We start from the raw sequence: 144179 nt of genomic DNA, 5'->3' as shown, positions 1-144179 counted from the left end.
TTTACCATTCTACTGAAGTATCATTTTAAAAGTTTCATGGTATTTTTATTCAATATCCAAGGATCTGTGACTAATAGAAAACTTTGCTTCTCAGAAAGTAGCTACTGCTCAATGTGCATGCTTCTTAAATACTTGGGAGTTCGTAATGCTGCTCATCGGTTGTTTCCATATTAGCAGTACACGTTATTACACTTTCACTGCCATGTTCTTTTGCAATGGACTCGTAAGGCTGACTGTATATAGGACTTGATGTTGGCGAGAGCCCCGTGTATGTTTCATCATCCCTCCTTCTAACGTCACTCAAGTCAAGTTCTGTATACGGTTTATCGATATGTATGGCTGTTGATGGGTTGTGTTTACGTGATTTTCTTTTCCACAAATAACATCCGAGTACTACTACCAGTATCACCGGCACAGTGCTGGATAGGCCAATTGCGATAAAGAACATATCTATCGTGACATATGCGGTGCCACTGGTTTCCATCTGGGATGAGTTAGTCTGCAATTAATGATATAAAAAGTAAATAAAAATTACTAAGAAAACCAATGCTGAATGATCCAGTGTTGGTTGGCAAATCATTGTATACTGTTAGATACCAATTATTTTGAGAATACAGATTGTACTTCTTTTGGGGTTCAGTACGAAGTGCTCATTAGTGTTAGTAAGCATTATTCAATATCCTCTTACTGAATTAATCCGCCACCTTATGATGGCCGACCATCGAAGTCTAACATATTATAGGTTGCTAAAGTAAAATCTATGATTTTTTTTTTAGTTTGCTCATATGAATTTAAACTTGGTCGTTTCAGTAGGATGATGGTCAATGAATATTACTTACTTCTTCAAGTGCCACCACCGTTTTGTATTTCCTGGTTGTGCTGTGAGGTGTCATGCTTTCCATATCCTGAAATCAATGAAAGTATGATGAAAATAATTTCAAACTTCACAACAGTGTTTCAACTATAAGAAGGGAATGAAGTCAAAATAAAGGATAACATTTGGTTCTTATTGTTGTTTTTTCCTGCTGATTTATATTCAGTGCTTTAAAATTGGATAAAATAGTGATACCCAACTTAAAATCAACGGTGAACAGGTCCGCGTTACGATATGTATTGGATATAGCCATGTTTATAAAAAAAAAGATCATTGAAGTTGGTTGAACACAAGAGTACTACTTGGTTCCTGTGACTGCATGGGCTTAATTGTAGTATATTCTATTTAGCTGTGATTCTAAATTCTCATTGTTTGGAACTACTGCTTTGCTCTGTATGTTTTATGATAACAGATCGTGTTTTGATTTCATCTCTTATACATGTATGTTTTAAACGAGAGTCGAACCCGAGACCCCTCGCGGGCCGACCGGTAGCAAATGGTGTTTCGCTGGCCCGGCTAACGACACCGTGCGTATACATGACTTATGGTGATTACGTCATCATATCATGTGGCATGAATGCATGCACAGTGTATATAGCCTGGTATAGCCTGGCAGTGTTAGCGTTAATAAAATAAAACAACTTAAACTTTCTATAACTAATAAAAACAGATATCAACCACACTGTGCCATTAAAACAAAAACTGTGCTTAAATATAATATTATAGAAAATCAAAAGTATCAATGTTTTGGCACAAAATCATAACATCAATAACTACTTTTAGTAGATCTCATGATTATGATAGAAGAGATAGTCATCTGAAATAAAACAAATTGCTATATTGCGTCTAAAATTCCGTCCTTTTCCGATCTCTGAAGACGGTTTTGTCGCGCCTTTCATGGGGACCCCCCCCCCCCGTCATTTTCCATCTTTCAATGACTGGGGTCACACAAATCTGATGGCAATTATGACTGTGACCAACATAACGTTTTATAAGGGTGTCATTTCCGCCCCATATCACATGGCTTTTATATATTTTTGTCCTTAACTCAAGAGCCACAAGACCCATTTTTCTTAAAAAGCCCAATTTTTTAGGTGTTTTAAGGGAAATGTAAAGACGAATCCGACGAGCCACATTCCTACACCTCACTGACGGCCATAGCTGGGGGCCATCCATCCATTTTACGCGACGCCAGTATCATAGGTATGCAGAGTTTACCAGTGCTACGCGCTCCGATTCGCTCGCGATAGTGGGCGTTTTGGATCACAATCCAAACGAACTAAGCTAGTTTGGCGCGGATGGCCCCCAGCTATGGCCGACTTAAACCTGACCATCACTTAGCTAGTCGGATTCGTCCATATCTATAATACAAAAGGTCAACAGTTTTCAATTGATAGTCATCCCGGCTACATAAACTTTAAGTACATATCATTAGATTTATTAAGTTTACTTCGAGGAATTGTTAAATGTAATAAATTTTTAATAATTTGCCGTAATTTTTGTATTATATCGCGAATTCCAAAAATATCTAAATTATTTGATATCAGAAAGACATTCCGTGTACTCAGAATACAATTTGTTGTGTCTAAAGTGCTCTCAGCGAGGTCCCACGAACAATACGTGAAAACGTCGCTATCCAAACCCTTAACCGAAAAAAATGATAATAAGAGAAGCATTACATACCACACCCTCCCTTAATTTGACAGTCTCCTGAGAAGGCGAAATCGTAGATGCTGTAACGTATATGACAGCGACACTACTTGTGAGGGAAACGAATTCAGTTGATGCTCTACATTGAATCTGTAAACCATCATTAGTAACATTTATGTTTTTCATAGCAAATGAGTACTTGCTCACTCCTTGATATACAATTATATCATTTATCGTCCATGTGTAGTAGTATCGATCTGGTTTCCTTAGCCCCAATCTTGCAAAGCATCTGAATACCGCAGTACTGCCTTCTTTTATAACAAACGCTTCTACTGGTTGAATTCTCACAAATCGATCTTGAACCGGAATCTTTTCACACGTTGGATCAAAATGGCCATTTATGCTCTTGACGCGGCAGGTGAAACTTGCAAAATTGAGTTCCTCTGTCGCTGTTCGATTTATTGTGAGCGATTGCTCATAGCGATAATCGTCAATTTCCAGCAAGACTGTTACGTTCGTTGTCAACCATTCCAACTTTCTCCGAAGTGAAATGGAGCATGTGAGCGAAAATTGTTCACCTATTTTAACAAAGTCACTTGGATACACTTCACATATAGGTTCGTGTACTAAAAGTTGAACATCAATAACGGGTGAATTTTCACCAAGATAGATAGCGTCATTGAATGTGTAACATTGGTATGTTCCTTCATCAGATTTCTGCACATTTGTAATACGTAAAATGTAGTTAGTAGCTGTGGTATCCACATTTGGCTGGTCGTGTACTTGATTGAATACAAGATCACAAGAGCTAATAGAATAAAGTGCAGGCTTAGTTTTCTTCCAGTGTATATAATATCCATGGCGACCACATGTCACATCTTGCAGTGAGCATATAGAGGAGGAAAAACGTTCCGCAAGCATGGTACGAGAGATAACACATGTTAAACTAACGTCTTCACCAACGAGTGCTTCGATTTTGCTTCCTGGTACTAACTCTGTCTGAGCTAGGTTTAATGAACGACATACTAATATGATTGTTACCAATTGGATAAACATATCTAATTGTATTTTGACTTTCTTTATACTATCAATTGTGTTTCTTAATGCGTAAACCACTGCGATAAACATACGATACACGAAATTTCTAGTTCCCCCAGACAGCATTTGGCGTACAAACTACGATTGATTGGATATTAAATGATGCTCTAGAGACTGATATGGCCCCTGGTGCGAAGAAAACCATGTACTACACTGTAATGAGTTTGAAGTGTTTTATACTTAATATCAACATTTACTTCCCGATATGCTAATACCACGATCCATACATTAACACAAATGGACTACAAATGCGGATATTCCAGAAAATAGATGCACACCCCTACAGAGGAGCTTGGATTTCCAGACTTTTGGACTTGTTATGATTGCTGGAAATCCATTCTAAAAGTGTTTAAATGCGAAAAAAACAGCCAAAAAATCACAATCATAAACTCCTAAATTGGTCGGCTCATTTAAGACAATTCCGTGATTTTGTGTACATTTTATTAATTTTTTTTTTAACTTTTTACTCCTCTATAGGGGGTGTGCACTAATTTTATGGAATAGCCCATTGGTAAGACGTGCATAATAGAATCAGTAAAAAATCGGAGCTCGCGAGGTATTAACTCGCCGCAAGTAGTTTTATTTATGTGTGATGTGTTTTATTAGTTTACAAAGTATGCATATAATAAGAGTAAAATACAGCTTGGTGTATTATGTTATAAACACATCACAAAAAGTAATTACCCACCTTCTTTTTGTTTTTGATGCCTTATTTGTCTCAATAGCCCATGGTGACCATTTGAATCCAGATTCAAAAGCTACACCTTATCCCATTGAAAGTGTTGCAAGGGGGTCTGGTTGCCACCTGTTCATCGCGGGTCATGTAGAGAATGTAATGGTTAGCTGATTTGAGTAGCTTTTTAGTGCAAGTTTTAATCTGCATCTTTTTTTCATTCAACATGTTCAAGGAGTCACCGTAAAAAATCGCTACAAATTTTGAGTTATCCAAACAATCGATGTGTCACAATTTGCAGAACTACAATAGTGTTTTCTTTGCTATATCATATTCATAATTTGATGCATAGATTTTATTGTCAGACAGGGTCGGGGGACAGTGGGCTGTGCACTGCCCTTTTCGTGATAAAGGTCTGGTAGTCACCTTTTTGTACCGCCGATATGCAGCTGTCAATCACCATGCACAACGAATGAGAATTACTGGGTTAAATCGGTAATAAAGTTACAAAAACAAATCTTAGCAGGTAAATCTACCATACATTTTGTTTTAAAAGATAATAAGAGATAATTACTTACAACTTCAGAAAAGATGAGAAAAGACGTTTTTATCGCGGCGTCGTCTGCCAACTAGGCAGCGTAAGAGTGAATGACGTCATTCTGCAATGAGTGCAAATGTGGGCCAATATCAATGACGTAGGTCAAGCTAGCTAGTAGTCACCTAGCTCTTACACAAGGTCCCGAGCTCACACTGTCCTCACTGTTGCGATCAAAGTAGCGCCTCTCTTATTTCAGTACTCTCAGAAGTAGACTATGCCATAGTCGAATTTCATTAAAAATATGTTATTATTATTCATGATGAACCCATTTCGTTGAACTCAAAATTATACTGATGTTTATTAAAATTAAAATATTCAATAGTAAAATGGTCATAAAGAATTAATAATATCAGATGATTAGTGACAATAAAAGTAATTGAATGCAACATTATCTTGCATAATTATAATGGCTCACTTTAATACTGAACAATTCTGATTTTGGAATCTACCAGTTCATTGATAGCGAACCACGAAAATCCGACTATGGACTTTGAATTTTAATCAGAACTTTGCCCCGGGACTTTGCTTTCTAAAAACACACTGTCAAGCATACTTGTTTATCAGTCCATTATCCACAAGTACTAAGCATGGTATAGTACAAGACGCGCTAGATGTTTGATGAGAGATTAACTTTCGCGTCAACACAAAAGCGCCGCAAATACCACAGATAGTTGTGTACGGTGTAGTTAATGGTAATGGCGCGGGCCCGGAAGGTTTAAACCATAGCGAGATATGGGCGACCAATCACAAGGCCGATCCATTTAAAGATGCATTATATCATGGCCAATTTTAGTTAGGCCAGAAATCGATTTTATTGACATCCAGAAACTCTCCATAGAGTCCCGTGTTAAAAAATCTTAACCGCAAGGCAAAGTCAGTAGTCCACTTGGGAAGCTAACAAACAGAGGGAGTGCGATGACTGAAAAGATCAGATACAGATGTGAAAATCTATCAGTTGTACACAAATTAATATAAATCAGAGTTTCATGCTTAAATGTAATAGCCAGAGTATGCAAAATGAGCAAGTGGACTACGGAGAAGAAGACTCAATTAAGGGGGGTACTACACCCCTCAATAAATTTGTGTCTATTTTTGCATTTTCTCAAAAACTAATAACACAGTGGTAATAAAGGTTATGTATATTATAGGGGCAAGGAATCCAATTACTACACCGGAATTTCAGTGACCCAAGACAAGCGGTTCGTTATTTATGATAAGAAATAAGGTACCGCTAGGATGTACCTCGTTTCCTATCATATATTCTGAACCGCTTGCCTTGAGTCACTGAAATTTTAGTGTAGTAATTGGATTCCTTGCCCCAATAATATACATAAGTTTTATTACCAGTTTGTAATCATTTTTTGAGAAAAATGCAAAAATAGTCACAAATTTACCACAGGGGTGTAGTACCCCTTACAAACTTGCTTAAACTAGGTCAGATTTTTATTCATATAATTCATTGAAATAAAAGGTGACAAATAATGCAAAATAACGTACATCCGGAAACTAGTAACAGATGTGCAAATTATGTATTACCAGTGTTGTTCATCAGGTGTAACTTTATTGAGTATCGTATTACAAGATTGTTCACCTGGTGTAACTTTATTGAATCATTCAATACTGATGTATCTTATGAAACAATAAAATATTACGAAACACTGATAATCTGTTCATAGTAACATAGGCAAGGGCATTTCATATTATACAATATAGTAATATCAACAATAATAATAATAATAATAATAATAATAATAATGATAATAATAATAATAATAATAATAATAATAATAATAATAATAATAATAATAATAATAATAATAATAATAATAAAAATACCAATACTAGTAATAATGATAATAATTGCAACAAGGACATCGTATCGGATGGTCAAATTTACCGTCGTGAGATTACGAAAGTTGATTTTGAATTTGTCAAATTGCAAACCCGGAAGTGGAAATCATATTCACAAAGCGCCCGATGATCTTCAGAGTTCCATTTTCTAGCAAAACCCTTTAAAATATTGTTTATATTCTAATTTGTCATGAAAATGGAAACAAATTTCTTTTTAAAGAAATACAGGGTGTCCCAGAATGATTTGTACCGTGTTTGCAAAAATAACTAAAAATAGAAAACGGGCATTGTATCTATTTTTGATACCAGCATTATAATTTTGGACATGTCTCCTACTTATTCTGTTAATTTCAGCACGCTACCTTTATTTGTTTTGGCGTGGCATGCAAAAAAAAAAAAAAACGACTCGCATACCTTTGAAAATGGCACGATACGATTAAATGAAGAACGTGGGATGTTTGGCACAGCATTTCGACGACAACTACTGTTGGGGTTGCGCCTTAAAGCTTGCCGGACAGCTGCAATGTTCGCTCTAGTTCTTACAGTCTTACGAGCACCTGAAGCTTCACTTTGCCGATTCCTGACAGTTCCGTGCTCGTCAAACTTCTTTACGTTATACACTATCGTCTAATGAATCTTCTTTGCGTCTCAACATAGCTGCCGGTTTGCCAGTAAGTTTTTGAAAGAAATCCACGCTGCTGTACAGTAAATTGAGGAGCTGTCTTTTCTGTACCACAACCAGTTCGATCTCTGCAAGCATTTCAAATGACATGGACCTCACACCACAATAACTATATTTAAAACTACCACCAAAGAGAGAATGGGATTAGGCCACAAATCCTTAATTCCATATAATGATTGCTTCGTAACGTCATAAATAATAGATAGATATCGGCTATTTAGTGGAAATATGAACAGGGCACAACTAAAATACCTGCATAACTTTTTTCCAAATAACTTTGTGCTGAACGGTTAGTAATGTTACAGATTTTCAAAATAGGTTGCGTTTTCAAAACTTAGAATTCACCATTTTTACGCAATCTCCTATAACTTCTACTAGAAACGTCCAATTTTTGAAATCTAAAAAATCTGAGAAAGCTAAATATATGTAGAACTTAAAATGCAAAACAATATGACCATTCAATATGCCCTTCATACCTAACAAATTCCATGTTTCCCGGTATAGATCATTCTGGGACACCCTGTATAACTAAGTTACGGTTGACGCATTTGGCCAATCAGCTGCTACAATATTTGTTTGCTTGTTTAAATCAATATTCAGTGAATTGTTCATCCGAATGATCATAAAAAATATATACAAAATCACCAGAACTGAAATTGTGTTACCTGTTATGATTATAGATGTGTGAATATAGCCTGCTAATGGTTAAGCCGAAAGCCGTGTATTACAGAGAAATTACTACATAATCTGTAATTTCTCTACATGAATACTTGAAATATACCAAATGACCATGTTAATGACGTCTCCTTCACTTTAAGGCAATTTATACAAGGCTTATACACCATGGAGCACTGAATGGACCTTCTTCCAGTAGGTCCGGGCGGACACACGCTTTGGTTCTGATGGTACCAAGCTCAAGCAAAATGCGCATGCCAAAATGAAAATCGTATAAGCGTGCTCGTCTGTAATCAGGTAATAAGAGAAAGAAAAGAAACAGTACTGAAGAAAACGAGCAAGGAAAACAACAACAAATGAATTTTAATTGTTATTCTGTGCCCCTATACACAGCGACAACGCCTGGTAAATATTTATATTGTACAGGCAGGGAAACTAAATCAATACACGTGTATCTGCTATGCATATTCAGACGATAGATCTTTGGATACCGGGGTAGAAAATGATGAATATATCCCGTCATTTTTGGTTTCTAACGCTTCAACCGTGCGTTTTGAAATCAAAAACTGATACAAATTCAGATTTTATATGTGGAGAACAAAAATATGACAACTGCCCACATTCGTAAACACTCGGGTTATGAAACAAAACACGGTACTAGCGCAGTGGACAACTGGTGGAAGCAGTCTAAAGCAGATGACGTACCAGGCTCACTGATATCTACATCTAGTCAATAGCCTTAGTCAGAGGTCCCATAGTCTCAAAACCTGTTAAACAGGTCGGAACAAAATGGCCATGCGTGGCATTTGAAAAACTAGTGGATTCGACCTACCATCACGGCGATTTCTGCCATGAAGATATCGGGGCGATGATACTGTGTCATACCAACACTGTACAAATTGTTGTAACCTCATGTATCATCAATAATTTCACAGCTTTGGCAATGAAAAAATATTTTATTCACATTGATAGTTATGTTTATTCCATAAGATCAGTGCGTAATGATTAATCTACGTGTACTTTAACACCCGCCCTGCAAACAATGGCTGGTAAATTGCAAAATCAAATGCTCTAGCTGCTGCAGGCAGGTAGCAATTATCTTGAAGATCAACTGATTCCTTGGAATTAGGCAATAAGAACAAATTATTTCGATCTTTCGATCGACCGTCGATGCTTAGTCGATTCCTTACTATTTATGAAATCAATCATTGACTAATTGTTAAATGTGATAACATATAAATTTTTGCCTGTATTGATATTGACCGATGAAAATTTAGCAGTAATTCTGATTAATTAGTTGTTAATTCATTAATAGCATCGAAGCATCATCGACGGTCAATGCAAAGATCAATAAATTTGGTTCTGGTATCTTACATATCTGACGGGTAAACGATCGGCTAACAGCATTTTTTTTATCATTTTGGCTTTTTTCTTCTTCTTCTTCTTTTGTTTTTGCGGCTTGCAATAGCCATGCAAATTTATATAAATTTTATGATTAAATAGAAGGACAAAGTAAAAAATACTATGAATAAATTAAATTTTACATTATAAAAGTAGCAAAAGTAGTTTTCATAAATAGTTTTTACTTCACTGTTAGTTAATTTTGTGTTTTGTGGCTATAAAACATAAAGTAGGTCTCCTGGATACTGAATACTGGTGTGAAAAACCGAATCGATGTGATCAATAAATCGATTTTAGTGACATCCACATGATTAGTGCATTGTCACTATTTGAAATACTTTTCAATTACAGCTCGGTTCTCGATCAGTTAACAACTTGTAATATTTTACTGTAAAGTGTCATAATGGGTCCAAGATACTTGTTGATACTCATGGTTGTGTGCATCATGACCGAGTCATTTACAAGCGCAAACCCGCTGAATCGAGCCAAACGAGGCTGTATGACGGATCCCGCCTGTAAGTATCCTTTTTCATGTTTTGTATGATTATGTTGATGACGACATTGGCCTTGAGACATTGGCCTTTCCACCATGTTGTGTTGCACACAGGCCCCGCGCCCAGGACCAAATGAGTTTCTTTTGGTGACAGGGCACTTTTTATCTACGCTCAAAACTGTGGAACAAACTGTCACCATCAAACATGAAAAACAGTACATTTGAGCATGTTTACTGATTTTGGCGATTTATAAATGCCATAGATGATTGACTGTGTGTGGTGGTGTCAATTGATTATGTGTAGGGTTGAGTTACGTTTATGGTAGTCCTGCCAGCAAGACTTCAGATTTTATCATAAACATAATGACATCTACGGACCTGAAGTCTTGCAGCAGTACATATGGATGCACTTAGTCCGAATAATCAGACCCAGAACAAAATATTAATTTCTGATATGATCGTGTACTGGGTCTGAACTGTTTCCATATGAAATCTTGATGGCAAATTGGACAATAGAAGCACCTGGTTCTACGTGACAGCTTTTTAATCCCTATTCAGGTTACGTGAATCACGCTATTGTGGACCATCCTTCTGATACTCTAGTGTTTGGACAAGCGGAACGGTTTTTTGTCTACCTCTCTGTTTGTAAACAAACCAGGAGGTCGAAATCGTCCTCCTCGCCGAATACGAAAGTCAGCGTAATAGTACGGCACTAGGATGCACTGTACGTTTAGAAAATCCAAATTTCAAGCATCAAGAAATGTACCTTGTATTAACAGTTTTACCTCAGAGATGCTGTAGACCCTCTCTACACAGTGTAGAAACATCACAAGTAGAATGCTGCTCAATATGATAAATCCAAATCATGAAAATCAAGACATTTTGCAGAGCAATATTTTGACCACTTTTGCACTAAGTAAATTACTCCCATGAAGATTGCAGGTTTTGCCAACTCAGGGAATTTTTAACCCACCAAAAGATGAGATCAATTAAGATCAATTACCTCAACTTTGTGAGTATAGCCTAGTACAGTGGGATTAAAATCATCCACGCATGCCCAAACCCTGGTACAATGGGATTTAAATCATCAGTGCATGCCCAAACTGTCCTTGAGCTACATCCTTAGAGCCCAAAATGAGCCCACATAATTATTGTGATGTTTCTTATTTGTGGAATACATATTAATATAGTGCACTGTAACTCTAGGTGCACTGTAACTCTAGGTATGACGAGTTACAGTTACTGGAACTACGTTTATGGTCCCTGGTTAGGTTCAGATTATGATTAGCTTATGGATTAATTTTTAACATTTGGAAGGATTTAGTTCTATGCCGGTTCAGGGTTAGGGCTTATGGTTAGGTTAAGGGGGTACTACACCCCTCGATAAATTTGTGTCTATTTTTGCATTTTTCTCAAAAACTAAAAACACACTGGTAACAAAAGTTATGTATATTATAGGGGCAAGGAATCTAATTACTACACTGGAATTTCAGTGTCCCACGACAAGCGGTTTGTCATTTATGATAAGAAATAAGGTACCGCTAGGATGTACCTCATTTCCTGTCATATATACTGAAGCACTTGTCTTGAATCACTGAAATTTCAGTGTAGTAATTGGATTCCTTGCCCCAATAATATACATAACTTTTGTTACCAGTGTGTTATTATTTTTCGAGAAAAATGCAAAAATAGTCACAAATTTACCACAGGGGTGTAGTACCCCCTTAAGTGATCAGGTAAGGGTACAATTTTAATGTGACGATTCACAACGAAAGGTACCTCTTGTCAGTTCCTACTAATATCTCATTTTGGTAGTACCAGTCAAAGACCTTTTGAAGTTTAAATTTTCCATGATCCTATTGTTGGAGAGGAATATAAAAGATACTAGGTTGTCTGTAGGATTGTTGTTACGAGCCGTAAGGCCAAGAAAAAAAATTGTTTGCTTGCCCTCAATTGAATTTTAACAATTGGGTCGGTCGGTCAGATTTCTTCTTTTTTTTCTTTTTTTTTTTTTAATTACTAGGAAACTCTAATGTTTGTATTAATTAAGGCTCAAAATATGAAAAATCAGACAATTTTGGTGTCAAAATGAATCAACTAATATTAGAAAACAACTAAAATGTTGAACACAAGCTCTAAAATACATTTTTTTACATCTTCAGAATGCAAAAATTTGAAAAGAAAAAAAAAACTTTTTCAGGAATTTCCAAAAATAGGGTCGGTATTCTTTTGTACAGTAAATAGAAAAAAAAAACTTTTTTCTGATTTCCAAAATTAGGGTCGGTCGGTTGAGGGCAAGCAAACAACTTTTTTTTTTTTTTTAATGGCTCAAATCCAAAATCACCTTTTACCCAATGCCCAACACAAATACACTGTTTGTTTAAGTTGACCAAATCTAAGTGTTTAATTGAAAGTAAAATATGTTTGGTATGTGACAGCAAATGCACAATACAATGTAATCAAATATAATCACTCTTTTAAGAGGAAGAAGAAGGGAAAAAACATGTTAATGTTCAGGTAAATCATTATCATTACCATAGATGTATTTTGTTTTGATTTCTATAGGCAATGGGGGGATGGCTACACTCTCGACAATGCAAGGCAAGTTTTCTTAATTATCTGCATGGTTTTCATTATGGGAACAACATAAACAATGTGACACGATATGATCGAGTCGGGACCAAAGAAGATTGATATGTGAAATGTAGTTACAATGAACAACTTGTCCAGTATTCGTGTACGGTATTTTATATTTATGAGGCAATCAATCAATCGATAATTCGATTGCACGGACGCAAATTCGCGTAATACTGCGAAATGCTGGTATCATACTTTCCTGCCGCTTGCCGCTTTGCCGCTAAGACGATGCTTTTGCTTCACTGCGCAGTCGCACCAGAAACGCTAGCGGTGACAGCGGCAAGCCGATATATCGATCACTAGGAGCAGTGCCGCTCTGACGTATGAGAACAAAATACTAAATAACTTTTGGAGCGGTAATGAGCGGCAACAGTGGCTTTCAGAGTCATGTCTCTGCCGCTTGAGCAGACTTGTGCAAACGGCATGATAAAGCGTCACGCCGCTGAGCGGCTGAGCGGCAGAAAGTATGAAACCAACATAACGCTCCTTCATCTACGACGCGCTCGCTGGCTTGGTCAATCTATTACGGGTGAGCAATTCCGGGCATACATTATGTGTTATGTACTTGGGTGAGAGCAATAACGGCGAGGTCGTTGATTGCATGTGTGTCACCTCTGAAATGTTGCGGGACATTTTTTTTTTTTTTTGATTTGAGAACGTCTCGCTCGTCTGTGTTGGGTGAATCGATCTGCCAAACGCCGCTCTGTTTCACCAATGTACAAAATATGCGGATGTCATCGACACCAAGTGCATAAGTTACATGAGTAGAAGTACAAGAACGCTCACTTCTGATGTGGTATAGGTTCCTGAAGGGTCATTGATACAATTGGTATCAGATACGTGGTTGCAAGTAAATTATTACATCGGCCCGTCGCGGCGGCGATGACGTGGAATGTACCGCGAGCTGAGCTGTCGGCAGGATTCAGATAAGAGTGAACAAGTCGATCATTAATGTTCTTATCTTTGCGAAAAACGATATCATGGGATATTCAGGGAATTTAGGTAGAATGGTGATCTTGAAGGAGTTTCAAAGTCCAGATGATGATAGTGCTAACGGGCCGGTGCTGGGATGGTACGTTAACATCACCGTGGCCGGTTAGAACCATTACGGGATGCTTGATATTAAGACATTCGTATCTAGTGATGTTTTGGAAACGTTCGGCGGCGGCTGTGGTGCAGTGGCGGCGGCAACATTAACATTTAGGGAGTCGGGGATGAGTATCTGGGTAGTTTGCTGATTGAAATCGCCATCATCGTTGCATAGACTTCTTAAACGTAGTACCTGTGAAGATGGAATATAGTCCTTGCATGATCTGGGATGAGAAGACGAATTTGTGAGATATGAATGTGAGTCTGTAGGCTTGTAGTGGATTGAGGTAGAGAACGAGCCCTGGTTAACGCTGATGGAGATGCCATGTGTAGAAATATTAGAAACTGAAGAGCGGGATGGAATGTGTTTACAAAATTCATGAATTGGAGAATATCCTCTTCACTGCATTTCGAGATGCACAAAATATCGTCGATGTACCTCAGGAAAAGTATAGGCTTAGTACAAGCGTACCTTGGTAAAACAAAAACCAACAAAGATGCATGCGTATACCTGACCAAGTCTGGAACTCATTTTTACGCCGCGCAATTGGGAGTGAGCACTAACTCGGGGAGGAGGGATTTTTCACGAGGAATGCATAAAGACTTAAAACACCGTAGTAAACAAGAGAAGGCGTTCATCATTTTCACGGTTATTTGATGTATATAGAATTGGCTTCATTATTAACTAAATGCAAACTATAGATGGCGCTATTTATCCTAAATCATATTTCAGACGATGGTGGACTACATTATTCACTGTGGCAACAGCCAATATCGTAAACAAAACAGACAATATGACGGCAACACTGCCTGGACATTGGACGCCCCGTGCTGAGTTGTGTTTTTAGCTCTATTGGCCCCGTTACAGAAAACAAATGCACAAAATATATTTCTCAGTGAATGTATAAATTTTCACATAAAAATAAATATTTTTGGATTCAAAATAAATGTGAAGAAAAAAAAAATTATAGCCGGGAGTGAGCGGGACTCGATCTCGGGACCCTATGCACCGCAGGCGAGACCCTTTACCATTAGACCAAGCGAACCGTGATACACAATGCGGGAAATTTTAGGTATATATCATAAACATACCGTGCGTTATTCAAACAAAACATTCAAAAAACAGTACTTACAATGAGGTTCACTGGCGAACCTCAACGGATTTAGACTGATAAAATAGTGCTTAATAACATACGTACAGTTTTGGAATAATTTGAGACATTTTTGTGTTTACGTGTAAAACCAATGACAACGTCAAAATTCAGCCAATCTTGGCCGGCCCCCCCCTGTCATATTTCTTTATTTGCAAGGGGTAGGTGATTAATACTGCCATTAAAACAGCTGGAATAGGTGAAACAAGCAACAAGGAAATTTTATAAACATATTTCATCAAACAATAAAAGAAATTATCTCAACTATCAGTCTTAAACTTTCATCTCTTGTGTCATCCGTTCAGTTGGGCAGTTGTACCCAGATTGAATAATCAAATTGAAAAATTCAGGACACATTCGTCTAACTCCTCTTTGATTTACTAAATCAACTATTTTGACGTCCTTTTTATGTAGTTCGCATATTTCTCCTTCGTTTTGTATATTTATAGGTCAATATATCTCATAAGGGGATTGACCTCTTACCCCGTTACCTAGGTAACGAAACACTTAAGATTGCAAACGTTTCTTTTCTTTTGATTTTGAAATGTTTTTAAAGAGGAACAATTTGAAATATCTTCGGTTTAAATCGGGAGCATTTTACTATGTTGACTCCTGTAGAGATCAAGATTTGACCTTTGACATTTTTGTTTATAACCCAAGAACCGTACGTCACATGTAGGTCAAACTGTACTTTTTTGGAATCCTTATGATCAGAAAAATTCTTTGATGGGGTTTAAAAAATTCGAACAATTTAAAATGTTAACCCCCATGCAAACCAAAATTGTTATAACTCAAAATGTCACTTGCTTCCAAAATATGGGAATTGGTTCTCTAAGTACATGTAGGCCTATATACTTTCTTTTAATTATGTTTTTATATGATCGAGCAAAATCAGTCGGAAATCGGAAATTATTATTATTATTAGTATTAGTATTATTATTATTATTATTATTATTATTATTATTATCATTATCATTATCATTATCATTATCATTATCATTATTATTATTATTATTATTATTATTATTATTATTATTATTATTATTATTATTATTATTAGTGTGTTCTACCAATGAGGATTGTTCAAATGGCAAAATTTGTACCGACGGTACCTGTCAATGTCCAGAAGGATTTACGGGGGAAAACTGTGCAGATGCTATCCGTAAGTGTGCTTTAAAAATATTATTGTAAAAAATAGCCAGTATCGGTTCGCCCATCATTCACTCACTAAAATGGGTGACGGGGGTGTGCGGCCCCATTGCCCCCCCCACACACACACACTTTTCAAGTCCCTCTCACCCAATGACCCCTTTTTTGTTTTACTGAACTCCCTCTCACCCAATGATCCCCTTTTTTGTTTTCCTGTCACCAAAAGACCCCATATTTTTCAAAAATTGTTGGAAACATTCTGATTATCCCTCACTGAATGAATGACCCCGTTTTTTAATATTTTTCTTCAAATTATCAAATTTTACCAACAAAATTCAAATGTTTCAAAATTTATGAAAATTTTGTATCAACTTTTATATTTTGACCCTAAAATTTTCCCAGTCTCAGTAAGACATGTGTATTATAGTGGCAAGGACTAAAACTACTGCACTGAAAATTCAGCAACTCAAGGCAAGTAGTTATTGATTTATTGATCAAATATTGGTTTTCCCTCATTTTTGACTATAATTAACGCCACAACTGTTGTCTGTGCTGAAATAAAATTTCCAGTGCAGTAGTTGTAGTCCTTGCCCTATAATATATATATATCTTACTTGTCACCAATGCGCTATAATTTTTGAGAAAAATGCACAAATAAGCACAAAATTGGGCAGGGGTGTAGTATCCCCTTAATGCAGAGGCTCTGGAAGCCTGATACTATCATACTATACAGTGCACAACTTATAAGTTCCCCCTAATGCTTTTTGAAATAAATCGAAAATTATTTAACGAAATGTAAAATTGTAAAAAGTTATGAGTAACCTTATTTGTTTTACAAATCTGGGCCAATTTGTAGTGTCACACATCATTGCGTTTGGCCACAATGGTTCATTATGTAAAAAAGAGGAGTTTTAAAAGTTGCACCTGAGTCCATAGGAGTCAATTGTCAAACAATACAGTATACATGTTAGGCCTGTCCATGTGTTTGTAAAGAGATAACGTAGTGAAAGACAATTTCAGATACAACTTATGAAAATCATAATGTGTAAGTCAAATTTGTTTGGGAAACGAGCACGACATAATTTATTGAAACGCAATAACTTACCAGACATTTTTCGACGGGTTTCAGCCAGATTCACTATAGACATGTCCTGGCGAACAGTCGTGACACGTCGACGAGGTACTCTCGGCTGATTTTTCACCTCTCCTGTCAACTGAAATTTTGTTCTCAATTTTCGAATTGCATTAGGCGCAACTCCCATACGACGAGCAATTTCTTTCACCGGTACATTTTCATCCAGCAAACCTATTGCTCTACCGCGAAGAAATTCGGGCAAACGCGGCATTATTAAAATGTGACTTTTCACATGTGATGAACTACTGGCGATGTGGTCTATTCTCACTGCAGTACATATCCCTTCCATCTCAGACATTTATCATTAAAAAGAAAAGAATAAAACACCTGCTTTGCTTTTCAAGAAGAAGAAGAAGAAGAATACCAAAGATTAAGTTTTCTTTTACAAAAACATGAATATCCCTGGCCTACTGTATTGTTTGAGAATTGAGTCCTATGGACTCAGATGCAACTTTTAACACTGTTTAAAACGGTCTCCTTTTTTTTACATAATGAACCATTGTGACTGAACGCAATGACGTGTGGCGCTCAAATTTGGTCCACATGTGTAAAACAAATAAGGCTACCCATATCATTTTACAGGTTTGCATTTCGTCAAATAGTTTTCGATTTATTTTAAAAAATATGTAGGGGGGAACTTATAAGTTGTGCACCCTATATGATCAGCTCGTACTCGGCGGGACACATAACATCGTTGATTGATACAGAATAGGGTACAAACAGCTTGGTGCACCACCTACGCGAACCGCGCTGTATGCAATGCTTGACTGACGCGTGCTTTTGTGAATTTACGCATGCGTAAGTTGGTACTTGGTTGACGCTCGCAGTAGCAAAAAAACGAATAAATTTCGCATATTACAAGCTGATCATAGTATAAAAATAGCCGAGTGTCAGGGTGTTCAATTAATTAAGTTAAATTATAAAAACAAGGTGTCCCATAAAAAAAATTACTGGGTGAATGAAATTGGATATAGGTGTTGAAATAGGTAACAAATAGGTAACAAAAATTTAAAACCTCGTGTATGTAGCTCATCTTAGACGCTAATTTTACTTGAATCGGTTCGCTTTCTTAAGAAGAAATGAGCGATTACGTAACTCATACGTCAATTCACTTCATTCCAAGTTAGAAAGAAATATCATTCAACACAATGCGCACTAGTGGTTAACTGTCGATGGGTTTATATTTTGTTCGTTGAACTCCTTTTCGTTCTTTATAAACAATCTGTTTCTTGCAAAACATTTAATTAGGTTTTGTTCAAATTTGAAAAACTGCACGATATTGAAAGTGAAAACTTGCAGATAAGATGATGCGATTGCTCGGTACTTGTAAATATCCTTCTTTTCTTTTTTCTTTTCTTTTTTGTTAATGTTGACACATATTTATTGCATTAAGAATTTCAGCTGGCTAAAAAATATCTCACAAACATTTATGCTTTTGGAATATTTCCATGAAATTCTAATGCAAAGTTTAAATGTTTTTAAACTTCAAGAAAATCTTGCAAGGTATCAAAAATCACACTTAGGAAATTAAAATAATTATTTGCACAGCATAAAAAAATTAAAGCTGTTAAGCTCCAATTACAGAAATCAAAGCTTTCTCGGACAAACTGTTGTTCATCTTCAGTGAAAGCATGCATACAATAACACCGTCAGATTATAAAATGGATAATGACTCGACCAGATTTAATGAGGTACACAAACTTTAAGCAGTATGCAGACTCCGAGTATTAGACGTACAATATTGTATGTAACATATCTACGTTAATTAATCTATTACCATTCTATTTCCAGTAATGTTTAAGTTCTAACGAATATTTGATGACGTAAAATCGATAATATGTTACGTACAATATCTGGTAGAAATATATTATCGATTTTACGTCATCAAACATTCGTTAGAACTGGAAATAGAATGGCAATAGATTAAATAACGTAGACATGTTACATACAATAGTGTACGTCTAATAAAAAGTATGCATACTGCTTTAGCGTTCTGCGTGTATTGTGTGAACGAAACAGCTAATTTGTCTGACAAACAACAATAGGATTCAATTACTTAGGATTATTTTAAAGAAAGAATCCAACAGAGTTGATAACAAAACTTTGTTCCTTTTGAAATTTCTGTAGTGTACCAGAATGTTTTGTTTTGATTCATTTCAGCGAAATGATTGATCGACTGATTCGACGTCGTGAAAATGTGTGTCAAGAATTTCGACGAACGTATCCAGCCCAGGATTGGTCACATTTCGGAGCAAATATTATACTCACTTATTCACTATATATAAAATAATGTAGAATTAAGCATGAATTTGTAAAATACGGTTCTGCATCTTGCGGATTTATTTAATTTTGCTTACTTTTTTGTCACTTTGTACGTTTAAAAAAGCAAGCAAATGTTAAATGGTTTGCATCGTTTGGTTGTGTATTTTACACATGGACAGGTTTCAAAATTCTAAGTACATGTAATATGAAATAATTCTCGCATTTTTAAACTAAAACTTTAAAACTCAGTCATAAAAGCTGTTGAAGTTCTCCTTCTACTGGTGAAAATGTTTCTAACTGGTGAGAATTTTAAAGATTAAATTAAATTAATATACAATCAATACATTTTTGAAAAAGAGTAAATAATTGAGCAAGTTAGATTTAAACTGTCATTCAACACAACATATATTGAGATAGTTACCTCAATATTTCGATGTGTACAACACCCATCCTCATCAGAAGGACTCCAATGATGAACTGATGGAGTTGAATGTCCTGCTCTCGACCTTTGATGTCCTTTCTATTGATCGGATTAGGGCATTATATAATGAAGGGAGCTCAAGTCCTTGATCACGGTTGAGTGCTGGAGTGTCTTTTCTGATTTGAAGGGCCTCCCGCACCAGGCGGGGGTATTCTCTGTCTTCACGATTCAAAACCTTGACATTATCCCAGTCAATTTGGTGATTTTTATCTGTACTGTGTTCAGACACGGCAGATGGTGTCCTGCTGGGGGCAGTGGACTTATGTTCTTTAAGTCTCTGTCCTAGTTGTCTTCCAGACTGTCCGATGTAAGATTTTGTGCATTCGGTGCAGTTAATCTGGTATATGCAGCCACAGCGTTTGTCAATTGGAACTGGGTCCTTAGGTGACACAAGGATTTTGCGAAGAGTCGTGTGGGGTTTAAAGCTGGTGGCTACCCCGTAGGTTTTGAATATATAATGCCCTAATCCGATCAATAGAAAGGACATCAAAGGTCGAGAGCAGGACATTCAACTCCATCAGTTCATCATTGGAGTCCTCCTGATGAGGATGTGTGTTGTACACATCGAAATATTGAGGTAACTATCTCAATATATGTTGTGTTGAATGACAGTTTAAATCTAACTTGCTTGATTATCTACCAACACGTATGAGCATACACAGAAGTAAATAATTGTTTTCAAAAATATATAATCACAACGTATGTTACATGCTCTTTGACATTTTATTTTGTTATTTATTTATCTTTGAAATGTAACTGATTATTACTTCATTAAAAACAGTGTTTTTGCCGAAATAAATATTAAATAAAGCTGTTATTAATTCCAATGTCTTATACTTTTTCCATATCTCTATTCAATTACACCATCATTGTGATTTTTTTCTAATATTATTAATGAAGTCGGCTTTATATATGTGACCCGTTACAGCAAAAGGTACCTTAAGTCGGGAGCTACATATGCCTTATTTTGCTAGTAACAAATGCATTCTAAACCAATCATTAATCCTATTGTTGTAGAGGATAATAAGCTTGTACCTGTCTATAGAACTGTTTGTATTACAGCTCTAGTCTTTATTTGATATGGCTAATCCCTGTTCAAGTGGCGTGAGTGGTGGGTTACAAAAGCATTGTATTGTATTTGTATAGGTATGTAGCCACCCACTAACAATGAGAGGGCATTCCTGAACCTCGTTGACTTGTAGATGATTTGAAATGACCGCCACTTCAGATTGTCATTATTGTTTGATATTTTCTGCCAACATTGGGGAAAAAGAGACACTTGTAGCAGCCGACATAAGGTACCTTTCGCTGTAACGGGTCACATATAAGGTGTCCATCGCTTTCAAAAAAGTGTTTTAATAACTTACTGCTAATATTCTAACCGAATGTTATTAAGGGATGGGGTATAAACGTTTGGACAGTATTTATACGAAGAATGTCCTTCTGATATCAAATAATTTTGAAATTCGCAATGTAATACACATTTTATGGCAAATGATTAAAGATTGATATTTTTGATATTTAACAGTACTCGAAGTAAACTTTATAAATCTGATGATTTCTACTTAAAGTGTATGCAGGTGGGATGAAAAGCCGACGATCAATTCAAATTTTTGACCTTTCGTATTGAAGATATGGATTTTTTTTGGGGAAAAAATCATATCTTCAATATGAAAGGTCAACATTTTCAATTGATCGTCGGCTTTTCCTCCCAGCTACATACACTTTAAGAATATATCATTAGATTTATCAAATTTACTTCGAGGACTGTTATATATCAAAAATGTGAAAAATATCAAGTTTTAATAATTGGTCATAAAATTTGTATTATATCGTGAATTTCGAAAATGAAAATTATTTGATATCAGAAAGACATTCTTCGTATTCAGAATGCAATTCGACATGTCTGATGGGCTCTCATGTCCTACAACAAATACTGTCGAAGCGCTCAAAACGCTCATTCCAGATCCCTTAAAGTGTTGACAAATTAAAGATTTAAATTCCGTAATTTTACTGGTCCCCGTAAAAGTACGGGTAAAACCACTGGCAGTAAAATTACGGAATTTAAATTTTACTTTCAGTGTGTTTAAGCAGGATGAAGTGGGAGTTAGTGATACACATGAGTTTGTAGTATTACATGTAGATGTGTGGGTGGGTGTCGAGTTAGGTAGGTGGCTCTAATCACAAAAGGCTGTTTTGCTTACGGCTGGTCCCCGTAAAATTACTGGAAATTTCGAAATACGGACGTCCGTTAATTTACGATCATTTTTATAGTGTACAGGACAGTTTAAGAACCTTTTTTGGTTCTACTTGGAACATTTCGGATTCCTGTCGACTTCTTATCGACGAATAACCGGCATCATTAGATCATAAGAATGTGGATTCACTTCCTGAACCAGTTCCTGTCGACTTCTTATCGACAAATAACCAGTATCATCAGATCATAAGAACGTGGATTCACATCCTGAACCGGATTTCTGTCGACTTCTTATCGACGAATAACAAGCATCATCAGATCATAAGAATGTGTATTCACATCCTGAACCGGATTCCTGTCGACTTCTTATCGACGAATATCCGGCATCATTAGATCATAAGAACGTGGATTCACATCCTGAACCGGATTTCTGTCGACTTCTTATCGACGAATAAGTTTAAGAACCTTTTTTGGTTCTACTTGGAACATTTCGGATTCCTGTCGACTTCTTATCGACGAATAACCGGCATCATTAGATCATAAGAATGTGGATTCACTTCCTGAACCAGTTCCTGTCGACTTCTTATCGACAAATAACCAGTATCATCAGATCATAAGAACGTGGATTCACATCCTGAACCGGATTCCTGTCGACTTCTTATCGACGAATAACAAGCATCATCAGATCATAAGAATGTGTATTCACATCCTGAACCGGATTCCTGTCGACTTCTTATCGACGAATATCCGGCATCATTAGATCATAAGAACGTGGATTCACATCCTGAACCGGATTTCTGTCGACTTCTTATCGACGAATAACCGGCATCATTAGATCATAAGAATGTTGATTCACTTCCTGATCCGGATTCCTGTCGACTTCTTATCGACGAATAACCGGTATCATCGCTATTTTGTTTCTCAATCGTCGTCGTCGTCTCCGTCGATTCAGATTCCTCAGCTTGAGTTGAAATATTTAAATTTTCAGGCCCGGATTCAACCGGCCTTACTTCACTAGATTTATCTTTTGCCTTATTCGGCATAGCATATATTACAGCCTCGGTTTCATTGTTTACAATCGGCTTTATTGTGGCCCTAATCGGATTCCGTGATACGTGAGGACTAAATCGAATTGTAACTTCAACATCTTTAACATCGGTGCCATCCGCATCTTTTCCATCAAGTGGTGGTACTTTTTGACCATTTATTGTCAATTTTCCCATCTTGTGCCGTCTGTTAATTAACAAGAAAAGACATATCATTAACATCGTGGCTAAAAGGCAACACACACCTGCTCCTACTAAAATAAAAGCCGTCATGATAACTTTAGACCAGGGACTTCCAACTACGTCCGTTTTGGTCCTTAAGTTAACGGCAGTGGTCGCAGCTGGACTCGAGTTGTTGAAATGTGCAGTTTGGGGAAATGTATGTTTAGTAGTAGAATTTGGAGTCTTTAAGTTAACGGCAGTGGTCGCAGCTGGACTCGAGTTGTTGAAATGTGCAGTTCGGGGAAATGTATGTTTAGTAGTCGAATTTGGAGTAGCCGGAAGAGTTGTACTTGGCCGATTGTACACGTGTTCCTGTCGGTTGTAAGTTGTTATATCTGGCCTTGTTGTTGCAGGTGCTACATCCTGTCCAAGAAAAAATAGAACAAGCTTTAATTTAAGACAAATATTCAAAATTTTGATCTTTCATATTGAAGATATACAATTTTTTCCCCAAAAGACCCTTTTTTGTCCTTTTTTTGTGTGTGGGGGTGTGTTTTGGGGGAAATCCATATTTTCAATACAAAAGTTCAAATTTTTCAATTGATCGTCAGCTTTTCATCCCAGCTACATACACTTTAAGTACATTTCATCGTGTCGTCTGACGATTGCCTTTTAGGCATGAAACTCAGAGCAACGACTACCTATTCTGGAAGGTCTGTTCTTTGAATTTTTATACGCGCTCCCTTTTGGGATTGAGCACTTTATTCAAAAGATAGTATAAATTGAGTAAAATTTTGTTATCATTAGATTTATAAAGTTTACTTCGAGAACTGTTAAATATCAAAAATATCAATTTTTAATCATTTGCGATAAAATGTGTATTATATCACGAATTTCAAAAAATCTTTATTATTTGATATCAGAAGGACATTCTTCATATATTCATAATGCAATTGCACACAAAAATACTGTCCACAAATGCATACCCTAGCCCTTAAGTTGAATTCTGATGCGCGGCGAGGCGCGGTCCTGCATAGTGCATTGGACGCATCAAAACCTTGGCGTGGGTGCAACATTTCTCTCTCAACAAGTTTTAAGCGTTTATTAACCAATACATTAACATGATTAAGGCACTTACTGTAGTTGTTGTCCTCTCTGAGTAAACATAAAGAATAGCTTTCTTGCTTCCCGCTTTTATTCCAAACTCATTCGTTGCTTTACACTTAACAACAGTCCCGGCATCCTCAACACTAACATCACATATCGTAAGTATGTTCCTTTCCGTGTCTATAACAAATTTGTCATCGCTTATAACAACCTTCTGGTTGACTAACCACATAATACTGACTTTGGGATGGCGTATCGTAGGTATACATTCAAACGTTACGTTATCTCCAATAATTGAATACGATGTGGACGATATAAGATGTACTGACGGAGGGATACGAAGCGGTATTACGTCACAATCATTTTCAGGTATGGTGTGATCATAACCGGCTGTACATTTAAACCTCTCATAGTTAAATTCCTCCGTCAGTTTCACTTCTAGAGAAAGTAGTCTGTGATCAGTCTCAATGTTTGATGATAATAATGTCCTTGACGGCGCAAACCACTTGAGTAAACTGATACTTCCTATTGAGCAGTTCATAACCACTTTCATTTTGGATGATAACGTTGTAATGACATTGGACGCACACGTTGGACGATGAAGCGTTAGTTTATAAGTTTTCAGTTTGTTATGATTATTATCCTGGCATGTATACGTGTAATATGTATCCTCTTCTTGAACGTCATCAATTGTTAGAATTACATCTATACCTTGTTTGGAAACGCTTATTCTCCTTTGTCGAACAGAATGTGATTCTAAAAACTTCGGATATAATTCAGTACAGTAGCTGATGTATTCCGAGTATTGCAGCGATCCGGATTTGGGTACCTTAGTCCATATTATATGTCCACACTGAAGTCCAAATGGAATCACGCAGGTAAGTTTCACTGATTCACCACGTATAAGATTCAACTCGATTGGTTGCACAGCAATCCCATATGTTTTAATTAGTATGGTAATGACAATAACAAGTTTGAAACTCGCCATGGTAAAACTCTTCAATTTAACCACCTCTATTCTATTCTTCATCAAATCGTATTTAAAACATTGTGATTATAACATTATTGGGGATCACTAGAAACATTAATATAATGTAGAGCTTTGCTTGTTAATATGTCCTGCCAGACGTTGATGAGTGTAGGCTTATCCCAAAATAATAAAATATATATCTGTCTGTATATTATATGTGATAGCCATTGGCAGTAGCTCAAGTTGGAAAGGGGGAAATAATATTGAAAATGCTAATTAGTTTAGGATAGCGGACATAGTGGCTATCGCAAAACCCAGTAATTTCCGTATATGGTTGATTAATTAGGGTTACGTAACAATCAATATTAAAGTTTTAGTGTATTAAAAATATTAATACATTACTATAATTGTCATAAAGGTGATTTTGGTAAATATATTTGTCCATTTATTTCGTTTAGTGAATTTTAAATAAGTGATTAAGGAAGGGTATGAACGTTTGGACAGTATTTATTGTGGGACATTAGAGCACATCAGACATATCGAATTACATTCTGAATACGAAGAATGGCCTTCTGATATCAAATAATTTTGATTTTTGAAATTCGCAATGTAATACACATTTTATGGCAAATCATTAAAATTGATATTTTGATATTTAACAGTACTCAAGTAAACTTTATAAATCTGATGATTTCTACCGAAAGTGTATGTAGGTGGGATGAAAAGCCGACGATCAATTGAAAATTTTGACCTTTCGTATTGAAGATATGGATTTTTTTCCCCAAAACACCAAAAAAATTAGGTCTTTTGGGGAAAAAAATCCATATCTTCAATATGAAAGGTCAAAATTTTCAATTGATCGTCGGCTTTTCCTCCCAGCTACATACACTTTAAGACTATATCATTAAATTTATAACATTTACCGCGATTCATAAAATTTGTATTATATCGTGAATTTCATAAAATGAAAATTATTTGATATCAGAAAGACATCCTTCGTATTCAGAATGCAATTCGATAGGTCTGATGTGCTCACATGTCCAACAAAAAATGCTGTCGAAACGCTCAAAACGCTTATTCCAGTTCCCTTAACTCAGTCAGTTTTGTTTTCGTTAACAAGCTTATTCATTTACCACAGTTGCTTGCTTTTACCTACCTCAGAAATGTGTTATTAAAACGTTATAAACAGGTTATTAACGTGTTTTGTTTTGGGTCCAACCGTTTTAATAACATTTAAATATGAAAGTTCATCTGCATTGCCGTAAATCATGATTTTGATTTAAACTTTTGATCCAAACACAAAGAAGTAATTCCTAACTCGGAATTTTCAGATGGTACTGAAAACAGACTCGTAGACATACTCGCCAGAGACAGCAGGTGGTTCCAACGTGGACATCAAAGTTCACATCAAAGCCAACCAACCATCTCTCAACAAAGACGGGACCCGTTCAAACTTTCAGAAGTCTACGAGCCTGTTATCAGGTCAAAGGTCAAGAAGATCGCGACTTGATACAGTCACTCCCTCGCTGATGAAAGATGGAGTACCATCTGAAAATTCCGAGATAGGGATTATTTCTTTGTGTTTGGATCAAAAGTTTAAATCATGATTTAAATATCTAAGTATATATTAACAACATTTTACTCAAGTTAGACCATCTTTTGAATAAAGTGCTCAATCCCAAAAGGGAGAGCGTATAAAAATTCAAAGAACAGACCTTCCAGAATAGGTAGTCGTTACTCTGAGTTTCATGCCTAAAAGGCAATTGACGATTGCCTTTTAGGCATGAAACTCAGAGTAACGACTACCTATTCTGGAAGGTCTGTTCTTTGAATTTTTAAGTATATATTATATATTTTCTCAGGCATGTATCCTCTGGATCCTCGCATTGGTCTTCTGTTCACTGATGTTCTGCTAGGACATATCAGATAGGCCGCCCTCTCTATTTATATTTAAATATCGGGTTAAATAAAGGTCATGTGAACACATGTTAAAATATTTTGTATGTAAAAAACAATACATCAACATTTTTATAATGTTGTCGAAATGTTTGTGGCTTTTTTCTTTTACTTATATATTACTAGATTGATTGATTTATCATTTACCTACGCTTACTTTGCATGTTTTATTCATATAAATGAAAAGATTCTTTAAAAAATTGCTTAAACTAGGTCAGATTTTTATTATATAATTTATTAAAATTAAAAGTGATAAATAATGTATGATTACGCACATCCGGATACTAGTACCAGATGTGCGAATTATGCATTAACAGTATTGTGCACCTGGTGTAACATTATTGAGTATCGTATTACAAGTATTGTTCACCTAGTGTAACTTTATTGAATCATTCAATACTGATGTATCGTATTATGCGGCCCATACACGTTCAACTTATTGATCAATATTGCGGACCCTTGATACAAGAGTGGATACAAAATCTACCAATGTACACGCACAATGGTAGCTTTTGTATCCACTCCTGCATCTAGGGTCCGCAATATGGATCAATAACATTGATCGTGTATGGGCCGCATTAGACTTCTCCGTAGTCCACAATTGGCATATTTTCACATCTGATCTTTTCAGTCGCCGTACCCCCTCTGTTTGTTAGCTTCCCAAGTGGTACTCGGGCTTTCGCGAGCAATAAACTGGTAGATTCCAAAATCATATTGTTCAGTATTGACGTGGGATGCAAGATATGCTGCATTCAAAAACATAGAGCTATATTTTTTTTAAATAAACATCAGTATAATTTTGAGTTCAACGGAATGCGTTCATCATAAATAATAATAACATATTTTAATATAATTATCAAAATTATATTACTATGGCATAGTCTAGTATTGTATATCGTCACTCTCACAACAAAACTGCCTAAGTCATTCTTACATGTTTCTCATTTGCAATTTTGATTTTCTGAATAATAAACCCATAATTAATCAAATTTCCAGCCGCATTCTTCATTAACTTGTGGAATACATCTCTTTTGATGTATTCCACAAGTTTTTAATAAGTTCAGGACATGAGGTGATGAACATATTTATGTACTTCATAAATTTGCACACACAAAAAAAGAAGATGGGTACTGATGAAAATCATGGTATTATACCCATTAACAGTTCTGTCATTATAACTTTCAAATGTATTACAACGCACGACAGTGGAATAATACAATTTGTACAGCATGTACTCTAAGCATGATCATGATGATATTATGTGATAACATCTGTCCTTATGTTTATTTTAGACTTACTTTGTAAAATGATAAATATTTGCAATGATGTCTTGTTGTATATATGGTCACCCCATTTATATAGCAATATTTTGTTTTAATTAATTGAAGCGCGAACAATGTTATTTTGGCACATTCTCCAATAAAGTGTTCAAAATGCTAAATCTGTGTCACCCGTAGTCACAAGTCGTATTCAGACTTGTTTCGTCAGAAAGAAATTACTAAAATGTGTGGGGCTAGAGGTTGTGACATACTACTCCCCCCCCCCCCCCTTCCGGGGCTCGGGAGCAATATTATCTAAATATCTATTGTTTAGCGTACAGGTTTCAGATAACTTATTGTTTAGCGTGTATATCAAAAATGGCTCCAGTTTGGCAGTGGATCGATTCGAACCCATGCACCTTTGCGCTATTGAACTACTAGTGCTGGGATATGAGAGAATAGAGACATTGCGATTTCCAAACGTAGACATCGGACGTACGTTGATCTATTCAAAACCACTCTCCTGTATCGAAGCGAGGTCACGTATTTAGCTATTTTTGAAGATATTCAATTCCACGTGCGAAATCGACGTAGATACATCGTTGAAAATGCACAAAATTTTCCCATTTCACAATATGTTAAAGACAGTCAAAGATAATGAACATACGAAGGAAAGTCTAATTATTATTATGATCCTTTTTGTTTGTAACAAATCATTATAATAAAGGTACAGCGATGTGTTAAAAATGAACTAAATTTAAACGCAATATTCATACGCAGAGATTGCCCATTGAAATGTGTGTGATACTTTGCGTACAAAAAATGACATTGCGATTTCCCATTTTGGATTCCAACGTAGAATAAAACGCAGATGCTACGTTGAAATATGCTGATTTTACCTCATGTCTAAGTCCATGCAACGCACCCAATTTTCAGGACGAAAAAGTCTCATTTTGAAAGTAAAGTCATGATGTATGGATGTAGTGATTTTTAATCTACCAAAATATATGTTTTTGGACAACTATAATATTTGGGGAGCACAAAAAAAAGGTTTAATCAGCATGTTAAGTCAAAATTTTAGTCAAAATCAAAAGCGGCCTGTTTGAATTAGGCAGAGACTCAGCTTACTGTTTTTCAATCACTATGCCCTCTATAGACGTAGATTAGATTAGATCAAATATTATAGTCTTTATTCTAACGGACTTGTTCTCCTTCGTGACGAATGAGCACAATCCAGTTTGGAACAGAGACTAGCAATATTTAACACCGTATTAACGTACGTAAAAACGTACGTTCCACGTGCTGCGTTTGGAACATCGCAATGTCTCTAATACACCGCCTTAGACCGCTCGGCCACCACTCCATAGGTAGCCATTTTGATAGTATACAAATACAACATGTTTTGAAGGGAAGTAGTCAAATCATTCAACACCGAGGAACCAGTAGTTTTGAATACTTCCTAGAAATGGAACATGTTGTATTTGTTTTACTATACCTCATAAATATTTTCACTATCACGGTAGAATCGTAAAGTCAACACACACACTCACACATCAGTCAACGTGCCGGCCAGAATGGTAAATAAGTTTAACATTTTGCTTACCTGATTTTATTGGAGGATTTCTGTTCAATCAATTTACATTTTGACCTTTATTATTCTAATTTTCTTTTTAACATTCCATAAATAGCATTTTGTTTCATAAAATGTCAAATTCGCGTGTCATTATTGTTATGAATCTAAATTGGGGAATAAGTCCAAGGGGAAAGCAGAGCGATGTACCGGATTTTGAGTCCCACGAAATGAACCAAATGAAACAGAAATTAAGTTTAAGAATTTATTATGAATTTACATCATTAATCAAACTGATCAAAATACATAATGTGTGTTTTAATATGAGGTCTTGATAGAGTTGCATCGCATCATATTAAGTATTATTGAATATGATTCACGTGCAAGACATGGTGACAATATAATCGCCATCATGTTGATCAATCTAATCTAAACATCATGAGCCAATCCTGGGCACGTCTCTATCGGTTGCAGGGTTAACGAACAAGGATCAATGAACTGGCAACCCTGGAGAGGGTAGATGCCTCCTGACATGCTCTTGTTGCTGTCACCTTGTTTTGGGTTGATAGTGACGGTCTTTGCTTGCTAACTTTTGGTCATCTAATTTGTGTGCTGCAGGGACGGTTCTGGACTGTTTTAGGAGAAATCCGTCATCGTTTCTCCATGAAATTCATTAATTTCTCATCCAGTTTCTACTGTGCTGCTGGTCTATTAGTATTAGTAGGCTACTGTGCACTGTTCACTGTAGTGGTCACTGGCAGCTAAGCTTCATTGATTGAATCTCAACGGATCAATAATCTCCTTTCTTAATGATGGGTAACTACTACTTAATCACCTTGTTTGTGCTCATCATATGGACATCTTCATTGTGTGGCCATGAGGTAAATAACCTAACTACTACTGGTACCACCTCAAGCCCTCTATCTGACAATTACACAGTTTATACTACAGTTAATGTCTACAATGCTTCTGTTACTGTTAGGCCTATGCCTAAATTTACCAAGAGTAGATATTCCTACTATGCTAACTCACTTGCAACCTTTCAAGTTATTCTTCGTAGCGGGGATATCGAGGCCAATCCAGGCCCTGACAACCCAAAAGTTTCCTGTGCCAATTGCAACCGGACCATCAGACGTGATCACCGACGTTCATCATGCTCCGTTTGTGGGAATCCGTTGCATCTGAAGTGCTCACTATCACTACCATGTTCACCTTGTGTCGCCCGTGTTTTACCATTTGCGGATACAACTCTCTCTGATCATTCAATTGACTCATTGAACTCTTCCAACATTAGTGACTCTAGTTTAGATGTAAACTTTAATTTTAATTGTCACTCTCTGCTCCTGTTGAACGCAGGAAGCATCGTCAATAAGGTCGATGAACTCACTAACGTAATATTCAATTTGAATCCTATACCAACGATTATTGGCATATCCGAATCGTGGCTGAACGAAAATATTAGTGACTCTGAACTTTCTATGAATAACTGCTATCAAGTTTTTAGACATGACCGCCCGTCTAGAGGCGGTGGCGTATGTCTTCTTATTCATGACTCTCTTAAACCAAAGTTATGTTCTAATTTGATTGATGAAAATTGTGAAATGGTGTGGGTTGAGTGCAAAGTTGGCAGTGTCCATATTAAGATTTGCTGTCATTATCGCCCTCCTCGTCGTAACATAAACACTATTCCCATATTGAGCAATAGCTTAGCTCTTACTTCTGGATCCGGTTTGCCCATTGGAGCTAGCCATAAGATTATTGTCATAGGTGACTTCAATGTCAACCTCTTGGACCAATCCCACTATCTGTTCAATGATATCTCTGATTTTATGTCTGCTCATAACCTCCATCAATCTGTCTCTGAGTCAACTTACCACGCACCCAACACTACTCCCTCTCTCATTGATCACATATATTGTAATGATCCTGATTTGATTACCAATGTCAATCACCTTCCTCCTGTTGGTGCTTGTTATCATTCTGTTATTCACTGCAGTCTTGATATTCAGCTAACCAAAGCCGACGTTGTACGCCGCAAAATCTGGCAATACAGCAAAGCCGACTGGGAAAAGGCCAATTATATATTGTCCACTTACCAACTCACCAAAGGGGAGGATGTTGATAGTGCATGGAATCATTTCCATTCTTTTTTCATTGACGTTATCACAGAATGTGTCCCTCAAAAGACTGTCTCATGCAAATCAAAAAATCCACCTTGGTTAAATGGGGACTTGCGAAAAATGTGTCGCAAGAAACATATTCTTTTCAGAAAATGGAAAAAAAACAAAAAATGATGCACTCTATGCCAAATACAAAACTATCAGAAACAAATTAAGTAATGAACTTAAGTATGCTAAACAATCTTTCTTTGATAATCTCCTTGACAATGATTCTCCTAGCAAACGTTTTTGGAGTTATTGCAAGTCCAGGTCAGGTAAATCTCCAATTCCTGATAGTGTTCACCCTAACGGCACTTCTGGTACCACTTCGGCTGAGATTGCAAATATTTTTGTAATTTCTTTCCGAATGCTTCAATGATTCCAATATTTCTGACATTCCATCTCTCCATTATGACATTTCTTCCTTTATCTCTCTTTGCAGTTGTTCCAGCGATGACATCCACCCTTAATCTCCAAGCTTAACAACAACTCAGCCGCTGGGATTGATGGAATCACAAGCCTCATGTTGAAACACACTGTGGTTACTGTCTCGCCTATTCTTTCTGATATTTTCAACTTGAGTCTCATAACTGGCCGTATTCCTGATGCATGGAAACTGTCTCGAGTGATCCCTGTTTTCAAGTCTGGGGATCCTCACGCTGCCTCTAACTACAGACCTATCTCTTTGCAACCAATTTGCAGTAAGCTTCTGGAAAAGGTTATTCATAGTCAAGTTTTGCAGCATCTCATCAACAATAATATTCTCACAAACAGACAGTTTGGTTTCTTACCCAAGTCTTCCACCACGGATGCACTCTCAACTGCTCTTTATGAATGGTACAATCACCTTGAGGATCGCAAAAGCATCGCCATGGCTCTTTTTGACCTATCCAAAGCCTTTGACCGCGTCCCCCACAGCCCTCTGCTCCATAAACTCAGAGCTGTTGGTATTTCCGGTCCACTCCTCTCTTGGTTCAGGTCTTACCTGTCCAACAGGTCCCAGTTGGTTGCTATCCGTGGTGTGGACTCACAATCTGTTCCTGTGCTTTCTGGAGTTCCCCAGGGCTCTGTCCTGGGGCCTCTGTTGTTTCTTGTCTATGTTAATGACTTGTGTCTTTCTTCCTTTTCTTTAAACAGTTCTCTTGTTCTTTATGCAGACGATACTACTCTCTTCAAGCCTATCTCTGCTCCTGATGACTTGGTTGATTTCCAATCCGACATTGATTCCATCCATTCTTGGTTCTCCCTTAATCACCTTTCTGTCAATTCCTCCAAAACAAAAGTCATGGTCATTTCCACTAAGAAGGACCCTTTTCCGGATCTCAATCTCACTCTTAACAGCCTGCCTATTGAACGTGTGTCATCTGCGAAATTTCTTGGTGTCTGGCTGTCTGACAAGCTTTCCTGGAATCTTCACATTGATAACATATGCAGAAAAGCTCGCAAAATCATCGGCTTCATTCATAGATCTTTCCAATCAGCCCCCTTCAGCATCCGTCGTTCTTTGTACTTGGCCTTGGTTCGCCCCATTCTGGAGTATGGTTGAACTACTTGGCATCCTCTTAACATAACCCTTACCAACCGTCTTGAGTCTACCCAAAGATTCGCCTGTCGTGTCATTCTTCAGTCTTGGAACCTCTCCCATGAGGACCTTCTATTGGATTCCGACCTGCCTCTTCTTAGTAAGCGTCGTGATGTTGCTTCTCTGTGTCACTTATTTAAAATCTTTGCCAATCTTTGTTCTTCTCCCAACCCTTTCCAGCCTCATCCCAGACCTGGTCTACGGAACCTCAATTCCCGCGCTGTTCAAGTTCCTTTCCGCCGGCTTTCATTGTCCCAGAGATCATTTTATCCGTTTGCCTCCTCCATCTGGAATTATCTCCTGAAGCTATTGTCAATGCTTCTTCCCTCCAGGCCTTCAAATTGGCCATCCAGTCCCACCTCCTCTAACCAGTTCACATAATTTATGTTTTGTTTTATTTTATTCTGTATTGATTATATGTATTTTCTAGTAATGTTTCTGATTTTAATGTTAGGGCAATCCTTCAATTTATTGTGTAATCAATATTGGATCTGCCTGGCCTTGTGCCAAATGTTATAAATAAATAAATAAATAAATAAATAACAAGGAGTGAAGTCTTTATTATCGCACAAACAAATCATCGCTTCAGTCGGTGCAATTGATGCATGGATATAAAACGTTCACTTGATGAATGCAATATCATGGCTTATACTGCACTATGATCAATATTCAATTATCGAATGAATTATCGTCACAACATTATCTATCGGTAATCTCGGCAAATAATTGCAGCAGACGCCATTTTCACGATTTTATAAACGCGTCTGCAGAATCGCCGTTGTGTAGCGTAATGCTACGTCTGAAGGAACGGTGACGCGCGGGGTCGAGACACCGTGTGGTAGCGTGCGCGTAATTGCACAGGCCCGGGGAAGTAGTCAAAATACCGTACTCGGACAATGGCGTTATTAACCAATAAGATGTCTGGATTACCTAATAAATATTTATGAGGTATAATAATTGAAGTTATCTACAGAACACCAATATTCTGGATATATATTTAAAATAATATTTTGACAATCCGAGACAGAAAACGCATCATATCAAATTTTGTGATTTTACCTGTTAAAGTCAAGCTGTATTTAGTCTGTCTCTCAATTGTGCTAGTGGAAAGTGCCATCTTTGGCAATTAGAAAATAATGTTGTGATATGATACTTAACATCAACGTCAATATAATTATATGGAGCAGTCCTAGCTTTCAATATCCGTTTGTTTGATTCATTTTGGTTTCGGCAATCCAGAGATCTGCTTCACTAAACACAAATGTATAAAAACCCTTTTGTGCCACTTTTTTGAAAATAGAATAGAATGTTATATATCCAAATACAGTACAGTACAATTAATAGAAAAACATTCATTTGTAGTATTAGAAATGATTATGTAACAGTACTCAGTGTGTAATTGTAATGCAGACGCGGGCAGCAAAATGCTTTGCTAATGCTACAGGCACCGCGGCGGTCACGTAGAAGGAAGGGGGCTCTGAGTGACCCATAAACTGTAAAATGAACTAAACTGTTGATTTCAAGCAATGTCGGATTCAGCTGCTGCACACTCGGAAATATTACATAAAACAACAACAACAACAACAACAAAACCGCATTCTATAGCGACTTACGCGTACACCTCAAGGCGCTGAACAAAAGAAAGACAACACCAATACATTACTAAAAAAAACTTTAATACCTTAAGTCGTACAGTTTACGCAGAAATTTATATGAAATACACACTGGCAATAATTGAAAGCAAACAAGATAATTGGTTAAAAACCTGCAGCAGAATATATACAAAGCAGGCTCCAATGCACAAAGTCAATCATTTCTAATACTCCAATGCACAAAGTTCAAATGATGAAGAGTGCACAACATATAAATTAAGATAAATCCTTGTCGAACAGAAATGTCTTCAGAGCCGATTTGAACTGAAGTCTATTGCACATGTGTGAGTGGGCAGCTGATTCCATAATTTTGGCGCTGAAACCGAAAAGGCACGATTGCCATATGTATATGTGCGAACGGAACCGAGTGGGGATGGCTTTAGCAGATGTTGACTTGAAGAACGTAGTGAGCGCGTCGGCGTGTAGATGGTAACCAGGTCAGCAAAATATGGAGGTGCAAGTCCGTGGATAATCTTGAATGTCAAGAGAAGAGTCTTAAACATTATCCGTTTGCGTACCGGCAACCAATGAAGTTGGCGAAGAATGGGACTCGAAGATTTTGGTGGCTCTGAAAAGTCACCAAATCAGTCTTCAGTGAACGGCTCTTTTCAGAGCCACCAAAATCTTTATATTAGCAGATAGGCGAGATCTGCTTGTTCTCTGTTGACAAGGGGCAGTCTTTAGTGAACGGCTCTTTTCAGAGTCATCAGTAGGCAAGGGGCGGTCTTTCTTAGGTACTCTGTCCTGAAGAAGTCAGAGCTACTCCTGACGAAAGCTTGACAGTTCTATACTTGTCCGACGGCGAACCCGCTAAACACCCACTAATTATCATTAATTTACATGTACAGACCTCTTTCCTAGTAAAAGTGGTACAATTGTGATTTTACCCATTTGTTTTTAACTACACATATCTCGAGATTAAAACAAGCAAATTGAACAGAACAAATGGCATTTAAAGACTGCGACCTTGATGTTGATGTAAGCATTATACTACAACAGTATTTTCTAATTGCCAAAGAAGAAGGCGCTTTTCACTTGCACATTTTTTTAGAGGCATGTCTTGTGGAGTGGTGATGAAGTTTTCCATTTTACACAAAAAATCCCGAAGGCACCTGAAGTTAATATCAGAAATTAAAAGATCAGATTACCATAAAAACGAAACAATACTCTACAATGATGGTTTTGATTTAGATACCATGTTGTTGTCCACATATCATTATTTCACAGCTATGGCAATGAAAAGAATAACGATTATATTCGCATATTGATAGTTATGTTCTTTTTTAAAGTTCAGTGCGTATTGACTAATGTGTATTATATATATCCAAGGTGTAATTTAACACCCGCCCACAAGGTGGCTTGTACTATACCAGTTGAAATCCATACAACTCCTAGTCCTATGGATTACATGACCTGAAAGTGGTACTACACCCTTGATAAATGCGTGATTATTTTTAGCATTTTTCTCAAAAAATAATAAACACTGGTAACAAACGTTATGTATATATTTATAGGGGCAAGAAATCCAGTTATTACATTGGAATTTCAGTGACTCAAAACAAGCGGTACGTTATTTATGATAAGAAAAGTGGTACCGCTAGAATGTACCTCATTTCTTAACATATAATGAACCACTTGTCTTGAAGTAATTGGATTCCTTGCCCCTAAATGTACATAACTTATGTTTCCAGTGTGTAGTTATTTTTTGAGAAAAAATGCACAATCAGGGGTGTAGTACCACCTTAATCTCTCACACAAGGTGCATATTCCAAATGGAATCACCATTCAGGCCCGTCTTAACGTAATGTGTTCCACATGGGGTGTATGGATTACTGGGCTGATAATTCCCAAATCAAATGCTCTACCAGCTGGGGACAGTACTCAGTCTTGACGACAAATTGAATCCATGGAATTTGGTTAAGATTTTCCTGACAATTCTGCCTTTTCTTGCCTCCAGCTATTGCCAAAAATGTTATAAAGTACATTTCAGATTTATCTTTTGTGTTTTGTGGCTTTCAAACAGCAGCCTGCATGGAAGCAACTATAGAGTGGTGTGAAAAACCACAGAGACGTGATCAATAAATCTATTTAGTAACATACGCATAATTAATGGAATATAATTTTTTGAAATATTTTTCAATTGCCGTTCGGTTCTCGACCAGTCTACAACTTGTAATATTTTACTATAAACTATCATAATGGGTCCAAGATACTTTGTATTCTTCGTGGTCGTGTGCATCATGACTGAGACAAGTGCAAACACGCTGAACCGAGCCAAACGAGCCTGTATGATGGATCCCACCTGTAAGTACTCCTTTTTTGTATGATTATCTGATTATAAACAAACGGCCAGTGTACATCAACAACCAGTAACAACAGTACACAAATAATTTGAAACATACAAGAGTCTCTTTTTCAGCCGTTAAGGGGGTACTACACCCCTGTGGTAAATTTGTGGCTATTTTTTGCATTTTTCAAAAAAAAAATAATAACACACTGGTAACAAAAGTTATGTATATTATTGGGGCAAGGGATCCAATTACTACGCTGAAATTTCAGTGACTCAAGACCAGCGGTTCAGTATATATGATAGGAAAATGAGGTACATCCTAGCGGTACCTTATTTCTTATCATAAATAACGCTTGTCTTGGGTCACTGAAATTACAGTGTAGCAATTGGATTCCTTGCCCCTATATTATACGTAACTTTTGTTACCAGTGTGTTATTAGTTTTTGACAAAAAATGCAAAAATAGACACAAATTTATCGAGGGTGTAGTACGCCCTTAATGAGCAGTACCATTTTGAGCTGCAACATCTTGGATATGAATGATTTATACTTATGTGAAATAGAAAGTTTAATCTGTGCAATGATTCCTCAATTGTGTATTACTTTTGTGCAATTTGTAAAATCGCCTTAATTCTGGATTCTATGTAGGCTTATGTCAAATGTGCTTTTATTTTTTATATTGCTTGTGCTATATTTTTTTTCATTTACTTTCTTATACATTATGGTAGCTGATAGTTTGTTTTAAATTGTAAAAAAAATGTGTCAGTGTTTCAAGTAAATTTTGGGGGGGGGGGGAAGGAGTATGGAGTTGTGTACGCATGTTTGTTGATATAGGATGAGGAGTGCACTAGACTATGTAAGTAGGGGTGTGGGGTGCAAGGGGTGTGTGGAGTGTAAACGATCAAGCAAAATCAGTCGGAACTCGGAAAAATTTAATTTTCAGTTTTTTATAGGATAGAAAAAAGCATTCACAAAGCTGGAATTTGCAGAAAGCCCCATTGAAATTGAACAACCAGTTCCAAAGATATAAGCAATTAAAGAGTTTCCAAAACAAGAGGAAACAAAAGGAAATATTTCCTTTCACTTACTTCACTTAAAGCTTTCCTCCCATGACACAGGTAGGTCCTGGAGATAGCTGCCTAGCCACTATGCTTCGCCACTCAGCTCTGTTGTTTGCCATCCGACCGGCTTCTACTACGGATTGGATTCCCACTGCACTGCAGTTTGCTTTGATGTTGTCCATCCAGCGCATTGGGGGTCTTCCTTTAGGTCGTTTCCCTGAGATTCTTCCTTCTAATACGATTTTTGGATATCTGGATGGAGGCATTCTTTTCACATGGCCATAGTAGGACAGCTGTTTTGCACGGATCTTGTTCATTACAGTGCACTGGTAATCAAGGGTGTCTCTGATTGAGGTGTTCCTAATCCTGTCCCTTCTAGTAACACCCAGGATTTTTCTGAGACAAGCCATTTCAAATACCAGAAGTCGCTGCTCATCACGTTTTTTGATTGTCCAGGCTTCAGAGGCATAGGTTGCTATAGAAAGCACCAGTACTTTGTACAATTCCAATTTTGTTATGGTGGATATTTCTTTGGATTTCCAAATGGGGTTGAGTTTTTGCATGATGCCCATGGCCAAGCCAATTCTCCTTTTGATGTCTTTCTCGCTGCTTGCCTTTTCAGTGATCACTCCACCTAGATAGATGAATGATTCCACCTGCTCAAGGGTGGAATTTCCAATGGATATGGTGGCTTTTGTTGTTTCTCTACCAATCACCTGGACTTCGGTTTTAGCGATGTTTATTGTCAGACCAAACCTCATGCTTTCATTGTGTACTTTATCGACTAGAGTTTGGAGGTTAATTTCAGAGTCGGCCAGTAAAACAATATCATCGGCAAATCTCAGGTTGTTGATGAGCTGTCCTTGAATTGTAATTCCAATGCCGACATCTTCAATAGCTAGGCGTAGAACCAGTTCCAGCAAGATGTTAAACAGCTGGGGGGAGAGAATGCATCCCTGTCTGACTCCTGTTTGAGTGGTGAACCAGTTTGTCAGCTCTTCATTCACTCTTACTGCACTTTTAGAGGTGTTATATAAGGCTTGGAGAAGTCTAACCATTTTTCTAGAGTAGCCTAGGTGGTCCATAGCCTTCCAAAGACCTTCTTGCCAAACAGTATCAAAAGCTTTTTGATAGTCGATGTAGCAGCAGTATAGTGGTTTCCCTATCTCCGTGCATTTTTCAGCCAGTTGTCGTAGCGAAAACAATTGGTCCACTGTACTCCTGCCTGCTCTAAATCCTGCCTGAGATTCTGAGAGGATCTCTTCAGTTTTCTTCTGGATTCTAGATTGGATGATCGAGCAAAATACTTTCCTGCCAAGCTCAGGAGGCTGATACCTCTGTAATCTCCGCAGTCCATTTCATCCTGTTGCTTAAATATGGGGACAGTGACCGCCTTCCCCCAGTCCTCAGGAATTACTTCGACTCCCATATCTTGTTGCAGAGTTTTAGAAGAGCATTGCATCCAGCTTCTCCTGCTGCCTTGATTTCTTCCGCTGATATACCATCTTCTCCTGCTGCTTTATTTCCCTTGAGGCGTTTGATGGCCAGTTCCACTTCAGATTTGAGAATGTGGGGCTCTATGTCTTCAGTTGAAGTACTTGGTAGAGACTGTAAGATACTTGTATCGGATGGGATGGGTTGATTATACAGCTCCTCATAGTTTTCTTTCCATCTGTCCTTTATTTTCTTGTCATCGGTGAGCACCTCGCCACCTTTGTCCTTTACACCTCTCATACGAGTAGATTTTGATCCAGTGATGGTCTTGATGGTAGTGTAAACCTCTTTGGTTTTCTTTGCATCATTTACATGCTCCACATCTTTGCACAGATTTTGAAGCCATACTTCTTTGCACTGTTTACACTTCCGTTTTATTTCTCTGTTGAGAAAGTTGTACCTTGGCTTTTTTGAGTTGTCTTTGAGTCTTTCCTGCTTCACCTTACTTCTTTCTTCCGTCAGCTTAAGAACTTCGGCAGTTAACCAAGGTTTTTGTCTCTGAGGTTTCTTTGCTCCTAGGACCTTGTCAGCTGTTTCATTAAAGCCTGACTTAATATTCTGCCATAGCTCTTCCGTCTCTATGTCTGTGTCGGGTAGTTCAATTAGTGGGTTAAATTTTCCACCAATTGTTACTTGGTAGTCACTGTAAGTCTGCTGTAGGTACAGTTTGCTTACATCAAATTTCTTGATCTTGTATTGTTTCCCTCTGGATCTAAGTTTCAGTTTAATGTTGGCTAAAACAAGTTGGTGGTCAGATCCGATGTCTGCGCTGGGAAAGCTGCGCGAGGAAGTCACGCTCGTTTTCCATTTTTGTCGTATTAGGATAAAATCGATCTTGTTCCTTGTGGAACCATCTGGGGATTCCCAGGTCCACTGGCGACTTGGTTTGAATTCTTTGAAGAGAGTGTTTGTGATACACAGGCTATTCGATGAACAAAAGCTGAGCAGCTTTTCACCTCTGTCGTTTGCTTCTCCAATACCAAACTGCCCAATAACGCCATTCCATGGTTCCCAGTCGATACCAACTTTCGCGTTGAAATCACCCATGATGATAAGGATGTCTTGGGAAGGTGTTTTATTTATTTCCAATTGCAGTTGGTCATAAAAGTCTTCAATATCTTCGTCTGGGTATGACGTTGTAGGTGCATACACCTGCATAATGGTAGCTGTTCCTATTTGAGTGCGAAGCCTTGCTGTAATTAGCCTTTCTGAAATAGGATTGTAGCCGAGGAGTGATCTCTGGGCATTCTTGTTGAGAATTAAGGCAACCCCTGCTCTGTGAGTAGATCCACTACCGGCGCTCAATATTTGGTAACCATCTTGTGTGAAATCTCCTGATTCTATCCAATGGGTTTCTGATATACCCATTATCTCCCACTTGTAGTTCTCCAATTGGTGAATAAGTAATTCTAAGTTACCAGGCTGGTGAAGGGACCTGACATTCCATGTCCCGATACCAATCTTTTTCTTGGCATGTAAAAGTGCCCTTCTATCATCAGGGTTATTAGCAGCATCCGTCTAATTGGGTTTCGGAGTGGTGTTCGCCCTGCTGTAGGAGGACCATCACTCTTTCCGATTGGCTTTAGGGGTGGTGCATCATCATGCACTGGATGGTGATCCAGGCCCTGAGTTAGTCGGTGCGAATGTAAATCCGGGGCTTTAACCCGGGTGCTGTTTGTTGAACTCATCATAGTGGTTAAGTTTCAGTGGTCTAAACCAAGGTAGGACGAAGGACCAGTTCTCTCTCTACAGGTCACTAACTGGTGACTTTGTTAGATTTATTTCTCCTCCTAACTGTAGACAAACCTGGAGATAAGGCTCGATGATCTTGAAGATGATGTCATACAGTAAGCAAAATCTGCAACCCTCCAGACTGCTCCAACAGCCTTTCAGATCACAGACTATTGCCCCCAGAGCCCCGTCTGTTAACTCTACCGCAAGGCAAAGCCGTAACAGGTGGTACGCGATTGACTTGCAATCTTCGTGAACGTGGGGGTTGGTAACTACAGAGAGGCGATTAGGAACAGGAGGACTGATGGAAATGTCTCTTGTGCCTACAACCTTGAAGTATAGTAAGAATAGCAAAGCAAGCAAAGGGTAAGAAGCATGCAGAAGAAAGGCAAGGGCATGCAGGGAGAAAGATGGGTTAGGTAGGGAGAGCAAAGCAGGTTGGAGTTGCGCTTCATGCAGCCAGTTTTACCACCCAATATTTCCTTTGTTTGAATATTTCTCAAAATCAATATTTGCGAGTTCTGACTGATTTTGCTTGATCGCATCACATATGGTATGTCCCCGATTGGATAGTACCATATCACAGTATGTCCACGTTAAGGCGACTCACTGCTGCAACTTGGTGTCCTCGGTTAGCGGTTACACAATTTCAGTCCTCGTTTGGAGGCGCTTACCGACAGGGGTGTGTGGTATGTAGGGGTGAGCTGGTGTTGTGGTGTACTTAGTTTGTATGTAGGTGTTTGTAGGGGTGAACTGGTGAATATGTAACGGGAAGTATACGTACTGCAATAAGGATTGTTTATTAGTTTCATTTTTTTTTAACTTCTTGCCTTTTTAGATGTTGATGTTATTATGAAATCAGTTTTCCTGGTTTTTGAAAACTATTATAATTTTATGTTCTTATAATTTTGTTACTATCGTTTAAATAATTGGACTAATTTGCAAACTTGTCACTTTAATCTGTATCTATATTATTATTCATTACGGACATGAGGGAGAACAATGATTGTTATATTGAACATGTTTTACAGTGAATAAATTATTTAATATTATAGCATGTTTTAATACAGGATTATCTAACTAAATAAATAAGATAAATTTCAGTGTTTATATAGCGCCTTATCACAGATGACGGAGTGTTCAAAGCGCTGAAATTTCGCTGTCACGGTGAATTATCACAATCAGATCGCATCAACTAGGCATTGTGCAGCCGGAATAGCGCAAACATGTCAGCACTTATATTGTAACATCCACCATTTATCTGTGCAGCTCCCCCAAATTCCATTGGGTGAAGGAAGTTTTTGTTAACCAAACAACTAATCACCGATTTTTTGAAGCAGGAGGAAACCGGAGATCCCGGAGAAAACCTGCGAGAGCGTGTATGGTATCGGGATAAACCAAGTGCACATGAGTCCTTGTGCCGCGCCGGGGCTTGAACCCGGTACCTCACTAGTGCAAAGCCAGGGAACTACTGCTGCGCTAACTCGCTAACTACCATAGCAATGAATGAATTCAACTTTTGAATAATTATAACATTAAATGAGTTCGGCTCTATAATGAGTTGCCTATCCAGTTGAGGGAGGCGGTGTCTGTACCTGCTTTCAAGCGTTTGCTTAAAACACATTTGTATTAATGTTGGTTGTATTTGTTTCTTGCTTCATTTTTGCCTGTATATTTTGTAAGGCGCTGTGCTCATTGTTTAGAGCGCCATATAAGTGTTGATTAATAATAATAATAATAATAATAATACATTATATAAAGCAGGTTGCTTCACCACCTGTGAATGTCGCGTTCAGGAACCGCGTGAACGTTGAGGTGGAGGCCGATATATTCAATTATTGTATTCATCTATTGCTATGGTAGTTAATCCTGTTACATCATCATTTCTACGACGAATACAGCGTAAATTAGTTCATAGTTTAGGTCTTGGTAGGTTTAGGGTTTGTGGCTGAAAGTTTATAAGTAGAGGGTAAAATTATATGTCCATATCCTTGCACCCCATAAAAACCTTTATCTCAAAATTTTATATCTATAAAACCGCATAAGAAGTTTTTTGATTTGATGTATATGAGCATTTTTCGCAATCAGATCGCATCAACTAGGCCAGTTGCAACCGAACCTGGCGCATACATATCTGTACTTAAAGCCATATTACAACATTTTCATGCAAAATAGATTAGCATTTCTTTGCCATAAAATGTTAGTTTTTATTGTCAGATATATCCACTTTTATTTTTGAGCCGAACAACTACGGCAAAGCAAAGAAAATTGGAATTTACTACCAGCGCATATGTCGCCAATACGTACCACGTCCTTCGGCCATGTTATGGTACGACCCTTTGTTGTGTAGATCACCGTCCCGAACGCCGTGTACGTACTGTGTGTTATGAACATCGTGTATGCGTTCGTATAATTCCATCGTAATAATAAAATGCCGGTTCCATCGTTTTATTCAAAATCTCGGATTTTGACAAAACTACAGCACCTAGAGTCTTGACTTTTGCAGGGTATATTGGTTTAATAAAGTACAATATAATCGTGTTAAAAAATGAATTAAAAAAATCAGTGAGGGCGTCCTCCTCAGCAAATGTTATAATATGGCTTTAACAATGTAACATCCACCAACGTATCTATGCAGCTCCCCCAAATTCCATTGGGTGAAGAACATTTTTGAAAACCAAGCAACTAATCACCGATTTTTTGAAAGCAGGAGCAAACCGGAGATCCCAGAGAAAACCTGCGAGAGCGAGCATAGAACCGGGATAAACCAAGTGCACATACAGTCCTTGGGCACGGCCGGGGCTTGAACACGGAACCTCACCTGTGCAAGGCGAGGGAACAACCGCTGCGCCAACTCGCTCTCCCAAAGCCTAAGGCCAAAAAAGAAAGTTTTTACCTATAGCACGCGCATTACGTTTTGACGGCTTATTTTATGCATTAGAATATTGTTCAAAAAAAAACCCGGCAAAATCGCAAAAAATAATATAAAACACGACTAGAGTAAACATTAAACACATTTAAGTTCAATTTGATTAACATTGAACATTTACACATTACACAACAAACGAGCGTAGTGAAAACTATTGGAGAAAACATCACACATTTTTTTTAATACCTTTTTTAATCTGCAGGTTGAAAGAGGATCATAATATTCTTGAATATGAGAGTGTCGGAGAGACCCACTGTAAATTCCCATTCCGGTTTGTCATTTGAAGACATGAAAAAAAAAGCTTTTCGCATTTGACTTTTTTGACCTGCTACGGGAAACAAACATGTTTTTTTGGCCTAATAGACGTGTTTTTATTAATCTTATTCATTATCATCATGTTCACTTTATCATGTATTTTTTATTTATATAGGCAATGGCGGGCCGGCTCTAACCGAAGGAAACCCAGGCAAGTATTCCTAATTATCTGCACGGTTTTTATAATAGGAATAACATAATTGTATATCACAGTTGAAATACATACACCCCCTATGAAAGACGTGACCTTAATCTTCCACACAATCAGTGTGAATTTCAGTATGAGGTTACCTAAATGAATGACATTTGTAAACTAATCCTCCCTATGGCACGGTTGTTTGATGTATATAGAATTGGCATCATTATTAACTAAATGCAAACTATTTTTGGATACACGTTTTCTAGTCTTTTTTCATAACCAGTTATCAAAAGTATCCAAACGTAAAATATTAAAATTATGTGCTAACTCTTAGCCTGTACTCAAACATTTTGAGCTTAGACTTGTGCCAACTCTTAGAATTCTGCGACTTCAATAATTGTCTGATAATATTGCCTGTTAGAACTAAAGGATTAGGATTTAGCTATGTTTCATTTGACAAAGCAGGATAATATTTGTTTAATTCCAAAATAATTTGCCAGGCCAATTTGCAATTTTACACTACTTGGGGGTTAAGGGGTTGAACTTTTCTTTGTGGGCTGGTTTTAAGGGGGTTGATTTTCTTCTATTTAGGGGTTGAGCTAGCAAAACAATTCATATTATTAATATTATTATTATTATTATTATTATTATTATTATTATTATTATTATTATTATTATTATTATTATTATTATTATTATTATTATTATTATTATTATTATTATTATTATTATTAGTGTGTTCGTCCACGCAGCCATGTACAACTGATGGTAGAGTCTGTGTTGACGGTACATGTCAGTGTCCAGTAGGATTTACAGGGGCAACTTGTGCTGAAGAAAGTGTTCGTAAGTGTGTTTTAATCATGTTTAATATAATTATTGTTCACAAATAACCTGGTACACGCATGAATTTATGGGTTTCTTATGCATCGCATCACAATAATACAAATTCACATCTAAGCTACATACGTACACAAACTTTATTTATGGCATCAGGTCGACATCCCTTATCAAACCGTACAGGGTGTCCCAGAAATTGTGCATCACATACGAAAATTGTATTTGATTCGGTTGACTGGTTGCGAAGAAATTAACGATTACATAATGCGCGCATCTATGCAGTTCATTCCAACATAAACGCTCTTTAAGCATAAAGTCATTGTTCATTGAATTTACAACGATATGACAAAACAGGCGAAAATGGTAACTTTTTGTACAAGATTTGCAATTTAAATTATTGCCCATTGCTCATTGCAATGAATCGAGTATATGGACACTGTGCTCTTTCATTTAAATAAAATTGCAGAAAATTATATAACTTGGGCACCAGAAACAAATTTGTTCTATCTTTGGATCGATCATCGATGCTGCTTCTATGCTATTATTATTGAACTAACAACAATCAAAATTAATGTTAAATTGATATTGGTCAATAACAATACAGGCAAAGATTCATATGTTATCACAATTAACAATAGTCAATTAATTGATTTCATAAATAATTAAGTTGACCAAGCTTCGATGGTTGATCAAATGATCGAATCAATATGCTTCTATTGCCTTAGGTAGCGTCTCTACAGAAAGAGAGTTAGCTTGCTACTCTCTTATTAAAGTGAAAGTTATGTTTATTTTTAGGTTTATGGTTTGAATTAAGGCTTAGATTATAGGTTGTGGTTGGATAAAAAGTTCAATGTTGGGTTAGGGTAAGGAGTGTTTTAATACCATGTAATGAGCTGTCCAGACTATCGGGCTGTAATCGAACTAAATTGTCAAGAAAGTAATAATGATTTATTAATTAATAATAATTTCATTTCATTTCATTTCATTTCATTTCATTTCATTTCATTTCATTTCATTTCATTCCATTCCATTCCATTCCATTCCATTCCATTCCATTCCATTCCATTCCATTCCATTTCATTTCATTTCATTTCATTGTTTATTTTAATTTTAATTTTTATTATCAATATTATTATTATTATTAATACTATTTTTCTAGTCTGTGAGTTTTATCAGTATTATTCTTATTACTATTTTTTAAGTCTGCGACCCTAACCCATGTACAAATGGAGTTGGCCAATGCAGTGAAGGATCGGAATTGTACACATGCAATTGTCCAGCAGGATACTCAGGGCCTAAATGTGAAGATGTAGTAGAAGCAGAAGGTAAAGCTGGTAAGTTTGCTTTGATCAACTTTAATTGTATTTTTAAATAAAGAAGAAATACCGTAGCATCACTGAATATTTTTCTCAGGACTGTTGTTGATAATAAATGAAGAGATTTCATATTTCTAGTCCAATAAATCAGTACTCACTGTATGCGTCTCAACACTGATGTTGTTGTGACGATCTTATGTTTACCGCTGATGATAATGGTTGCTTAGTAACGCGGTTGCCAGTTCGTTTTCCAAGAAGATCGTCAAATGCGTGACTAAGATTGTATTGCCCCTCGTCCCTGTTCATGATGTTGTCAAGGCAAGGGTAGTAGGCAAGGAGGCGGACAATAAGCGATGGATAAAGGAGGCAATTCAGAGTATTCAGAATGCAATTCGATATGTCTGATGTGCTCTAATGTCCCATAAAAAATACTGTCGAAACGCTCAAAACGCTCATTCCAGATCCCTTAAGGGTGCCAATTTCGAGATTTGGTTCTTTTGGTTTACCCATCACCTTTTTTTTTTGGTGAAATAAATGAAACTGAAACTGAACACTGATTAAGGTCATGTCTTCCGTAGGGGTGTATGGATTTCAACTTGAATAGCGCGATTTGGTATTCTTGTGTATTATTGTGCAAAAAATACGACTATTTGCCACGATGGTTTACATTTTAAAAACATGAAGGAAATATCGATTCAACTACTTCCCATTAAACGACAGACTCCAAAAGAATTTGTAGCTTTTGTTATTATGGTAAATTTAAACCAGTTTTGTTTTTATTCATTACAGGGAAAACTAAAAAATGATTTATCGACTGATGCGACATCGTGAACATTTTCGCCAAGAACTACGAACGTATCCAGCCCAGTATTGGTCAAACTTCGGCACAAATATTTTCACTAAAATAAACCTAAAATTAAACATGGTAAATGTATCCATGGTTCTTCTATAAAATAAAAGTAGAAGTAAGTGTAAAATAACACGTATTTCATTAATACAGAAGGGGCACATCATAATTTTTGGTGTGTAGGCCTATGTTCCCCATAAATTTGAGGTGGTGGGTCTTTAGGATCTGACGGCGTACCGGTAAAAGTGGGTCTTTTGGAACTGTGAGCAAGTAAAAGGTGGTCTCTTAGAGCTGCGAACAGTCAAAGTCATGGGTCTTTCTTAGCTTCTCTGAAAGCCACCTGGAGTATAGGTGACTCTAAAAGCAGAGTCCGACTCTATGTCTAAAATGACTCCATATTGGGAGTCATTTGACTCCCTTGAAGAGTCATAAATTTCTTGACTCCGCTGAAGAGTCACTGTTGATGACTCTACACAGGAGTCATTTGACTCCCAATATAGAGTCATTTTTAGACATAGAGTCGTGTAGTGGCTGGACTCTGCTCCTAGAGTAACCCAGACTCCATTAATAGAGTCACCCTGACTCCATTACAGGGTCACTCAGACAGTCCGAAAAAAAAGACAAAATAATGATACACATAGATGTACATCAAGATAAAAATTCAAAGTATAGACCTACCGGAATAGGAGACTTTACTCTGAGTTTCACGCCATAGGCGATTGTCAGACGACACGATGGAGAAATTTTGGCTTGAATGGGAGAATATACATTCCATGGTGTCAAGAGCCAAGTAATTACAGAGTCTGACTCCCATGAAGAGTCATAAATTTCATGACTCCGTCGACGACTCTGAATGTAGAGTCAATTGACCCCACAGGAAGAGTCAACTGAATCTCCTATTATAATCAGATGACTCCTTTGGAGAGACAGTGCTAGTCTACTCCACTTATAGAGTCACTTGACTCCATTCTTGCTATCAGTGTTGACAATCGCCTGAATAAAACCCAGAAATGTGAGTAATGAGTAATGTAGGGGTCTTTCGAAGCCCTATTTTGGTCAAATTTATGGGTCTTTCGGAGCAGCGAAATCCAAAAAGGGGGTATTTCCGGGGGAACATACATGTATGGTAATTTGCGGTAAATGCCCCCCATGACGTCACGCTGGGCAAATTCCATTCACTGTCACAGGAGGTTAGTGATCGTGAGTGTGAATACAAATTGACCAATCAATACAGCATTGATTTGCTAAGAATTGAACAGGGCACTGTCTCATCAAATCGCTCAAATTCGCCGTAGAAGTGATCATGTAACAGGATTAGCTAGCATAATAATATGTTAAAACAATTTTTGAATATATCGCACTGCACTAGTACGTTCACGCAGTACCTCTGCATTGAACCATATATCAAATTATAACAGGAATAAAGATCTGGGTCGCAATTCTATAGAATATTTATATCATGCAGATCACTCGCGCCTTTGAAAAGAACGGTATTGTATTGTAGACATACACATGTGATGAGTGCAACCTGCTTGTAGTGCAGGGTGATTATTCAACAACTGTTTTAACCAACCTATTGCTATGGTTTTTCATCATCACTTCTACAGCGAATACCCCTTCAAAAGTGACAGAGATGTCATAGCCGTTATACCTGCCTACACGGATTCACGGACAAACATCCCACAATGCACCACTACAATTTATTTTATTTTATTTCATTTACTTTTCGTTATTGTTTTATTGTAAAAGAACATGCATAATGGTAAATTGTTTGCGTGATTTGGTTGTGTTTCAAGGTATATAATTTGAAAGTTTTAACTTCTCCTGGTAATAGTTTAAAGATTAAAATTCAATTTAAATACATTTTTATGAAGTCAAAACATATGATTATATATTTTATATATTTTTTTTTTTTTGAAAACAAATTCCTCATTTATAAAAAAAAAAAAGGTAGCCAATCGGCTGCATTTTGCCTTACATCCAAAAAGGTAGCCAATTGGCATTTTAATGGTTACAAGGTAAGCAATTAACTGCCGAATTGGGTATTATTGGGAGCGAGACAAAAGGCAGCCAATATGCACACTTTCAGAACTCAAAATACATTGAAATTTCAAGACATGTTTGATTAGTTTTCTGTATATAAACTGATAATTGTATCGAGATATGTTTGAAAAAGCATGTGGGATATGAAAGGGCAAATAATCGTCTTCAAAATATATATAATCACATGTTTCATGCTCTTGGAAATTGTATCTTGTTATTTATTTATCTTTGGAATATAACTCTCTTTTCATGATTTCATTAAAAATGTTGTTTTTGTCGAAATAAATATTCAGTAAAGGTGTTTCCACATTTCTATTCAATTGTAACATCTTTGCGACTCTGTCTGATACTATTAATGTGGTGCATGGTCTAGCGCCTTACTTACAATCATAGCAATTCGATGCTGAATTGAGAAAGGCACATAGGCCATGACCGTAAGTTGTAACAGTTGTTATGCGTATTACTATATAGTGGTGTTATATTCTATTGATACTCATAGAAAGCTATGATATGGACCTGGGTATAAAACTATAAAACCGTAATTTTTGGTATCTATGAAAACCTATTGTTTGGCTTGCAGTTGAATATATGTGTTGAAAGAATATGGTAAGCTTCTGACTGTTCTTTGAACTGCCAGTCTGTGCTTTGAAAACAAAAACTGACAAAAATCGAACAGTTGGTAAAGGAAAAGATGCGTAATAGCCAGCCTGTGCAGATTGTAAAAATGAGTCCCAGCTGATGAGCGGCAGCGGCACATGCGTAGTGGGAAAGAAACGTATATCTGTCTATCGTACAGGTGGTGTGCGGCAATCGTATTTTGCTATATTTAGCCTGAATCCCTCGGCCCCTATCTCGAAACTATTAAACACGGCGAAACAAAATCGCCATGTGTGGCTGTTGAAGAACTAGTGGATTCGCCCTGCTATCATGGCAATTTCAGACACGAAGATATTGAGATGATGACGCTGTGCTATAGCCACAAAGGTTCTTAAATCTTATATTTACGCACATAATATGATGTAGCCATTTGCTTTGTTTTCTACTTGCTGTTTGGTTTAATTCTCTGTAATTTATTTGATTTGATTTTTTTACCTCACATTGATCCTTTACTGAGAAGCAACCAGGCTGGTTTTAGATCAGGTCGCAGCTGTGCTCAGCAAATACACATTTTGAGGAGGATCATAGAAGGCTTCAAGGATTACCAACTTCCCTTGACAGTCACTTTTGTGGACTTCAAAAAAGCCTTCGACTCCATCAACAGGTCCGTCATGTTTTCAGTGCTGCGGCATTATGGAATACCAAAGGTTGTGGTAAATTCCATCCAGGTGCTCTACAATGACTCCAATTGTGCCGTTATGGTAGATGGAAGTATCTCAAGTAAAGTGTGCTGAGGCTTGTCCATCTGTAAAGTGTGCTGAGGCTTGTGGATCAACGTCTAGGCGTTGTGCCTGTGCGTAGCGCACTATAAATCACTGCGCTTATTATTATTATTATTATTATTATTATTATTATTATTATCTCAGAGCCTTTCCAAGTAACAATTGGAGTGCTTCAGGGTGATGTGTTGGCACCATTCCTGTTCATTATCCTGGTATACTACCTTCTGAAGAAATCAACTTCTGGACTTGACGCTGGAATTGAACCTACCCACGTGGCCACGTCGGTCAAGTAGGTATTCTGCTAGGATGCTGAATGACCTGGATTTTGATGATGATATTGCCCTGTTGGAATCTTCCATAGCCCGGGCCCAGTCGCAGCTTACTGGGACTGCAACTGCAGCAGCAGATCTAGGCCTTTTCATCAGCGCAACTAAGACAGAATATCTGACTGGAAACTGTAACGCCAAACCAGCATTTGAAGTCTATGGTAGTACCATCAACCATGTCACAGACTTCAAGTACTTGGTTCCAAGATGGGCTCTAGTGCTGGAGACCTAAAAAGAAGAAAAGCACTAGCCTGAGCAGGTTTCTGGAAACTGGAACGCCTTTCGAGAAGCCCATCTCTGCCAATCGAAACAAAAAACAAGCTGTTTTAGACAACTTGTGTTACTGTCTTTCTGTATGGATGTGAGTCATGAGTAATCACCAACGACATGGAAAGCAAGATCAATGACTTTGCAACATCTTGCTACAGAGTCATGTTAAACACCAAGCGTGTGGATCGGATTCCAAATGAAACCATCTACAATCTGACCAACACCAAGATCCATCAACATCAAGATTCATCAACTCAAATTTCTTGGCCATATACTTCGTCTTGAAGACGACGAGCCTGTGAAAGAATGCCCTTTATATTCCACCACATGGGAAGAGGAAACCGGGACGGCCGCACACACTGTACTTACAGTATATCCAGCACATCCTGGTAGATAGGATGTTGCAGCCAAACAAATTTGTTTCGCTTGCCCAAGATCGCAATAGTTGGAGAAAGCTTGTAGTGGCCTGCTCCTCAGCCGACTGATGATGATGAATTTATTTGAATTATAATATTCGACCTCATTTAATAGCGCTGCCTTCTAAATGTAGCTCGATGATAGGGGCAGTCTAGACTAACAGAGGTCATAGGTTAAAATCCTGAGAAAGGAATATTCACCTTTTCCTGGCAACTCAAGGGATATATTAATTTGTGATCATAATAGAACTCTTTGGAAATGTTGAAAAACAACACATTTTTGTCATTGATTTATTCCTGTATAGCTTTGTTCATCCATGTGCCTGCTCAATATTTGTGCCGCCTTAACTCTCTCTACACGCGAGTGTCGACTGCAGACGACAAGTTTCAATTTTTTTTAATTCAAATATTTCAGAAATGTAAATTTTCATGACCATATTTGGAATCAGCATGAACAATGCATTCAAATGAGTACAAACAAACCTGGTATTGGTTCAGTGGTTCTTAGGATAGCTCTTGATATTTTGAGAATATTGGACTTTGTATGTTGAAGCATATGGCCAGCAGGCAAAGCATTATTATGTACATGCGACGTCATTAATTATAACAAATCAATTTTTAACAACTGACACGATTAATAAAATTTATGGATTCAATGTCGAACTATTGATTTTTAAATTCAATGTTTAAAATGCAAATAAAAAGCAAAAAATATCAAATTGTTTAATTATTTCAGAATATTTAGAATACTTTAATTAGAATATTATTTCTTTATCAATTGTTTTACTTAAGAGTTAAAGTTTGATCAGATCATAATCGGTGGGAATTGTCAGATGATGGTGGATGCGATATCGCCAATTTTGACGTCGCCATTGGATTAACACATAATCATGAAATCTTCACAAACAATTCCAAATTTGTTTATGTGGTGTCAAAGCAAAATTATCTTACTCTAAAACCGTTGGGGTACGTCAATGTACCCCATTGTAAGTATGTTGTATTTCAATTTATAACTGCTAACCGTCTATTTTGAATGGGGCTGTCAGCCTTGTATTTTCGCCAGCCTCGAACGTCACGTGTTGCGTGTCCTATGCCGCGTTAGGCTTTTACCACTACGCCGAAAAGTAGACCCACGTTTAGAGTGATATAGTTTCCCAAAGACCATTGACGATCCTAAACAATGAGTAATTCCCTTTGGAAGAGTGGAATAATTTTCTTACTTTCGTCTCGAGGTTTGAAAAATTGACTGCTTAATTAATATCGTAGGCTATAATAATGGGCTATTCCAGTTAAAATCCATATACCCCCTATGGAAGACGTGATCTTAATCTTCCACACAGGGAGTGTGAATTTCAAATTGGATACCTGAATGAGTGACTCCATTTGAAATGTACAATCCCTGTGTGGGAGATTAACGTTCACTGTAATTAACGTTATATATACAGTAAGCCAAAAATTAAGGTACCAGTTATGTTCATCACTGTATATCCTAAACAAAGACAGATACGTCATAATTGGAACCAGTAGCCAATAGCTGCATCTTTTATCTCGAATTTAAGACCTCACTCGTTGACATTTTTCAAGAAATAAAGACACAAGGATCCAAAAACCCAAGAAAGATGCCAATTTAAAAGTTGCAGTTTGCTTCATTGCATGCCCTATTGATTTGTACACAAAGCGTTCGTGAACAAGAGAACTAATAGCACTGCGCTTCCATTGATTAGCACGTTAAAACTAGGGTCGTGCTTTTATTGATTAGAACACAAAAGTGCTACTTTTGATTTCGTTTCTTCGTTATGTTTTAGATCACTGTTTCTTTAATTCTCAATCAATTTCAACAAATAAGGCCTTAAATCAGAGCTGAAGAGTTCAGTTCAGTTCAGTTCAGTTTTATTTCATCAAATTCATCCATTAAATAAATACAATATAAAAAAGCTTTTACAAACATCGTATAATATGGTGAAATGATGAGGATGCCACTGAACGCAGAGCGTGTTGTTGTGGCACCCTTTACAGAAGTTAGTATTAAATAATTATGATAAACTTTAGACTTTAAATTTTTAGAATAATAATAAATACAATAGCAAGATATATGCCTTGTGGGTTAGGTATAAACTAATTATCACAAGAGCTGTGCTTTCAATTATAAATCAATGAGTAGTGATGGTGAAAATAACAACCAAACCTACACAGTAGGTGTAAAAGGTTGTAAAATCCCATTATAATATAAAACAGTTCAGGCATGGCATAAGTATTACGGTACAATAGTAACAAAAATGTAAAAATTAGCCCGGGTGAAAGCATAAGCACATGATTGTACGTGCACTTGCAACGAGTCTATATAATGAGCTAAGTTATAACTAACATAGCAGGTAACTATATATTTAATGCAATATTTTGTAAATTAAATCTACATATTTAATGGAACGATAAATTAACATGGTAAATGGTGTATAGTTCTGCAGAGCAAGAACAATGAAATGCAAAAGTGATAATCTGCATACAAGGCAAAGCGAGCTAACAAAATTTATCAAATAGCTTATTTTTAAGATAACGCAGTAATAATAATAATGAATAGAGACTGGGACAATACAATCAGACAGACAAACGGGTCCGATTTGTTGTGGAACATATATACTGAATTAATTTTATGCAAGTAGATCCTGAAAATGAGAAGGAAAAACCAAACAAAAACAACAACTGCAGGTGTAGGCTAATCAGTGTTGTACATATGTGCTGATGAGGATTTTTTAGAGTTGGATTTGAAAGATGGCACTGAACTACAAGATTTGATAGACTGGGGAAGTGAGTTCCAATAAAGGGCTCCTTGAATACTAATTATATTATCAGCCAATTTGGTATTGGACATTTTAACGTGGAAATCATTGGCTTGCCTAGTATGGTGATGGTGAATACTTTTGTTAGTTCTAAAAAGCTCCTTAATGGACAAATCTTTTGGGAGGAGATTGTGGTGGTATTGGAACATAAATGTTCCGAGTTGATGGAAATAAATATCTTGCACCTTAAGAGTATTGAGTTGTTTAAAAAGCGGGTCTGTATGGGCAAGCCAAAGAGAGTTGGTGCATGTCCGAATAATTCTTTTTTGTATAAGGAATAATGAATTTATATGGGAATTATTTTGTCAGCCCAGATAATGTTGCAGTAGGATAAGTAGGGGAGAGCAAAGGTGTTATAAAGTGTATGTAATGATTCCTGAGGTAGATAGGGGCGAACCTTACGGATAATACCATTATATTTAGAGACCATTTTGGATACATTGGAAGTGTGAGATTTCCATGAAACATCGTCATCAATTAATATGCCTAGAAATTTAGTTGTGTGAACTTTGTCTAAAATATGATTATCTATGAGAATTTTAATATCTTTGTTATGAATATTACTGTATTTATTTTTGAAAATCATGAAATTAGTTTTTTTTATTTTTAAGGAAAGTTTATTTAGTTTAAACCAGTTCGAAATGGTTACTAGTTCATTGTTAACTAGAGTTTCAAGGGAGTTTTGATCTTTATGTGAAAAAAGAATATTGGTGTCATCGGCAAATATGACGAAGTCCGCATTGTTGGAACAAAGAGGAAGGTCATTAATATAAATTAAAAACAAAAGTGGGCCCAATATCGATCCCTGTGGTACACCACATGTGACAGATGTCATATCAGAGGAACTCTGATTGAAAACTACATATTGTTTTCTGTTATTAAGATAGCTGCGTATCCAATTATTAGCAGTGCCTCTAATACCATAAGTGTCAAGTTTATTTAAGAGAATTTCATGGTTAAGTGTATCGAAGGCTTTGCTAAGGTCTAGGAAAATACCAACTGTATGGAGCCTATTATCAAGATAATTGGTAATTTTGGTGTAGAGTTCGTTGATAGCCATGTAGGTGGAACGTTTTTGTCTGAAACCAAATTGTTTGGGACTAAGGATATTGTGAAATGAAATGAAGTCATAAATTCGGTTATATGTAACCTTTTCAAGTAGTTTAGAAATAGCTGGAAGAATTGAGATGGGTCTGTAATTTGAAAAGTCATGGGAGTCCCCTGACTTGAAAATTGGAGTTACTTTGGCAATTTTTAGTTTGTCAGGAACAATGCCGTTTTTGATTGAAGAGTTAAAGATATGACAGAGGACCTTGCTGATATGATTAATAATTGATTTTAATAGAATAGTGCTGACGCCGTCCACACCCGAACTATGACTAGCGTTTAATTTTGCACATAATTTAGTTAGTTCATCTGGTGTTGTTGGAGATAGAAAAATGCTGTTCATTATGGAAGGCGTGGATCGAGCCTGAAAATCCCTGTCAGGAGATGGAATTTTATCAGCAAGGTTAGTTCCAATGTTGGTGAAGAACTCGTTGAATTTGGTGGCAATTTCATGTGGATTAGTGATTTTGGCACCAGAGCTATCAGTGAAAAAATCAGGGAGTTTAGAATGTTTGTTTCTCCCAAGTAGACTGTTCAAAGTAGACCACATCTTTTTCATGTTATTATTATGGAGCTCAATTTCTTTGGTGAAAAATGATCTTTTGGCAATACGGAGGAGACTATTAAGGTGGTTCCTATATTTAGTATATTTAGTTTTATTATCATCAGTGGGTTTAGATATAAATTTTTTGTATAATTTATCTTTAGTTTTAATAGATTGTATCAGGCCTTTTGTGACCCAGGGCTTTTTTGGATTATTACGGTTGTTAGATTTAGTGTTTTTCATAGGACAATGAATATCCAGTAAAGTAAGTTATTTATCATAAAACATATTGTAAGCTACCTCAGGGTCATCAGTATCATATACAAGATGCCAGTTAGTTAGAGAAAGGGCGTTATTGAGGCCTTTGATGTTATTAGGCTTGAGTTGCCTGACTCGTTTGACAGTTGGTTTGGGTGGCGAATTGAACCTGGCGCCCTTTGAAATAGTGAAGATTGGGAAGTGATCAGTGAGATCTGTAATAGTGATGCCAGACTTATGTTTACTTGAGACATCGTTGGTGAATATATTGTCGATTAATGAGTAAGAAATCACGCCATGCCGATTGCGAACCACACGGGTTGGACGATCAATACATGGGAAAAAATCATGCGAAAAGATCAAGTTGACAAATTGGTTGGATTTTGAACATTGATCGTATTTTAAGAGATCGATGTTGAAATCTCCTAAAAGATAACATTTTTCTTTTCTCTGGCGATAATGTCCAAAGTTTTAGAAAGTTGGTTCCTAAAATCGTCAAAAATCACATATTCTGGCTTGTAAATGATACCAACGATAGTGTTTTGTGACTTGTGATTTATCTCGACGAACACTGTGTCGCAATGACTACACTCAAGTTTAAGATCATTCCTTTCTCGAAAATTTATGTTTGGATTTATGTAAAGCGACGTTCCACCTCCTTGTCTTTCCTGCCTCATGCAGTTTACAGATGAATAATTTGTCAAGTCGACTAAGTCGGCTTCATGTTGATCATTAAACCATGTCTCACTAAAGCCGTAAATATCAAAGTGATGATCAAAGATGGAGAGATAATTTGAAAAATCATTTGCATGTTTATTGAGGCTCCTGGTGTTAAGGGCTGGGGTATGAACGTTTGGACAGTATTTATTTTGGGACATTAGAGCACATCAGACATATCGAATTGCATTCTGAATACGAAGAATGTCATTCTGATATCAAATAATTTTGATTTTTGAAATTCGCAATTTAATACACATTTTATGGCAAATCATTAAAATTGATATTTTTGATATTTAACAGTACTTGAAGTAAAATTTATAAATCTGATGATTTATACTTAAAGTGTATGTAGGTGGGATGAAAAGCCGACGATCAATTGAAAATTTTGACCTTTCGTATTGAAGATATGGATTTTTTTTCCCAAAACACCAAAACAAAATTAGGTCTTTTTGGGAAAAAATCCATATCTTCAATATGAAAGGTCAAAATTTTCAATTGATCGTCGGCTTTTCCTCCCTGCTACATACACTTTAAGAATATATCATTAGATTTATATAATTTACTTCGAGGACTGTTATATATCAAAAATTTGAAAAATATCAAATTTTTATAATTTGTCATAAAATTTGTATTATATTGTGATTTTCAAAAAATGAAAATTATTTGATATCAGAAAGACATGCTTCGTATTCAGAATGCAATTCGATAGGTCTGAGGTGCTCTCATGTCCCACAAAAAATACTGTCGAAACGCAATAAACGCTCATTTTAGATCCCTTAAGATGCAGGATTGAGAGGTTACTGGTGCTAAAATCGGTTGCGTCAGGCAAATCATCACCACCTAGATAATTGCAGCTATTGATTTTTTCATAGCTAAGATTCTGAAAATAAAAAAAAAAATCATTATGTGAATTAAGTGAACAGTTGAATGAAAATGGATCAAATTTGATATCAGGGATGAAATCGGACATAGAATATAAAACAATTAACAACAATAGCAACAACAAAAAAGTTATGTAAAATACAAAAATAATCACTTAGTTAAGAAGTGATCAATTCAAATTAAATAAACTTAATAAATATTGACAAGTACATAAACCATAATAGTAGTGTTCATCAGAGCAAAACAGTGAAGCAATTATGGAACACAAAAGAATAGTGATACATTAAAAGGCTGGTATTCAGGTAGTCATGCATGGATCGATGGAGCGTCACAGAGGTATGACGGAGCAACGTTGACCAGTTCAATCGACCATGTACAACTAGTACTAACATAGCTGTTAGAGGAATAAGTGGTAGTAATAATGTACTTGGAGCACATCAACTATTAGATAATCAACCACATCAAGTCCCCCATCAAGTACAGCAATTTGGACGCCAAAATGACATAATCTGTGAGTAACAAGATTTGTAAGCATAAGTGTTTCAAAACAAGGAAGTTACATGCAACTATTAACTAGGCAGTTTTAATAGTTGATAGAATTGTGAGTGATAAGTTTTTCTAAAAAGGGAAGTTACATGCAACTATTAACAAGGCAGTGCGAAAGGAAAATATAACACAGAAGAGAGTGTGCCTGGTCACACTTTACGCACTGGTAGTATTATCAAAGTAGAAATCAAAAGTTGGTAGAATTGAGCATATACATCTAGAAATCAATTCAGAGAGCTCAAAGCTGCACAAAAGGCAATACATGACAACACAGGTCATACATAAACTAAAAGTAATATAATGAAACATAGCAACCATTAGATGAAAAACCATAAAATAATAACCATGATAACAACCAGTCAGTAATATTTAGCCAGAACTGAGGTCAGTTAAATAAATGACAAACCATGAGTTTAGTAGGTCGGTTGTCAACCATAAAGCATTGTGGAAAAAAATGTTTGCAATGTCAAGTGCATGATTTGAGAACCATGAAGATTTGGAGATCAAATTGCCGGAGCAAAAGTAAGTCATGCATCAAACATTAGCAAACATTGTAAGTAAGACTGATATAATAGCCCATTAGCTCGAAAAACATTTTGGATACAAATATAGAAAAATAATTTTAAGAAATTATCAACCATAAGCTGTATAGACTGTATGGTAATGCAAGCAATAATGTGGAGAAGATTATTTGCAAGATTATTTGCAGGTATCAAGTGCATGATTGAAAATGAAAGACCAATAGAGGGTTGGAGAACAAGATACCTGAGCAAAGAGTAAATCATGCATCAAATACTAGCAAATTTTATCAAGAATAATGAAGTGACTTTAACAGACTTTAAACAGCATAAGCCAATAATGTTTAGATCAATTAAAAACAACCATACAGTAAGAATCATATACTGAGATCACTTGGAATATAATATAATTATAATGAAATGATATCAAGAAGATTAATATAAATAATTAACAACAAATTGAGTGAAGTCAAATATATAATAAAGTAAGATTTAAGAAAACAAGCATGTGAAGCAGAGCCATGTTGAAACCTTACTTGCAATGTCAAGTGCATGATTTGAAAAACCAAAGGAGCTGGAGAGCAAATTACCTGAGCAAAGAGTAGACCATGCATCAGACATTTAGCAGGTAGCAGGTATATATTCAAAAATATATTCAGACAATAGCAGGTATATATTCAAAAATTAGTATAGCCCAATCGTTTTTAGATCAAATAATAACTACCAGTATAAATAATCATGTACTGAGATACTTGAGATGAGACCAATACAGAGTAAATATATCAAGAAGATTATAACTCATAAATAACAATTGAGTAAGTCATGTTTACTGTATGGTAATACAATCAATGTAGAGAAGATTAATTACAAGACAATTTGCAAGTATCAATTGCATGATTGAAAACGAAAGACCCATAAAGGGTTGGAGATCAATCAAGATACCTGAGATAAGAGCAAATCATGCATCAAATACGAGCAAGTTTGAATCAAGAATGGTGGAGTGACCTTAACCGATTTTAATCAAACAACCATACAGTAAGAATCATATATTGAGATCACTTGGAATATAATATATAATGAAATAATATGAAGAAGATTATTATAAATAATCAACAACAAATTGAGTGAAATCAAATATATGGTAAGATTTAAGAAAAATGTGAAGCAGAACAATGTGGACACCCTACTTGCAATGTCAAGTGCACGATTTAATAAACCAACAGGAGTTGGAGAGCAAATTACCTGAGCAAATTTAGAGTAGACCATGCATCAAACATTAGCAAGTATATATTCAGAACTAATATAAACCAATCAGTTTTAGATCAAATAATAACAACCAGTCAGTAATACCGTCATTATGTAATGAGATAATTGAGATGAGACTAATATTTCCATGTACAGAGTAAATATATCAAGAAGATTATAACTGCAAGATAATTTGCCAGTACCAAGTGCATGATTGAAAATGAAAGACCCATAAAGGGTTGGAGATCAAGATACCTGAGAAAAAAGTAAATCATGCATCAAATACTAGCAAGTTTTAATCAAGAATAATGGAGTGGCTTTAGCCAATAGTGCTTAGATCGTTTAGTAACAACCAGGCAGTAACAATCATAATTATACTGAGATCACTTAGAATATAATAAATAATATAATAAGTACATGTATTGGCTGCTTGTTTTATTTTTGACATATTTGTCTTTGTTTAGGATATACAGGGTTGAATACAACTGGTACCTTAATTCTTTGGCTTACTGTATATTCAACTGTTGTGATTTGGTTATTCGCAGCATCCTGTGAATGGTAGTGAGCTTTAGAAAAAATGCATTGCTCATTTAATAGCGAGCGTGTAGAAGAATTCAAATATCACAGATATACTCGTACTTTTGTGGGTCCTATGGTTCTTGAGTTATGTTGTAAAGAAGGCTGAAGCTACGTCACCTTTTTTAAAACGTATATAACTCATTAACAACAATAAATCAAGCAAGGTTTCAAAGTATATGATTTGTAGACTGAACTTCTACAAAACATTAAAGTGTTATTTTTCAATAATATATTGATTTAGACAATGCAAATCGATCTTTTTAGCCGTTTCGACCAAAAATACTTAGTCAACCCTTAAGGTAATATTTTCCATAGGGGGTGTAGGTATTTCAATCGGAATAGCCCATTATGTTGTTTACCGTACGTACAAAAACGATCGATCGCAAATCAATGATTTAATATTAATGTCAAGGGAAAATAAATCTGTTAGTTAGATACATTTCATCATATATAGCAGTACCTATCTTGATTAGATTAACACTTTTACAACATTATTGTGAATAATTTTCATCACCGTGTATTATCATCATGGATTTCAGGAACGTCTTGATTCTCAGCATCTTTATCGGGTGTATTATCATCTCTGATTTAACTACGACTACGAGCGCCAACCTGATTGATCGAATCAAACGTAGTTGTTATGGTGATACGAAATGTACGTATGCCTATAATCAAATTAAGTAATTCTTGGCCATACTGAAACATGCGCGTTGCGTCCATGTAGTGTACTAAGCGTGTACGCAGTGTACGGCGTGTGTTTATCGCGGAGCCACTAGCGTTCACAGTGTTCCAGTTTGGCCAAGAATTACTTAATTTGATTATAGTAATTTATACAGGCGGCAACCCTTGTTAATCTAAGATGAATACATACTTTTACAGTATCGTATACGTTATCAGAAGCGTGCATACGCGTTACGCGTGAGTGCGTATAATTTGTTATGTCTGGAACCTATGTGCGTATACTACGCTTACATGTTGAATTTAGTATTTTTGGGGTAGCGACTAATATTCCATTTTATTCTGTATCTTTAGGGGGCCTATAGAGGCCGTCAGCCTTTCCGCGGGAACCGCCATCTTGAGGGTACTGCTGCACAGTGTCATCGCCCCGATATCTCCATGGTAGAAATCGCCATGGTAGGTTGAATCCACAGCCACGAAAGGTCATTTTATTCCGACCTTATGAGACGCATATAATTAGCCACGTGACCTGACTAAGGCTACTGACAATAGCCGGGGTAATTGATTTCTCGCTGTGTGAGTAAGCTTGTATACGACATTGCGGTCAATGGTCATACATACTGCCTCCACTCTGAGACGAATATACATATGCGCGCTGTAGTCCATACAGGACCAACGCAATATAAAATTAGCTATTTTGGTCAGATTATGAGTTCAAGACTCACGGCCGTTTCTCAAAGCGCAAACTAGCGACTATCATATCTGTTCAACACGTATTTTCAAGTGTATGAGACCAGATCTGGTTTCTTGAGACGAAATCATTTACGGGAGATATTCATCATTTTCTAACCCGGTATCCGAAGATTTTCGTCTGATATCAAAATCGTGCATAGCAATTCACGTGTATCGATCCCGTGTATTCATTTTAGTGTCTCTGCTGCACCAAATAATTATTAGCCAGGCGATGTCGGTGTGTGCTGTTCAGAGGAGAAATAAAACAGAGCCCGTACAACCAGTCAAAGTCTCCGCATCACCCGATAACGAGGTCCGATTGTTCCATGAAATGCGACAGGCGAGACTGCTACGCAATTATTACCGCGTATTTTCAGGGTCTATCGCGTAATCGTAAAAGAACGCAACGCTAGGGTGATTGTTAGACACGGCACGATCGAACAATCGGCCCTCATGAATATGCGAGAACTTACATCTTGCAATACACGGGGACTTTGACTGGTTGTACACGCTCTGTTTTCTTTCTCCTCTGTGCCCCCCTATTACACGGAAGTCACAGCGAGTGACGCACCTCTTCAGTCAAGCGTCAAGGCGGTGATCTTAGCAACAAAACACTCTGTACCCACAACATGGCGACTTTGACGTCACAATGACTACCTCTATTGCTGATAACAACAGAGAAATTACCGATCTTCTTGTAATATTGAGTGGCAATGACTACCAGTAACTGACATTCCTCATGAAATAACTATGTGGATTAGACGATCTTTAGCTTGTTTTTGTTGTCGAAAGGGATTCAATCATGTTTCACTGTTATTCACCACCGTTTAACAACTCGCGTCCGGCACGTCTGTGTGGTTTGACGACGCGGGCGCATCGTTGTTAAACGGGAGATAAACACCTAATTTAAAGCCTGTCATGAGAAAAAAAATGATGCCATGTCATGGGTAAAAACAATTGACCTTTTCGGTAAATCCCATAAGCCTTTGCGAGTACACTTGAGATGTCGTCATTTGATGCCACGCCAACATGCAATGCGCAGTAACGATGTTCTGTAAACGATGTGCGCATCAGTGTGACGCGTACTGACGTCAAATGACGACATATTAGACATATTAGGTGTACTCGCAAAGGCTTATGGCATTTACCGAAAAGGTCAATTGATGCGTGACATGGGAAAATTACCAAATTTTTACATCAGCAGGTTCAGTGAATAATGTTACGTGCTAGGGCTCCTCTCAAATATTTTTGAATATTTTGCTTGATTTGAGACTAGAAACACAACCCAGGAAATTCGCCATGCCAGTCACTGCATAGCATGACCTTGGCTAACAGATATTGCTTTGCGAAAATGAAATGATAAGGGCTGCAGTGGCGTACCGTGGCGTGGCCGCTCCTACCCCGGGGGGCTGAAAAAAAATAAATTTTGCCGCCCCGAAAACAGCCCGAAAAGGTTGACCCACATTTATTTTCGGTGGTTTGAAAAAGTGAAGAGCAAAAAAAAAAGGATTTTAGTAACATTTTTTTATACTTTTTCAAATATAACCGCCCTTTTTTCTTTATTAATTCTTTTTGCCGCCCCTTCTTCTATTGCCTCCCTTCTTTTTGCCGCCCCTTCTTCTTCCGCCGCCCCTTCGTATTGGCCGCCCCCTACTTTGACCCCGGGGGGCTCGCGCCCCAAAGCCCCCTCCCCCCCAAAAAAAAAATACACGCATGGGCTGATAAAGGAGATGTTAAATGGGCCCTGCACTGCTCCTTGTCCCGAGGCTCTTGCTATACACCCCTGGTTGTAGACCGTTGCCAGTGTGGACGGATGTATCTGATTTGTCTCAAACCAAGAGGAATAACTTACAGGATAATCCAGTGTTTTCATCAACTAATATGGTAAAATGAAATTAGGTGACTCATATTTCTTACATGACTGACATTCTGTCTCTATTCATTATTTTTTCCAAAGGTAACTATGGGTTAGTCGGCGAACGTAAGTATCATTATTATTTGCAAATAAATATTAGGCCTACTTACGTAATTCGATTATACAGAGTGTCCCACACAACGGGACAGACACCCAACTTTCAGTTGAATAATATGAATACAAAACCCACCCAAGTCCATACTTTGGCCAAATTGAGTTACGCATGGTTAAGCCTGTCATATGAAAGATTTGAGTCTTATAACACATTGATTGAAATCCAGTATGTATAAAAGTCCAAAAAATGGGTTTAATAAAGGAAAGTGTGTGGTTTATATTACATGGCAGAATGCCTATCAACATTATACATACCTGTGTGCTTTATTTTGTATTATCTTACTAGTGGTAATCTCATTCTAACATTGTTGTCTTTGTATATGATTCAAAAACCACCCAAGTCCAGCATTTAAAATGAACCCCACGAAGTCCCTGAAATGCTAATCGTCATACCTAATACAGTTAAATCCACTCATTTGCACGTAAAACCATATTGACCAGGTAAATCTAACTGAAGGAATTAAAATGATACACAGGTTTTTCTCTCAAAATCACTTCCCATGGACTTGGGTGGGTCTTGTATTCATGTATTCAGTTGCGCCTCATTTTGGGAACTTACAACTGAGTTTCTGGCGAAATAGGCGAACTAAAGACCCATTCAGTGATCCCAGCGCAAGATTTAAAAAAAATGTTATTGTTCATAAATTGCTTAAAAGTGAAGGATAAGTCATTCAAATTGCCATTTGGTATTTTTGAAATGACAAATTTGGCAAAAAACGAAGAAAACAGCAGTACTGACGATGTTGAAGCCCCATTCAAATACATGTAGTTAATTTACATACTGTCAGTATCTTAATTACAGATTCGTGTAAAATGCCTTATTTTGTCTTAAACACACGGCTTTCGGCTGAACCACAGACTATGTTAGCACATCTATGACAATGAGAAAGGTGCCAAAATCTGAATTTTTACGATCGTCCGGATGAGCAAATCACTGAATGGGCCTTTAATGTCAACAAATTTTGGGGTCTTTTCGAGAAGTTATACTCGAGTAAGCTGTAGAAATTGGTAACAGGTCTAGTAATCTTTTTCTTCCTATTAATACAAGCAGGGCTGGATGATGATGATGATGATGATGATGATGATGATGATGATGATGATGATGATGATGATGATGATGACGATGATGATGATGATGACGATGATGACGATGACGATGACGACGATGATGATGATGATGATGATGATGATGATGATGACGATGATGATGATGATGATGATGATGACGATGAAGATGATGATGATGAAATTATTATTATTATTATTATTAATATTATTATTATTATTATTATTATTACCATTATTATTATTATTATTATTATTATTATTATTATTATTATTATTATTATTATTATTATTATTATTTTAGCCTGTGACTCGAGCCCATGTCAAAATGGTGGAACATGCACCAATGTAGATTCGATTTCGTACACGTGTGACTGTAAAACAGGATATACAGGGTCAAATTGTAATTCTGATTGTAAATGTAAGTACAATTGCTTGACTGATTTTAATCATTATATCCATAGTAAACGGTTATCCCATTTTGTTGATGTTTGCAATTTTTTGTACTCTGTTTTATAAAGTTTAATTAAAGAATAAAGCTGAGTTGTTTTACGCTAAATATTATAATGATATCGCGTGTTATATGAGGCGATAGATGCACGTCAGCGGCTAAAAACAATACCTTAATTCTCATTCTTAAACACTTCAATTCAAATAAATATAATATTAATCATATGTATAATAAATTTTAAACATATTAAATCTTACATTTTAAAAGGGATTACCAAAGGGCTTATAATCGATCAGTCCCGTTGTTGCTATGCACCTTCGATTGGTTCAAATAGCTCATACGAGTATCGCGTCGACTCGCACGCGCTAAGTGTGTGATACTTATATAATATTGGATGGCATTGAGGGTTGTATGAGAATATACTGCACGCGCCATGAATGATATTCAACGAGCCGGTACGGCGAGTTGAATATCATTCATGGCAAGTGCAGTATATTCTCATACAACCCGAAATAAAGCCATCCAATATTATTATTATTATATATATGAAGCTGACTGAAACTCATAAATGAAAACATTCATGCATCAGAAACACAAGGCTGTTTATAGACACAGGCCTAGGTATACACATAGGCTAGGCCTAGTCAAGGCTAGGCTGGCCTTGTTATTGTGTTGATTGAATGCACACACACGCACCACGCAGACAATTGAGTAAGCTTACCGTGAAAATGTTGTAGGCCTAACTACTGCAATACCGCCGTGAAACGAGTATTAAACCATGTTCTCTGTGCACCGTCAATAAAGATACTGACCTGATTAACTCAGATTATACCCGATGAAATCGCCGTATTTTAGCTGCAGTTTTGTGCTGCTTGTGTGCTTCGCAGGACAACATGACTTGCTGCACATCAGAGGGAGTCGTGCAGTACCAAAATTAGTCCCAATCACTGTTTGTGAACGCTCTATGTGAATACTGCGTTTATGTGATGCGTGCCTTCTGGGTATTGTGATGAGCGTGCGGGTATCAAGATATATTGAACAGTTTTGTAAAAAATACTGAACAGTTTGATTTAAACGTCATTCAGTACTAAAAATGAGTGGTATAGATGGAAGCTTCATATTATATAATAATATGTCATATCTCACGGGTAAGAACCAATAAGATTGCAAGAACATCCTCAAGTGTTTAGGAATACAGAATAGGTCTGTACTGAAATTCCTCCTCACAATACAATGCGTATTGCAATAACAAAAGAGAGAAACCCTGGATCCACGTATTGGTTACTGCCTAATTTCTTATGTTGCTGAGGTAAACTAGTCTTTCAAGGTAGTACAAACTAATCTTTATTATAATTGTTATAACAGAGAGAACAATATTATATTATTGCAGAACATTTTCATTTAAAACATTTATCTCTTTGCTCATATTTCCACAACGATAAGTCGTTGCTATGTATTTTCTGACCAAATATGACCAGCCAACTTTGATCCCTGTATAAACGTTGACCTTGAAGATTTCGAATAACCAATGGTTGACCATTTGATACACCCACCTGCAGTGAAAATACTTAAAGAGAGTCTCCGGCAATTATAACATTATAAGCCTTATAACAAGCCTTATAGTTTAGAAAAATAATTATCAAGTACGAATCACGTGGTTTTATTTAAAACAAACTTATATTGACAATAAAAACGAATAAAAACAGTCGGCTCTCAACACGCTATATTCAAAATTCCAGCGCTTAAACTGTCCAAGTGAAATGACGTACTGGTTACTTGTGCTCAATTGTCGCCAGCCTTCATTGTATTACTTGGACGTCATTGCCCTCGACAATTTCGGCGCCCGGAAATTTTGAATATCGCGTGTTGAGAGACGACAGTTTTTATTCGTATTTTGTTTATTTATATAAGGCATAATGTTGTGATTGCCGGAGACTTCCTTTAAACTGATCAAAATATTCTGCTGACCGACTATATAAACCCTGTCATTGTATTGTACATTTCTGTAAAGGCCGACATTTTCGATTTTGAATTGCGAGAAAATGTTTTAAATATATTTTATGTACCTGACTAACGGCATATAACGAGACGTTTTAAATTAAGTGATAAATATGGTGGTTGGTAAAACAATGATCCAAACCCCATTGTTTTCGATTTTAAAGTTAAACTTTATATTGCGTGGAAATGTCACAGTTTTCAATCGGAAAACACGTTTTTTTTCTATTTCAGGCACTTAACCAACGTCGCATACTGAGATGTCTTACATGTCTTAAATCGTAAAATTGGTGGCTGCAAATTTCTCCAAAAGTACCCACTTTCGAGAACACAATGTGGAGCAAAATATGGATCACATTACAGTACATTAAAACTTCTAGATTAGAGACCATGTTATTATTTTTAAAAAATCAGTTATAAATATTTTTCCTGAGTAATTATTAACATGTAGAAAACGAGGAAATAAATAGCGGTCGATGGAAGAAGTACTAAGTGTCCAAAACAATTTTAACATGATTAAAGAGTTTAACTTCAACACTACACTATTCCTCGCCTTGAACGTTTCCATTAGCTCGACTAGTGTCTTCAGCAGATGGTGATGCTGTGCATATTTTGTCTACATGTGGGATATCCATCACTGATGACGTCATATGATTGACAGAATGACGTCATAGAATGTAACGCAGTAGTGCAGTCTCCTGACTAGGAAAATGTAAAATTTCTCGATCGATAGCAAAAACAACAACATTCCGGTAAAGTACTGGAAGCAATACACATACGGACTCAGAAACCGCGCCTGAATCGTAACAAAGGACTAGAAATAGATCCTATTTGGGATATCTCGCTGATGCCCAAGAGGGGCGGTACTACATCGTAACATCCTATGACGTCATTCTGTCAATCATATAACGTCATCAGTGAAGGATATCCCGATTGTAGACAAGATATCGTCAAAGCATCACCATCTGCTGAAACGCTACTTCGAGTCAGTGAAAACGCTCCAAGTGCAAGTATCACTGCAAAGTAGATAACAGTTATATTAAAATAATACTGTACTGTTTGATATAATTCATACAAATAAATATATTGCCCAAAATTATGATAATCTGGGAAAAGTTACCAATCAACTCACTAAGTACTTGGAAAGTGAAACCGTGTGCAGCTTCAAAAATGGGTGGTTTTATTCAAATGAGTATATCTTGGTTTTTTTTACTTAGAAGTTAAGAATTTGCTCTTCCCAATGATGTTTTCATTTAGAACGGATTCCTCAGACAGCCCCTCAAACATGGGTTTACTTGTGACAAATGGCAAGGACATTTTCAAAAAACCTTTTTATTATGAAATGTAAGGAATAAGTTATATGATTTAGCTAATTTAAATCAGGTGGTGAATGACGTGCATTCTCTAAATTCAGTAAATTTCCATCGTCAACCGTGTAATTGAATGGGATTATTTTCAGATTTTAAAACGCTTGAAATATCACAAACAAATAGGCCTATGTTATTAAATAATATAAATACAAGCTAAAACTGTTAGGGTTCGATATTGAACCCCACAAAACTAACCGAGTATATGGAAAATGCCATACGGCCGGGCGGTTTCACAAGTTGCCGGCTCTATCATGCCACTCGCCGCCTGATTTAAATTTAAAATATATGTAAATAGCGCCCTCAATGTTGACACAAATATACGTTTATTGAATAAACATTACCACAAAAATCCAGAAAAAAAAAAATTAATAGTTATTTGATATAGAAACGAATATCTATCATTAAAAACCTTAAAAATATATGGGTACTACTGTGATAGCTGTTAATATTGTCCATGTCTAGAATTTAACATCATAATAATGTTTTTATTAGGAAAATGAATAGATGACCGCATCAAACAACCGTGATCGCAACATCGCTGATGCTGCGATGTTTATATCGTGTGACCCCTCGATATAATCGTGATCGCGATGAAAGTGTTGCTGAGTTTCGACCGTGTTATTCCAGCAGCCAATCTAAAGCTTGCACGGTCGTGATATAGAAGGAGAGAGCAAAATGCCGATGAAGATTCCACCGCGCGATGAGAATTTTCATCGGCGAACTCGTAAAAACCTAGTTCAGATTTCATAGCAGCCCCGATGTGAAGTCTGAATCGGACTTATCCTTTACACGCAAATAATGTGTCCTTCAACCAATGTTATTCAACCAAAACCAAGTCCCGATTCATACCTTTTATTCATTATTATTCAATCTATTGCCAGTTATTTATATCTTCTACCGAATGTTTGTTGACCAACATAATTCACAGTTGCTTGATGTGATCATTTATTAACTTTCCTAACAAAACTTTATAATAATGTTCAATTCTAGACCTGGACAATACCAACAGCCGGGAGCAACAGCTGTCACACTGATATACACGTATATTTTAGCTATTTTTAACATAGATTTTCGTTTCTTTACCAACTTATACATCTTTTTCTGCTTTTTTGTGGTAATTTTTATTCGATAATTTTTATATTTGTGTTAAAATTGAGGGCGCTATTTATATATTTTTTAATTTAATTTAGCCAAATAATATAAGTTATTCCTTAAATTGAAACAACCGTGAATTATCAATCGTTAAAAGATAAAAATAAAAATTGAAACATGTTGAATAACGAATACTTGTAGCATCGAATATTCGATATTGAATACAAATCGTAAGAATCAGGCATAAAGGTCCGTTCATACTACGCCGCGATTGCTTTGCGATGCGTTGTGTTGCCGCACACTGCAAACTACTGCATTACGATATCGCAATAAAGTTAAATACATTTTAACTTGAAAATACGACGAGTTGTGGTGGGTCGCGGCAAAAAGTAATCGATATATCGGCAACGCACCGCACCGCAAAGCAATTGCGGCGTAGTATGAACGGACCTTATTGCTCATTTCAAACATTCCTGCCGCTTACAGCGATTATGGCCTTTTGTCATCAATACGCGTGCGTCATGCCGCTCATCAGCAAGAGACATAACAGTATGAAACCAACCTAAATCTATCATATATCATGTGGCTCCATAAGTATATCGTTCATGTCAGAAAGAAAATCCTATTTCAAAAGATTACAAGACGTGCTAAAAAAAGAAGCCGAGAACTTTTGTGAAATAAAAACACGCAATATGATTAATGTTCTTAATAGGTTTTTTTGTATTGCTTTTTTTTTTGCATTGATCCCACCTCAAATTGCGGCTATATTAGGCCTATGCAAAGTTGCTCAGCATTATTAGGTAATATTACCACTAAACTGGTTTGCCTATAGCTCGTTCGTATAGGAAGCACTACAAAGCAGTCATCATAAATTTATGTTACTTCTGATAACCTCAGATCAGAAGAAATTCGCTTTTGAGTATAAAATGTCAATAATATTGGGCAAAACCAGTTGAAATCCACATACATATTGAAGACATGACCTTAATCTCCCACACTGGGGGTGTAGATTTGAAACGGAGTCACCCATTTAGTCATTTGAAATTCACACTTCTTGTGTGGTAGATTGAGGTCATGTCTTCCATGGATTTCAATTGGAATAGCCAACTGCAACCGCTTCCTACCAGTCATTATGGGCAAGACATTGATGCCTCTACGGATACGAGCTGAGTTGGTCGGCGAATAAGCATCGAGGCCGCATCCAGCGAGATGTATTCAAGACGTTGTTTCATAGCCATACCGTAAAAATACCGGTTCTAACATGAAGTAGCAATCAACAACTGGGGTGTGATACATGGAACTCCAGCTTAACTCCTTGGGTACAAACTTGCAATTGACGAAATGCATTGTGGGAAGGGTGGAGTGAACTCAAGCATTCTGCACGCACGTCATGCTACAGGGTGGATCAAAATGTTTGGTACCCATCATATTTGGTGTTTATTGACAAGCTTGCTTCTTCAATATGAAACATTGGATCTTCTTGTAATGCCAATGATTTATAGCTTGATAACCTTTCATAACATCCCTCTAAACATAAGGTAGCTCCTGATGTATGTTTTGTTGTGGTAGTCTTGTCTTATAATCACTGGAAACTGATTGGTACCAATCATTTTGATACACCCTGTACGTTATGGTCGCGTGCAGCTTTCCGTGGTTGATATATAATGCTAAAACTCTGTGTTATCGGGCTACATGTATTCGAGAGTTGATTAGATCAACACTTTTCAAAGTTATTGCGCATAATTTTCATCATCGTGTGTTATCATCATGGATTTCAGGAACGTCTTGATTCTCAGCATCCTTATCGGGTGTATTATCATGTCTGATTTAACTACGACTACGAGCGCCAACCTGATTGATCGAATCAAACGCACGGCTTGTTATCGGAATCCGAAATGTAAGTATGTCTAATACATTGTCAGTGACAGTTGAAGCATTAGGGGGACGAGTATCATGTTGTACTCTTTCGACAGGAAGATTCCACGCGTGGAGTGCAAGTAAAATGTACTATTTTAGCCACACAAATGGGGATTTGATGAGCCAATGCGCGCGAAGCGCGTAAGATTTGGCAAATTAAAAAATGCAGAAGTTATTTCCAAACAATACTATATAGGCTAAAATATGGTTTCTTTTCGTACAATTATTATACAAATACTGCCATGAGAGGTTCTAGTTAAAATTATGGCCCCAAGGTGAGATCAATAGTACTATTTTCCTGCGGGTAAGTAAGAATAAGTAATTGAAACATAGAGCAAGTACTAAAATCAGAGCTTTTAAACTTTTTGATATAATTATGACGCTAACTAGTTCATCTCATATGTGACAACACAGCGCTACCAGTAGGGTTCAATTGCCTATTGTGAGTGCCCCTGTGTTGTGTGCATACATATAGTTAACAATAACTGCATGATGTACGGCTTGGAGGTAGTATTTACGGCTCATCCGGGAGGCTGAAAAGACAATTTACGGCTTAGAGGTACTATTTACGGATAGGAGTACTGATGGTAGAACCATTTTGGTCATGTGATCCACTTTTAACCAGTCAGTGAACAAGAATATATTAATGAGGTACATAATTATTGATATGTTTAGGCTAAACTCCAACGCGTGCGCATTTCGTTTTAGAGTATGCATCCATTCCCATTTTTAGGAATCTAGAAAATTACATGTTCATAGATTTAAAAAAAAAGTAGATAAAGGCTATTCTCGATATAATTATTCACATACCTTCCAGGTCAATTACCATGGACACTAACCGCTAGTCGCTAGTCCGAAAAAAGTGCGCCTTTGGGAAGGGTAGACGATGTATTGTTGGTCGAAGCAGCAAACAAAATCACCTAAACCAATATATTATTTAAAAATAACACTATGATGTTTTGCAAAAGTTCATTCTACAAATCATATACTTTGAAAACTTGCTTGATTTATTGTGGTTAATGAGTTATGTACGTTTTACAAAAGTATTGTTGTGGCCCTCTTTGCAACATAACTCAAGAACCACAATGATTTTGGCAAAAATAAATAATAGGACTCATTTTTCTTACATGACTGACATTTTTTCTATTCCATTTTTTCCTTAGGCCAATATGGGTTAACCAACGGAAACGGTAAATATCAAATCTTTATTGTTCGGTCGATTCACTATAGGATATTTTTGAAAATTGATATTTTTGATATTTAGCCGACCTCGCAGAAAATCTAAACTAATTATAATTATGTTATATGTTATATAATTATATATTATATATATATACATATATATATAGGCGTAAGAAATTGGTGAAAGACTTTCAACGTAACCAGCACAGACTTTTATTCTCTCTCTTTGCCTCATGCCTTCATGAAGCATAGGCCTGAGGGCGAAAGCTCGGTTAAAAGTTAATGTTACACAGCTACGTTGTCGTCTATTCAAATTTCTTACGCCTATATAATATTCACGAATGGATGAACCAAGTCGTACAAAAGCCAAGACCAAATCTCTCACACTATATACATATATATATATATTATATATATAATTATATATTATATGGTACGTAGCTGGGATGAAAAGCCGACCATCAATTGAAAATTTTGATCTTTCATATTAAAGATATACATATTTTACCACAAATACCTAAAGGTTTTCGGTGTTTTTGGAAAAGAATTTATATCTTGAATATAAATTGATGCACGGCTATTAATCCCAACTACATACACTCTAAGAACATATCATTAGATTTATATAATTAACATCGAGTACAGTTAAATTTCAAAAATATCAATTTTTATCATTTGCCATAAAATGTGTATTTTATCGTGATTTAAAAATAAAATCTAAATTGTTTGATATCAGAAGGATATGTCTGATGTGCTCTCGGGTCCCACAATAAATACGTGTAAACGTCGCTATCCGAGCCCTTAAGCTGATATTTGGTTAAACTTGTAATACCCGTGCTTATAACATGTAATAAAGCAAATGGTGTACGTTAAGAATTTATAGATTTAGGAATAGGCCCCTAATCCAATTTTAAGTTGTGTATTCGTAAGTATTATTTAGTTTTTCTGTTTGTTTGTCTTTTTATTCAAGTTCAAAAAGTATTATTATTTGTTTTTTCTGACATTGAGATATCAATAGAACGACTGACGTTGCTGAAATTAATGGTCTGTGACTAATACCACTAGTGATATCTGGCATGTCTGCAAGAAAGGAATATCGAGTTGACTTCGAACTATTCCAAACAATATTGTGGTTCGAAACAAGCGAACTATAAAAGACCTCAGAAAAAATCTGAGTCGTTATAAATACGCATATAGCGTTAGCACTATTAGTTGTATTCACTATATTGTAACATAGATAAAAAGTTTGTTTCTTCATGCGCATTTTGATATCCTATTTGTCCAATTTCATTCAATTTTAACAAGGCCAAAAATTCCGAAAAAAACAAAACAAAACCTGAACTCACTATCAGCTTTTGATCCTTACATCCAGCTGGATGCACAGCGTCATCATCCCTATATCTTCGTGTCAAAAATTACCGTGATAATACGGCGAATCCTCTCGTTTTTGAAATAGCTACGCATGGCGATTTTGTTCGAGATAGGCCGAGCGACTCAGGCTAAGCATAGTACGACTATCATGTGAGATACCACCAAGTTATATTCTACAAATTATTACGATTTGCGCATGCTCTAGTATCCCATATTATGGTATTGCTATTACAAGGAAATTCGATTTGTTTTGAGGTAAACCCCAAGTTTTGTTTTTAATACACTAACTTGAAATTAAATACACTAATTAGCGGCAATTGCTGTTGGCTCTGGATACATTTTTACTGCATTTTTTGTTGTAACGATTTTTAAATCGTAAGTTAAAATTGTGATATATTTAATTTTGAGAATTACAATTATATAAAGGAACACAAATAGCCCATTCACCTAAAATCCAGGTGCTTGTATTGAATATTTGATCACACGTGTATTTCACAATGCATATGTAAACTTTCTTTATCTATGTCAACAATATTGATTTCACCAACGGAGTATGGAGCTATGAAAAAAATATTTATAATACAGGGTGTTGACACTGTGGGATGTGTCACGATTATTAAGAGGGTGTATTATCAGCCAGGAGAATATCATACACGTGACTTAGGAAGTTGACTCCCTCATCTCTGCTCATGACATTGTCTCTTGATTTGTATGTATAGTTTGATCAGCTCGTAATCGGCGGGCCTTATAACATCACGGATTAATATCAATAATTTTATTTGGGAATTTATTGAAGTTCTATACTGTGCGCACTTTCTTTAACCCATAAAATACGAACCAGGCAGATCAAGTACCGTAAAACCTCGTCTACAAGCATATAGCGTGCTTCTGATGAAAGCTAAATTAATCCAGGCGCCATTGTGGAATTTGAGCAAATAAATTACAGATGCAAGCATATACAAACAAGTATTATTGTAAGGCCAATCTATTGTATTGGTATATTTACGCATGTATCGTATTAATTTAGCTTTCATCAAAAACACTATAATATGCTTATAGACGAGGTTTTACGGTATATCACTCTTAACGTGGGTCTACTTTTCGGCTTAAAGCCTAATAATTCCTGCCGATTATAAGCTGATCAAAGTATAGTGCGAGTAGTGCGAGTAGTAGTAGTAGTAGTAGTAGTAGTAGTAGTAGTAGTAGTAGTAGTAGTAGTAGTAGTAGAAGTAGCAGTAGCAGTAGCAGCAGCAGCAGCAGCAGCAGCAGCAGCAGCCAGTAGCAGTGGCAGTGACAGTGACAGTGGCAGTGGCAGTGGCAGTAGCAGTAGCAGTAGCAGTAGTTGTAGTAGTAGTTGTTGTATATAGTTGTAGTTGTAGTTGTAGTTGTAGTTGTAGTTGTAGTTGTAGTTGTAGTTGTAGTTGTAGTTGTAGTTGTAGTAGTAGTAGTAGTATTAGTAGTATATTGTTATTGTTATGATTATTTTTATTAGACTGTGACCCGAACCCGTGCAAAAACCATGGACTATGTACCGTTGGTTCGGACTCGTACAAGTGTAAATGTCGAAAAGGATTTGAAGGGAAAAATTGTGGTCGAAAAAATTAGTAAGTGTATGTGCTTGATCAATGTTAATATTATTTTATCTATAATAAATAATTTCCCCATACGTTTTGGTTAAAGCCATAATGTGTGATTTGCTGCACAGCGACGCCCTCAATTTTACTCGGATTTCTACTTTTTGCATAATTATAATGCCCAATGGTATACTAAAATACCACGTAAAAGACTAAGCTTGAAGTGCTTTACTAACGGTAAAATTTAACTTTTTGTATTAAAACCGGGTCGACCCGGTTTTATTCAGAGTTCAACGATCGAGTACTTGCTAACATGTACCGTGGATGTCCGCTTGTATGTACACATGTCGAGCGCGATGCTCCGTGCAGTTACATACGATCGGCGAGCGTAGTACACGCATTGTAGGCGTTGGAATGAATCGCAATTTTCTTCGTTATACCTCATTTGTTTGGCTCGAAATTAAAAGGGGATAATGTGATCAGTGAAAACAAATATTTAAATAAGAATATATTCTTTATGCAAATCACACATTATTGCTTTAAGTTACATGCTTTTGCCAGGTAATGCTGGTTTTTTTCTTCTTCGATGGTTCTAATAAGCTCAATCGGTCAATTGAATATATGAATACAAAACCCACCCAAGTCCATACTCTGGCCAAATTGAGTTAAGCATGGGAAATTGTTGCTATACATAGGCCTGTCATATGTATGAAAGAACAACTCAAATTCATCCTCTGTGTCTATTGAGCATGTGAAAAATAGCATGTATGAAATAACCACCCAATTCCATGATTTAAGTCTTGTAACACATTTATTGAAATCCAGTATGTATAAAAGTCCACTTGTAACACATTCATTGCTGGAGAGTGACTTTTGGAGAAAAAAATGGGTTTAATAAAGGAACGTGTGTGGTTTATATTACATGGCAGAATGCTTATCAACATTATACATACCTGTCTGCTTTATTTTGTATTATCTTACTAGTGGTAATCTCATTCCAATATTGTTGTCTTTGTATACAGGGTGTCCCAGAATGATTTGTACCGTGTTTGCAAAAATAACTAAAAATAGAAGACGGGCAGTGTATCTATTTTTGATACCTGCATTATAATGCACGGTTGTTTGATGTGATCATTTATTAGTTTTTCAAGCAAAACGTCATGTACTACCTAATTTTAGACGTAAACAGCTAAAAACGGTATCATGCTAAAGTATTCAGATGCTTTTAAAGTCATTTTCAACTTTAATTTCCCCTTGTTTACAACATTATTCACTTTCAAAGCATTTTTAAAGCTTTTTCTGATATAAAATGTATCTATTTCTGACAAGATTGGTGGCGCTATTTAGGTACTAAAAATTGCTCTTTCAAGCTTTTTATACAAATAATTCCTTTTATTTGTTGATGAAATATGTTTAAAAATTTCTTTGTTGCTTATTTCACCTATTCCATCTTTTTTATTGGCAGTATTGATTACCTAACCCTTCCAAATAATGAAATATGAGTTAGGATAAATAGCGCCACCTATAGTTGCATTTTCTTAATAATGAAGCCAATTCTATATACATCAAACAACCGTGAATGCTGGATATGTCTCCTACTTATTCTGTTAATTTCAGCACGCTACCTTTATTTGTTTTGGCGTGGCATGCAATAATGTAAAATCGATGAAAAACCTGCTTTTCATTTTCAGCGCAAACGACTCGCATACCCTTGAAAATGGCACGATACGATTAAATAAAGAACGTGGGATGTTTGGCACCCGGTTTGGCACAGCATTTCGACGACAACTACTGTTGGGGTTGCGCCTTAAAGCTTGCCGGACAGCTGCAATGTTCGCTCTAGTTCTTACAGTTTTACGAGCACCTGAAGCTTCACTCTGAAGCTTCGATATCTGACAGTTCTGTGCTCGTCAAACTTCTTTACGTTATACACTATCGCTCCTTTGACTGGAATGCGTGCTCGCGGAAATCGTCTAATGAATCTTCTTTGCGTCTCAACATAGCTGCCGGTTTGCCAGTAAGTTTTTGAAAGAAATCCACGCTGCTGTACAATAAATTGAGGAGCCATCTTTTCTGTACCACAACCAGTTCGACCTCTGGAAGCATTTCCAATGACATGGACCTCACACCACAATAACTAAAACTACCGCCAAAGAGAGAATGGGATTAGGCCGCAAATCCTTAATTCCATATAATAATTGCTTCGTAACGTCATAAATAATAGATAGATATCGGCTATTTAGTGGACATATGAACAGGGCACAACTAAAATACCTGCATAACTTTTTCTAAATAACTTTGTGCTGAACGGTTAGTAATGTTACAGATTTTCAAAATAGGTTGCGTTGTCAAAACTTAGAATTCACCATTTTTACGCAATCTTCTATAACTCCTACTAGAAACGTCCAATTTTTAAAATCTAAAAAATCTGAGAAAGCTAAATATATGTAAAACTTAAAATGTAAAACAATATGACCATTTAACATGCCCTTCATACCTAAAAAATTACATCTTTCCCGGTATAGATCATTCTGGGACACCCTGTATGATTCAAAAAACCACCCAAGTCCAAAATTTAAAATGAACCCCACGAAGTCCCTGAAATGCTAATCGTCATACCTAATACAGTTTAATCCACTCATTTGCACGTAAAACTTACCATATTGAGCAGGTATATCTAACTGAAGGAATTAAAATGATACACAGGTTTTTCTCTCAAAATCACTTCCCATGGACTTGGGTGGGTTTTGTATTCATGTATTCAATTGTCAAAATTCAAAAAGTACGTGATAGCTGATTCATTCCTCAACCACACCAATTATTTACCTGCGTTTAGTTGTGGCGTTAAAATACCCAAACAATTAAGTTTCTGACGATACAGTTCTTTCAGGGATACCCTGTAGTACACTTTATTCCGCACAGTACGCGTATTTTTACAGAGGGCCATACTACGTACGGGCTGTATGCGTTGTAATGTACAAAAAATAGCCTTGGTTCGGAACCAGAGGATGATTTAAGGAAGCCCCATCATGCACTATAAAAGTGTTATCACTAGAGTTACAACTGCCACTTTACTTTTCAAATCCCATTGAACTCTGTGCAATAGATGTTGTTTTAGAATTGCCCGTGTGTCATTATTACTTGGTCGATTTCAGATCTAAAGTGATGTATACATGAAGGATAATTCACACCTTCTGTAGATAACATAAAATGTGAAATCGACCAACTTTTTGAAGGTGTTTTTATTGTAAATATATCTGTCCAAATTCAAATTTAACCATGCACGTATGTATGCAGTGGGCGGGCAGTGGTGTCATGTTCACTCACACAGCTGTGCTAACCGCAAGACTTGCTGGGAAGTGCTTAAATCATCCTCTGGTTCGGAACAGTAACCTCAGAACATGCACTGTCTAATATGAGTCATCCTCATTTAAGGGTGGTCTTAACCCTGGAATTGTGGAAACTTTTGGGCCTTATAAATTCTAAATTCTTGTTCTAAAGTATATAAAAGTATACATATTTAGACTAAAAATGACTTGATGAATCCATCTGTGTGGTCAAATTTGGGCAAAAATGCTCAGTTTTAAAGAAAAATTTAAATAAAAAACGGTTTTTTTGGGCCAAACTGTTTCGGTCATCATAACAAAAACTTTCTTGATTCACCTTTTTGCTCATACCAAACAACAATTTGTTGCTACATAGATCCGTATGACCAGATGAACAATTTGGCTGATGGATTTGGACCAAAATTGACCGATTGTTAATTTTGAGCCTGTATAAACTTTGACCTTGCAAATCTCGAATAACCCATGCCCATAATCAGCAGTGAAAAATTTAGATTTTTCAAATCTTACTGTTTTAAATCGAATATGAGCCCATATGAGCCCTCCCATTGTATTGTACTTACTGTATGTTTTCGATTTTTAAATCAAACTGTTATATTACATGGAAATGTTTTACATAGTTTTCACAAACGGAAATCCCGTTCTTATTTGTTCTATTTCAGGCACTTAATCAACGGCACATAACGGGACGTCTTTATATCGTAAAAATGGTGTCTGCAAATTTCTCCGAAGACCGAAAGTACCCAGATTCTGGAATCCGGTGCGGAGCAACATATACTACAGTCAGCCTACTCTGAAGTACAAAGTACCGACGCGGACGCAAACATTGTGCCGACTTTGAAGGCACGCATACCTGCAACAGAGACGCAGCACTGCGCACTGTTTGCGCGCTGTGTACGCGCGCGTTGTCATTTTGTACTTCAGAGTGGACAAACTGTAGTAGCCTATATTATATTACAGAACAATAAAATTTGTAGATAGGATTTGGTTTAATGATTCACCTGCCGCATGGAGAAAATAAATAGCGTGCAATGCAACAAAGGACTCATATGTCAAAAAAGAATTCAAACATGAAAAGTTTCCCGTTTTATATACTGCAGAAGCTTCCATACATTACATTAAGAAATCAAACTAACTTAGACATAAGGTTAAAGTACATTATTATAAAGTCTGAAAAATGCACGCAATTTTCCAAACTAAATTTTTCTGTAAACAGGACACTTTAAAATTCAACCCGAATTTTTTTAAGAACATATTTTTTACACCTGAGTTCGTCCTCTAATCAATCTAGCACAGAAAACAATTAATCAATAAAACCTTGTCTTCCTTAATAAATTATTTCATTTGAATTCCATCCACTCCCTATACACCAATCCGACTTCGCCATTACTGCGGTGTCCCCGATGTAAAACTGCGGTGTCCAGAGGTCGGGGGTTCCACCTTCCACCCATTATTTATTGCGTGCTACACAGAATTGTATCCGGGAATTGTGCACAGTGATATTCAATACACGATCATAAGCATTGAATTACGAATTAAATCTCCCGCTCTGGTACATCTGTGTTACCGTCAATAGAGGGCCAAATACAGTAAACGCTTCTCGGATTGGTGTATAAAGACTTTTATCTCCCACACAGGGGTTGTAGATTTCAAATGAAGTCACAAATTCAGGTAACCCATTTTTAATCCACACTCACTGCGTGGGGGATTAAGATTATAACTTGATCATTAGCCTTTTCGAATTATGGCGTAGGGCAGTCTTCAATCTGGGTAAAACCCGGCAAATTCAAAAGACTTTACCCACTTCGTGCAGCGCCATCCTATTATATTGTGTCCGCCATATCTCGAATAGGCTAATTGTTGGTGCAGGCAGATCACCAGCGAGTAATCATTTTGATATTAGGGATGCACCATTTGACTCCGGGGGAGGGGAGGAAGCTCTGAAGAAAAACAAATCCTCCCCCACTACATGAGCAATACAAAAAATACCTATTATCATTTTTAAAAAGTTCCACACCAAACTGTATACAATAATGCATGAAAATTTTATTTAAAAAACAAAAAACTGGCCAACACCTTGTGCAAAAGAAATAAAAATTGCTGCCGCGTCGAAAATCGACCTGCACTTCCAGTACCCCCTACCCCACAGTCAAATGGTACTTTTGAATAATGAGGTCGCTTTTTGAACTTTTTGATGGCATTGCATTAGTTATAATAAATATACTTTTATGATAAAACATTGAGAATTTCATTAATTATCATTCTTGTACAACGATAAATTGTAGAAAAACAACAACAAAAGTAGTTCAGTGGATGGTAAAGTGAGATGTTTTGGTAATTTTTTGTCATACGTTTGTCCAAAATAGTCAAACGTTCAGTGGCTGATCTAATCGGAGGCAAAGAGCATCTGCTCCTCCCCGGCAATTTTCGCGGGAGAAGCAGTGGTGTAGCTATATGGTAAGTGACCCCCAGGGCAAGGATACAAATATTTCAAATGCTTGTCCCTTCAGACAGAAGTAACTTTACACCTTCCAATGCCAAATAGCGGCTTACACGAAGAAACATGGAGGCATTTTCCCCAGGCTTGTTCTCTTCCTTCTGGTTTCCCCTTGAATCAAGCCAAAACATAATATTATATTTAGGTAATCCCCTTTTCATTTTTACTACCCCCAAATCGCGTAGTATCCCTTTAAATTTGATTTTTGGTGCAGAAAGGAAACCCGTCATATATGGGCGTTCTGCCCATGCGCGATTCAATCAATCAATCAACTGTCAGCCAATCAGAGCGCGCGACGGCCGTCTTGCAAGGCTCCCTCGTGGTATTCTTTCTTTCGCTCAACGGATACGGAAATTCACAGGTAGGCTTTTGATATTCGCTGTTAAAAATCCAAATATTTCACATAAATCGCGTTTTGGATGAATTTAAGTGTTATTAGGCTGTCAGGAATATGGTATAGATCCTTCAGATGAGTTATTTTGGATGTGGTCGAGATGCAAAATGTGTAATTTGATGAATATTTTTTGTTTAGATTTTGTCAGAGCTGCTCTATGCAGATCGCACATGGGATCCTGTGTGTGAGGTCGTTGTTTTCTCGAAAATCTAAATATTTCGTCTTCCATTTCTCTCTTTAAAGTCATCCCGTGCACGTAATATTGTCAAACCGTTGGGCTCATACGGATCTAGTTTTATATCATTGTTTGCATTCGGGGCGCAAAGACTGGCCAAAGGGTAATAGTCCAGTCAAAGTGGGTTTTGACTCACCACTAATTGCAACAGTATTTTTTCACTGCTATGAATGTTAGGATGTCCCTGAATAGCATACAAAAAAGTATACTAAAATATACTTGGTGGAAATGTAGTTTTGGCGGAAAAGGTCATACAGGGGTCCAATTTCAAAATCGCTCCAATCATTTTAAATACTATACCAAATTATTCCTCTAGTCATAAGGATTCATAAAAAATATAGTTTGCCATATCTGTGATGTACGGTTCTTGAGTTATAACCGAAAAGGTCAAAGGTCAAATATTGGGTTCAACAGAGGTCAAAAACTAAAAATTGTCTGATTTTAACCAAAATGGTCTCAAATTGTTCGGCTTGCATACATAATTCATTTAAAGAATATTTGCACTGTTTAGGTTGTTTAATTACATGCATAACGTCGAAAACTAGGTCGGGGTCAATAGAGTTCAATGGTCAATGACCTCTTTTACCCTGCTACCTAGGTAACGAAACATCCAAGATATGACAAACTATTCTTATTTTGAAGTGTTTTTAAAGGACGAACACATTGAGACCATTTTTAAGGAGATCGGAGCATTTTTTCGAAGTTGACCCACGTGGAGCCCAAAATTTGACCTTTGACCTTTTTGCTTATAACTTGAGAATGGTACATCACAGATATGACAAACTATACTTTTTCTGAATCCTTAAGACTAGAGGAATGCTTTGGTATAGTTTTTAAAAAGATTAAAGCAATTTTGAAATTTGACCCTGTATGACCTTTTCCCGCCAAAAATACCTTTCCACCAAGTATATTTTAGTATATTTTGGTATGATGTTCAGGGACATCTCTAAAATGTATAAAAGTGAAAAAAATTCTGTTGCAATTAGTGGTGGGTGACACCACTAATTTGCTTAGATTGACTGGACTATAAGGTATTCAAAATATTTTGGCGATATGAAAAATTATGAAATCTAGTCGCCATGTTTCGAGTTCAAAACCACAACGCTCTGAGTACATGTAGGCAGGGATTGCGCGCGTGCCTTATGTAAAGTGTACGTGATGCATGCACAATCTAATTAACCTGATGATGTTATGTTTTATATTATTGGAGCGTGAGTACACAAATGTTTATATTGACATTTAACTGCTGAGATTAATTTCTTCAGGTGATCCTTCCCTTTCGCCATCTTATTAATTGTAATGCGCTGTATTTATTTATGTCGTGTCGCCTTGCCCTGGTTTTTCTCAGATATTTATGTAAACTTTTTGAGACTATAAATATACAGTTTTGGTCATGTTTTAAGGTCCTGCATCATGAAAGTGCTCACGGAAAGATGTGGTAAGTGATGGGCAATATTTATTATTTATTTATTTATTTTATTTTATTGATTCCGACAGACATGGTGCATGTTTGCTTTCAGTAGTATATACGTAGGTCTACAGGCCTATGTAGATTTCGGATATTCCTATAAAAGACATATCCAAGGATTGCGGAGTAAACGGGTAACATCACGCTGAGGGGCGGTGTTATGCCTAAAAACCATCAAAGGATTGCGGAGTAAAGGGGTAACATCACGCTGAGGGGCGGTGTTATGCCTAAAAGACATATCAAAGGATTGCGGAGTAAAGGGGTAACATCGCGCTGAGGGGCGGTGTTATGCCTAAAAGACATACCAAAGGATTGCGGAGTAAAGGGGTAACATCACGCTGAGGGGCGGTGTTATGCCTAAAAGACATATCAAAGGATTGCGGAGTAAAGGGGTAACATCGCGCTGAGGGGCGGTGTTATGCCTAAAAGACATACCAAAGGATTGCGGAGTAAAGGGGTAACATCACGCTGAGGGGCGGTGTTATGCCTAAAAGACATATCAAAGGATTGCGGAGTAAAGGGGTAACATCACGCTGCGGGGCGGTGTTATGCCTAAAAGACGTTTTTTATAATCATGAGAGGATTTATTATTTGGTGAGTTATATATATTTTACGATTGAGGGAGGAGGCTATTTTGATGAGTTATATATTTTTATAGTTGAGGGAGGAGACAAATAGATGAGCCAAATTAATTACAGTAGAGGAGACGAGTTTTGTTTTATAGTAGAGGGAGGTGAGATATTTTATATAGTAGAGTCATGTGACAAATTTTGATATACAAAATTTACTGCTTTATTTTCTTAAACTATATTTCAGGGCGGAGTTTATTTTTGTAAGTGAAGTGAGATGGGAACTTATTTCTTTTCATACTAAATGTGTATATATTTTATTATGTTATGTTCTGTTGGAATCATATTGTTTTATTATGTTGTAAGTTTAAGATAGTAATGATACATAAAGATGCATACCCCGGGTGTGACATCTTTTATGTATTGTTGAAAATCCGGTCAGCACCTAGAGGGGGGGCCTCTATGCGCAAATTTTCAATTGCGTCTAAAACTTGTGGTGTTATTTTTAGAAGTATTAAAAAGGGTTATGATGATACCTTGCCAATACATGCTTGCCATGTCATTCGCAAGTGTCGTTACTATTACTAGCATGCGCTGAGCGGGGCCATGCTGCCCAAGTTTTCATTTTGTGTTAAATAACTTAGAACATTGAATTCTTTCATTTCGGATGTAATTTTATCCAGTTTTTTTTTTAAACTTCAAAGAAATTCACTTTGTTTGGCAATTATGATTTTGAATTTCCAAATCATACACATACGCACAAACATCTCCAGTACATTTTACTAGTAATGTTTAAACGCCCAAAACGCATTGCGCATTATACGCATACTATTCAAAATGCGATACGTGTGCGAACACAGTACGCGTATATGACAAACAAGTGTGCTTACGCACAAACATGCGTAGTACATAATTAGCCTCTCGTTATAAAAGGTCAGCAGACCTTGCTCGTCCTTCAACATGTTTGAGGGGAGTATGCCGATTTAATTTGGTTACGTAAGGTATTCTTTCAAAGCAAACACTATGGACCACAAGACCCTCGTGCAATGGCACAGTCCAATAACCTCAATTACATAATCATAGTGCAAAATTTGACCTCAAGTTGCAGAGTATGAGCTTTTGTACCCAAATCTTCAAAGGTCATTCAATGAATGTACACATGTATTGGGGTATAAGAACTTCCCCTGATAGATGAGAATGTTGTGGATCTTAAGGTTACACGAAGAAACGTATAAAAACGTATAAAAGACGTATAAAGTTGTTCTCTAAAACCGCGTTTTCTCAGCAATCAAATATCGCAGTGAGTCGAATGTTGGTGCATGGATGTATCTTTACATTATTTTTGTGTGTTTATACACATTTTTAGAATCCGTTTGAAAATCGTTCGTTTAAATCATTTTTACGCACCATGTTCACAAGATCAAAAACGCGTTCCATGCAGTTTTTTTCAAATGTTCGCTCCGTATAAAACTACGCCGAGTGATTGTTTTCTCCTTTTTTGTATTGTACTACAAATCGACCAAAGAAATAATGTTGCCATGGGGAAGAACCAAAAACAGTACCGATTAAATTTTATTAGCCCGTTTTTGGGAACAATTTTCGATAATCTTGTACCACAAAACACTGTTATGTTACATTATCGATATCTGGATTGTGGAACGTTAATTTTGATTTCTAACCGCCTACATTATTTCTCAAATGTCTGTCGCTTACTTTACCATTTGAATTTCACTCCAAATTTAAGCTACTTTTGCAAAAAACGAGGTTTTTCGCCATCGATACCTCCGACATTTACAGCGGTAATGAGCTTGTTTATCATAAGAGCCTGTTATGCACTATTCCATAATAGTCAGTTTGAGATCAATCAATTTCATATGTCCCTCAGCAGCTCAATCGGTTAGCGCGCCGGACTTACGTCCGACTATATAATACTATAGTTTTGATCTGGAAATTTTTGGTACGTGTTCGAGTCCCTATGTGGTCCATTCCATTTATTTTATTTTATTTTTCTCTAACTTTTTTCTTTTTTCTTGTTCGTTTCTTTCTTTCTGACTGCAGCGATTGATTGTTTTTGCCCGTTTTTTTTTTCATTATGTAATTCAGGAATTTTTAGGCTATACTAGTCTAATAGGCGCGGCCTATGAATATATTTTTACAAATTAGATTAACAAAATATTGGTTGTTGGTTTTGTTATTGTTCTTGTAGTTATTGTTGTAGGCATATATATTGCATAATCAGGGTATAAATAGGCATACTAGGCCTATTATAGCCTATAGAAGCGTTTCACGACAGATATCATCCAGGATAATTTTAAAAATTGAAAATTTAGAAAATCCAAAGGAAAATTGCCGAAAACGGCTGCCCACAATCACCCCCCCATCAGCCCATATGGTCCTATCATGGTCGTCCCCTCCCTATCCCTGCAAACATATAGGATGACTCAGGGCCGCGGTTTGTCCGTGGCCCTACATAGTTCAGATTGATACATGTTGTACGCGTGAGTTCATTCTTTTCTGCATGGCTGTTTCCATTATTAACTCACGCCCCTCTGGAATCAAGCCTTGAAAATCAATTGTATTTAACCTTAATGAAATGAACTGGGAATTGTTTCATTGTAAAAGTTCTAATCTTCGCTATGCATCTGTGTGTTAAAACAGGCTACCATTGCAAAATATTATGAAGCGAGAAAAACGTGCGTCTGGTTGTACATGACACGCGGGCAAGACAGGCAAAACAATAATGTAACATTAATGTTTCACATTCCTTCCCCCTCCATATCAATGTTTAAGCAAACACTTGACTAAACGTCATTTAATTTGAAGGTTACTACTTGTTTATAAAGAATGCAAATGAAGTGCTCAAACCTAAACATTTTCCTAACACCCCATCCCTCCCCCTCCCCCTTCCCCACCAATCAATGTTGGGTTCTATTAGGCTCCCGTGACCAAACAAATTAGGATTCAAAATTGCAGAGTCCGAACACGGAGGCTATTCATAAGACCCAAATCAACATTGTTACGGGGGAGGAGGGGTCGAATATGGTGCGTGGTCCTCAAGTGTCCCAAGACTAGTTTCCGTACTTTGCGTTTTGTTTACAATTTCCTTTCCGATGGTAATGACATTTAAAAAAAAAAAAATTTAAATGACAGTGATTCGTCGTCATCATTAACATTATCACCATCATCATCATCATTATCATCACCATCATCACCATAATCATCATCATCACTACCATTGTCAAAGGAATACATTTCTTAAATCACGTTTTTAAACTTCGAGCCTAGTTTGCCACCAAAGAATATCAACTACCAGATAAGGCTCAAATAAAAATAAAGTGAACTATTTACAGTCCGTTTAAAAACAAATTTGTTTTAGATAATGATTTGGAAATTCATAATCATATTTCCAACACAAAGTGAATTTCTTTGAAGTTTAAAAACAAAGTGGATTTAATTACATCCGAAATGAAAGAATTCGGTGTTTTAGGCCTTTTCGTACGTCAGAAATGTGTAATCATATATTAACGCTTTTTAACGTTTTTACTTTTCTTTCGCTCATCGGATTCGAAAATTCACAGGTGAGTGAGGGGTGTAGTATTACAGAAGCCATGGTAGGAGTTCGGTGCCAGAGTATTGAATAGGGGTGTGACTGAATCTTCTATGTTGTAGTCTGGAAATAAGTAAATAAAGTACTGTTGAAGTTAAACTGGAACGACCTACGTGAAGAATTATTTAGATGCACTTCTGTTTGTAAAAGGTATCAAAGGTGGGGTTCTGCCCCCACGACTTGCCCGTCTCGTGCAAAACTTTTCGTGTTCCTGTTAAGGAACTGGTGTCAAAACAGGCCACCTGACATTCATATACCAACTTACAGCTAACCAGGTATCTATTTAAAAACACATTGAGACACTCGTGCTGTTCCCAACCGGCCATCCCGCCACACCCTGTTAAAATGGACAGTTTATGGACACATCGATGGTTTAGACCTACTCCCACAAAATGAGCATAAAGTAGACAGAAGATACGGTCCATTAATCATGTTAAAATAAATTCAATAGAAAACAAAACTGTACTGCTTATTTTGTGAGACATGGTTATAGTGAGTTTTCTGGTTCTGATCCCTTGACATACCGTAGAACCTCGTCAACAAGCATATAGAGTGCTTCTGATGAAAGCTAAATTAATCCAGGAGTTTGAGCAAATATATCCAAGCATATACAAACAAGTATTATTGTAAGACCAATCTATTGCATTGGCCTATTGACGCTTGTTTCATATGTGACGTGTCATGTCAAAAGGAGACACTTTTGGGCAGGTTATCAATTTTGAGGTTTTTACATATCTTAAACAAATAGATATTTTGCTCCACAACACCGTTTTCCCAATGAAATCGGACATTCCTAAGCGAAGATATTAAGTTCGAAAGTTATGGTATAATAAAATTATATTGGAAATTGAGATATCGGCCTTTACAAATATTATTGACAATGTTGAGAGTAGGAATTACCTTGAAAAATGTCTCAAAAAAATACAAGATGCAAATTATATTTCGATAATATTTTTAACATTAATAACATCACAAATTCGCAACAAACCAAAATTGTGAAAAAAGTCACCCCAGGGCAGATTTTTGGCTATTTCTCCATTTACGATCCTGCCCAAAAGTGTCTCCTTTTGACATGACACGTCACATATTAATTGAGCTTTCATCAAGAACGCTATTATGTGCTTGTAGACGAGGTTTTACAGTATATATGTGACCGTTCACGGCGAATGAGCCGTAAATTCCTCCCCCGGTCAATTTTGTTTTATTTCATGTTTAACAAATATACATCATAAGCTTTAAAATGGTATATCATTTGACTTCAAACGATACCCAAAAGCGGGGTTATAGTTTGTTAAACTTTGCCCCTTCAACGACATTGAATACGACATTCGTACACATTTTACGCTGTAACTCAGAATACAATTTAGGGAATTTACGGCTCATTCGTGCTGTACGGTCACATATATACATTTAGGTAAATTCTCTCGACTCCACGGGGAAGCTTCACTACGACGGTGAATATATTTTGAAATAAATATTCTAGCTTCTATCTTATACATATATACTTTTGCTTGATACTGCATTGGAATACTAACATAATTAATGAACCATAAACATACTAATGAACAGGTAAATTGTATTTGGCTTAGATGCGGATAGGTAAAGGGTCCTGGCAGCAAATATGCCCGGGGCACTTGGTTACATACCACTAATAGGTCTGGGCGATACATGGACATACGACGAGTAACTATTTGTTTGCATGGCATCTGAAAAGACTGCATTAAAATCGCTGAAATTGATCAAGTTATGTAGCCAAAAAAGTACTTTTTAGGGTTTGATGCTTCAAAATGGTATATTTTCTCTCATTATATGACATGTTTGTTGTAATAGTACCAAAATTCGTACGGACGGCTTCGGTTTTTAGTAAATATTCGCCCTACCATATTGTAACTTTCAGTTTCGAGGGCGCACTGCCATTTTAAGGTGTTAAAATAAACACCGTTAAAACAACCTATGTTGAGTTTTTGATCATTTGGCATCTAAATCATATAGTTTCACCTGATATTAGTGGCATTTAACTGTGAGAGTTCTGAATGTGAGTAATTCCACCCGAAATTAGCCATTTTCCCATTGAAACCCGTGTAATACATAATTAGTGGTATTTAACCATCTTCAACCTTGTACATTCATTCGTGAATATGTGTTTTCAGTGCATCGTGTACAATAGTCCATGCATGTATGTATACCGAAATTCTTGCTGTTTATAGGTACTGTTAGTAGTTACCACACAAAACATGTACCAACCAACATTACCGGCAATGACCCCGAGGTCACATTTGTCAATTTTGTGGCGCGAGCTATAAACAGCCCTTTCAACAGTGTGATCATGTCGCAAACATGTAGCTTCTGTTTTGATCACTCTTGGGGCTGAGAAGAGTTTCGAGTGTCCTGCGCGCTTCCATGCGCAACTTCCGGTAGGCCTAATACATCACACAATATATCCTCGTGTGTTTAAATTATAAGTATATAGCTCGCGCCAACATCCTTCGGTTTAGTGTTTATGGTGAGCATGTTTCTGGCCGAATAGAATTTATACGCCAATGCCTCATTTCAAATATTGAGTTTTAGTTTTGGTTTGGGTCACGTGGTTTCCTATTATCCTGCTTAAGCTCTTGACTCACAAGATTATTGATATCTTTGTTTCTACCTTTTGTTAGAAACTTAAAATTTGTAGGAAGGAGATTCGGTTTTCATTTCAGTTTCTTATATAATGGTGTGAAGAAGAAAATCACTTTCTTTGAAGTTACCTGATCTAAGTATAGACGAATCCAACGAGCCAAGTCATGGTCAGGATTTGGTCGGACATCTTTAGGTAGCCGCTAGCACCAACCTGGTGTTTTGAGCGTCCAATTGTGCAAATAAAAGCCGCCTAACACCTAGAGAAGATGCAAGGACGAGGAGGGTTAATAGAATAATAATATATATAATGGAGATAATTCCGCAGGTAATCCCGTCGCATCTATTCATACATAGTCCTTTTTTTTGCAAGTACATCAATGCATAGATACCGCATGTAGTTAATCCGATTATTATGTCACTTATAGACCTTTTTCCCTCTATCCCACAATGCACTATTCCAGGGGGTATGACGTAGTTCATCAACCTCATAGATCGTGTGCATCCGATGGTCTTTGCCATACCTTTGCAATTATTTTGTCTTAAGAGGGCGCACCACCAAATCACTCCACGATTTATGTACCAGTGAAATTCGGTTAAAATAGTCCACCGCTTATTTCAGCTTGTTGCGGATTATCGTAAAGGCCATCGATGTTACTAATATGCAATTATTGAATACACGAGTGATGCAGTTACGGAGCGACGCAGAACATCGGTGTAAGATATTGTGTTTACATTTTATTTTCATCTCCGAAAAAAAAGTGAAACGGACGCCGACAAAATATCACGGCGTGTCCCGTCATTAGTTTATCACCATTAGTTCTATAAAATTTATACAATGTCCATAAGGCATAAAAATGTTGTTTTTTGCCCCCGAAAGGTATTAGTGATCGCGGCGCCATTATCGTGATTATCGGGGATTCCTTTTTTGTGATGAAGGCACCAGCCGAAATGTCCGTATTCCAGAATGTAATGAACTTAACTCTGTACTCCCCCGGGGAGATGATGTAGTTTGCGACACTCCTACCCCCCTGGAATAGTGCATGATGGGAAAGAGGGAAAAGGGTCTATAGACCAGCTGTGTGTTTTGTCGAAGGGAACTGTATTGTGTTGTAAACTTTAATCTTTCTTTTGTCTACCTGTGTTTTCGCGGAAGGTGTAAAACGGGTGATGGAATGCAGTTTAAAATTTCCGCCAAGGCCGAATCATTTCACATTTTGAGTGCATTGTAGCCGACGGCTACCCAACTAAAGGCTGCTATTCAGGTGTAGGAATGCGTGAATTTGGATTCCTCTATACAATAGAAAATGTTTAAATTTCGCAGTGCAATCAATATTCACGAGGAGAGAAATCGAGCATGTCAATCTACATTGAAAAACGTCACAGTGGTTTAGAAAATCTAATAAGCTATAGCTATTTTGGCTGTGAGAAAATCTAGGCCATCGAAATATTTGCATTCGACATTCGACCCTGTGCAAAAGTTTTTCCCGCCAAAAGCTACTCCCGTTCTATTGCTATCAGACATTTTTGTGTAGTCCATGATCAACTACCTATGGTAAAGTGCAGCTTTGCCCCCCCCCCCCCCCTAGTGCTACCAAACACCCTATCTGAGGGGGCCAGGCTCATACACTATTATGTGCATGGCTATTCCATTACTTTAATAGGTAATAGGGAGCCAACTCCAATATTTGGGAAGCAAGTGACATATTAAATTATAAAAAGTCGACCGATGTGTGTTTTCTATCGTCACGGGCAATAACTCGTGGGTGGCCAACTAAATCCATCCTGTACAGGGGTTATCAGCATGGGGTCAAAGGTTACATGCGGTTAAATTTCAAAATTGCTTGAATCTTGTTTTAAACCCCACCAAAGTATTCCTCTGGTCATAAGGATTCAGAAAAAGTATAGTTTGACCTACCTGTGATGGGTGCACATACGAGCCCACAAGGTACCTCGTGGAAAAACAATACTGCATTCAAAGTACGGGCAGTGGCTACGACCTGATTTAGTGATCGGTCACAAACCCTTGTTAGGGGACCTAATATAAAAATTCACATGTATTATTCAGGGGCCCCTTTCGGACCTAATATTAATGTTAACCCCCCCCCCCCCCCCCGGCCATAAAAATGTATGTGAACCCCTTTGAAAATAGTGTAAACTCACGTTCTACGAGATATAAATTAAGGTGATTTTTTAAAGCCTCCCCACTCCAGAGTGATCAAAATTGTCAGCCTCCCTAAAGTGTTTATGAACGGTCCCTTAGGTTAGGTCAGGAAAAACTTGTTTACAAAGCTAAATATTATCTATAATATTTGAAATTTGAAGTGTTCCCTAAAACAACTGTATCACATAATGCGCCAGTTTGGTCAATGTTTTTTTATTCTTTCTTTTTTTTGTTTTTTTGTTTTTTTGGTTTTTGGTTTTTTTAGAAGACCTTGTTTATCTAGTCATAACAAAACGTATGATACAAAAAATGATTCCAAAAGTTGCGACGTATTTAAACAAAATTGTGTTAGCTGGGTAAGGCGTTCACCTAAAAATACCATAAATATTTGTATTATAATTATTCGAATATTTACTAGCAGTCAAAATATTTACAGTCAAGTATACTTCCATGGTTACCATGCTGCAAGTAAAATTGACAACTATATTTGCCATGATATGCAACGTTATAAACCGTCATCTTATCTCACGTTTGATTTGGCAATTAGACTACTGTATGAAGAACTTGGTTCGATCACATCCCATAATGCATTGCACACCGCAAATTAAGTCCCATTAAAACGCGTCTTTTTTTTTTGCGCGGGTATTTTGGCAAGAAATTGAATATATGGGCGTCCAAACTACACCTCGCAATTTCCGACCTGTTCTCAAGCACGCAAACGCGTCTTCATGGGCCTAATAATAATTTGTAGGAGGAGACCTTTTGACGAGTCAAGTTCATTGTACTTTCTTTGATTGAAAAGTTGTTGAATTTGGCTCCTTATCATATTGCACCGAATTTTGTGGTGCATGCTGGGAATACATTAAATCAACAGCTAGTATTATCTGATTGCGCAAATGAACATTGACCCCAGGGACAAGCGTGTATCGTTTATTTGATCGGAAATGACAATTTGACATATAAAGTAAATACCGTGAAATACGTTGTTCTCTTATTTAGGACTATTTTATATGACTAAATACACTTATAATACGTCATAACATATTTTTTTGGAAAAAAATTACATTTTACGTGCTTGGTTACAACTGAATAGCCTAATTAAAGCCATATTATAACATGTTCAAACAAAATAGATTAGCATTTCTTTGCCATAAAATGTTAGCTTTTACTGTCAGATATATCCCTTTTATTTTTAAGCCGAACAACTACGGCAAAGCAAAGAAAATTGGAATTTACTACTAGCGCACATGTCGCCAATACGTACCACTCCTTCGGTCGTGTTGTGGTACGACCCTTTGTTGTGAATATCACCGTCCCGCACGCCGTGTACGTACTGTGTGTTATGAACATCGTGTATGCGTTCGACTAATAATTCCATCGTAATAATAAAGCGCCGGTTCCGGCGTTTTATTCAAAATCTCGGATTTTGACATAACTACAGCACATAGAGATTTGATTTTTGCAGGGTATATTGGTTTAATAAAGTACAATTTAATCGTGTAAAAAAGGAATTTTAAATATTCAGTGAGGGCGTCTTCCTCAGCGAATGTTATAATATGGCTTTAAGAACAATTGTTGTCTATCAACTTTACAGTAATGCACAAAATATTCTGTATATCATTTTGTTTACATAATACCGGTAAACTTTGAACAGTCGGAGTTTGACCACTTGTTGAATCACATGTCACACATCTCCTCAAATAAACGATGACGATGATGTATTATTAGTCCACTTCCACGGTTAGTCCAACACGTCTACAATATTTTCTAACATAAGCGCTACGAAAACTTCAACTTAAAATTGTGAGTTTTATGACTTCAAATCTAACGTGTATTGAATGTGGTTTGGTATTGACTATCACAAGTAACTTGGAGATGCGCAATTGTATACACTAAACTGTTAAGAAAGGCTCATTTCACAAACTGTACTAGCTTGATCGATTGGAACATAACTCAATTGTCTTATGTAATAACGGTCTGTTTCAAAATGGCTGGCATAGTACCGACACAAAACGCCGACGTTGACACCGACGATATGAGCAAAGAAGAAAAGGCACTGTTGATTTGTGGTATCTGCCGACAACTTATTGATCATCCAAAATATCTGCCTTGTCTTCACACTTTCTGTTGCAAATGCATACCGACGCAAAAAGATGGCGCCAACATAACGACCGACAATACGGAAAATACCGACGTCATTCAATGTCCGACGTGCCGACAAATTTCCAGATCACCATTGGCTGAAGGTGCGAGTAGTTTACCAAATAACATTATCGTTGCTAAAATGAAAGATGAGAAACTCGCTCGCGATAAACTGAAAACAAAACACGCACAAATTCAATGTACTAACTGCACACGCACCCTCCGCAACGCAGTTGCTAGATGCGTCGCTTGTGATGATTTTATGTGCGAGAGATGTCTAGAATCTCATAACTCTATACGGGCTCTGAAACAACATCTTGTTATTACGATAACCGAATTCCGATTAGGAAAAGTTCCTCAACGAAATGCGTCACTACATCCAGACTTTTGTCCCAAGCATAAAAGCGAAACCTTGAGGTTTTACTGCGAAACATGTGGGGTTGCCATTTGTCGAGATTGTATTGTTGTAGAGCACCCACGTCCTGAACATCGACACGTCGATATAGAAGAAGCAATTCGACTACAAAATAATGAAATACAGATGTTGACTACTCAGTGCGTGCAATTAGAGGAGAACATTGAATCAAACATGGACCAAAGTAACAAAATTTCTGATGTTGCGAAGAAGGCAATAAGTGATGCGAAAGCGGTGCTTGATACCTCTGTAGAAAATATCAAGTTAAAGTTTTTGGAAAGTCTGGAGCAGAGTCGACGACAAATTGAAGATAGGATAATAGAAATAGAGCAAAATCGTTATGCTCTTATACAACAAGATATACTTGAGCTAGAGAGTGTTAAGTCTCGTATGAATGTCGCGCTAACTATGAGCACGCAGCTACAGAAAGTTCAGCTGTCGTTAGACAGTGACGCGGCAAATGTTTATGCAGTGGTGGCGTCAGCACTTAGAAATGTCTGTGCTGTGAACCTAAGGAAAACTGACAACAAACTTGCGTTTATTGAATTCATTCCACATGAGCAATCGACATTTGAACTTCCAGATATTGGGCAAATACGGGACGATTTGAATGACAAGTCTGCAGAAACAGAAACAGTGTCGAGTCTGTCGAATTCGTCAGTTATAAATCATGAAGAAAACGAAGCCATGGTGTCTGATACTCCGCTTGAAGTTAAAGATGACGAAATAGGGGTACCAATGTTGAGTAGCACAAGAAATACGCGTGCGCACGAATTTACAAACCCTACAATTGTGATACATAAAGCGTCGTTCAAAGATGACGGATCGTCGAAAGAATCAACAAAGAGCTTAAGCGACGAAAGTGGCGATAAGTTGTCCCGATTTGACGCCGACGATGTTTACGCAAGGCGCGAGACAAGAGACTTTGAAAGACCGGCTGAAATTCTAGACGATAGACAGACGAATTCTTCAGTACAGACTTCGCGTACACAATCAACCACGTCTGAAAGTAGTCGAGAAGAGTATGCAACAAGTTACGCCGATACACCCTCAAGCCCGCCCTCAAGCAAGTCTCGAGGTAGTCACCCCGAGCATGGAGCTACTAGATATGGCCGAATCTTAAATTTGGGACGCAGATATGGTAGCATGTCGAATTTGGAACCTAAATATGATAGCATGTCAAATTCGACACCCCAATTCGGCAGAATGGCAAAACTGGCGCCTCAATATGGGGGGAGTATGTCGAATTTGGAACCTAAATATGATAGTATGTCACCCCAATTTGGCAGAATGGCAAAATTGGCGCCTAAATATGAGAGTATGTCGAATTTGACACCACAATTTGGTAGAATGGCAAAATTAGCGCCTAAATATGGAAGTATGTCGAATTTGGCAACAGGGTATGAGGGTATGACCAATATGACGAAAAGATATGGTAGTACGGCTAACTTAGCACAGAAATACGCTAGTGTGACAAATTTGGCCACTGGATATGATAACGTGGCAAATTTGGCGCCCGGATTTGACAGTATAACAAATTTGGCAACTTGTTCGTCTCTAAGCATGGATGATTTGCATGCGTCGTCACTACGATCACAAACATCGGATTGGATTCTAGAGCGATCATTCGGGCATAAGAGTAATGGAGAAACCTCGTTTGCATGGGGCGTCGTTATCAACAATGACAATGACATTGTAGTCACTAATCAGAACTCCCTAGGTATGAGCGTATTTGGTCGTGATGGGCGATACAAATGCTCCGTCGCGACCAGGTCAAGAAATCGCGATGTGTTGATTATTGGCGATGACTACTATGTTACAAGCAGAACCAAATTCGTTCGAGTATACGGCAGTAATGGCAAATTCCAGCGACAATTTCACGCCGTCGCGCCGGCTTCATCGTCTAGACTTCTTTACACTGTTTTCTGCATGACTCAAGACAAAGCAACTGGTTTACTTGTCCTCGGAGCGAGTTACTCGCGAAGTGCATGCCTCAGTATCCATCGCACTGACGGTCGCCACGTCAACAGTCTCAAAATCGCTATCGAACCGACTTTCATCGCTATGACGTCACAAAGCCATTTCATAGTGAGCTCGCATCCAGATAAACTAGTACAGATATTAGACCCTTCAAGTGGTCTTGCGCTAGTCACTATAAACTCACCTAGCGAAATATCCCAATGGTTCCCGTCCGGAGTATGCTGTAGTCAGTTCGATGACATTTATATCGCCAATAAAGCAACCGATAGAAGTCGCGGGATATATAAATTCACGGCGTCTGGCGAGCTCCTAGGGTGCATGACTACGGTAGTTGCCAGTCCTTACGGGCTGGCGTTGACTGACGATGATCACCGAATGATAGTAGCAGACTATCAGTCGGTAAAAGTGTTTAAGTTGAAATGTCATTGATTTAATAGATGACGCTCTAAAGCTGAATTTATACTACATCGCTAAGCGATAGCGATTGGTTTTTAGCCAATGAGGTGGAGCGCCTCTTGTTGTGTTGGGAAAAGCGCGCGTACTTTTTGTTCAAATACCAATCGCTCGTCGCTCAGCGATGGAGTATAAATTCAGCTTTAGGACTGCCATCGTTTACTCAGTTCATAATATTCAACATGTTATCCAAAATTAAAGACCAGTGGTAAAATATTTCCTATCATCTTAGTCATTTTAGTCTACGTCGCGTCTCAATCCATGACTATAAGCTATAATTTGAGACTGGATTAAAAAGACTAGTTTGCGTCTGACATCACTGTCAATCAAACTCCCTTCGACCCTTGATTGGTAACTCTTGGTAAGTAGCGCGTAAAAAGAAGGTTGATTCATCTGGTGCCAAAACATGGCGAACAATTACGGTACTTTAGTCCAGCAAAAAGTAACATTTCTAGGCATTGTTGACAGTAAAGAAAGTTTACCAAGACCAAACTCTTAAGACGGTTGGTATGTTTGAAGGTGCAAAAGTAATAAACAGGCAAGCTGTTTTAACGCCTTTTTCAGATAGCTAACATAGAAACTCAAGCAACTCGCGAACGAAAAGTCAGTACATTAAGGGATGGGGTATGAACGTTTGGACAGTATAGTGTGGGACATTAGAGCATATCAGACATATCGAATTGCATTCTGAATACAAAGAATGTCCTTCTGATATCAAATAATTTTGATTTTTTGAAATTCGCAATGTAATACACATTTTATGGCAAATGATTAAAAATTGGTATTTTTAATATATAACAGTACTCGAAGTAAACTTTATAAATCTGATGATGTGTAATATGTAGGTGGGATGAAAAGCCGACGATCTATTGAAAATTTTGATCTTTCGTATTGAAGATATGGATTTTTTTTGTGTTTTGGGAAAAAATCCATATCTTCAATACGAAAGGTCAAAATTTTCAATTGATCGTCGGCTTTTAATCCCAACTACATACACTTTCAGTATAAATCATCAGATTTATAAAGTTTACTTCGAGTACTGTTAAATATCAAAAATGTCAATTTTTAATCATTTGCCATAAAATTTGTATCATATCGTGAATTTCAAAAATTAAAATTATTTGATATCAGAAAGACATTCTTCGTATTCAGAATGCAATTCGATATGTCTGATATGCTCTCATGTCCCACAAAAAATACTGTCGAAACGCTCAAAACGCTCATTCCAGATTCCTTAAATAATCTGGTGAAAAATAAATCTGGTATCTCTACTGCAAGCTTAATTTTGTTTGGACATTGTTTTCATGTCAATTGTTCCTAATTCAAAACACTGTGACCCATGTGGTGATAGGTTACATAGGAGGTTTTGCTTTAAACATATTCAGGGTTCAAAAACACATATGAGGTTTTTTCCCTGCCCATAAACGTAGTATTACAGCCATTGACCTCAGTCTAATCGATGGGCGTCGGTTTTTATTGTTCTCCATCGCGTCCCTAGGTTATTGTTAATATTTACTTAAACTTCATCATCTTCATTGCTGTTTCTAAGGAAAAACATTGTTATCTAAATATTTATAATTATTCATATCTTTTTCAGTATTTATTAAATAAAACGTCACTAAATAACAGTTGTTCAGATTCTTTATAATATAGTATAAGTACAGGGTGAGTAAAAAAGTGCAATAGGAAAAAGAATCCATATTTATTTTAGAATCAGGTTGAATTTTGTAGGTTTTAATATGGTATATATTATAATATATATTCCTTAGTGACCATCTTTGGAGAAATGAAGTAATTAGCATCTACCGTTCTGTTTTATGACACATTTTACAGCGATACCCAATATAATGTTTGTCGACTAGACATCTAAATTTTGAATGTCAGTACACTCTAAAAACTGCATGCCATTTTCTTTGGCACTGAAATAGAACGAAGCACCCACAATTTTGAATTTCAGTACACTCTAACAACTGTCATTTTCTTATAACCTCATTGGCACTGAAATAGAATGGAGCACCCAAAGTGTTATTGCCCCTGGTCTTGATTAAGTAGAAGAAACATTATTTGTTGCCATTTTCATATTTACATTTACTTTATAAAGATGTTCATTTTCTATAAAAGATTTGTAGGCGGGTTTTTCAAATGTCGAAGTGGAGTGAATTACAAAATATCCAGTAAGTTGGACACATTGGGAATAGAAAACTTGAGTTGGAGTCAGGCGAGGTATGAAGGACTTAAGTATTGTTTGGAAGTTTGTTTGATCAACAACAAAAAATAAAAGAATGCAAAAATCAACCATGATTTAAAAGTTTAAATATTAGGTAAGAAATAATATTTTCGACCACCTTAGCGCCGCCACCGGCAGCAGCTTCAGGAAAGAAGAAGAAGCTGGGTTGCCAGTCTGATGAAGTGCTGCGTAGCAGCATGAAACTGTAACAAGGTATGTCACCAAAAAATGTATTTGATAGTATGAATTCCAATCAAACAATCCAGATGAACCTAATACAACATATCTTGTTTTGCCGTTTGCTTCCTTTTTCTATAATGATGTTGGCCCCTCCCCGTTTATTACATGATTGTCCCTAGAAACATGGGCAGAAATCTGGTTTGTTCGGCTTCCGATTGTTTTCTTCTTTCTTTCAGTGGTTTAGAGGATGTAGTCAAATGACCATTCACACTCAGCTACACTCAGCAAAGGTTTACTCACTATGCAGCCTGACCGCCCAATGTCAGAACTACCAGAGCGTGAGCTGCTATATTTAAAGAGAGATCCGGGCCGCGAAATATTTTTAACAATAGGGAATCCGTTTAAAGCCATAACATTTCCATACAAAATAGATTAGTATTTCTTTGCAATAAAATGTTAGCTTTTATTATCAGATATGTCCCCTTTTAATGTGTATCACTCCGTCGGTTGTGTTACGGTACTATCCTTTGATGTGTATTTCCGTCCCGCACACCATGTACGTATTCAGTGAGTTATGAACATCGTGTACGCGTTCGACTAATATTTTCATCGTAATAATAAAACGACGGTTTCTGCGTTTTATTCAAAATCTCGGATTTTGACAAAACTACAGCACCTAGAATCGTGACTTTTGCATGGTATTGAAAAATATTGAGGGCGTCCTCCTCAGCAAATATTATAATATGGCTTTAATGGTAATGATTGAAATCGCTTGCTCCTCAGCAAATGTTATAATATGGCTAGCTTTATGCAACTTAACTGTATACGTGGTATCCCGCTCAACCCTGTTAGGATTAGGAAACATATACAAGTTTCTCCTATGATTTTTTATTTGGTTTGTTCGGGTTTTGACAACCCTGGATATCCCAAGAAAGCCTCTATCGAAGCTTATTTCCATTGGGGTCCATTTGAACACCGGGACGGGTTGGAAACAGTCAGGGGTTAACACCCTACTCTTTTCAAAACTGGCTGCGAGATACATGTACAGGTATGACTCTCTGCACACGGGACCGACGGCTTAACGTCCCCTCCGAAGGACGGAGTATACTTTCATGATTCATTTACCCAATTCTAAATGAACCATGGGGAGAGCAGAAGTCTGAATTTAATCTACAGAAGTTGCCAACTAATTTCAGACTTTTTTTTCCCAAGTCAATATCCCAGCAAATCGCCACCGCCGGGAATTGAACCCGGGACCTCATGCACTAAAGGCAAGTACCCTAACCATTGCGCCACGCTCTCCCTACCTCATGTACATAATTATGAAACTAGATTCCACGGTGTTTATGTTAGTTTCCTCTATCACCTAAGATGTAACCTACAAAGCGGCTTTGTATTATAATCACTTTATATAATTGTTTTTTCTAGCACTCTGGAACCACCCCCTGCATAACAACTCGAAATTAAAGCCATTATTATAACATTTTCATACAAAATAGATTAGCATTTCTTTACCATGAAATGTTAACTTTTACTGTCAGATATACCCCCTTTTATTATTTGAGCCGAACAACTAAGGCAAAGCAAAGAAAATTGGAATTTACTACCTATACCAGCGCCGATGTCGCCAATACGTATCACTCCTTCACCTCCGACACGCACGACATGTACGGGGTGTGTGTATGCGTTCGACTAATAATTCCATCGTAATAATAAAACGACGGTTCTTGCGTATTATTCAAAATCTCTAGAATCTTGAATTTTGCAGGGTATGTTGATTTAATAAAGTACAATATAATCGCGTAAAAAAAAGAATTTTGAAAAAAATTGAGGTCGTCCTCAGCAAATGTTATATGGCTTTAATGTGTCATTCTTCGGTAAGGTGTCTAATTGCAGTCCCGCCACATTCAGGAGTCATTATATAGTATATTATATAATATATAATGCGAAATAGGATTTTGAATTGTTTTTTCTAGCAGTTGTTTAGTATTGACATCCTTTTTTTTAAATCTTAAAACATCAAAATATTAAAAGAAGTTCTTATTTTCGAGAAACTTGCTTCTACAGGGTGTCACAACCCCAAAAAGCCTATGTCCCGATTGGGGTCATCAAAACGCTTCTGATGCTGATATCTTTTAATGGATAACTTCAGCATCGTAAAAACACCGGGAATTACAAATTATTTATTGTATATTGTAGAAAATGTTATTGTAACACATCTTTCATAGCAAGGAGTAAAAAATAATTTCACCCTTTATGTCTAAAATTTCCTGTCCCGATTTCTGCGTCATCTACCGTCACGAAAAGTTTGAAGCGCCTGGAAAACAAAACTAATTTTGTAAGGTCATATATTTGACCCCCAGAGCACGAGTCAATCTGCAATCAATTCATTTAGACATTTTGCCCCCGGATTTTGCCCTCATGTTGACGCAATAAATTCATCAAAACTATATTAAACCATTTCTTCACTCATACAGGTGGGTACCTTTATTAATCGTCATCTCCGAACGCTTCTGATCACTGAAATGTTTGCATTAATTATTTTACTTTTTTCAAAATTACAACAGTTGTAAGTTTATTTCTATTCACCTCCTTTATTGACCATGTGTATGTTATAGCTTTATAATACAAGTGTCGTCAGTTTGTTCATTTCGTAATATACGATCACGTCATTTCCGTCACAATTTTGTGACGGATGTGACGTTCGGAGATGATTTTAGTAATGAGAGAATCATTTCCGTCACGTGACGGAGATGATACAGCAGTATTTCCGTCACTGTACACTGTACAGATGCTTGCTTACTTGCTTAAGATGAGTGGTGTCCTCGAACTACAACAGCACGCCAAGTCCTTCTGTCCTGCATGGCCGTTCCCAAATCCATAACATCCACTCCAGTGTCCTGTTTCAATACATCCACGTATGTTATAGGGGGTCTACCAGGTTTTCTGTTTCCATGTTTTGGTGTCCAATGGATCAGCTTAGCTACAGGCTCATTTTTGCTTCTGTACGCGTGCCCAGCGAAACGTGTCCTCCTCTCTATGATCTTCTGTGAAAGTTTCGGTAGGTCACTATACAGTTCTTTGTTCGTGATGTGCTGCTCGGGGTGCTGCTTCCAATTGATGTACAGATAATGCCCTGCTTTAACCTTAAACACTTGATATAATGTAATGATGTTGCATAATCTTTATTATATACTTTCCTCAGCTCTGTAGGTTAAAAACAAATGTTCAATGTGCGACACATTTTTAGTATCAGTTGAACTTCGGTGCAATTGTGACGGAGATGACGCCGACGGTGACGGAGATGACATTAGCTACAGAAAAAGCCGAAAAACTACATCAAGTTGCTAATAAAGATTGAACACTTTTTTAAAACACTGGAGACATATCTGTTTCTTAATCTGTAAAAAAATTACCGGTAATAGAAAAATCATTTTGAAATGTCTATTTTCTCAACCTTCAAGCACCTTAGCGAATATTGACCCTAATGGCAATGATTTAAATCGCAGTAAATCGCAATGGTCAGATGATGGTGGATGCGATATCGCTATTTTGACGTCGCCATTGGATTAACACATAATCATGAAATCTTCACAAACAATTCTAAATTAGTTATGTGGTGTCAAAGCAAAATGATCTTACTCTAAAACCGTTGGGGTTCTGCAAAGTACCCCACTGCAAGTATGTTAATTGTCCATTTATAATCGCTAACCGTGTATTGTGAATGGGGCTGTCAGCCTTGTATCTTCGCCAGCCTCGTACGTCCGTGTTGCGTGTCCTATGCCGCCTGGCAATGGTAATGGCTACCACAGCGCCACCACACATCACCAACATTGCCTATGCTAACTACGACCAACGTAGTGCTGTGTGGCGGCGCAATTCAACTCGCTGGTAGATGCAGTGGATGTGAATGTGATCCCACGGGGAAAATCAACTTACAAGTTTAAAATTTAAAATTCAAATCTATGAGAAGCTATAAGATTAATTTTAAATGTGAAATTGATTGGTTCCTAATTACAATCCTATCTTTTTAAATCCTTGTAATGGGTAGTTTCAGAGTTCCAGCGCCACACTCCTGTCAAAATGTAATTCGAGTTAACTTGAGGTAAATTGGGACACATGGTAATTTGGGACAGTGCATATCAATTTGTAAGCGCGCTTTTTAAAAGTCATAGTTCATTTAATTTACAACCGTAGGCGAAAATAGTAACTTTTTGCACAAGATTTGCAATTTAAAGAGAATTGACCATTGCTCATTCCGAGTGACTCTAGTAGCCTATGTCCCTTTTTCATTTAATGACATAAAATGTGAAAAATATTGTAAGGAACACTTGAGGTTTTGACTTTTAAAAGCTACATTTTGGTCAAAAAATGTGGTTGGATAGGTAGTTTTCAACAGATTTTCCACATTCGCCTTGCTATAACATTGAATTTTGTTATCTGTTGACAGGCTAGTGACTGAAAGTGTTTTTAGGGGGAAGTGTTAGCTTTCGTTTGATATATAAAAAAATCTGATTGGATGAAGGGAACACTTGAGGTTTCGACAAAAACCAATCAAAGACACCCATTCTTCAGCTAGAAGAGTCTTAGAAGCTCCACAGCTCTTACATTGATATGCACTCAATCGTGTAAAAAAAGACTGTGGTGGAGACATTCACTGCTTGTTGTTCTCTGCTTGGAAGCTCTTTTTTCTTGGAGGAAAATGTGTGCTCAGGTGTATCGAGGTGGAAACAGTGCGCATGATGGTTTATAAGAAAATAGTTTTTGTATAGAAACCTTTCCATATGATTTCGGAAATACTTAAAATAGCCACATTTTGCCCATTTTTGCAACAAATGAACTTTGATATAATATCTATTTAGGCCAATATTTCCAACCAATTAAACGTACCATTCTTCATTAAACAGGACTGAACTTCCGGGCCGTAAGCTTAACACATTGAAAATAAATATTCCATTTCTTTTTCATGTCTAAGCTTAAGCAGAGGTCATGTCACGACTTGAAGCTAATTATCTGAATCAATGGCCCGGATTAGTGTTTCTCAAATTAAAAAATAACTTCTAAGCCACTTTTTCAATTAAATAAGACAAAAATTGTTACTTTTTTCTTCGAAAATTAGAAAAGTTTTCTTTTAGAAATGTGCCAAATTGGGGTAAAATGGGACGCCATTGATTTACTACGGTGTGCTAACTCGCACTGTCCCATCTTGCCCCAACAAAAAGATCCCATATAGTAAATCAATGGCGTCCCATTTTACCCAGCTGTCGCATTTTACCCAAGCTTCTTTACAGCAACGGGCACAATTTTTTGTGAAACGTAAATCTTCTAGACTCTTGGTGATATACATTTTGTTTTGTAGTGGTTTATAGCCGAGTAAAATCTGGTGTCCCATTTTGCCCCTTAGGTGCACCAAATTGCCCTGTTTCCCTACCCCCCCCCCTCCATGAAATCACACCTCATTGCATCAAATATTGTAGGCCTAATCAAGACAAGACATTGCGTCAGTCAGTGGCGGCGCTACGAGGGGGGGGGGGCATTTTCGCCCCCCCCCAATATTTTTCTTGCCCCCCAGTTTTTCCCCCCACTTTTGAGGCAAAACCCCCAAAATCACGTAAATTTCCACTTTTTGTGGCAATTTTGCCCCCCTGAAATGCACTTTGCCCCCTCCCCATGCCCCACCGAAAAAAATAATCCTGGCGCCGCCACTAGCGTCAGTTGATATGGAGCACTGCCACGAAAACTCGCACAATTCCCAAATATCTTGAAATCGCAAACAATTCTGTACGCTAAAATAACAGCGTAGGCCTATAATATTTTGAGCTATCTTGAGTAGATAGCAAAACACATGATACACTGTCTGTCACAACACTTAAAGGAGTGTTTCGTGATCCTAGCATCTTCTTTTTATGACATTTTTCAGTACATATCCACGAAAAAAGCCTATTCCCAAAATTTCAGTTGATTCCGATTTTGCGTTTGCGAGTTATGCATGATTATGTGTATTACACTGCTCCATAGACAATGCGTTGTAATTTCGTTCTGTTGCACCAGAACGAAATTCAAATTTCACGATATCTTTGCAAAACGAATTAATCTGCAAGAAATATTTTGTACATAAACATTATGTAGCCAGAGGTTTCCAGTGATATAAAAATCTCAACTTTTTTTGAGAAAAGTGGGGGATGAGGCTGTGGATCACGAAATGCCCCTTTAAAATAGAGAGCACCAATAACACGATGGCCAAAAATGGCTAATTCCGGAGCTCACAGAAGTCTCAGGAAAACAGTAGGCCTATATAAAAAAGTACACGACAAACAAAACTAAACAGACAGACAAAGAAAAAACAAAAACAAAAGAAACACAAAACTGCTCTTCTTCAGAATATTTTAGTTTTCGCTGTTTGATTTAAAAATCAAACAGCAAAAACTACACTGAGCTGTGCTGTAATTTAAAAACAAATACAAGATAAAAACTGGAGGCAACTTTAATACTCAATGCTTGAAACGTCGTTTTTTTTGTCTGGTTTTTTTTTTTTTGTATTTTTGTTTTTTTGTTTTTTGTGTGTTTAGTTTTGTTGTTGGTTTGTTTGGTTGTTTGTCTGCTATGTGCACACATGTGATTTTCATCACTTCCAGTGTATTTTTGTATCCTGAAACTTCTGTGAGCTCTGGAATTGGAAAGTTTTGGCCATCGAACTTGCATGTTTTTGTGCCTATATTGGTTGGTTTTCAGGTTTATGAGAAAAAAAATCTATATGTTCAAATATTTATATGAAATCTCCAAATTTTCAATTGATTGTCGGCGTTTCATCCCAGCTATACACAAACACATTAAAAGTACATGTGATGCGATCAAGCAAAATCAGTCAGTAGGCCTACTCGGAAATATAAAATTTTAAGTTTCTTTAGGATAGTAAAAAGCATTATTTTTACAAAGCTGCATTTTGCACAAAAAAAAACCCCATTGAAATTGAACGCCCAGTTTCAAAGATGAGCAATTAAAGAGCTTCCAAAGCAACACTCGAGGAAACAAAAGGAAACGTTTCCGTTGTCTCAAAATCAATTCCGAGTTCCGACTGATTTTGCTTGATCGCATCACATAGGCCTATCATCATAGATTTATACAATTTAAAGTAGGCCGAGGCTATAGGCCTAGGTCGCGGTAAAAAATTCACGGGGAATATGGGGTCATTGGGTGAGAGCATGGGGTAGGGACAACAAATTATTTTGACGATGCGTGAGATTTTACTCATTTTCCAGCTTTTTATGCGTGATATTTACTACCTAGGCGTGAGAGTAGGCCTATAGGCTACTACCTTGGCGTGAGACCGTGAGAAAGTGACCCAATGCGTGATGTGTGGTGAGACTCACGGCCAATCGCGTGAGTTGACAGCCCTGCTGGCTACTTTTATGATAGGCCCCTAATGCAGAATTATATAATGGGCTATTCCAGAAAATAAGTGCACACCCCCTATAGAGGAGTAACTTTTCAATCAAAGAAATGTCTGGATTTCCCGGTCTGCTTTCTGAAAACGACTCAATTCCAGTTGTATAAAATGAAGGAAAAATCACGGAAATGTCCAAAATGAGCTCTCAAATTGAGGATTTTTGATTTTGAACTATTTTTCTGCTGGATTTGTTCGCCTTTGGACACTTTAAAAGTCTGGATTTCCAACAGTATGGACAAAAAGTCCGGATATCCAAACTCCTCTATAGGAGGCTTATAGGGGGTGTGCATCTATTTTCTGGATTATATGGAATAGCCCAATGACCATTTTGGAGGCACTTAGGCCTCTATCCCCTTTCGGCAATTTCCCGCACATTTTCCAAATATTTCACATACGCCCCTGTGTCTTTTTCAAACTTGATTCCACTTTTCTTTTCTACTAAAACATGCTAAAAGTATTTTACAGTTTGATGATTTGTTATTCTATCATAATGTAAATTATTGTATAAAAGCTTCCATACACCCTACTCACTGTCCACATGTTACTGTTATCAAGCGCTCTCTGCACTGGGTACGAGACTAAACTTTCGCCCTCAATCGAAAACCAGCAACGCTAATTGATCACCGGTGTTTTGTTCGCCCCGACCTTTCTTGCAATCATGGCGGTCGTGATAGATGGAATTAGGCTCAGTTCATTATCCGATCATGGCGATGTACGTCAAAAATCAGACCCAGTTTTACGATTGGAGGTGACCACAGAGAACTCAGATGCAATAGCTTCCGTGTATAACGGTAAGACTTGTTAATTTGACGGGAAATGGTCATTTGAAAGGCAAATGGTAACAATGAAAAAGCCGGCATGTCATCATCAGTCACGTTCAATGTCAACGGAATGACGATGACTTATTCATCAATTGTTATTGTTCACGAATTCGTAAATTGACATGCAATGCATGCATGCATGGCGAAAAACTGGGTGGATTTATTAATGAATCAGTAACTCCCTATTTTGTAATTGCAGGCCACACACATACAAAGTCTTGATGGGTTTATATTTACAGTCAGAAAACAGTAACACACATGCACATGAACAACACTGAACAAACAAAACAGTAGAGTAGACAAGTAGTAGTACATACAACTCAGCTCACATGCTCAAGTCAATTCCGTGCTTCAACTTGATACTGTACTGTAGTATCGGTTGTGTCGGCAGGACAGGATCACTCTCTGCATTTCACCAACTTCCGCACATAACTAATAAAATGGCTAACTCGTAGGTAACCCAGGCAAACCTTAGTTAACACATTTGCTAGTCAGTCAAATTCGCCGACAATGTCAATGCATTTTTACATAGAAATTTAAAACAAGTGAAGTACTTTGGCCATATTGTCAGGAAACATGGAGGTGTAGAAAAACAGATTTTGCAAGGGGCTATGGAAGGCAACGAGGAAGAGGACGCCCACCAACATCTTGGACTAATGACGTGAAGCTGGTTTCTAACTAGGGAATGCAAGGTGCAACGCACTTGGCATCAGATCGAGTGAGATGGCGTGCACTCTTGTGAAGACTACACAGCAGCGCTACACAGCGCCACCTGACACAGAGAGAGAGAGAGCCCGAAGAAAGAAACCTACATATATGTTTTCTATACTTCACTTGACCCAAATATATGATTTTTTATGGTGATAAGTCACCCGCACATGGAATTTTAGAGGGATTTGGATAGCATTTCCATTAAAAAAAGCTGCTATCATAATGAGACTAAGATCTAGAAACACCCCCGAAATGCTGTGTTGGGGAATGTTGCTAGCTGAAACTTTTTGATGAAAGTCAATCTTTGACAAGATGTAACTTTGCTACGGAAAGTGCTATGAAAAAATGGTTTTCAGTTTTGGCTTTGTTTACTCAAAGGGCTTTAATTTGATAAATAAAATGATGCAGTTTGATGGCAAATTTAAATTCACTTAGCATACCTATAACTCGTGCAAACAAGACGTAAATTTCTGAAGACGAAAATTTCTGAAGGGGTGCTAAACTAATGATGAAGGCGCTGCTTGTTTGAAGACTTCCACTGTTGGTGAATTCGCAACTTCATCTGGAAGCTCATTCCAATCAGCTACAGTGTGGACAAAAAATGATCCCTTGTGAACATCAAGTCTTGTGTACATGTACAGTCTCTGGAACTTGAGAGAGTTACTCCCTCTTGTCCTTGACCTTGTGTCATTTGCTGGCATCAGAATCCGATACATGTAGTGTTTTCCCTCGATACCAACCAGTCCCTTGGTGATCTTGTACAGCATTGACATTGTGAGTCTATTTCTCCTCCTCATTTCTTCTAGTGTATCCCAACCCAGACGTGCAAGCATTGTTGTTACACTGCTGTATCTCTTGAAATCACTGCAGCAAAACCTTGCTGCTCTTCTTTGGATCATTTCAATCCTCTGCTTCTGGATGTTTGAGTGGGGATCCCACACCTCACCAGCATATTCGAGTATGGGGCGAACAAGCATGTTGTATACAGGTCTTCACTCTCTCATTGCAAAACCATAGATTTCTTCAAAGGAATCCTAGAGTTCTGTTGGCCTTCTTGATTGTATTCTTGATGTGCACACTCCATGTCAATTTGCTGTCAATCTCAACACCAAGATATGGATGGGAGTCTACTTGCTGTCCAGAGCTCTTCACCACAAAATGTAAATGTTGAACTTGGAAGGTCCTTCTTGTACGATATCTGCATTGTGGAGCACTTCGTTGGATTAAAAGCTATTTTCCACTTGTCCTGCCATTTCTCTAGTTTGTTGCTCAAGATCTTCCTGAAGAACTCTAATTATGGTTGTCATCTTTGCCAGCCGCATACACTAGGCAGTCGTCTGCAAATAAGTGTATCGAATGCCAGCTGATTATTGCTCCTTATGTCAGCTGATTATTGCTCCTTGCTCCTTATGTCTACCCCTGCTCCCCAAATTTTGAGAAAGTCGGAACGATATAGGCCTACATTTAATTCACTTGGCTTAATTTGATTTTTTTTTTGTAATAATTTTAATTGTAATATTTTGTTTCTTTTGGACAGGTGGACAGAAATTACTATCAATAAATCTAAGTGAAGCTGATTTCCAAGGATGTAAGGCCAGCAAGCAGGCTTTCCTCATCAATGTACAGGGCAGTGGAGTCATGCTACACTTCCCAACAGAATTTGGTAAGTATGATGAGATCTACCGTATTCGTCCGAGTATAGGCCCACCCGTTTTTTAGGTGAAAATTTTTCAAAATTGGGGGGTGGGATTATACTCGAATTAAAAAAAAAAAGTGTCCCTGGACCTAGACCTAAATGCTAGGATCATTCATGGTTGACCTAAAAAAAAAATTGCATGATGTTTCAAAATGCATTCAAATTCAATGCATTTTGAAATCATTAATAGAGTATGACATACAAATTATCAATTTTCATTTAAAAAACATAAATCATGCAATTTTTTAATTTTTTTTTTAGGTCAGCCCATGAATGATCCTAGCGTCTAGGTCCAGGGACACTCCAAAACCGAAAAAATAAATGTACCGTAACTTAAATTTGTTTTTTGGTGTTTTTTTTACAATTTCTGGAATTTTATGAAAAATGGGGGATGGGACTATACTCGAACGTCGGACTATACTCAGGCGAATACAGTATTTAGATTTTAGAACATTATAGGGGCCTATTCTTGATGTCAAAAAAACACTATTAGTATTATTGAAATATTATTCTCTTCTAGTTCTACATGTATTGTATGGCAACACTTACACCACTCCATTTGGTTAAAAGTCCACGAATGCCGCATACTCATTCTCCAGCTATCCCAGTAATCTTGGGGGTGACCCCCCCCCCCCCCTTGGTTCAAATCCATGAATGCCGGATCGTAATCTTATTATAGTTTGATATATATACGTATTTAACATGTTGGGAGTTCAAATTCAACAATAATGTTCAATTTTAAGAAAGAGAAAGTCATTTTGGTACTGAACTTTATTTTTACACTTCCCACAATGCATTTCTTCCATTTCAATTTCCTCTACTGATTTCCTATCTAGTGCAACATCTAGGTCAGTAGTTCTTGACTATCGACCCATGTTTAGCCAGTCTATTCTCAACATGAACACAAAAGGAAGGTACAAAGTAATGAATGTCATTTGCTGTAAATGAGGTGATGTGTCATGTTGCAAAGGATTCTGGGAAGGGTCTGTTATATGTTCTCTTGTCCAGCATTGCCAGATTACATAAAAACAAAGTATGCATTTCTAAGTCATTCTTTTTCTCATTTTCTACAGAAATGACCAGATTTCAGAATATAGTTAAAGGTGCCAAACACAATGCAGATAAAGGAGGAGCAAAGAAGTCCACTTTCACAGAGAGAACTGATGAAGCATCAGCCGCACAGTACTTCCAGGTAAGGCTAGGCGACAATATCCTGAGATAATATAATTATCACAATGTGTTGTAGGTCAGTAAATGTTTTGTTTCCCAGTTTTTGTCAGATGGCTATTTTGTCCCTGCTTGCGATTAAAAGCACACGCACAATGCACAGGGTGCACTGCTCAGTCCGACACGCTGCTAGTCCGAAATGCCTCTAGTTTGACACGCCGCTAGTCGGACTACACAAATTCCCTACATGTATACTTTGTGGTGGGTCATTCCGAAAATGAAAAACGCTAGTCCGAAAAAAAGCATGCGCTAGTCCGAAGATGAAAACCACTGCAACAGTCTGACATGCCGCTAGTCAGAATCTGAAAACACTTTCAGTCCGACACGCCGCTAGTTCGAATCCGAAAACCACTGCGCTAGTCCGAACCTGGAAAACACTTCTACAGTCCGACACTGCGCTAGTCCGAAACTGAAAACCATAGCGCTAGTCCGAATCTGAAAAACACTGCGCTAGTCCGAATCTGAAAACACTGCCCTAGTCCGCGAATATCGGAAAAACACAGTGTTTATATCGGACTAGCACAGTGTTTCCCAAATTCTGATTAGGACTAGTCTAGTGCAGTGTTTTTCAAATTCGGTCTAGCGCAATGGTTTTCAGTTTCGGACTAGCGCAGTGTCGGACTGAAGGAGTGTTTTCGAGATTTGTACTAACACAGTGGTTTTCAGTTTCCGGACTAGCGCAGTGGTTTTCTGTTTCGGACTGGCAGAGTGTATTTTAGATTCAGACTAGTGGCGTGTCGGACTGGTGCAGTGCATTTCAGATTCGGACTAGCGGCGTGTCGGACTAGCACCCTGTACCCCAACACACATGTCCCATGTTGATACACAATGTTGACTTTATATTAGACTCTGTTGTTCATTGTACATGGACTAACCATGTTGATTCACACTGTTTTCTTTTTCAGTTTTATGGATATCTTTCCCAGCAACAAAATATGATGCAGGATTATATACGTACATCCACATATCAAAAAGCAATGCTACAAAATCATGAAGATTTCAGAGACAAGGTAAAGAATAGCAATTCTTTGTTTTTAGTCAAATACAGGGTTTGCCAGTTTTTGCTAGCGAAAATTGGAAACTGAAAAAGAAAGGTTTCACGAAAATAATTTCCTGAGTGTAGTAAGGCAAAATTTGTTGGTAATTGTGACATATTGCGGAATTAAAGGCATGAATTTTCATCGGTGGTGCACTTACTGAAATGTGTCATCAAATAACATTTTCATAATCATATTAAGGGTTCCAAAATGAGCGTTTATTGCGTTTCAACAGTATTTTTTGTGGGACATGAGATTACCTCAGACCTATCGATTGCTTTCTGAATACGAAGCATGTCTTTCTGATATCAAGTAATTTTCATTTTTGAAAATCACAATATAATACAAATTTTATGACAAATTATAAAATTTGATATTTTTCAAATTTTGATATATAACAGTCCTCGAAGTAAATTATATAAATCTAATGATATATTCTTAAAGTGTATGTAGCAGGAAGGAAAAGCCGACGGTCAATTGAACATTTTGACCTTTCATATTGAAGATATGAATTTTTTCACAAAAAGACCTAATTTTTTGTGTGTTTTGGAAAAAATCCATATCTTCAATACGAAAGGTCAAAATTTTCAATTGATCGTCGGATTTTCATCCCACCTACATACACTTTAAGTATAAATCATCAGATTTATAAAGTTTACTTCAAGTACTGTTAAATATCAAAAATATAAATTTTAATGATTTGCCATAAAATGTGTATTAAATTGCTAATTTCATAAAATCAAAATTATTTGATATCAGAATGACATTCTTCGTATTCAGAATGCAATTCGATATGTCTGATGTGCTCTAATGTCCCAAAATAAATACTGTCCAAACGTTCATACCCCAGCCCTTAAGGACTTATGAGACAAAAAAATATGTTGAATGATTCGTTTGCCGCTGGGACTGTCTTATGGAATTTGCAGGAGAGCATGGAATAACTCTTCTGGAGTCTTCAAGGAGAGCATTACAATAGAATGTAAGGAGAGAATGACTAAATAAGGAGCGCTAAAAATCACTCTCCTATATCAGATATAAGGAGAGCAGTAGAGAGTGATTGCTCTCGCTCTCCTCAAAAGGCAGTCCCTGGTTTGCCGGGCAAACCCTGGTCTAATAAATTTCATCATTAAACACTGGCTTTTGGGCTTAATTCTGATGTAAACATTGATATCAATTCGTCTTTTATACAGAAATGTACTTTCCCAGAAAAACCTGGCTTTCCGGAAATGGAGCCATAAAAATATAACTTATGAAAAAATTGCATACGGTATTTTAGATGATGATTTTTTTCCAAGAAGGTAAGATAATTGAACTGTAACCCTGTGATATATGTGGACTTATGTCTCTCATTTGTCCTTCTCTACAGGTTGTGTTGGATGTGGGCGCAGGCTCAGGGATCCTGTCATTTTTTTTTTTCAAGCGGGAGCCAAGCGGGTATATGCAATAGAAGCAAGTAGCATTGCTAATCACGCCAAGGTTAGTATGGGACTGGATCATTGGGCTATTCCAGATGTATTCCGCACCCCCCCCTATGGAAGACATTTCCGGAATTCGGGGCTAAATTGACAGCCGGAATTCACATGTCTTCCATAGGGTTCCAGCTGGAATTAGAACATTTTTTCAGTTTCCAGCCAGAATTCAAGTAAATTGTAAATGTCATTCATAGGTTAATCGAGATGGCGACCATAAGTGAAGATCCTGCCGGAATTGGAGCATTTTTGACCATTTTCCAGCCGGAATATTATTTATGAATGTCTTCCATAGGCACATCATGGCCTTTCACAATCCCCACTCTTGTTTTTTTGTTAATTTTAGCAGCTGGAATTTCACCTAATCTCAATGTCTTCCATACCCTCCAGCCGGAATCTGTGTTAAAAATGACTGCTGGAATTCTAGACACATCTCAATTCCAGCTGGAATTGTATTTTTTTTTAATGTCTTCCATAGGGGGGGGGGGGTGCGGAATACATCTGGAATAGCCCATTTGTTTGGTTTATAATGGGTGACAAAAATGAGACAGTATTGATCTATAAAATGGAATGCACACAGTTGTGTGCAGCACTTATAAATGCTACAATCCCGGTCATAATTGTTTTAAAAAGTGTTCGAACAATTATGACCGGGATTGTAGCATGTTAAAACATGACTGCTGCAAATATGCCCCCCATTCCCCCGATCAATGTTGGTAGTTGTTTATTTGGCCATGCACCCTTAGAGACATCCAACATTGATTGGTGGGGAAGGGGGAGGGTTGTAGTAGTAGGAACGGGTTCAAACTTTACACCAAAGAAAGCTAAATTGCAGTATGTTATGTATAACTAAAATACGGGTTAAAACAATGAAACTTTTACACAAGTGTTCGAACGACTTATGGTCGGGATTGTAGTTGCATCACTTGCATGTTGAGCAATGCGGTTTGGCGCTCGCTAATGTAAATTTTTCAAGAGCATAAGTTTGTGACGTGCACAGTTACAAAATCTGAATATTTTCACCAATTATAAGGCAAACAAACTATTCACTACTTATTATCTAAATACCTAGGGGGTTTAAGGTTTAGCGGTGTTACAGGGTCCAGGATGAATTTCTTCCTTGGTCAACTTGATGAAAAGAATAAATTGCTGATTTGGTGTTAACGCAAGCTATGTTAGTTTCATAAAGTCACAATTTACACACTTGAACATGCTGAATTGAACATGCTGAATTAAACACCGTCAGTACAATAATTTGATTACCGTAATATTGTCTCTTTTTCTAGTATATATGGATTTTTTGTTCTTAATTGTAAAAATTAATATTTTATCTGATTCTCAAGAATTCAAAGCTCATCTGTGGAAAGCTATTGCCTCTCATGATCGACTGAGCAATTGATTCAACTATTAACTAGTCACAGGAAGGTGCTACTGGGAAGGCCCTCTGAGCCAGTAGCACCATATGGTTTTACACGACTCAGAGAGTTAGATAGCTGGCATGTGAAACCGCCCTCTGTTCCTGTTGAGGCGACTCCTCCTCATTCTGATGTATGCGCTTCTCGTACCCGTCTACCAAAGCACTTATCTTTGTCAATAATTTTGGCCTCTTTGATGTTAATATTACAGCTACTACTAGCCTTCACATGATCAGAAACTGGGGAACATTTCATGGGGATTCCTTTCTCAATCATCATTGACCTCTAGAGTCTGTTAGGTTTCATCGATATAATATGTGACATGATCAAGGGGAATGAGTCACATGTCTCCCCTGGTCGAAAATGAGCTTCACACATGTTTCTAAACAGGACATTTAGAGCTTTCAGAAACTGAAAACCCCATGTTGATACAAATTTCTTTTGTGAAGTTACGTCAATTTATCAATCGCTGAAAACAATATAAAACAAAAGAATTTTAACACTTTCTTTGCCAATATCTCAAAATCAATATTAGCGACATCCGACTCATTTCCCTTGATCGTGTCACATATATGGGCAAAGGCATTGGGCTATTCCAGTTGAAATCCATACACCTCCAGACATGACCTTAATCTTCCGCACAGGAATGTGAATTTCAAAGGGGGGTTACCTGAATGGGTACTTCCATTCGAAATCTTCACCTCCGGTATTGGAGATAAAGGTTATGTCTTCCATAGGGGGTGTATGGATTTCAACTAGCATAGCACATTACGGCTTTGACATGAAATCTCACATATCTGACTTGGTGATGATATATTGTTGTCTTCTTGATCCTCCTTCATTAGCATCTAGTAGCGGGTAACAAGCTAGCAGACAGAATCATGGTAATCGCTGGTAAAGTGGAAGAGGTCTCGCTACCAGAGCAGGTGGATATCATTATATCGGAACCAATGGGCTACATGTTATTCAACGAAAGAATGCTGGAGTCGTATCTGCACGCAAAGAAGTGGCTAAAACCTGGAGGTAAGAGGGCATGACTCATGAAGGCAAGAAGTTGGTCTAAAAGGGGAATATTTTTAGAGATTTACAATTGGAAAGAATCAGCAAGTTGATTTGCCTTTAGGGAAGCTTGGTTTGCAAGCATAAAATCAGTTTTTCACCTGATACTCACCAAATGAGTTTGGCATTTTGATTCATGCTGAGTGTGACAAAATTTGGCCCCTAATTTTTACAGCATGAAATTTCATGATGCATGAAATGTTTGCCAATGAGTGCTGCTATGTGATCCACTCAGGCCGAAGTACAAAAGTTTAAATTCTTAGAAATATTAGCCAAATTATGGAGTGCTCAGGGAACAAGACAGATGACAGTCAATGTAGTGCAAAGCCTTTGTTGACAATGTACGAAAAATTTACGTAGCTTATAGTCAAGTTAGCTCAATCGATAAGGTGTTCGACTGTGGTGCGAGAAGTTGCGGGTTCAAACCCTGGCAGTTGGTAAAAATTGAGTTTGCTTGAGATTCCCCTGGATAAGGAACTTAATGCTAATTGTCTTGTTGTAACCTGTACGAAACTCGGGGAGCTGATCCTGGCCGCAAAGGTCAATTGTGGAATGTCTTGGGTGTGCACTTTTTAGCTGTAAGTACATGGGTTGTTGTTTAATGGTTTGTGGAATGATCATATGGGGCCGTAGTGCTCAGCAACAACCTGTAAAGTATGCTGAGGCTTGTGGATTTTAACGTCAATGTGCTTTTTTTTTCTTTTATAGATTTTTACCTCAGCTGCTTTTGAATCAAACTTTTGTGGTATTCCAGTTCTATTTTCGTAAAATCACCACAATTGACATTATTTTTTTTCCCCTTCAACATTTTGTTTTGTTTCTGTAATTGATCATATCACCAGGTAATATGTTCCCAACTCATGGAGATATCCATATAGCACCCTTCACAGATGATGCTTTGTACATGGAACAATTCACTAAAGCAAATTTCTGGTAAGTGGATATCAAAGCCGCTTGGTTATTTACTTTGTTAATCAGATTTCATGTAATCGTTAATGTGTTGATCATTGCGGTTAAAGTGGGTAATGGTGAATTCCACAGACAAGGACAAGGATCAATAAATGATGCAAGAGCATACTTTGAATATGATCAACTGGGAAGAAAAAGAGCAAGGTACACCAACTTGATGTGGGGAATCAAGTAAAATACAAACTAGACAGTACGCAGGGGGGGGGGGCAAAAACACCAAATCATTTGGAAATGTAGGCATTAGAAGTAGGTTAAGTTCAATAGCCAAAAATTACCAGTTCCAAGGCTCACAGAATTGTTGGACCTGCAAAAAGCAACTTTGATCAATGGGAATACAAAAGTACACTTGAACAAGTGATGAAAATCACTGTGCACTTAAGGTAGAAACATCGGCTACGGTGTCATGCACAGATTTGGTTTAAAATTATACAGGATGTGTAGTTGGGTGAGAAAAACTTGCCTGCCAAATTTGAATTTTTGCCAACAAAGCGCTTTTGAGTTATGCCATTTTTTATCATTAGAAAACCCCATTGACTTTGTACATAAAGTGGTTTTGACACTAATCCTCGTTCACTAAAATTGGTAAAAGTTTGAAAATGGATACTATGTTTAAATATTATTTTATCTCCTTTCTATCCCCTTTAGAGAACTGCTTTTTGGATCTTTTTATTAGAAAAATGTTACCAAATAATATTAGTGATTTTTTTCCTATATATTGGCCAGTAATAAAGGGATATTTGAAGGTAATGTTAGTACTTGCTCAAATTTTCTTGATTTGATCTAGAAACACTGAATGACCCAATTTCATAATTATTGTCTGAGCTAAACATAGGGCCAATTTTAACAAACAAGGTGTCATATGAAAGGTAATTAAATTTAGAAACTTTTCTCGCCAGCTTTTTTTAATAAGGTGTTTCTATTTTAAGTTATGGGTGTTTCTAGATTTCCCTAATTTAAAAATAGAAAAAATGATTTTTCTCAAAAAATAAACACTTTATCAAAAAAATCTGGCGAGAGAATTTAGGTAATAGGCTTATTAACCACCCCATAAACTATGGAACCCATATCACATTCCCTCTAGGCTAGCAATGATTATTTGTAGAAAAAATTAGGGAATTTTCAAAAAATATAGAAAAACATAAGAAATGTTTAAATTTTCATGAAACATTAAAAATAAGTGGAGTAAAGACTTATCTTAAATTGGTAATATATTTGATATGGATACATAATTCTGATTTGATATAGTGGCTATTTTCCTGCATGGGCCTATTATCCGATGCTCCTACCTTAAATTAAAAACAAACACATCAAACCAAACACCGATGTAGACACAAAAACACAGCAAAGTTCAATGGCCAAACAAAAATTGCCAAATTCAGAGCCCACTGAAATAGTAGGCCTACAAGAGTACCGTGGAAGTGATGAACTCTTGTACTGCACTAATGGTTCTCCTTAAAGCAGATCTGAATTAACATCCAGTTGTTAGTCCTTCAATCTAGTCAGGACACTCTGAAAAGATGTCTCTAGCATCACATTAAAGCATGGACGGGCTTCCTATCATTTAATGCCCAGGATTCACATACATTCAATCTATATGTGTGCATGTATATTTCAGGTACCAGCAGTCATTTCATGGTATTGACCTGTCACCTATTAGAGAAGCAGCGCTTGAAGAATATCTGAGACAACCTATAGTGGTAAGTTTGTGTTAAAGCCATAATGTTGTAATAATTTGAAGCCATCTTAATTTAATTGTTTGTCTCAAAGCACCCGCATGCATTAATAAAATCGCCCACTTTTTGCACCTTATTGAGTAAATTTCAATTTTTCCACTGTATTTTTTCCAAATCCACCACAAACATCTCACATCTGACATTGTCGGACATAAAAATAGCATTAGTCATATAAGTCATAAATCTCAGTACAATTCTTCATCTTGAACACCGTGAAACGATACGTGCATATTCCCCCGGCGAATTTTTGCCTTAATTTTAAGTATTAGGGTTTCAACTTTGGAAGGGCATTGAGACAAACTATTAAATTAAGTTGGCCGAATAATATGAAATTGTTTCATTTTTTTTTCCAAACCTGATTTTTTGGCATATTTGTAATTTGTGAGGTACACATCAATTTTGACATAATTTTATAATTCTCACATTCATTTATTTATTTATTTATTTCATTCTTATTTAACCTGGGGTACATGCACTAGCATTGTTCTCCCAAGGTGCCCAGGTGTCATTGATTATAATATTCACATTCATTAAGTCCCCCATTGAACTATGTTAAGTGGCCAAAAATAGCCAGGGTTTTTTTTTTCACGTTACCTTGTTATTTCGGACAGAAACCTTTCCTGACGGTTATTACTGCTATTCCAGTATTTTGAGAAAAGAAGAATAACATAATTAAAAATTGGATGGAAATTGTACATCATGAAAAGCAAAAATAAGAAACAGCAAATATAGACGCGTGATTAGGTAAATTAAAGTTTGATGGCCAAGCATGACCAATTCCAAAGCCCACTGAAGTGTAAACCCTTCAAAAACAAACAAATAATTTTAATGAAAAAAATGGTCTCATTTCACCTTGTACTTATGAGTCACAATGACAATTGAATATCTTCATTACAGCTTATTTTTGCGCTACATTTATTTTCGCAAATTTATAAACAAGAGAAACCATTCAAAATTGGCAAAGCACATAAAATTAATCCCACAAAAAATGCCTCTTTTACAGCATGTATTTAGCTTTAGACCATGAAGAATGGTACAATATTATGGTATTGTTTACCAACATGTACGATGTTTGAAGGTAGCATTAGCTACCAAATTTAAGTCAAAATGTGTGTTTTCCATGCCAAACCATGTGTAAACTTGGGGGAAAAAATAAAACAAAGGCACAGAAGGCAATTGCTTTGGATGCCCCATGCATTTGCCTTGGTGCCCCTCAAAATGTGTAACTTTGGATTTATTCTTTAGCATAAGATTGCCTTGGTGCCCTAGCAATATCAATATTTTCATCAACAAGCATTATTATATGCCTGATTCTGTTAAAAGTTGGTATTGATTTGTATGTAATTGATGTCTAGAATTCCATTTTTGAAAGTTACATATTTTATATGTGTAGCCCATTATGTCAGTGACCTATGGTATCAGTAAAGCTTTGCCACCCTTCCCCCTATACCTCCCAACCCCAGGGGCTCGCCCACTAATATGTATGTTTTCTATTCTCCCTGTACAGGACACTTTTGACATTAGAATATGCCTTGCCAAATCCTACAAGTACTCACTCAATTTTCTCAACACAAACGAGAGTGATCTACACAGGATAGAGATTCCGCTACAATTCACAACTCATCAGGCCGGACCTGTACACGGACTAGCTTTCTGGTTTGATGTAGCTTTTAAGGGCAAAATGTAAGTGTACCTAGCTGTTGTTTGTTTGTTTGTTTGTGTGTATTCCCCTACAATTCATAGCTCATCAGGCCGGACCTGTACACAGTTTAGCTTTCTAGTAGTAAATCATATTCTTGCTTAATATGCATATACAGATTTCGCAGTATTTACCATGATAATATTGCATTCCGATGTGCACCACCATCTTGATTTTAAACCGGAAATGAACAGAAGTATTAGTATAGTTGTAAATCCCTCCTTTCTACAGGAGCACCATTCGGAAATTGAACCTGATTTTAAAGTTTTTTTCATTGACAATTCACTTCTCATAAACCCCCACCCACAAACAATATGGTAGCCCAATTCCGAAATGCCAAAAGTTTTGGTTTGACAAAACGTGTAGTTAATTTTTTGCTGTTTCACTTCAACTTTTCCTGCAGGCGAACCACATGGCTATCCACGTCTCCAACGGAGCCCCTTACTCATTGGTACCAGGTATGTAGCATTGTTTATTTTACCTTATTTTGAACTCTCGGTGTGCTTATGTGTCTTGTTGTCGCTTGAATCTTAAAATTGACATTGTGAAAATAACCTTCACATACATATGTATGTTAGCAAAATCTGTATTATGGATTTTTAAAACTCTTGATAACAGATTACTTAATTGAGTGTTTAAAATAATATGGTACATGCAGGACTGTAATTGTACATTAAAGTCTACATGAATGTGCAAGGGTGAAATTAACAGCTTTTCTACCAGGACCAGTGAGGTCAAGTCTAAAAGTACAGACTGCAGTGTTTATGCATGTCGCTCATGGAGGCCACGTAATGTACCTGCGGATTATTTCACCATGCCGAATCCCGGCAAATTTCGCTTTTAAGTGCACGGTCCAGGGATGTAGCTACGGCGGGCGGTGGCGGGCGGCAGAGCCCGGCACTCAGATTTAGAGCCCACCACTGATAAACAATTTAAGCTCTAGCACCCAGCACTCAAGTGTCAAAAATTGCAAAATCAGATCGAATTTGGCCACATTTAGGCAATTTTCAATAAAATGGTCAATTTCATGAAAAATTCCCTCAAATACCACCCGGCACTAAAAATTCTCTAGCTACAACCCTGAGTGCACCCATACATGAAAGCCCATTGAAAGCGAGGTTGCCTAGATACGTTTCACAAACAAAAAAACATTTGTGCATTCATACTAAGATATCAACACTACCCCCATATAAAGCAAGGAAAGCTTATTGTTGTGTTTTTCATACACCACATACCGAGTAAGGTCTGCCTATCTAATAGTATAGAAATCCTCGCTCATTCCTCGCTTTGTCATTTTTCATCGGTTTGTATGCATATTTTTTTCAAACTTCGTCGCTTTGAATGGGGGATTCAAACACATGGTTGTTTGCATTCTGCATCAGAGGAGGCTTAAAGGCATTCCTACAATGTACTATGATTGGGAAATTTGATCAATATAACGTAATCTTAAAGGCAAAGTCCCCATTACCACACACACAAAATGGTAATTTTAAAATTGCAGCCAACAAGCTAATTGTTGAGACTTATCAAATGAAATTGGATTTTCTTATAGAAAACATTCTTAATGTCCCACTGCATTAATTTTATTCATAAGTCTCATTGTTTTGAATGTTAAATAAAAGGGTGAAAACACCAGATATCTGCCAGGCACACACAATTCCAATGCAAGGTATGGTCAACTGTGCCACATGTGTACAAAAGCCAGACATACCAAGGTCAGAAACCCCATTGCAGATATCTGCCAGGCACACACAATTCCAATGCAAGGTATGGTCAACTGTGCCACATGTGTACAAAAGCCAGACATACCAAGGTCAGAAACCCCATTGGGTTATGGGAATGTCTTTATACATCCTCTGATTCTGCGTGTAAGGCTCCAGAACAAAATTTGTTTGATCTTTGCATCGACCGTTGATGCCACTTCTCAGCTTGTTATTTTATGAACTAACAACTAATTAATGATAATTAATGCTGAATTAATATTGGCCGATATTAATACATGCATTAATTCATGCATTATCACAATTAACAATAGCAGACCTGCCAACTGTCCCTCATTTTGAGGGACTGTCCCTCATTTGGGATTTACCAAAGTGAAAATGAGGGACAGTCCTGTTTTCTGAAAATTTCAGTGATGGCAAATTTAAATGTAGGAACAGCAGAAAATGATGAAAATGTCTCTTTAAAATTTGCTATAGCATTCTCTTTGGTCTATTGTGATAAATTCAGACCTGCAAAACCTTCTCTGAATTCTGAAAGTATTGCACACCTTAAATCTTTGAATTTGTCGGTACCTGGTTTGTGTACATGTACAAGGTTTTGGTCTCAATGTCCCTCATTCTGACATTGGTAGGTTGGCAGGTCTGCAATAGTCAATTAATTGATTTCATAAATAATAAGGATCGATGGTCGATCGAAAGATCAACAATTTGTTTCTATTGCCTAACATGTTGTGTCAAAACATGTCGTCACTGGGCGGGAAAAACCTCATGTACTTTTGGCCCTTGAACATGAATAAAGCCTTGTAGGTGTAGACTTTATATTGAAGAGTTTGCTTTATTCATGTTCAAGGGCCAAAGTACATGCAGGAAAAAACTCATTTTTACTTTTGGCCCTTGAACATGGATAAAGCCCTATAGGTGGAGACTTTATATTGAAGGGTTTGCTTCATCCATATTCAAGGGCCAATGTACATTTGAGGTTTTTCCCGCCCAGTGACGATGTGCTAAGCATTGCATGCACAAACCTTTGTAACGTTCGATCTGAAACATGCAAATTCTTGTTTGATATCGGACTCTTGTCGATAAATGCGGGGTGTACATTAAGTGGTCCCCATGGCCGACGAACCAAGATGGCGGATTTAACATTGTGTTACGTATGGTGCATTTTAGAGTATTATGTGATATCTTTGACTTTGGACTTGCAAAGTATGTTTATTTCTATTGACTATCAACCCACATTTAGCCAGTCTATTCTCAACATGAAAACAAAAGTTAACATGTACAAAGTATAAATAATAGCAGTGTCATTTGATGTAGCAATGTGATGCGTCATGTTGCAAAGGATGCTGGGAAGGGTAAGATACCTGCCCTGGTTTTGTGGTTTTGTGAATTCAAGTACTGTAAAAGTGGTTATTTTTGTGTGTGTAAATTTTCACGCTTGCTGATTTTTTACCATTTCACTTGTTTTAAATTTCGCAATTTTGAGTTACCTTAGATAGACCTATACATAAAAAGAACATATTTGCGTGTTTTTATTTTTGTGGTAGCTGCATTGAGCACGAAAAGTGTGAAAATGACTGTACCACGAAAATTTCCACTTTTACAGTAGCTACAGTAAAAGCCTTTGGGTCAAAAATATTTTGTGGGCTTTTAAATGCACGGTTTTGAAATTGAGCGCGAAAATAAACACCTCAAAAACATTCCATGTTATAGGGTATACGACTTTGCCCATGGAGGCAAAATATTGTTCTATATTTTTTTTTTTGTAGGTCAAACACTTTTAAAACTCGGACCTAAAATTCTGATTTCATTTTCTCTCTCTACGATAAATTATTAATTTCTCACTACTTTATGCATATGCACAGAAGGAACTACAATGTATAGCTTACAAGCATGCGGCCGCTCAGGTTAGCTACAAAACGGCTCTAAACAGTATTTTTGGTTCCTCTATCGTTATATGATTAGAAAAAACACCATGTTTTCTGGATGTACATCGTCATTGCGGTTGGCTCATCTCAAATATAAGGACTGCCTTCCATGCATGGATGGAAGCTCACACACAGATGTATGTATTTTTATTGAATCTAAATAAAATGTATTGAAAAATTGCTTTGTGTTGAATTGAATATATATTATAAGGTGGTATTGGGCTGTTCCAGTTGAAATTCATACACCCCCTGTTGAAGACATTACCTTGGTCTCTTACATTGGGAGTGTGAATTCAAAAGGAGTCACCCATTCAGGTAACTCCATTTGAAATTCATACTACCTTATGGGAGATTAAGGCCATGTCTTCCATAAATAAGGAATGTATGGATTTCTGCTGAAATTTACCCAGTTATGCCAAGCAAAGGTTGGACCAAGTGAAGCAGTATTTGTGAAGAGCAATATTTTCAAATTAAATATGTATTCAAGATTCATGGTTTTGGGAAAAGTGGCCTTATCGTCAAATTGTGTGTTTGCATAGCTGAAAGTGGCCGTAGAGGGTTAGAATTGGGCTAATTCCATTATGTGAAATCCACACCCTTCATCGTTTTGTTTTTAATACCTCTTTACTGTGTTAGTAAAACTTATGTGCATGTATGTGCATTTGAATTTGACCTTTGCTTGGTGTAAATTAACTAAGATACTTCTATCCCACTACTTAAAATGAGCAGTGTATTTATTCTTGTACTGAAAAAATAGGCCCACTGGTAAATACAGTATGGTATTGCTTAAGATACAGGCTCTCGGTTATGTTTGAATTACCAAGTATTTATGAAATATTTTGCTACAAATTTTAGCAGATAGTACTGAAATGGTTATCACACTTATGGAGCTAGCTTTATTGGAAGAAGTCCAATTGATGGCCATTAACTTTGATCAAGCATTCCATACATTGGGCTATTTATTCCATTTAAAATCCATGCACCTCTTGTGGAAGAGTTTCGGATTCTGACAAAACCCTACTGGACTTTTAAAGTTTAATGGTACATTTTTGAATAAATTCATGAGGACTATTCCATAAAACTATGTTTTTCATATGAAGCTTTGTTTCAAAACCCCTTACATCCACTTTTGGCCAAATTGAGTTATTGGCATAATATTATAGTGTGGGTAAAAATACACATTTTGGTGGTTGTTTGACCTTCATACTACCTTCCCTTCCGGAGTTATTGCATATTTCCGTTTGGGAAATCTTAGGAATTTCCGAAATCTGAACTTAAAATGAATATAGAATTGTTTTGTTTTTAATTTTTTGATGTATAATGGTAGCCTGGAATGTTCTTTACCTATTAAAACCAAAAGGAACTGTTTTTGGGTCACTATGTTTGAAGGTGAAGCTTCGGAAATACCCAAAAAATGACATTTTCACGAATTTAATTAAAAATTCATAATTAAAAAAGTAAATGAGATATTTCAATTTTTCTTTTTGATTTTCAAAGCATTAGTCAAGTTACATAATGTAGTGTAAACAAATGGGCTCAAATTTGATTGCAAAGGTGGTTTCTAGAAAAGGGTAAATTTATTTTGTTGCAAAACCCTTACATCCACAAAAGGTGCGATATAAAAGAAATAATAAAATAAATAGGAAGCCTTGAAAATTGTCCCAAACCTATTCTTTTAGTTTCTATTCATCAACACTTTATCCAATCCCAAATTGAATCAAATCAAACAAGTAATACTTGCACAATTAAAAAAGCTGTTTTTCTCAAAAAGTCAAAAGTGGATGTAAGGGGTTTTGCAACAAAGCTCTTCATATACTCAGTGGATTTTATATGTTTCAACAATTTTCAACTGAAATATCCAGGTGGTTTGAACATAAGGTGCTGCAGTGAAATCTTCCACAGAGGGAGTGTGGATTATAAAAGGAATATTTGATCATAAGGTGACGGAAAAGAACCACTTCTACGGGCAGGATTTTTTTTTTTCCTGGAGGCTAAAATGAACCTAAAATATCACCACAAACTTGAAAAATTTACCAAAAATTTGTTGATTTTTTGCAAACATTTTGATAAATGCTCTGAATTTTTTCAACAAATTTCAGTCAGAATCAATATAAGGTCATGTGTCCTATGGTGGGGCACATTTGCGTTACAAGCACTGATTTTGATCATTGGCCTTCATTTTCACTTAAATTGATACATGTACATGTCTAAAACTATACATCTCACACCAACAAAACTATACATTTTTGGAAAGCTTATGTTCCAAGGAATCCAACAATGCAAAATTGATGTTGGTATACAGGGTGTGTAAGAAAATATATAGGGTGATATCATGAAAAAAAATTAATTTTACTAGAAAATTGATAATTTATGCATTTGCTACTGATATGGAATACCTCTAATGTAATCTAATTTTGTGGCAGGCAAAACTATGAGCTTAAATAAAATGTATACTTTTGCTATGTTATGATTGACCAAAGTGGTGATACAGGGTGTGAAAATGTACGTAACTTTACGCACCAAATATTGATTACATTTTTGGAAATATTTTCTTTAGAGTGTATCCTACATTTATTTTAACTGCATATTTGGATTCCCGGGTTAAAATGCTTTCCAAAAATTCCTATCTTAGGGTGAATAATTCTCAAGATACAACAATTTAAAGCCAAAACGCGTGTTGTGACTGAAAATGTAGGCATTTGTGTGTAGAGAATAGGGAAAAATTGTGGGTCTTGTGACTTACGGTTCTCAGTGAGTACTTGTAAACATAAAATAGATCAAATTAATAGTTGAATATGAATAATGAATAAACAAGCTTTGATTTGAGATATGATTTGCATGTATAGCACAGAATTTGGCAATGATAAAATCTAAAATTCATTAAGATATCATGTTTCCACAACATTTCTCATAGAGATTACACATGCTCCTCCACCGCTTATCCTCCACCACTTATCCTCCAGGTTTATCCTCGTTAGCATTTTAATATTTTTCACTAATTAAACAAATGATCATTTCAAATTGTGAACCATACTTGAAAAGTAGAATAATCAAGCTGTATAATGAGCCCAAACTTTATGCAATTGGACAAAGAATAACTCTGTACCAACAAGTTAAATCTGAAAGAGGAGAGAAAAATGTAACGCCTCCCACTATTTTGGGGTCCCACCATATAACACATGACCATAAATCAATTTTGGCCAAGAAACGGCTGATTTTACATGATATTTAGTAAGACAAAATAAAAATTCTCCCAAAACACAAAATCTCGGTCGGTTGGTTTTTTGTTGTTGTTTTTATTTGTCGCCTAAAGCATAATTTGACTCTAGCAATTTTGCAACAAATACAATCTTGTTCACCTGTGAAAGTTTGCTATGAAAAGTCACTTCTTTGTGTGAATGCTTAGGTTGAATGAGCCTGTTACAATAGAATCAGTAACCTTGAAACAAACTATCATTTGAACAAAGGTTCTTTTAGATATGGTTATAAGCACACACCCATGGATTGGGTGTAAATAGTGTTGACTTTTTAAACTAGCACTCAGTGTGATGCAATCAAGCAAATCAGTCGGAAGTTGGATATTGATTTTCATGTATGTGACACGATCTGGTCCATGGGGGCCAAAGGAGGCATTTTTGAAAATTGAGTTACTGTAATTATTATTATACATACAATATGCTATCATTTACTGAAACACCAAAGGCCTAGCATAGTTGGTTCTAAAGTTATGAAGTTTTTGATGTGTATTTTTTGATGTATTTTATTGTTTTTAACTCCATATTTTTGCCTTTATCTCAGTTTCAAATTTGCCGCCTTTGGACCAGATTGTGTCACAAATGTGCTTATTATGAACCTTCAAGTATTATATAGTTACTCACTTCAACACTGGGATGAATTGGGATATTCCAGTTGAAATCCATACCCCTATGGAAGACATGATGTTAATCTGCTACACAGGAGTGTAGATTTCAAATGGACTTTGGCAACCCCATTTGAAATTCACACCCTCTCTTGGAGATTATCAGATTAAGGTCATATCTTTCATACTACTATAGGGGGTGTATGGATTTCAACTTGAATTGTCTATACTAACTGAATGCTTAAGGTCTCTTCTCTATATTTAATGTCATACAAATTATGCCACACTTCTTCAGTTTTTGTTTTCAATCTTACAAATCCAAGACCAGCAGTGACTCTTCCTTCAAGTTTGAAAGTGGGATTTGATAATTAATTGGTTTTGTTCAAACTGAATTTTGCATAACATTTCAATTTTTGCGTAATTAAAGTTTGCAAAATTAAAAATATTATCATTGTGTGAACTGAGAAACCATTCAATAATGCATAAACTGTAGTATTTCAATTTCTTTCAATCTACTTTCTTAAATATTTCTTTCACCAAACAAAATTGTTTTATCCATCAGACCTCGGGATGTGTCTTTGGAGTTGTGTGTTAGCACATGTTAGACACCATGAAGGCGGAGTGAATGATAAATAACAATGACATTTTGTTTGATAGCAGATACATGTATTTCACAATCAAGTCTGAAATTGTTTGCTACCAGGATTTAGTTTGGAAATAATGATTCCTGGTTCACCAAAACAAGGACTCAATTTGGCTTTTAACCAAGTGATTTTTTTCCTGATTTTAGGAAAATTATAAACAAGTTCCTAACAATACTATCTAGAAACACCATCGGCAAATTCAAGATGGCCATCTTCATTAGGATATGTACACCCACGCCAGAAAACAAGGCAAAATGCACATTATGTCCCCTGAAGGCCAATAACAAGGAAAGTTGGCACAACATTAAGTAAAAGATAAGATTTTGCACTGCATTTTGTTGAAAATACATTGGAAATGGCCAATATTTTGAGTGAAAATGAGTTTGCTTTTTCACAGATACCATAGGAGTATTTTCTGTGTAACTTTCGTACGGCAGTGATGCTGTGTGATGGGTGGTACTTTGAGACAAAAATCGTCGCCTGGTTCCATCATCTTTTATTTATCCTCAAGGAGCCACATTATGGGACTCACAGGCATGGAATGATGCCAGCCAAATTTCACCCTTGTTAACAATGTGTCCATGATGTGATTGTTTTACAGGTGCGGTGCTTGCTGAGGTCTCCATTGTATGTGAAGAGCGGACAGGTGTTGAAGGGCAAGGTCACTCTGATTGCCAACAGCAGGTAAGGTGGATTTGCAGGCCTCGAAATAAGCCAGAATTTCTGCAGGCCATTTGGGCCCTTGATCTTAAATATTTGAGGGCCCTCACAAATTTTCTTGGGCCCGTATTTGGGCCATTGGGTTTAACCTATGAACCCCACAAAAAAGTGAGAAAAATTGCCACAAATTTTGCAGGCCATTTGTTTGGGCCCACTGGATGTGTCTTTTGTGGGCCCTCACTTGTTTTCGGGGACCGAGGGCCCTCCTTATTTTAAGCCCTGTTGATTTGATATGCAAAACATAAAATCACTAGGTACAAGTACTCTCAGATCAGGGATTCAAATCTGACGAGAACCTGAGAACCGGTTCTCCTGAATTACAACTACGAGAACCAAAATTGGTTCTCGTAAGCTTCCAAGTCTCAGATCGCATGTTGCGTTACATTTTACCTTAGACTATGCCATAGTCGATTTTTGATAAATAAAAATGTTATTAATCATGATGAACGCATTCAGTTGAACTCGAAATTATACTGATATTTAGTAGGCCTACATCAAAATACTAGTATAAAATGGTTATGAAAAAGTTTAGGCTATATAATTATATTTGTGACAGTAAAAGTAAAGTATAGGCCCTCACGTGAGGCTTATATTATTGAATGCAACATATCATAATGGCATAATTATAATGACACTTCAATACTGAACAATTCTAATTTTAGAATCTGCCAGTTTATTATCCGAAAAACCGACTATGGACTTTCACTTTTAAGCAGAACTTTACCCCGGACTCACACACTGTCAATCATACTTGTTTATCAATAAAATCTAACCACAAGACTAAGCATGGTGGTACAATACGCGCTAGATGCATACGTTCATCCACCAGCACAAAAGCGCCGCATTCCCTAGATAGTTGTGTACCATGTATAGTTATAATGGTACCAGTACTCGTCGGGAGGATTTAAACAATAACGAGATCTGGGCGACCAATCACAAGCCAGATTCATTTTTAAAGATGCATTACATCATCACCAATTTTAGTTAGGCCAGAAATTGGCCTAACTCTCAAGGCAAAGTCAGTAGTCCACTTGGGAAGCTAACAAACAGAGGGCGACGGTGACTGAAAAGATCAGTTGTGAAAATCTATCAATTGTGCACTCATTAATTAAATCAGAGTTTTAAGCTTAAATGTAATAGCCAGAGTAGTGCACAATTGGCAAGTGGCCTACGGAGAAGTCTACATTTTACCTTGACCTTGCAACGGAAATGTGATTTAATAAAAATCTTAATAATCTAAAAATATAATTCTGAAATGTTGGAGAAAAAGGTTTTCTTCATTTTAGCTGTCAATTTATTGTACGATCACGAATGGAAACCCATGGGCTTAGAACTAGTTTTGAAGTTTGAGCATTGTCGTAAATGGGCAGTGAAAATGCCATGCATTGAACTGCATAAAAATTTAAGGTCAGGTACATGAGGGGAACGTGGTGACAGCCTTATGATTTTGCCTGTTTTTCTCAATATTTTGCAGGAATCGAAAGCCTTGGTTTGATGAGAACCAAAAGTACTTGAAAAAGCCCTTGGTGAGAACCTAAACAGGTTCCCGCAATTGATTGCGAATTTGAACCCCTGCAAATTAAATTGGCGCCAGATGAATTAAGCTTCCTTATACATGCTGACCAACCAATCAAAGGTCGTGGAGAGTTTGATTGATAGCAGTGTCAGATGCAAACTAGTCTTTAATTCTGTCGCATATTATAGATGAAGGCTTGTGTTTTAGTTCCAATTTTCATACTTCTCAATTGATCATTTACAATTTCTTAAACATTCTCAGACAAAGCTACGATATTGACATTGAGCTTCAAACAGAGAACTCTGGAGTCCATTCCACAAACCGCCTTGATCTCAAGAATCCTTTCTTCCACTACACGGGGCAACAACCATCACCACCGACGGGCTCCCAGACGACCTCCCCTAGCGACAACTACTGGAGCCAAGTGCAAGCCCTCTCCGCAGTGAATGGCTATGGAGGGGATAACACAACAAGCTCACAGGGCCTGGCTGTGCAATATGTGGGATCGCAGAATTTAATACCTTTAGGTAAGTTGCAGACTCCTTCCACTACACATGGCAACAATTAATTGCTCTAGCCTTCTCCACTCTGAAGGTTAGAACATCGATGTATGGCAAAATGCAGGCAGGATGGTCGGCAATAATACCTTTGGAAAAAGCTTAATAAATTACTAATTCCTGTATCTACTCAACTTGTTTTGTTATGCATCGATTCCAGAAATTATCAAGATTAACATTTCATGATTGATTAAAAAAATTGCGCATATTTTCCATGTCGTTTGGATGATTTTCTATGGTACCCCGAGTTCGAATTTCACCAAAAGTTGCCATCTTGTCTTCACTTCCGTGTTTTAAATGTTTTGTTGTTATTTTACGATATACCGTATTCATTCCAATAAGCGCCCATGCCCCAATATGTGCCCACCCAGTGTATTTTCAATTTGCTAAAGGGTACCATTAATGTTGAAGTGACAGATAGATGTCGATACAGTGAAATAGCTGGAGGAGTACAAGTCCTGTGTAAACCTGATCTATTACCCCTAGGTTTAACATGGAAATGGGGCATTAAAGCCATAATGTACGATCTTATAATATGAAATTGGTTAATTTTTTTCAAACCTGATTTTTTTGGCCTATTTGTAATGTTTACACATGTCCCAACTTGCACCTAAATGGAATCAGCCAAATTTGTTATGTTTGTAGGTAAACAGAGTCAAGTTCGACATAATGTCATAATTCAAAGAATTATGACATTATGTCCTCCTATAGAACTGCGTGTTAAACGGCCAAAATAACCAACAGGGTTTCTCTCACTGACTTTACCTTGTTATTTCAGCTCAAAATGGACAAAAACCATTCCCGATAATTATTACTAGCATTATATCAGCATTTTGAGTATATAATAATTTAAAATCATACATTTTAAGGCTTTAACTATTACGCTAAGGAAAGATTTGTTCCATATACATCAATATGCTGACCTTAAGTGACCACCATTTCGCCATTTTCTTTCCACAGCGAACACAGATCCCATCAGTCATACAGGAGTGTTACCAGGGGGCGCTACACAGAGACAACAAACAGTACAAATACCTTCATCTGTTGGTAAGCATACTCCATTTTAATATATGGACATTTTCATGCTGATGCAGTGGTCAAACAATATCTTGAGCCTCTGCCCCTATGGTATTTAAGCAGGTACAGGGCCTTTTTATAGCATAACATTTAAGGCTACCAATAGGAATAGAGGTTTTGGCAATGCATTGCTTTGGAAAGCAATATCTTGTTTCATTTCTCAACTTAAAGCCTTAATGTACGATCTTTTTAAATTTTTAGATTTTTCTTTTTTTCTTCTAAAATGATAATATGCAATCATTATAAAAGTTCCCAATACATTTGCTAGTTTTGTACGAGACTACGGTTTGCGATCGTGGCCGACATAAAGTCATAATCTTAAAAAATTATGACTTTATGTCGAACCAACAGAAAATCGTCCCGTTTTACTACAAATAGGACGAATTTGACAGTTTGCTCATAGATTTAAGTTAGAACATGTGTAAGTATTACAAATATGCCAAAAAATCGGTTTTGAAAAAATAAAGGTAAATTCTGAAAAAAGATCGTACATTATGACTTTAAGAGGCCTAAAGAAATGTGTTGTTTTTGTAGTGATGTTGGAAAGCAATGTGTTCTTTTTCGAAAGCAAAAGCTCTATTCCTACAGGCCGTCTTAACAACAAGCTGAAAGCAATATGTTGTCGCAATACGTAATGACCCAGTTGCTTGAGATAAATGTATAAGATCAATGTTTTGTTTTGTTTTTAACAAGTTCCGAGATACATGAAAGGTAAGTCGACTGCTGGGACTCAAGAGAACATCATTTAAAACATGTGCCAATTAAAAAAACCAAAATGACCAAAAATCACTGTACACCACTATGGAATGAAGCCGACAAATTATTGTAGGATGAATTTGGCATCACATCTGCAGGTAATAGGTACATGTACTATTTTAGGTTGTACAATTTGTCATCGCTGGCCATCTTGGATACATGAATAATGCATTAACTGCTGAATTTGTAGCTTCATCAAAATGAATGTTTGTCTCTTCACTGTGCTTGCTCAAATTTGTGCGGGTCCTGCAGACCTGTATGGTAGGAAAATCATAGGTCCTTGTCTACTTTTGCGGGTATATGACCCGCCTTATTTCAAGCCCTGCCCATTTGACTTTTTTAAACAGGAAGCCCTGATTGGCCAGTTCGCCACAGAAGAACTAACTTACACAGTTTGATGACAGACGAACAAAATTCACATGAATACATTTTAACTTAGACTAATTCCGTAAGGAACTTGAACCAAAAGTGGGGCGTCCACTTTAAGACCCAGCTCTGCTGTCAGCCCATCTGTTAATCCCAAGTATGCTGTGGTGTTGTTTTCCAGGGCAAGGTAACAAGACGTACTGTGTTTACCTGTAGGCTCCAAGTCCGAGTTTATGTGTATGGTGATTATCTGTAACTTTAAGTCAACTTGGTGGCTTGTAATTGCATGGTGTAAATTCATTGATATGGTTACTACAGATCAAGTGGTCAAAATGTGTTATACCAGTTGAAATCCATACACCTCCTGTGGAAAATATGACCTTAATCTCCCATACAGTGAGTGTCTATTTCAAATGGGGGTTATCTGAATGGGTACTCTGTTTGAAATCTATAATAGCTAAGGTTCTATCTTCCATACAGGGTGTAGGGATTTCAACTGGAATAGCCCAATATAGATCATTCAAATGTGATGTGATCAAGGTAAATGAGTCATTTGTTGCTATAGATCATTGATTTTAAGATATAGCCATTATTTTATTGTTCTGAGCAACATTTACCATAACTCTGGAACCGTGCGTCCAATTGTAATAGAATTTTCATCAAAATAAAGCTCTGATAATGAGTGGCGCATATGAAATTTTGCTTTATCGCATCACAAAAGATGAAGTTGTTTCCACTTCTTGTTCAAGCAGGCCATGAGTAAACATTGGGCTATATATCAAGTTGATTTAATTAAAATCTAGTCAACTGGACTTACTATTTATTGACTGGCGACGTTTCACATCCTATCCTGGATGCTTCCTCAAGCCGTCTGATTTTTCGGCGGCGATTGGTCAGTTGACTAGATTTTAATTAAATCAACTTGATATTTTATTTACCTGGATGACTGAGAATATACACAAATATATTGGGCTATATAATATACCTACATGTATGGGAGACATGACCTTAATCTCCCACACGGGTGGGATGTAAATTTCAAACAGTCACCCATTCAGATAACCTCAATTGAAATTTACTGTCTCTCTCTCCCTGTATGGTAGACTGAAATCATGTCTTCCACAGGGGGTGTATGCATTTCAAATAGCACATTGCGACAAAGCCCGAGATACAGACTGGATCAAAATGATTGGTACCTGTCAGTTTTGATGTTAATTGAAAAGCCTGCTTCTTCCAATTGCAACATGGGCTGCTCTTGAAATGATGATGTGGCATTATCTTGTCCATCCAAAATCTCTGGAAACGGATGAATACCCACAGAATTAGAAAAGGAGAACCGGGACTCCCTATATCGCCACATACAATCCCGCCGTTATAGTTTGAAAATTGGGGTATTCGGGTCCTTACTGGCCGTGGGCGGAGACGCACAAAAACAATTCTGCGTCTCATCTGAAGCGTCTTGGTACTCGCGTGCAGGTCGCATCAAATGCATCTCTCAAATGCGCCCACCAAATGCGTGTGCATGACAGCGAATGCCTCGAGCACATTCCGAGGAAAACCGAATACCCCCAACTTTTGCTCCATGCCTGTATCAAGATGGCGATCGAGTCTCGGTTCTCCTTCTCTAATTCTGTGTGAATACCAAACTATTAAATTGTGACCTTGGTTCTGTTCAGGTAAAATTGATGAGAGGTACAAATGAAACTTAGTTGGAATTGTAATTGTATACATAAACTGTAGTTTCCATCATCTGTGGATTTGGGAGCAAACATTAGTACTTAGCATGTTTCTAATGAGTAACAGAAATCATGTCGGACACTGGTCAACCCATTATCCTTCTCTTTAGAAACCTCCAATATAATTTTCAATCAACATGGCATTACAGAATTGAACCTTCTGCCAGATGTTCTGGAAGGATTTAATGTGTTGAATATGGCTATACAACGCAATGTCATGTTTTCTCAATTGAAATACACTGGATTTCATTTATATGCATGTTGGTAATCAGGTAATGGTATGGCAAAACCTGTGTTTTAATTTTACCATTGTTGTCAGTAGAAACATGCTACTACTACAGTTGTCCATTCCTCCTGGCAGTGACATCGGTGCATGCTCCAAAGGTGGGCGCCGTATTAAACCATATCCGGTGACTCAAAGAATTGGTGTGCTTACATGCGCGGTCAAAGGCGGTGCATATGTACATGTGTGAAGTAATTTTGACAAAGTACTGACATCACTGACTTGAGGCAGTTAAATGGACAACAGTCTGAAGCATTGTAGCTAGTGGTGCAGTTAGGTCTTTAGAGCAATCTTAATGGTGACTCTATTGTATATAAGACTAACTTGGTATGTAAATTGATTTCTTATGGACAAATGGGTTCAGGATGTTGCTTGACTACTGCTTATATCAACCAGCTATAGAAACTACTATACTAACACTGATCCTACAGGTTCCACCTCTAAGCCATGGATAAAGTTGATGTTGGTCTCACAACAGTGCCGGACTAATTTTTTGAAATACGAGGGATGTTGATCATATTTCACACAAAGCAGCCCATGTGTGTACTTTTCATCATTGACAGTTATTATTCACAGTGGTTTTCTTAGTGATTTTTTTTTTGGGGGGGGGTGTTACGCTGGCCAATGTGTGTATTTTGTGACCTGTCACACGCCATCTCGTGGAAGCAGTAGTGTGATTCGAAGATCAGATTCATCTGAATCGATTACCTCAGAATGCTGTCTGCATGAAGGTTAACCCCCTGAGCACTACCTGCCGATATAACATTGCCTCTGATTGGTCAATTACATGATATCTTCATTTTAATCACCAATCAGAATGGAGGATTGCAAATAATTCATCCCAATTTTTTTGTGTGGTGAAATTATTCTAACAATGTTGCTGATTGGTCCAGTTGATAATGAAAACATCCTTTTGACCAATAGGCAGGTAGTTCTCATGGTTAAAGAGTATTTAAGGTGGAATGTACCTCACTCGGCTGCATGAAGGGTACAATAAAATAAACAGTACGGTGGATTGAAGGGTTAGCCAAAATATGACATGACCTGGTGTTTATGTATAGTTGAGTTGCTATGAAAAAAGGACATAAAAACCAAGCCACTAATCTACCCCAATTATTGGTAATTACTGGCAATTACCCCTTGATTAGTTTCACTCCCACTGTACTGTCACCTTGTGCTTGATCTCTGTTCCTGGTCTGGTTAATTAATTGCTCATTGCCTCAAGGATGATAATTGTTGAATTAGTGGTCACACTTCTAAGCTCTTGATGACAGCTTATCAGTAGGGATCAGCAGTGGTACAATTTCACGTCCTTTTTTCGTAGAGCAACTAAACTATAATATTTGGTTGTTTCTTGACTCACCACAGGTGTTGTGTTGGGGTATGTAGCCTTTAACCAAGTCTTAACAGCAGCAAGTGCTGGAAGCAGTTTAACACAAGGAATAATCAACAATAATAACTATTGTAGGTCTTGAATTAAGACTATTATCATTGAATGGGCTGTTTCATTTAAAATTTGCCATACCGCTGTGGACGATTTATAGAAAAGTCTTCCACAGAGGGAGTATGTTTTTGAAATGGAATTTACTAGGGTTAATTATTTTGAAACCCTATACTCCCCCTAACCTATATCTTCCACAGCTGGAGTGAGTATTTCAAATGGAAGTTACTAAATTGTCCATTCTATTTGAAACCTATACTCCATCTGTGGAAGACATCAGCTAAATGTTCCACAGGGAAAGTGTGGATTTCAAATGGAAGAGCCCGATGTGAGTGGCAATCAGTACTGTTTTGTAATAAAAAGGAGCATGGTCAGTGCATTTTATGACATAGTTTGTTTGACTTGTGATTTGCCGCGTCACCTCATCATATACAGACTATGTGGCCCCTGAACACGTTTAAAACAAAACTGCCAACAGGTTACACAGGAGGTTTTGCTATAAACATGTTCAGGGGCCAATGACAGAATGTAGCACAGCCTGCACAGGAGGAGTTTTGGTTTTGGTTTTCACCACCCAACAATGATCAGGATTTAAAACTTCAAAATTATAATCAATATACTAAAGTTTTGATCCTATTTGGTTGCATTTTTCTTCAGGTGTCGTCATGGGAACGGTAGGATTCAACCAAGGATTAACAACGACCACAGCGGTGGCAAGCAATGGCCAGCAGCAGCAGCAGGTTGGAACTAGTAACGGCTACAGTCCATTTGGGCATGGTATAATGCAAGTTGAAGGCATGCAGATTGGACAAAGTGGGGGCCGGTACTAGAAAGGAGATGCAGCAGGGAATGTATGATTACGGGATGACATAACCAGCAAAGAACAATTACATGTCGCTATCGCAATTTGGTAGCCCAAATTGGGTGACTTTTGGAGATTTTCGTGTATCATAGAAACCAATGGTTATGTAAAAAATTGGGCGACTTTGTGACATTGGCTCCTGCGCAGCGTTTGAATTAAGATTTTTTTTTCAGGTTGTCCGAAAATTTCGATAATAATGTCAATAATCACGGTCAATTATCACCGACCCACTGTTTCATTCACCGCTGCATGTAGCTCACTCACATTGGATGGAAAAACTAATACTTACGACATTACAAACCATTGTTGGTGTGTATTTCGGCAGGCATATCAACGATCAGTAGTCGAAAATGGGATTTACAGGATTAATTTTGAGGCTGTGGTAAACTGGTAAGCTTATAAAATAGGACTTTTTTATGGTTGTCCATTGGACAACTGCCTTCTTAACTTTTACTTGTCTGATCATTATTTTGGTTGTCCCTAACAATCGGACAACCGCTTAATTCCAACGCTGCTCCTGCGACTTCAATAGTTTCCTGTATCATTCAAGCCAACGGATATAAAGAGACTTTACGATGATTTGACTTGTGATTCGGATTGAAAATGTTTCAGCAACCCTTATTTCAAAGGGTATTATATTTGGGTATTAATACTGTGTGTATTATCGGTCATGTTGATTTGCAATACAATGCAATGATATGATCTGACGCCGAGGCAGCTATGGTTGCGACACACAGTACAGTAATGTGAATTCCTCAGCTAAGGCTCTATATGATTTCTCTAAGTAGCCATGTTTTTTTTTTGTGGCTTTCCTCTCGTTTGTCCTACATGCTGTAAAAGTGGAAATTTTCGCTGGATTAATTGTTCACACCTTGTAAATTTTGAACTGCTAAATTTGCGATTGACCATACGTGGACCCATACAGAAAAGGAATATTATTTATTTACACATTGTCATTTTCGTGGTAGCTACTTGGAAAAACACGAAAATAAAATGAAGTGCGAAAATTTCCACTTTTTACTTTTGCAATCTATTGTGTAGATTGTCTTGTAAATATATTTTATTTGTACAGTGCATTGTATCAAAGAATGGGCTGTTCAAGTCAGTATCCATACACCCCTTATGGAATGCATGACCTTAATCTTCCAATGAATTCCAAATGGAGTCGCCCATTTAGGTAACCCCATTTGAAGTTTACACCCCCTGTGTGGGAGATTAAGGTCATGTCGTCCACAGGGGGTGCCTGGATTTCAACTGGAATAGCCCACTGTGTAAGGTGTGTAAAATGTTAAAGTGCCATATTGCGAGAAAGCTGTAACTTTTCAAAACCTGTACAATGTTTGTTATTGTGCGTGGCCCACATGACAATCAAGAGATTTTCTGTACAAGATATTTGTGATGTGGTATTTCGAAAGCAGTCACTTTTGGGCAGGATGGTAAATGGAGAAATAGCCAAAAATCTGCCCCGGGGGTAATTTTGTTCACAATTGGGTTTGTTGCGAATTTGTGTGTGATTTATAATGCGATCACTTTTGCAGAAAATGATGTCGCTTTTGCGAGTTGAAGAAATCTCAACTTTTGATCGATATCACTTGACACATGAATGCATCAACCAATCAACTGGTTCTTTTATTTTGCTAATTAATATACATTTCTCGATGATTAACCTTTGATGATGAATTATTTCAAAAACAACAATTATTGACAGCAATGGATGTTCTAAAAATGTATTTTGTGACACCTAAACAGAAACAATGCAATTTGCAGGCAGCAGCTTAATCAGCGCCAATATTGCAACATTGAAACAAACAACTATACAAACATCCAACCCCACCACACCCTATGTAGGCAATGAGGATAAAGTGCCTTGCCCAAGGACACAACACGTTGGCACAATTGAGGTTCAAACTCACAACCTATGGAGTCGGGCGCCTTATCCACTCGGCCACAAATGCTCTAGGCTGTTCCAGTGGGACTTGAAGCTCACCAAACATTTTGCCCACCTTCAATACCCAAAAGCAAGGCTGGTATTGTCACATAAGCACATTGAGGACCGTGAAGCAACAATAATTACTAATCAAAGCAGTTTGTTTAGCCGGTGATGTGTAAAAATAATGTACAGTGCTAATTCTTACAGCTTTCTTGCAGCAATATGGCTGTGTATTACAGAACAAAAAACAACTTGTAAATATATGTGAAACTATTGAGCACAAGCCATTTTCATGGAATAGCGATTTGTCATTGGAAACGACAAGAAATGTTGTTTAAAAACTACAAGAAATTTTTTGAATTTTTGGAAAATAGATTTGAAGTGAAAGCATTTCTTTTTATGTATTGCTTTCCAATCCAAGCTGAAAAATAGATGACGTCCTAGGAACAGTACTAGTTTCGTTAGCACTCCCTGCCTGCCTGAAACCCAATCACAAAATGTTGAAAATTCATTGTTTTATATATCAACATTTTTACAAGGCTAATTGACCCCTCCCTTGAGAAACTAGTTCAGTTTATAGGGGCGTCATTGATCTTTCAGTATTTTGGATAATCTGTGTTAAGTGCAGTGTCCGAATTAAGAAAATAAACGGGTTGTCCCACGGACAACCACCAAAGTTTTGGTTGTCCGTGGCTGCCACAATCTGAAACAACTACAAGTGACCAATAAAGTGGAGTGAGTGTAGTCAATTTATGAACAATTACTCTTAAATATTTAACAATTTATCAGTTGTGTCAGGTTTGAGCAAACTTATATGCTGAAAAAGTGACTTTTGGCTGTAGATCGTTGGTTGTCTGCCGGACAACTAGAGCATTATTTTTGGTTGTTTGGTGCATGTTTTGGTTGTCCAGGGCGAACGGACTACCAAAATTTCGAACGCTGGTTATAAGTGTGTCATGAAGTCAACATTTACCGAATGGATGTACATGGATTTTGCGATTGTGCAGTGTGATCAGGATGCACCGTTTCGGTCAATAGTTCATTTCCATGACCGGTCAATAGTTCATTTTGATGAAATTCTCTCAAATACAAGGCATAGTTAAAACAATTCCCCACTTTTAACCAATCAGATGACAGGATTCTATATATGAGGTATTATAATCGTCTATATATTGGTCTGAGTAGGACATGTCATTGTGCAACTAATATTTAAAGTTGCACATTTTTATTCTTTCAACGCTATTTATACATTTCATATGTCGGGTCAATCAGAATATAGCCAAGACATAACGTACCTACTTCTATTTAAAGGAAACATTGTGTATAAGAAATTTTGCAAATTATGACAGTATGAATAATATACTGGTGTCACATTTTAATGGAATCATTGTAATCACCATATTTGTGAGCCGTGGGCTATTCCAGTTGAAATCCATACCCCTATGGAAGACAGAACCTTAATCTCCCACACAGGGGTGTATATTTCAAATGGAGTTACCCATTCAGGTAACCCCATTTGAAATTCACACACCATGTGTGGGAGATCAAGGTCATGTCTTCCGTGAG

At 37.1% G+C, this 144179-nt stretch overlaps 4 protein-coding genes and 2 long non-coding RNA genes across 6 annotated transcripts; 5 read left to right on the top strand and 1 right to left on the bottom strand.

Moving 5' to 3' along the window:
• Nucleotides 1-63: 63 nt before the first annotated feature.
• Nucleotides 64-3580, bottom strand: LOC140140636 (uncharacterized). Its single transcript, XM_072162393.1, has 3 exons — nt 2558-3580; nt 840-905; nt 64-499 (listed from the first exon to the last, which is right to left on the bottom strand). Exons 1-3 carry the CDS (start codon nt 3578-3580, stop codon nt 125-127), a joined length of 1464 nt encoding a protein of 487 aa, XP_072018494.1. The 3' UTR covers nt 64-124.
• Nucleotides 3581-37663: 34083 nt separating this feature from the next.
• LOC140141444 (uncharacterized) lies at nt 37664-50432 on the top strand. The gene is made up of 5 exons (XM_072163299.1): nt 37664-37863; nt 45494-45529; nt 46253-46360; nt 47557-47688; nt 48460-50432. Exons 1-5 carry the CDS (start codon nt 37758-37760, stop codon nt 48474-48476), a joined length of 399 nt encoding a protein of 132 aa, XP_072019400.1. The 5' UTR covers nt 37664-37757; the 3' UTR covers nt 48477-50432.
• A 12174-nt stretch (nt 50433-62606) lies between these two features.
• Nucleotides 62607-69631, top strand: LOC140141443 (uncharacterized). Its single transcript, XR_011857411.1, has 4 exons — nt 62607-62842; nt 65555-65578; nt 66996-67112; nt 69372-69631. It is a non-coding gene; the product is annotated as an uncharacterized lncRNA (long non-coding RNA).
• A 3644-nt stretch (nt 69632-73275) lies between these two features.
• Nucleotides 73276-82350, top strand: LOC140141442 (uncharacterized). The gene is made up of 4 exons (XR_011857410.1): nt 73276-73496; nt 74680-74706; nt 77562-77673; nt 81650-82350. It is a non-coding gene; the product is annotated as an uncharacterized lncRNA (long non-coding RNA).
• Nucleotides 82351-96325: 13975 nt separating this feature from the next.
• On the top strand, nt 96326-100158 carry LOC140140753 (uncharacterized). Its single transcript, XM_072162495.1, has one exon. It carries the CDS (start codon nt 96525-96527, stop codon nt 99501-99503), a length of 2979 nt encoding a protein of 992 aa, XP_072018596.1. The 5' UTR covers nt 96326-96524; the 3' UTR covers nt 99504-100158.
• Nucleotides 100159-110002: 9844 nt separating this feature from the next.
• LOC140141441 (histone-arginine methyltransferase CARM1-like) lies at nt 110003-143904 on the top strand. Its single transcript, XM_072163298.1, is given in 15 exon segments — nt 110003-110172; nt 112451-112576; nt 113683-113801; nt 114742-114846; nt 116240-116282; nt 116285-116349; nt 118603-118780; nt 119659-119749; nt 121401-121482; nt 123026-123201; nt 123621-123675; nt 131971-132053; nt 133867-134132; nt 135123-135209; nt 140479-143904. Coding segments are annotated over 15 exon segments (1782 nt in total). The 5' UTR covers nt 110003-110039; the 3' UTR covers nt 140652-143904.
• The last annotated feature ends 275 nt before the right edge of the window (nt 143905-144179 follow it).

Source organism: Amphiura filiformis, chromosome 19 (genome assembly GCF_039555335.1).
Source record: "Amphiura filiformis chromosome 19, Afil_fr2py, whole genome shotgun sequence".
Lineage (NCBI taxonomy): Eukaryota > Metazoa > Echinodermata > Ophiuroidea > Amphilepidida > Amphiuridae > Amphiura > Amphiura filiformis.
This window is presented reverse-complemented; position numbering and strand designations above follow the sequence as displayed.

Coding starts and splice junctions, on each gene's coding strand:
- LOC140140636 (XM_072162393.1), bottom strand. CDS start 3,580: ATGTTTATCCAATTGGTAACAATCATATTAGTATGTCGTTCATTAAAC. Junction 906..2,557: donor TCAAATTAAGGGAGGGTGTG/GTATGTAATGCT, acceptor CATTGATTTCAG/GATATGGAAAGCATGACACC. Junction 500..839: donor CGGTGGTGGCACTTGAAGAA/GTAAGTAATATT, acceptor CATTAATTGCAG/ACTAACTCATCCCAGATGGA.
- LOC140140753 (XM_072162495.1), top strand. CDS start 96,525: ATGGCTGGCATAGTACCGACACAAAACGCCGACGTTGACACCGACGAT.
- LOC140141444 (XM_072163299.1), top strand. CDS start 37,758: ATGGGTCCAAGATACTTTGTATTCTTCGTGGTCGTGTGCATCATGACT. Junction 45,530..46,252: donor TCTAACCGAAGGAAACCCAG/GCAAGTATTCCT, acceptor TATTATTATTAG/TGTGTTCGTCCACGCAGCCA. Junction 46,361..47,556: donor TTGTGCTGAAGAAAGTGTTC/GTAAGTGTGTTT, acceptor CTATTTTTTAAG/TCTGCGACCCTAACCCATGT.